The following is a 144,179-nucleotide window of genomic DNA, read 5'->3' on the forward strand; positions in this document are numbered from 1 at the left end:
TTAACCTGAATCCTCGGTTAACCTGATAAACAGGTCTGTCACAATTCTTAAACTTTAAGGGTACCTGAAATTGTACTTAATCATGGACCTGACCATTCAATACCGAAGTGTCAGATACCCATTGATAAACAATTATCCCCCATCGATAAGCAATTATCAAGAACTAATCTGATAATGAGAGTTGTAGGTTAACCTGAGTTTACATACATGTTTTATGTAGTAAAATATTGATATGAGTATTAATGAATAATACCTCAAAAAGTGAAGAAAATCATTATTGCTATAAAACATTTTAGATGCAAAATAGTAAAAGAATCACTAATAAAAATCAAATGTATGATTTTTAAAAACTGCAACAATACTTCATTTAATAGATGTCTTAATATTTACTACATTTTATTTTAAAACACTAATAATAGTAGGAACCGCATGCAAGTTAGTTTATCCTAATCGCTATCAGATAATATTGTACCAATAAAAAAAATATATAAATATAACAATCATAAAGACACTGGCTGACTAAAAATGTCACAGCTGTCAACAGATAATACCACTGTCACACTAGGTCCTCCACCCTTTGGTGGAGCCCTATGTGTCCACCCCACCGCGACACAGATGGCTCTTGCCTGACCTTAGGTCCTGTGGCTGCGTCAAACGTATCTTGCTTACTGCGGCACAGATTACCCTCGCCTGACCCTCGGTCCTCTGGCGGCGTCCAACACTTGCCAGAACAACCCTCGTTGTGGCGGGTCCCGGTCGGCCCTTGTCGCCAATACCGCCTTCTCTCAGATATGGCAGCTGTCTGCCCAACAGATAATATTGTACCAATAAAAAAAATATATAAATATAACAATCATAAAGACACTGGCTGACTAAAAATGTCACAGCTGTCAACAGATAATACCACTGTCACACTAGGTCCTCGACCCTTTGGTGGAGCCCTATGTGTCCACCCCACCGCGACACAGATGGCTCTTGCCTGACCTTAGGTCCTGTGGCTGCGTCCAACGTATCTTGCTTACTGCGGCACAGATTACCCTCGCCTGACCCTCGGTCCTCTGGCGGCGTCCAACACTTGCCAGAACAACCCTCGTTGTGGCGGGTCCCGGTCGGCCCTTGTCGCCAATACCGCCTTCTCTCAGATATGGCAGCTGTCTGCCCAACCGTTGTTGATGGTGGCCACTGCCTCACTCACCCGGAAACCTCCCGTTGGGTCATGCCTGTTTTCTGCATCCACCTGGAAACTGGTATCTATTTATTGAAAATAATCCCTCACCGTGACATTGCGTGGTTTTGTACACATTATATTTATTATTACATTAAGACAGCCAGCATTAATTCACTAAATCTAATAACACATAGACAATTACAAGTACACATGCATAACTACAGTATTAACACAAAAAATCCAAATACCATCTAAACATTAACATAAACATTAATTCAATTTATATTTAATAAATGTTACTTGGTTTTTAATCTCAGAAGCTAGCAGGGTTTCAGTGAAAAAAAATACTAAAAATGTAATAAAACTTATTAAAATAATATTTACCCCAGTTACTATAAATATTTTATCCAAATATCTGCTCCTTGGGCACCTTTTCCAGAGTGTCCAAACTGCTCGCTATTAACAACAGCACTGAGTTGATTTGATTCAAATCCAGGGAACATTGGGTGTAAAATAAATGATTCATTGATCTGTTGTTTATCAACTGGGCATGCCTTTGCTATAAAATGCCAGAGTTCATGATTAGTTTGCATCCCAGAGCCCTATTATTTTGATAACTCATACCACATCGAGAACAAGCACAGATTAGGTTTTGTGTAGGGAATTAAACATTGCACATTTTTAAAGTATGAATCTAGAATATTGACAAAAAATTGCTGTAAATTGGTGAAACAGTATAAATAAGTGTATGGATCAATTGAGCACCAAATTTTTGGTAAAAATATGTTTCATGCTGGAAGCCGTACTTTCACAAATATGTATGAATTCTGCTTGATAGGATTTATTTACCTCAGTAAAATCTATTCCTTTGTGTTTGGGGAGGCAGTATTCTTACAGTGTTTTCTTTCATTGGAAGAAGTTGATCTTTTCTTCAAAATTTAAGTTTGAATGTGTAATATATAAAATATTGAACATGTTTCATTGTATGCTTACTATTATGTCTGTTTTCACTTATATATGAATTTGTATTTAATCACATCATGCACATGTATTGTATTCTGAGTGTAAAAATATATATATGTTAAGGAGTTGTATTTGTCGGTTTTACTGTTATTTATAAATGTACATAATGTGTTTACATGTGTATCATATGAAATAGATCATATGCATTGTTCCCTGTAAATTATGTTCGCTTGCTCATAATTATTGCAAAACATATTAATGAAAATTGACACATTTAAACAATGTTTCCCTCTAAATGCATGCTGATATAATCCTATGAGTTACTGTGCAATGTTAATAAAAGTTATGTGTCTTGCTAATTGTTAAATGTTTTCATCACTTTTGATGTTCATGCTTTAAGTGAGCAAATAGCCCACTGGCGCATTTCGTACTTTCTAGTCAAATATTATAAAATTGGCATTTAAATATCTGCTATTGCTATTTGTTTAAACACTGAATATTAATATTTAGCGATGAAAGACTTTTTAAATATTATATACACATTTTTATGTAATGTTCATAAAGTGTGTGTTTACAGCTACATATTTACTATATGTATGTTCCATGTTATTGTTGCACAGGTAGCTCCCATATAAGACTGAGTTCTGTAATTGCAGTAATTGAATACCGCAAACTGTTTTTGTATGCAATGATGTCTAATTATTCTCAAGTCCACTGTAGGCGAAATGTGCCCTGCCTGAAAAGCTAGCCAGAATGTAACTTTACCCTCTTGCAAAAAGCCTGATTATCCCAATTAAATATTGGGAAATGTATGTGTTAACCACTGTCGGTGAAGAGTGCAATATGACGTCAGCCTGTTCATCTTCCCTTGTTGTTGTTATTGATGTTAACATTAATATTTTTTGTATATTTTGTCCGGACAATAAACCTTTAAACATGATATCGTTTTGAGTTTCTGAAATGAAATAACTTTCTTTCCAACTTTTCTTCCATACATTAGCTGAAGTGGTTCGACTCAAACGTACCGTAGTTCTTCGGAAATACTTCGGTCATGTTAATACATAAATGTACAGCGACCATAAGGCTCGGGTTGGTATATTTAACTAGATTTGCCTTCTTACTTTATCAATTGACCCTTTGAAAAGGAGCAAATACACCGATCTAAGTTAAGAAGTTACGAACTCGTAAAATCTACAAGTTTCGCCCTAAACATTATAATACGTCAGAAGCGGCCTAATTCTAATCGAAAGTTCAAAATTATGAGCATGTTACACAACCTATAGGCACTAAAGTGATTCAAAGCCTTATTAATTTATATGCGTCATAAAAGGCATTTCTTTGTATTCGAATCTGGAAATGTAGTGTCTAACATTTAGTATAAAATTGTACATACAAAATTATTAAAGGGATCTTTTCACGCTTTGGTAAATTGACAAAATTGAAAAAAGTTGCTTCAGATTCGCAAATTTTCGTTTTAGTTATGATATTTGTGAGGAAACAGTAATACTGAACATTTACCATGGTCTAATATAGACATTATATGCATCTTTTGACGATTTTAAAACCTAAAAATTATAAAGCGTTGCAACGCGAAACGAATGTATAATTTGGAGAGTTCTGTTTTTGTCGTTAAATTTTGTGAAACTATGAAGATTGCTTATATAAGGTATAAAATACGTCAAATATGTGTACTTGGCGGAATAGCACAGTAGGCTAAAGCGTTTTTACTTCAGGACTCCAGGGGTCACTGGGTCGAAACCTGGTCCGGGCAATGTTCTTTTCCTTTTTTTAATTTTATTCTTGATTTTTTACTGGAGCTTTTACGATCCAATGTTCACATTTATCGATATAAAGCATTTTATGAATAAGTTAAAAAATGCCAAAATCTGTGAAAAGGCCCCTTTAAACCGATATGTATATTTATGTGAACTATAGCAATATTTAAGTAAGAATTATGTTAAACAAAGGAGGTAACATAAGCTATGATTGATGAAGTTAAACTGTCGCGTGTGCGCTTGTATGAGTTTCCTAACGCGTTACGTTTGTTTACATTTATAATTATGTGCATCACTTATGCGTAATTTATCATGTCGGCTACGAGCCTTCAAGCAACGACTTTATGCACCCAGTAACATCGGAATGGCGTCATCCTTACGTCCAAAACAACACGTTTTTGAAAAGAGCCGATAGTCGTAGTAAGAACTCCGATGTTATTGTTTTGTTGCTATTTATTGTTTGTTTGTTTTTTGTTTGTTTATGTTTTTAAAAAAAGTCGAAACACAGTAAACTTTCGTACTGTAGTCCTGTAGTTCCGTTCTCGTCGCGTGTACCAGGCGTTTACACTAAAACGTGACTTGTTCATGAATGTTAGCCGTTCAAGTTGTAAAGTAATTCATGTCGCACTTATGTCATTAAAAATCAAAACGTTGTTTCTTATAACCTATTAAAAATACTGTGTTTTCTGTATTCGATTCGCATCATCCGGAAAGAAAACCTCCAAAACATACATTGTTTATTTCATCTTACCTTTAAAAAAAAATAAGATTGATCGGCAAAACGCTTTTTCGTTTACTTTTTTAGCATCAAGCACGTAAATTTCCAGTTGATAAAGATATTTAATTTAAGAAATCTTCCAAAATTCGTTGTCACATTAAACATTTGTGAATTATATAAACGTTATTGTTTCGAATAAGTTCACTAGTCTTGAGCTAAATGATCAACAACACAACACATGAATTAAAAAAAAGGGTCGGCCCAACAAATTAGTGTCGTTGGTAATGGAATTAGTGAAAACAAAAAAATTGACCATATAATGATTGTATGGTCTGTGGTCGATATTGTGTAAATAAATATTAGTAATACATTATTCAGCAATTTTTTAATAAATGACCATGCGCTTTGCCAAAACACATAAAAATCAACATGTTGTATAAAAAAGGAAAAACGCCGCAATACTTTTTAGTGTCAGTACGTATTTTAAACACTAAAGTTATTTCTTCCATATTAAAAGATTTTGAAATTCTCGTTCATTACAAAGTGAGTAAACACATTTCTTGCATGCCTAAGAGCGCCCTTTAGAATGTCCGGGAAAGAAATTGGCATTTTTTTGTAGTGTTTGTTAACGCCTGTGAACATAACGTCAACATATTCTAAACGACCAATGCAATGGTTATCGGGGCATAAATGGTAAATGTTTCTTATAAATACTATGCAGTATTCGTGTTGCGTAACTGAGTGACTTGCCAAATTGTACTGCTCATAGGGTTATGTAAAAGTCACTTTTCATTTTATTCAGATTGATGTAATTGCTCGAGAGTTCTCGCGCTATTTAGCCTGCGCCGAGAGCAGGATGTGCACGAACGTATGAAGTGAGCGGGAAAAGAAGAGCAATAGGTACATGTATATAAATATCATTCACATTTCTGAAACATTACGTTTTGTTAGAGTTTCAGTCGCAAGGATATTTCTGTAGTCAGCGGAAGTGGAGTTAGAATCATTATTCTGTGGTTGTGTGGGTGCGTATTTTCGATTTGATACCAATTAGCAAGAGCTACGTAATATTTTAGAAAAAGCGATTTTTTACAACGGCTATAAAAAAAACCTGAAATATTGACTTTTGATGAAACTATCGAGGAAATATTATTTTACACCATTTCACAACAAAGATATACCTGCTCCCAACGGAAACGCAATTTAAAGTAGTTATAGTATTTATTTTGGACGTATTACATTTCCCTTGTATGAACTTAAAGTGATATTATGGGCATCTAACAGTTTATAGATATCCATCGCAACCGTTGTTATTTTTTGGTGTTTTCACTTCATATACACTTATATTTGTTAATGCAGCATCAACATACTAAAACAATATCCCGGAGATAGAAAAATAACGCATTTGAATATCAACCGTACTTTCGTTTGACAACTGATCATGCATGTACGATGTGAACCTAAATTTAGTTTTAGTGCAGATTCGTTCTTACGACACAAAGACACAATTTTGTTTACGGATAATTTCGGCTTACAGGACTGGGTGGGTCACGTAAGATATCGAATATAAAATATATTTTTATGAACAACTGGTAGCAAGATGAGTTGCAGATAATTGGTCAGTAACCACATTTTAACTAACTCTTTTGACCTGTAAATTCTTTTCAGCTCAATTCAACAGTGAAAATGCCAATAATATCACTTTAAATTTAACACAAGCGAATTTTATATTGCTAAATTAGTGACGACAATGGAAACCGCATCGTTGCTGCTTAACGTCCTGACGATCTCGAGCGTTTTGCACGTGATCAGCGGCCACTCGAGAGGCGAGCCACCTTACGATGACGTGTGCCGGCAGATGTTCCCTAAAGGTCATAACGTGGACGCACAGGACAGGGCTGCCCCCTACGTCATCAGGGTATCCTCGACCGTTTACTCGAGAGACCAGGAACTAATAATAGGTAACACTCTTATGAGGTGTATTTCGACGGTATTTTCCTCAAATATACACATTAACATGAAAACAATTTATATCCCATCTCTGTTTGCACGATTTATCTAGCAGCAATTATATATTGATGAAATTGCAAGGAAACGTATTTTAAAAAGCCAAACTTGTTGCTTTAGATTAGTACACGCCCGCAGTGTTATACGAACCCACGCTCAAAAAAAGCTATTCACGCAGGTCGGCATAAGTTTAAAACACTATAATATTGTTAATACAGCGGCGTTTCAGTAGATTTCATTCAGACGGATTTTGCTATCTACAAGTTCTTATTTTCCCGAGCCCGCAAAAAGTGTCTCATGCAACACTTGTTATAATAATATGAATACATAGTTTATTGAGCGTTTATAAAAGTATATGTTAAACAATTATTAGTACATTGTGAAAATCTGTTTTTATCTTTTTGTACATAATACCGAATTTACCATTGATGCCCCTTTAAGAGGTTTTTGAAAGGATAACGTTTTATCTGCGCGATGTTACATAGCCATATACGCGCCTTATAGACAGGAGGGTTAGCTTGTAACAATCAATTGAGTTAACACTGATTTACACGTAAATTTCAAAAGATTTTCGGAATCGGTTTGGTAAACGTGTTTCTCCTTAGTATTAAACCGTCGATTAAGTCTCGGCCTTGATCCCCACTACGGGAGCGTTTTTAACATTTCCTGTCCAAGCACAAGGTATTTTTTCGTCAAAATAGAAGCAATATATATATGTGATGACTTTAGAAAAAAAAATCTAAAGAAACGCTTATCTTTACGTCCAAACAAACAATATTTCAGTGTCATTGCATGCCCAGGACGGGTACTTCATTAGAGGTCTACTACTGCAAGCTCGCAGATCGGACTGCTTGCATCCGCTACAACAGGAACCCGTGGGCATTTTCGACTTAAGTAGTGCCGATAACACGACCAGACGAGACTTTAAGACGTTGACTTGTTTAGGGCGCGAGGACGTGAGTATACGTATTAATGTTTGATTTGATTGCAGGACCGTTAGTCGGAGAAAATAGTTGCGATTTAACTGCAAAACTGTGAGTATTAAAAATGCTGTGTGATTTGATCGCAAGGCTGTTAGTATAAGAAATAAGGTGTGATTTGATCGCAGGACCGTTAGCATTAGAAATTAGTTGTGATTTTATCGCAAGACTGAACTTTCTAAAATAAGGTGTGATTTTATCGCAAGATTGTAAGTATTTGGATAAGGTGTGATTTGATCGCTATACCTTAAGCTTTATAAATAAGATGTGATTTGATTGCAAGACCGTTAGAATTAGAAACAATGTATAATTTGATCGAAAGGACATTCGAATTACAAATAAAGTGTGAGACCGTTAGTTATCAATTCATAACCATGATATACCATACTTTTCATTTCATCAATTATAGTCTTTATGTCCTTTTTCTACACCGTCATAACATTGCATGTACAATTATGTTTTCATTTTGTCGATGTACACATGTATTTGCCAATAAAATTAACTTGACTTAACTATTAAAAATAATGTGTGATTTGATCGCAAGATCGTTAGTATTACAACTAAGGCGTGAATTTATCGCAATACAGTAAGTATTTGAATTTTGGTGTGATACTGCGGCGTGTGTGTTAGTATAAGAATAAAGGTGTAATAAGATTAACATGACATTTATTTTACCTAAATTATTGTCTCTTTTGTTGGATAGTTTTCTGTTTTAAACAGTATTTCAGTTATATCAAGGCGACTAGTTTACAAGTTTACACTTTTCTGTATTACTTATGCTACTAACTGACAACTGACCAACTTGTATCAGAAGTAAGGTAACAGTGGCCGTAAAAAGCTCTCTACCAACTGCGCTTACTCAGCTTACATCAGGTAAGGTTATATTAGCCGCGTTATAGGAGAACTGGGCTTAATCTATCTGCGTAAAGTGTCGTGCTAGAATAAAATCTGCAGTCCACACAGGCTAATTAGATACGAAGCTCACCGCTTTTCGCGAACGTTTCGTTTGAAGGAAGTCTCCTCCAAACAAAATATAGTTGAGGCTTGAATTGTCGTCCATGATTAGCCTGTGCGGACTGTACAGGCTTATCTGGGACGTCACTTTACGCACATGCATGAAGCCCAGTTCAGTTTTCGAGGAAACAGGCTTATGTAAATTGCGATTTCAGAAAGGATAAATTGCCTCTATAATTACAGAGTGCAGTCACACACACGAACGAGACGCAGAGGGCTGCCGTGAAAAAGACGGAATTCAGATTTATAACTCCCGCTCGGGACGTGGGAAACTTCTATTTCGTGTACGTTAAAGACGTTAAAGACGCTTATTTTGATAAGTCATTGAAATAAAATTGTAATATTCATAATAATTACATATTGCATGCAAACATTTTAGTTCGTTCGTAGCAATGAGCTGACCTCTCTAAGGACTTTATTTTGTTCTTTCATATACAATATGTTAAATATATCTAATAATTTCTATTCTTTTAAACACCTTGTTAACAAAGCCGTTGGAAACGAAAACTTAATTCTCCCAACCAAGCAATTTATTTCTCTTAAAGTGCGACCATCGTCAAGCAACAAGACATATTCTGGACCGGCGTCACTTCTGATGAAATAAGGAGGCACACAAATGACGTCACGGATACCAAGTGCCCTATGCAGTCACGGTTAGACAAGAACCGCGTCAACACGACCCCAAACCCACACAACACACCATTTCCCTGGGCAATGAGTCCCATCCCAGCGACAAAGAGTCCTATCAAGAGCGGGTGCACTAGCCCAATAGCTAGCGTAGCTTTGCTTCTTCCTACGACTTTGTATCATATTTTGTTATTTGTCGCGTCATAAAGCATGAGATAAAATATTTGTATCGAGACTGTAACTTTACAGAACCAGACGCTGGTCAACAATATTTTGTTATTTGTGGCTTCAAAAAGCATGAAATAAACTATTTGTATCGAGACTGTAAGTTTACAGAACCAGACGCTGGTCAACAGTTGTATGTCTACGATCATTTGCTTTTCCGACTACATGTATTTGAAATACCTTACCGTGTATTGTTAATTTTATACAAGTAAAACATAACTGATTTTTCATAGCTGTACTTTAATTTGCTATTTTAGTGACATAGATATGCTTATATCACTTAATTCTATTTTCGTTAACACTATTACCAACAACTTTTTTACGTTTTAATTCAACTTGTGTTCGCTTTATTCATCTCATACAACGTTCACTAGAAGCTACTAAAAATAGAAGACCATACAAAATTAATCCGACCCTGCAAAAATCTATTCCTTTAATTTGAAAAGCAAACTTCTAAATATTGTAACAACTATGAAAATAATTAAACTTTGTAGAATTCACGACACACACAGCTCCCTTAATTGTTTAGTGTTTATCATGACTCATGCGATATAAACGTTTTGACTGATGTCCGAGGTAAAATTGCATTAATTAAGAATAACCGAGGTGGCAACTATATGGTTTCATTTGCATACGTTTGCTGACAAAGCCTTTACAAAATTCCTTCTATGAAAAGAAAAGACCTACCATTTCCTAAGGCGGGAATGTAATTTATTGTTATTTATGGCGAAGAAAACACTTTGTAAGTTAATTAATGAACACAGCGATTGCATAATTCTTGCATGAAATGGATGTCGGTTACCTAAACATAGGACCCGCGTAATAAAAAGGGGCTAATTTAATTATCAAATAAAAAGGGGAACGGGGTATATATGATCAAAAATTATATACGTAGTATAACTACACCCACACGCATCGTTTTGTTTTAAAACGAGGAAAATATCAAGCATCATTCGGCTTGCGGTTATGTCTGTAGTTGATTTTATAATCTACAAACAATAACATTATTTAATGGAACCTTCCTTTCCGTTTCGTATAACTTTTTTTAAAAATGACGTGTTTTTTTCCTATATTCATAGCAAAAACACAAATCGATATTATTTATACAATCGTCATTTTTTATATTTCTTATAAATAAAAATAACTATTTCAGACGAATTCACGTTGTTCATATATTTGGTTGCATTGTTTCATAACGTGTGTATAAGAAAGAATATCATAATATCACCGAATGTTTTACAACTGAACAGTATTGATACATCAAGGTATAATTAACAACCTTGTCATATCAGATTTCCATTCAACATTCGGGTAATTTCACATAATTATGCTGGACCCCTGCTTCTCAACATCACTGATGGCTACAAGAATAAACTGTCTCATTTTAAATGCACACAGAAAATAATACTCTGATTTTCCAATCAGGCGTTCTTCGCGTTTATTTCTAGAACACGTGAACTCCTTTCCACTTATTGGGACCCATCAGTCATAGAACGAAGTCTCTCTTCTTTATAAATATCGTCGGTAGTTTTTTTTTACCCATTATTGTACATCGGAGAAGTATCGTCTTCTTCTACACCCGTTCCTACTTTTTCGTTATCCTTGTCGAATTCATCATCGCTTTCTTCTTCATCATCATCTACGGATTCTGCGTTTTGCAAACTTCTTCCTCGTCACTATCAGCTTCCATCGCGCGATTAACATACCCGCCATCATTGTTGGCCGTGTCATTCGTCCCATAATGACTCATACCAATCGTATTTCCTTTAAATTCAGGAAGAATATCACCATCGCCATTTTTATTTAAGTCGCGACCCCTGTCCATACGTCTACTTAGAACTAAATCACTCTCAGTTGTAACAATTAACAATCAACCTCTAGTAGGTGTGTATAATCTGTGTCCCACTTTACTTTCCGGATAAATCGATACTCTTTACTGTTGACGACTCATCAACTGCCAGCTGTTTCTGTTTAACTGCTATTGCGTACACACATTGATTTATTAAATAATAAATGCATTAAATCAACTTAAATCGGTGTCCGCTTTCATTTGATTATCGTGCATGCTTTTATGGTAATACATAAATTTTCCTCTGGGATAATAAACTAATCAGGTCGGTTTCAACTTAAACATGGGACATCTGCACGTTATCATTTTATCACCAATGAGTCGCGAAACTATATCACATCGATACGCGTATTAGATAAAATATTATCGCTGAAATCTTGTTGTGATATTTGTTAACTAAAGTAAAACGGTATATATATTAACGTCCAGTCGTTTACAATGGTTGTATTTATTAACATATTAATTAGCTCATATAAAATGCTCGGATAACCATAATCTAAACCTAATTGGTTGCATTTGTCCCATCCTTTATGATAACAAAATTAATAACAAGTATTTTTACAACTTTATCGATCGGATCAGTCACAAGTAAAATCCTTCCAGATCTGGATGAATTGTTAGTTTGCAACTTATTGTAATTATTATTATTAACCATTTATTTTAGCAATATCATTTGAATTGACGAGGTGAATAGTGCGTTCAGGGCGTTGATACAAGCTATCCTCGACACTGGTACAATCTCTGAGCGATACTTAAATGTTGGTAGGTTTATTGAACTAAATATGTTATTTTACAAAGTTTCCTTCATGTGCAAAAACTGCAAAAACTTATTAACAACAATTGTAATGTAAGGATAGACATCATTGTTGTTTTTTTTATTACATTTTTAATAGAATTTTATTCATCCAATTAACATCTTTGCTCAGAAATCATTTGATATTCATTTTAAATTCGCTAGTTTACCCTTAATGTTTATATATATTCATGTATTATATCACGGTAAAACTAACATCACTATGTATTATTCAGTTGTTTTCTGTTTCGTTGTTTATGTACAATTAGGATTGTAGTGTCAATAGTTAAATGTACTTGTTCACCGATGGCTATTCAAGAATCGCAACATTCTTCACCGCGTTCGTAATGTTGAGAGGTGCGTTTGTAAGACCCAAGCTCGTATCCCAAAGGTCAATTCCACAAAACGTGATCAGGGTTAAATTTAAGCATAATATATCTTCTCCAGACTGTATGGTTTCATTTGCATACGTTTGCTGACAAAGCCTGTACAAAATTCCTTCCATGAACAGAATAGACCCACCATTTCCTACGGCGGGAATGTAATTTATAGTTATTTATGGCAAAGAAAACACTTTGTTAATTAATGACCACCAGGATCGCATAATTCTTGCATGAAATGGATGTCGGTTACCTAAACATATGACCCGCGTCATGCGAAAAGGGGACTAATGTAATTTGCTGCCTGCGTTGCTCATGGCCAGCCTGCGCATCCACGTCTTTCTGTCCGCTGATGAAACCATAAGTGGCTGTCAATGTAGTTCCTGACCAGACTGCGCGACTGAATAGGCCAATAGACATATTTTCGCATGTCGCGTCTCTTATCGATTTCAGCATACTGACATTTTATTACAAATAAGATTAAAACTAGGATTCTACTTAAATATGTCATTTTTATGAATAGATTTTACAATTTAGTAAAATTTTGACCTCTTTTATCAAATGGAAGGGGAACGACCTATACATGATCAAAAATAATATACGTAGTATAGCTACACACACAAGCATCGTTTTGTTTTAAAAAACAAGACAATATCAAGCATCATTCGGCTTGCAATTATGTCTTTAGTTGATTTTATAATTTACAAACAATAACGTTATTTATTGCATCCTTCATTTTCGTTGCGTATAACATTTATAAAAATGCTTCTTTTTTTCCACAGATTTAAAGCAAAAAAACAAATCGATATTATTTATACAATCATCATCCTTTTATATTTCTTAAAAATAAAAAAAATTCAGACGCATTCACGTTGTTCATATATTTGGTTGCGTTGTTTCGTAACGTGTGTAAAGGAAAGAATATCATAATATCACAGAATGTTTTACAACCGAACATGATTGATACATCACGGTATAATTAACAACCTTGTCAAATCAAATTTCCATTCAACATACGGGTGATTTCACATATGCTGGACCCCTGCTTCTCAGTATCACTGATGGCAACAAGAATAAACTGTCTCATTTTAAAGGCACACATAAAATAATACTCTGATTTTCCAATCAGACGTTCTGCCCGTTTATTTCTAGAACACGTGAACTCCTTTCCACTAATTGTAATTCTTGTCAACCCTTTATACCCGCCCTGGATAGCACGAATAATACCTATACCCTCGCCTTTGGTCACAGCACATTCCGCACTCGTTGCTACAGGACTTCCGTCCAGCGATATGAAAGCGGCGCACTCAACTATTCCGGAAGTTGTCATCCACTCCAGCAGACTTGACAATTCTGTGTATGGTGGATCTCCATGCAACGCTTGTTCAAGACCTTTCTTTTGTAAAGAAATGTTCACTCCTGCTTTGTTTGAAACCCGCTCAGAATTAATCACTGTAGTATGTGTCCCATCAGAAGTAGAGCCTCTTCGTTCTTCTGTATCAATACCATCTTCTCGGTATATGCTTGTTGGCGACCCATCAGTCATAGAATGAAGTCTCTCTTCTGTATCAATAAAGTCGGCACTACTTTTTGACCCATTATTGTACGTCGGAGAAGAATTGTCTTCTTCTACACCCGTTCCTACCTTTTCGCTATCCTTGTCGAATACATCATTGTTCTCTTGGTCATCATCCTTTACGGACTCTGCGCTTTTGCTTTTAACCTCTTCGTCGTCACTATCAGCTTCCATCGCATGATTAACATACCCACCATCATTGCCCAACGTGCCATTCGTCCTAAAATTACTCAAACCAATGCTGTCTCCTTGCAACTCAGCACGAATATCCCCATCGCCATTTATATTTAAGTCGCGACCCCTATCCATACGTCTACTTTGTTCTAAATCCCTCTCAGTTGTAACAATTTGTAACGATTCAACCTCTAGTAGGCGTGTATAATAATTATGTGTCCCACTTTACTTTCCGGATAAATCGATACACTTTACTGTTGTCGACTCATCAACTGCCAGCTGTTTCTGTTTAACTGCTATTGCGTACACACATTGATTTATTAAATAATGAATGTATTAAATCATTTTAAATCGATGTCCGCTTTCACTTGATTTTCATGCATGCTTTTATATATACCTGGGTTCATAAACTTATCAGGTCGGTTTCAAGTTAAACATAGGACATCAGCAAGTTATCATTTTATCACGAATGAGTCGCGAAACTATGCCACATCGATGCGTGTATTTGATAAAATATTATCGCTGAATTTGTTTCATTACATTTGTTTACTGGAGTAAAATGGTATATATATGAGTCGTGTTCTGAGAAAACTGGGCATAGTTCATGTGCGTAAAGTGTCGTCCCAGATTAGCCTGTGCAGTCCGCACAGGCTAATCAGGGACGACACTTTCGGCTTTTATGGTATTTTAGTTTCAAGGAAGCCCCTCCTTACCGAAAATCAATTTAAGGCGTAAAGTGTCGTCCCTGATTAGCCTGTGCGGACTGCACAGGCTAATCTGGGACGACACTTTACGCACATGAATTATGCCAAGTTTTCTCAGGACGCAACTCATATTTGCGTTCAGTAGTTTACAATGGTTGTACATATTACACATTAGCTCATATAAAAAGCTCGGATAATCATACGTTAGACCTGAATTGGTGCGGCTGTTACATTCCTAATGGTAACAAAATCAATTACAAGTACATCTCTAGTGATAACCACATCTATAACAAGTATTGTTACAACTTTATCGATCAGATCAGTCACAAGTAAAATCCTTCCAGATCTGGACGTATTATTAATTTGTAACTGATTGTAATTTAATCAAAATTAGAGCAACTTTCTGCAGCTATTATATTTGGATACATGTTATACAACCGTAAATGAAAAAGAAAGTAACACAATAAGAAATAACACATTTCAACCATTTATAAGAGCAATATTAATTGAATCGACGAGGCGAATATTGCGTGAAGGGCTTTGATACAAGCTATGCTCCGCACCGGTACAATCTCTGAGTGGAACTTAAATGTTGAGCAGTTTATTGAACTAAATATGTTATTTTACAAATTTTACTTCATGTGTAAAAACTGCAAAAACTTAATAAAAACAATTTTAATGTAAGGGTAGACATCATTGTTGTTTTTTATTACATTTTTCATAGAATTTTCAATGCGAATCAATACGGGTAGTGTTTTCTCTTGGACACAATAACTCGCTTGTAATTTAGTATGTTTCGTCTATAATCATTCAATCTTCATTCAATTAACATCTTTGCCCGGAAATCATTTGATGTTCTTTTTAAATTCGCTAGTTTACCCTTACTGCTAATATATATGCATGTATTATATCAGGGTTAAACTTAAATCACTATATATCATTCAAATGTTTTATGTTTCGTTGTTTATGTACAATCAGGATTGTAGAGTAAGTAGTTAAATGTACTTGTTCACCGATGGCTATTCGATGTTGTCATTGGATTAAATAAAGAATTGCAACATTGTTGCGCCGTGTTCGTAATGTTGAGACGGTTTGTTTGTAAGACCAAAGTTCGTATTGTAAAGGTCAAGGCCACAATATGTGAGCAAAGGTAAAATTCAATATATCTTATCCAGACTGTAGCCTTATACTCGTTTTTTAAAGTGTGATTTTTTGGTTGATATTTGCGTATCATTTGGAGATTCAAATGGCTCAAGGCTGTTGCTAAGGGCAACGGATGGCAATTCCACATCGCCCATATTTAACAGCATCTTTTTTGGATAAGCCATTTGAGGGTCCATGTGTTTGATGCGAAAATTTCATGTCTAAAGGCTTATGAAATTGAGAATTTGGTGATGGCATCCTTGTCTCTTGGAGACTTTAACTAATTATTTTCGTGATGTAGGTTATACCGCTTTTAAGGCGTTTGTAGAATATTGATGGACCTTTATGCTATGACAGTGTATCCGATTTTAGTTTGTTTGATTCGTGAATTAAGCTACCGTGACTCAAGCTATTTTTTCTCGTATATTTATGTATATGTAAGCCATTGCGTACTGTGGGAAAGTAGGGAATGTCTCTGTTACTAAAACAGTTTTTTGCATTATTGCTAGAAATTATGTAACTTTCTCAAAGTCCGTTATCTGTGTATTGTCCTTGCTCAGGTTTTCATTCCGACGATTCGGTATGAACTTAGTCCAAACTTATCTGATTGGTTTTGTGCATTAGGTCATATGGAAGATTTTTAGTTTAACTGTAGTCGGATAAATTTAAGGTTAAGTGTATTTTAAGACTCTGCTCGTTTGCTTTCCATACCTCATTTGGATGAAAATGATATTAAACAGGTAAGGGAAAGAAAACGAATACACTTTCGGACTGCTCAGTTTAATTTATATGCAACTACAACCTTACTAGAGACGTACAGCTGGAGGTGTCTCTTCACCTGGTAAATCATAAGGGGTGGAATCATGGGCGTCCGCAGGAATAATCCTAGGGGGGGCGGTGAGGGTCAAGGGGGGTTTCTCCCCCTTTGCCACCGGAGACGTAGACAATTTTAAGAATAAGGCCAGATAACGGTGCATCATGAAGTATATCTGGTAGGTTACGAGTTAGGATTTGGAATTGATAAATTTAGAAGGAAACCATCGAACAGAATGCGTCAGATTTTGTTGACTTCGTAAAAAAACGGATTTGTTTCGTGCGTGAGGCGATGATCATATCACTAACACTGCCCGCCACCACTTGTACGATGGAACGATCATATAGCACGCTGATACGAGTCAAGACATGGCTAAGATCCACCATGTCCGACGACAGGCTCTCAGGATTATGCATGATGAGCGTTCACAGGGATCGGATCAACACCGACAAGAATATGTTCATTCAAAATATCATCGAGAAATTCGGCAGAAATCCACGTCGCCTTCACTTCCTATACAGGGACTGAATAAATGTTAATTGATTTACTTCTCCCCTATATTTCGCTCGAATGAATCATGTTTAAAACAATGTTTAAAGAGTAAATAAATTGCGCAATAACTGCATACATGATTTGTTTACATGTACATCGGAGTTAATGTTCGTGTGAAACTAACCAGGGGTCAAATTGTTCAGTTCGGGAATCATAATTGTACACGTTTCCATATTCAACTATCTTTCTCGCTCAACGATTTTCCACGGAGGGGGGGGGGGGAGGTTAAGCTGACCCCATTTGCCCCTATGTGCGGACGCCCACAATTATGTCAACAGCAGATAGTTTGACGCATATTGACAGTGCTGAGAAATTACCGATTTTTAGATCAAAATTAAAGACAAAATGGCAAGACAAAAAACTATGATCAGTTATATTCACTGAATTTAGTGTTGTACAGAACCAAATGTTGTTGTCACGGAGTTTACTTTTTTATACATCAAGGTCATTGAAGACATCTTCTCAAAATGATGTTGTTTTGCGTTAAAATTATATGAAACCATATTTCAGAGAACTTGATTGTTTGTGGATTTCATATACTTCTATGTCAGTGGGAAAGAATGTTCAAAGGATGAGCGTGCTTACCTATGGAAGCATAAACCAGCCCTTTTGATTTGTGAGTTATGACTTTTGACTTGCGACTTTTGACTTGTGACTTTTGACTTTCGACATGTGAATTACCTTTCTGCAATAATTTGTTTTGACTGATTCTTTGAATAATATTTGTTTTTATAATTGATCATAAAACCAAATAGCATTTTGTGTTTTTTGTGTGTTCATTTATGTAGTTCTAGTAATTTATTATAATAAAGAGTGTTTCATTTATTCCATGTGTGTTTGTACCGGTACTTTTCAGTTCAAAGTTTGGTGCACATTGTTTTCAGTTTGTTTGTTTGAATGCGCTTTGTTGATAACTTGTATTGTGCCATTTGCTGTGCCACGTTTAGTTAATATTTTCTATAGTTAGGCTGTCTGCAACAGTAAACAGGAGGCATATTACGTTAGATAATGTCTGTCCTATTTGTCTGCATTTATATCCTGACCAATCATGCACCAAACTGCTAACTTCAACACTTTGAAGTGTGTATGGCATTTACTTAAAGTAAATGATAAAATTTGACCTCACTGTGACCTTGACCCAATCCGGACTTAACCTTGACTCAATTAAGACTTAAACTGGACCCAATTCAAGCTAAACCATGACTCAATCTAGACTTAACATTGACTTAACCAAATCCAGACTTAACCATTAACAGATCAAGACTTAAAATTGACCAAATCCAGACTTTACCCACCCATTCTTAGCCTTGACCCAATTCAGACCTAACATTGAGCCAATCCAGGCTTAACCTTGTCCCAATCCAGATTTAACATTGACCCAATCCAGATTTAACCTCGACCCAATCCAGACTTAACATTGACCCAATCCAGACTTAACATTTACCCAATCCAGACTTTACATTGACCTGATTCAGACTTAACTTTGACCAAATGCAGACTTAACATTGACACGATCCAGACTAAATATTGACCCAAATCAGACTTAACATTGACCCTATCCAGATTTAACATTTACCCAATCCAGATTTAACATTGACCCTATCCAGATTTAACATTTACCCAATCCAGACTTGACTTTGACCCAATGTAGACTTAACCATGAATCAGTTCAGACTAAACATTGACCCAATCCAAACTTAACCAGGACCAAATGTAGACTTGACATTGACCCAATCCAGATTTAAAATTGACCCGATTTTGACTTAACCAGACCAAATCCGGACTTAACCATGACTCAATTGAGACTTAGCCTTGACCCAATCTAGTCAAATATTTGAGGCAAATAAGTTACTTCACTGCTGCCCAAGTCCAAATTTGAAATGTGTTTTAGGTTTGATCAGTGAGATTTAAAATGTCATACATGCTTTGTTTATGTGTTCCTTTAGGTTTCAAAAATAAATTTGAAATACTGAGGTATTTTGCTATGCATCCAGAACACGACACACCTTTACATACATCTCATATAGGAGGTCGCGTCCAACTACTGCCCATGATGTTGTGTCAACATGACACAAACAATTGCACCACAAATTGACAATAGGCCTCTGGGACCTTAGCCTTAGAAAGGGGGACCTTGGTGTTGCGTGCAATTCTTGCTAGGCTATTTTAATATTCCATCATCAGTTACTCTGCAAAAAAACAAGTTTTGGAAAAAAGGGCCTTTGTCCTCTTAGTGAAGCGAAAAATCTGTGTGATGTTCAAGACACATCATCTGGTAGAAGTGAACATCTTTGCCATGTTATATGAAAATCCTATCATTACTGATTTACTAATATTCGAGACACGATACACTACATTACGTTTTGACTATTGACCTCTAAGAGTGACATTGACCTCGGACCTTCAAACTTGTGAGTAAATGCACTTTCACGAGTTCTACCACGCCCATTTTTCTTTTTAAAAGTCAAAAGGTCAAGGTCACTGTGACAACAAGGGCAAAGTCTTTAAACAAGATTTTTTTTCTGTGTGCTTTGACCTAAAACTTTCATCTTTTCTAATAACGATTATTTTCCTTAAAAATTCTGCTTTACTGTAACATGTACTACATTCCGTATTCTCCAACTATTGTTCTATAGTGCCAAAGTTTTAGGCACATAAAACAACGCCTTGAAAATGGGCGAACATTCATGCAATTTGTGAATTTTCAATACGCAAAAACAAATAAATGTATCAAAGTCTTAATTGTCAATGAGATCAGCATGATTGAAATGTTTATTGCGAAAACATGTACATGTATACGCAACATGTATAAGTACGCTACTACTATAACGTTCAGCCATTTTATTGAATTTGAGACGATGGCATAAACAAATGTTGTGTATATCAACATAAGAATAATATCATAATTTTACAGAAAAGAAAAAAATCACTGTCATTTTATATGACGATAGTCCGTATGAGTTCCGTAGAAAAAGACTGCCGCTGTTTATCTTCCTAGCATGTTCTCACAGAAGAATCGGTTTCTCCTCCTGCAGACCGTTGGGTGCAGGCAGTATCAGCGTCATGTGGCATTTGCAAACCCGGTTTCAGGAGTTGAGCCAATTCTTTAAAGTATTTATTTTGTTCTTCGGTATGGAGTACATTCGTTGAAGCAAATTACGTCTTGAATATCAACATTTGTGCCGAAATCTTGGTTATCAAATAGATCTGGTAAATGAAACATTACGTCAGGTTTTCCATAATTGAGCTCGTTATTCTTTTGGGTCGAATCGTTTGATTTTTCCAATTTTGAGCAATTCGATCAAGGTGTGTTTGAATTAGCAAATTTTGAAATATTCAATAATAAGTTCAGATCTCTGATTCAAAGTTTTCTTTGGCAAATAAGTTGGTACAACACATATAACCACGTCAAAAAGCGCCAAAATTATTTATAGTATGAGCCCAATCTTCATTTCGATTGCCGTTAAGAGTCAATATCTGGAGAAAAAACACATAAAAATAATGTGAACAGTCATGATAATTTATGAACATTACAACATGATTTCTGGTATTTTATGTTCTTGTATTGTGTCAATTAATATTTTAAATGAAATGTTGATGAATTTTGTTTGTTTCAAACTTGAACACGCATGTCAAGGGTTTGCTTTGGATAATATAAAACAGAATATATTTAGGACTGATAGTGCAGAAGGGTTTATGCTTATAGACACTCTCTTGAATATCTTACAGGATAGGTGTTAATTTCTTGACAAATGAAAAACCAGGTAGCCCAAACCTAGAAGAGTTTAAAACCGGACTACCAACAAATCCTCCAATCACAAGTAAAATGTGTAAACCACTCAGTCATTCTGCTACCCAGATCTTTGTTTTTGGGCGACACTGTTCGCAACATAATTAATGGGAATATATATTGAAAAATCCATCGACCCTCAAATGTATCAAGTGGTTTATAAATATAGCGAATAATGACAGCTTTCACAATCGTCATTGAAATAATAAATGTTAAGAGAATCTACACGTGAGAGGGCTTTGTATAACACTTACATTTTGAATAAGACATCACAGTCGACAATACGAGATGCTCAGCAGCCTACCAGTCACAGCTAACTAAGATGATAAGAATATGCTTTAAGAAGAGACTATATTAGAAAGTACCTTAATTTAATAAGAAAACTGTTATAGAATATAAAGCGTTTTTGTCTGCCATATTTCATTTAAAAAAAACACCTCCGAATTATGTCACAAGTAACAAGTCGAAAGTCAAAAGTCGAAAGTCAAAAGTCACAAGTCGAAAGTCATTACTCACAACTCAAAAGGGCAGGTTTATGCTTCCATACTTACCTGTTCTTGTTTTCTTATCTTGTCTCTAACAGGCTTGTGGTCCTACCTGTATATGCAGATACATGCAGATAAAACATACGTTTAATTTAAACCGCGCTAAACCGCGCTTAGTCGTTTTCTGAAAATGATCGCTGTTTAAACCACACATGGTATAGGCAATAGCATATTTGTCAGGGATTATTTGCGCTACCTAACTCAAGGAGAAGGTAAGACCTTTCATTGTGAATTCTTTTTTTGAAATAAAGTTCGTAGAGCATAATATTTTTTGGGTTTATTTGTAAAAAAAAATGATTAAATAAACAAGCATTCTGTCATGCCAAATGATAAAGAATTAACATGCATTTTAGTTATGGACAAGTATCTGTGATTCCTCAGATCGATACTATTTATCGGCGAACAGTTTTGAAACTTTATACCCATGTTTACTATGTCACAGTAGTAATACTAGGTTGTTTATAGACCTACGTTTGCTGTGAAGTTAATAGCTATTTGTTTTCACAACTAAATAAGAAACGTGATTAAAACAGAACGCAAAGTATATGCTCATGCATCAGTAAATAATTGAAATTGAAGGGTCCCACTCGATCTTTTCGCAACAATGAATATCCTGCTTAATAGGAATGCATGCGCGATAACCTTTTATCTTTAGCAATTTTAATATCGTTGAGTGTGTAAATTTATGTAAAGTGTTCGTTTTGTTGTTAACAACGAGTTGTTCATATGCATGCTAGAATTTGTGCGCATCAGTGAATTCAATGCACATACCAATAGTGAAATACATGTTTAACTTGTGGTGACGATAAGAGCACTTTTTTAATTATATGTTTAATGTTATGATATGACTATGGACATGAGAAAAATCAAGAGCAACACTATGTATGCATATGGTTAGATATGGTTAAAGGGGCCTTTTCAAGTTTTGGAAAATTGACAAAATTAACAAGAAAAGATGTGTCAGATTCGCAAATTTTGGTTTTAGTTATGATATTTGTGCTCTAAAATATCCATTATATGCATCTTTGACGATTTAAAAACCTGAAACTTATAAAGCGTTGCAACGCGAAACGATTGGATAATTTTGAGAGTTCTGTTGTTGTCGTTATATTTTGTGATACTACGACGATTGCTTATATAAAGTATAATAAACATCAATCATTGTATGAGCACGGATGGCCGAATGGTCATTGGGATAGACTTTTACCCCAAGGGGCATTGGTTCAAGCCAAGTTGAGGGCTACTTATTTTCTTTCTTTAATTTTATTCTTTTTTTACTGGAGCTTTTTAGATCCAATGTTTACATTTGTCAATATAAAGCATTTAATGACAAACTTCAATACATGCCAAAATATGTGAAAAGGTCCCTTTAAGTCATTGGTAATTAGAATTAATATGAAAATAATTAGCTCAATTCCGATGTTCAAATTAATAATTAAAATGATTTCGTAGGACATGGCAAATTTAATACCCTCACTAAGTTGGCCTCTGTCGACGCCGCCGCCGACATCGACGCCTGCCACCGACGAATAATACCAGTTTTGTGAGGACAACGTGTTTAAGGCCGATCTGGTGACCAACTTTTCGCACTGGTTTATAATCCCGTCGGTATGTGTAATCAATGGTAATTCATTACAGGTGCGCGTACACACAATTACATTACGCATAGCAACTTGATCAGCATTTTACCGACAACCAGATTGTCGCTGCAGAGTTGTTGGTAATGCTTGCATCGCACACACGTATTCACAAACTTATATTCTATACTTTTCTGAAACGGAATTAAAATATTTGCAAGAACTGAATCTCTGCACTTTGAAATCGGTTTGGTAATTAATAACATAGGATTTGATGGGTAAATAAACATGCTCACAACGAACCTTTCCGGTCCCTTGATCAGTATTGTACCAAAATAGTCATTTCCCTCGCATTGTGTAAAAAGAACTTTATTTTTCATTTGCAAATTTGAACTTTAATTTTTTTGCAAAAGTGCTCTGATTATGTCTTCATAAAATGGTATAGAACCATTAATTGTGCTAAGCTTATATTACGTTAAGGTGTCTTTTGTTTTGTTGTATAACGTGTCATGAATCTTCGTAACTGTTTGATATTATCATACGAGAGAAATTTAATAGCAATAGACTGAAAATACACATATTACTTAACACCCTAAAAATAAATAAAATAAATATGGTATGCTACGTAATTGAATTTTGCATATTTTAGGCTCGACAAGTTTATGTAACATGAAGCAACAACGGACTTAATGAACGGAATCTCTTGCATAATCAGCAATCAAAATATTCGTAAATTAACCAGCAATGAAAGTGGCTGATAAATAAAAGTTACTGATTTATGAAATCATAATGACGGCAATGGCGTATTTAAGTAATCAGTATATAAATATGTCATGTTATTCATTCTACAAAATTAAGTGTGTTCTTTCTATGTTTGATATATTAAAATATTAAAAATTAATAATACATAATGAGTGCTGTTAAAACAAAGAATAAAATAAGTTAAACTGACTGTTTACATAGGAATAAACATTTATTAATATAAATATACATGTAAGCATACAAATGACTTAATATTTATTTATGTGTACATAGTATTAGATATTTTCCAACACAGTTAAGGTGTTACATTGTATATCAAAGACATCATAGTTTGTTATATCGTAAATAAACCTTTTGAAATGAGACCTAATACGAGAAACCTTTTTAAAGTCTCTATAACGCTCAAAATCAACGAAATTTTCGTAAAGTATTTCGTAAAATAAAATTAACACCTAAACAGTCAGTGTTCCTTATAGCAATAGCCACAATTTCAACGCTGGATGTGGTATGATTACATAAATTTTTGTAGATACAAAATGCTCGTTTTTATTTATTTGTGACCACAATTAATTCCATTTTAATTTCCCGCGAATATATCTATTCATTCAACACACGAACACCATGTTAGTGTTCATGTGTCGTACGAATAGATATCATTGCGGGAAATTAAAATGGAAAAACAACGAGCATGTTGTATCTATAAACATCTATTTTACCAGACCACATCTGGCGTTGAAATTTCGGTAATTGCTATAAGGAACACTGATTTTTAATTGGTAAGTTTATTTTACGAAATATTGTACGAAATTTTCGTTGATTTTGAGTAGTAATATTACTTTAAAATTAAAACTACCACTACCCATGCCAATAATTTACTTTGCAATTTATATAACAATATATACGAATATTATAATGTAAACAACCCTTGCAAAAAGCAAACTATGCTATCATTTATTGGACAATACATATACAAAGTTATCATAAATTTTATATAAAATGGGTGTGTAATATATGTACAATTTACATATTTGGTAAGAACTACCCACCTCGACATATGATTTAATGTTTCATTGACAAATATTTGCTATCATCATCGTGAAGTCATTGCTATTTTTAATAAGCGCATCACAATTCTTACTCAGAATTATAAGTTGCAAAACCTTGGGCCGAATACCCCATACTTACTCCGACTTAATGTGTTTACAGGTCATATTCCTGTTGGTGTTGGGGTTCCTAGACGAACGCCTCATTATTGCAAAACATATTCTGGGTGGACGTCCAGGCTTACCGAGGTAACTGCTGTGTTAAACTACTTACACTTTATCCCATTTAGGAATAAAAACATTTCTTTCTTTTTAAAATTTCACTGTATTTTTCTTTTTACATCGGTATTGAAAATTTATTCCTAAAAGTAGGCCAAGAATTAATACGCTGAAATAACATTTCATTTTAAGGTCATTACCTTCTTTTAGGCGTTAATAAACCTTACCTCCCACTATCTGTAAAACATATTGCGATTCTCTGAAATCGCCCAATGTTCTTTTTTGCGACAACATATACCGTTTGACTAGTGTTCATAGATTGGTAATTGTGTACATGTACATGCACGGACATGGATGTCATGACATGCAATTACTCGTTAATTTGTGAATCATCTTTGTGATAATTTTTTTTAATTCTTTGAAAATACAAATGATGATTTCACCCTTTCAGACCGTTCAGTTTTCTGGACGAACCAAGAAACAAGTGGGGCATTATCCTTGCCTTTGGTTCAGCAACTACGCACATCATACTGGTCACGACGAAGGCATTCAACGCAGAGTTTCCGATATGGGCAAAAAGTAAAATCAAATCGCTTTAAAATAGATCAACCTCTAGTCATCTATATGTAAATAGAGTATTCTTAATAAACGTTCAATGCGTGTATGATAAATAGTTCATACACACGAACAAACTGGCCAGAATGGACTATTTCAAAAAAAGCTAATAAAGGAACACAAAAACATATTTAGACGAGAAATCGTATTAACACCAGCTAGTATGTTAATTAGAGCAATAGCAGATATGCCTTATAATAACACATTATTTTTTATGAACTTTCTAAGGGAATGTCTCGGTCGAACTTGCATGGCATTTCAGAAAAAAGTGCTGTATTTGAAAATAATCTTTTATTGTAAATGCCATGCTAATAACGATATTAATTTTACATTCAGCTCACATTCAAATTCAATAACTGATGAATAGCAAATACAAAATAATATGTTAAATACGAAAACAAATATGTTTTTCTGACAATGAGCTAATGGTCGGACATAAACAGCCAATTTTAAATATGTTACGATTTCTAAATATAATATATATCAATTTCAACAAAAGTGTTGCTATCAATAACATAATGTTCGAACAAAAAGCATAAGCAATATACTGGGAAGACTAAACATACTACTTTTTTTGAAACAGTCCTGACAAAGTTTCACTGGAATAACTAAGAGTATTAGGTGTTGATGGAGGACTTTAGCAAGGCCAATTACTACTAAGCATCATATATAATGAACATGAGCCGTGTTCTATGAAGAGGGGCTTTGTTCTCGCGAGCATTTCAAATAAGCATTAGGCTTTCGATGCAATCGAGCTAAAAAATAGGTTTAAACTAAGAGGGGGTTAAATGCATTTGCGGTAAGTGTCGTCACAGATGAGTATGTGCAGTCCGCACAGACTAATCAGGAAGGACACTTTTCGCCCACACTGGTTTTTTTTTCAATAAAGAGACTTTATTGAAACAAAAATAATATCATAAAAGCGGAAAGTGTCGTCCCTGATTAGCCTGTGCGGACTGCATAGGCTAATCTGGGACGACACTGTTCGCATATGCATTAAACCCCCTTTTCACAGAGCAAGGCCTAAGAAAATTGATACTACGTTTTCTTATGAGCTGTCTATCACTTTGATACAATGTTATTCATGGTTAATGCAACTTACTGTCTAAGGTTAGCTTGCACCAAATAGAAACGCGAGCAAAAGAGTTTTACCGTGTATGTGTTCATAGAATTTTGTTTAGCTATTATTTGGCGAAATGTGGAACTTGTATGACATTGAATGACAAAAACAACACGGGACTGTGATTGACGCTGGTAATGCGGATACTTGGATAACGGATGACAACGGAGTGGTAAATGCAAGCCTCTGGTTACTTTTCATTTCAAAAGTGGTAGCAGATAATAAGTCCATAGAATAAGGAATACAGAGAAGCGGAATATGTGTATTTATTAAGTTAAGAGCTGTTAATCGTTGGAACTCATGGAATATATTCTTTTGTCACTGTTATAAACCATAATGAAATGTCTGAAAAATCATTTTCATCAGTATTGATGAGCCAAGTAATGTTTTGGTTTTATTCGAATGAAGTATGGAAAGCAACGATATTGTTGAACATTATATAAAAGAACGGATAACGATATATGACAAATCGAATCCCACCTGCATTGTACTGTCTTATCATTTATGCAGGACTTAAAGTTTTTTTATAATCATCCCTCGTACAAAGCAAGGGTACGAAGCTTCTGCTGATGAGAGCTGCTGAAATGAAGTATTTTGTTATAGAAAAAAAATATTAAAAAACATTGTAATGATTTTTTTTAAACATTTTTGTAGTGCAATTTCATATTCAGCTGTGGTGTGGTGTAGTTGATGAACATAGTGTATTTTCTTTTGTCTAGTTTTCTTGGTGTACATCCTAAGCCTGGAGACGAGTCTGATATGTTACCCACTGTTTGCCTGTATGACATCTCGACACACGCTGGTAGGGGCCATAACGGGGTTGCTCTACTCGGCCGGATGGTAAGTAATCTCTTATTGTCTCTACTGGTTTCTACCTTCATGACTTCTTGGCCAAATGGTAAGTATGTCATTCTAAGTTCCCCTACTGCATACCGTCTCGACATACCCTGACACGGGGTAATAACGGGGCGATTCTACAATGTATGCTGGTAATTAAGGCATTATTAGCCCCCACTGCATTGCTCTCGACACGCTGCTTTACTTTTCCGACAGTAAGTTAGCCATTATATGTCCCTACTGATGATTTACCTGCATGATTTAACGGGATGATACACTTGACCAGAACTTAAGTCCGTTTCAAGTTATTCTATATACATATATATTTTATATAAAAGTTATCTAAATTTTCTCTCCGAAAACAACAAGAACAGCATGTTTTATACAAGTATATACATTGAATAGGTTAAAAGGACGATTGTGAAGGGAATGTGAATTATTAACCCTGTACATTAATCTTCGTGTTGTCAAATAAATGCTCTATTATAACACCATTGCTTTCCGTCGTTCAGGTTTGCTTTCCAGATGTATAGGCTGGTTCTACAAGGAAGCTGCTTCGCCAATTACACATATGTAAGATTTATATAAAACATTACTAAAATGATTAATCAATAAGGTTTCATGTCAAAGCTTGAGTCACGCAGACTATATTTAGTTTGAGACACTAGTTATATATAACCGGTACAGACGCATGTGTCATGGGTTGACTTTCTGCTTTTTCGTACAGGATCTAAAAACAATTCTGCAGTAAGTTTTATTAAAAATAAAACATGTGTGATCCATCAGTTAAGATGGCTCAAAAGTTATTTATCTTTCTTATGTTTTATTTAAAGAAATGTGTAAAGTGTTAATTGTAAATTGGATGCATTAAAAATCATAATTGTCTATTTAAGTTTGCGTTGGACCTAGTTGTATTGTTCACAAAAGATGCATATGTTTGTCTTGCAGTTGGATGTGTATACGCCACCAGGTCCTATCATCATCATCGAGCTGCCGACTGCTATCTTTAGTCTCCTTGTCGTCATTAAGTTCGGCTGGAAGCTCTTTAAGTGCCTGAGGAAAAAGAAGTTTACAAAAAGTTTATATGAAGAGGTAAGTCCATACGTGCGCTAGTTCTGCAGTGCAATTTCGTGTTATGTAACCTTATGTCTCTTAGTCTTTCCACTATGTATTTTTGATCTGTTGACTTTTTAACATCCAGAGATTGCTTTAAACGGCCTCGTGAAAACACTTTGCAAAACCTAAATGTCGCAACCGTTTTTTCTATATGTTTTGTTTTTGTTAATGAGTGTTTTAGTTGAGTGTAATTATTTCATACTTTGAACCCAATTGTTCGATGTCTACGTGTGATAATAAATAAACAGAGAATACATGATTGGTGACTTTCGATATCGCATGCTCGCACGACTAGTCTGATGTGGGATAGGAAAATGCAAGGCTTGCCGATAATAATTTCTATTTATTATACTGCTTGCTTGTATCTAGAAATATTTCGAATCTGCAATGTTCAATACGTATCGATCCATGTTGACGTCATAAAGCATTTGCATAATGTGCCGAACTGTTAATCGCTAAATAATTGCTGGTTGTTATATTCCACTTGCATTTAGTATTGAATGACAATTCCTCTTACACAATAAGTGGCATAATAATTAGAATATATTGTAGGTTACTTTTGATATCACGTGATTTTCCTACGCAATACCAGACTCGTCTGATATCATATGAAATCAATCGTCAAAAATAATAGATTATTTATTATTTTTTTAAGCATTATTTATATGGTGCTGCCTACTTCCCTATATATCTTTTAATCACGGTACACCTTTTAAATATGTTATTCAGGGGAATAAAAAGATGTGCCGATATTGCGACGTAATTTATGTAAAACATCTTTTGAAGAAAAATCATACAAACGCCGAAATTTTGAACAAGTAAGTTTCTTATTTTTATATTGTGCAGGAGATTATTTTAGTCTCCTCGCAATCGTAATGATAATTGAAAACGTATATTTAATTTAATTGTATTTACACTGAGTATTTACCTTGCCTTATGTTGTCTTTTCATGAGCATTCTCTTCTTAAATGAAAACTCACATACAACGACATACACACACGCACTATTGCTTTTGATTTTGTCCGGATGCCCTTATTGATGAATTCAATAAATGTGTAAACTGGTGCAATAATAACCGAAAACCCTGGTATTATGCAATCTTTTTTATAACCCTGCGTTTTAAAATAAGACTTTTATACCAGGAGTTGTTTATTATGCGATCGTCATATTGCTTATTTTTTGTATATAAAAAGTATTTTTTCCCGTATAATCCATGTATGTGCTGAGTTGATACAACTGTAAACGGGTACATTTATTTGGGAATTCACTTGAGCTCTACTTGTGCTATAATTACTTCTTTAGAACAATGCCGCTATACAGGAAGCTGTTTAATCACATGACAAAGCCTGTGCCAGGTTTTAAGTTTCCTATTGCCATGCTCATCACCGCCTCAGTATCGTGTGTGTTTGTGTACTATGTAAGTATACAGTACAACCAAGTAAAGAATGAAATAAAATTGATTTCAATTACATGTCTATTACTTCTGAGATGTTAAGGAAACTTTTATTTACGTGGAGAAAAAATATAATGACTCGAATTTTTGTCTAAAAATCGAACATTTTTTCTCTATGGAACACATGTATTACATAAGCTTAACTGTACAATGGTTTGTACACATGTACATGAAAGTGGTTTTTGAATCATTTACACCCTTTTCAACTGTTGGTCCAATATGAATGATAATAATTCTGATATAATTCTTGTTTGATATTATTCATACATTTAGTAACTTGCCCTATATTTGCACAACCAGAAATAGTACCTCCGTCGAAAAAAAAATCTAAGTATTGTACGAGTACTAAAAATCATTTTTATGTATCACCACTTTTTATATTTATGAAACGATCTTCTTTTCAGATAACAGCATATTTGGCGTTATACATGGACACGTGGTTCAAACCGTTTACCGAGTATTATGACTTGATTACAGGTAAACACTCACCGCTCTCAAAGTGTAGAAACAAATACCTGTAAGTTTAAAACACGTCCTTTGTATGTTTATTCCAACCATGCGATCGTATTGTTGTATTATAGCACATGGGAAGAACCAACCAAAGTACCTTCAAATTGTTGAAGAATATGTTGACCATATATTTATATGTTAATTAATATCACATATAATAGTGTTTTTAATTGCTTTAATGATTTGTGCTTATAACTTGTATTAAAGGGATCTTTTCACGGTTTGGTAAATTGACAAAATTGAAAAAAGTTGTTTCAGATTCGCACATTTTCGTTTTAGTTATGATATTTGTGAGGAAACAGTATTACTGAACATTTACCATAGTCCAATATAGCCATTCTGTATCTTTTGACGATTTGAAAACCTAAAAATTATAAAGCGTTGCAACGCGAAACGATTGAATAATTTGACGAGTTCTGTTGTTGTCGTTTAAATTTGCGAAACTACGAAGATTGCTTACATAAGGTATAAAATAATTACATTGTGAATAACCGGCGGAATAGCCGAGAGGGCTAATGCGTTTTTACTTCAGACTTATTCCAGGACCCCGAGGGTCACTGGTTCGAGCACTGGTACCGGCTACTTTTTTTTTCTTTTTTTAAATTCTATTCTTGATTTTTTACTGAAGCTTTTAAGATCCAATGTTTACATTTATCAATATAAAGCATTTAATGACAAACTTCAAAATATGCCAAAATCTGTGAAAAGGCCCCTTTAATGATTTTTTTATAGCATTCGTATTCAGAAGAATTGTATGGAGCGAGTTAAATACTATCACGAATCCTTATGGAAACTAAATTTGTTTTGCAGCTGCCAACGCGATAGCGACCATTTTAACGTTCTTATGTGGTATGAGAAACATTTACCTGGTCCTTATTAACTACAGGTAGGTGTATTTGTGAACACTTATTATTTATTATTATCTTTTAATATATTATAATATACATCCTAATATATTTTAGTATAATTTTATCAACCCAAGAATCAATGACTCGTATATTTATGTAAATCGTTCAAAGCTCAAAGTCCCGAAGAAATCGTTAACATCTCAAGATGAAATAATCACATTTTAATGAGTATCGATACATTTTAGACCCCCAACCTGCTTCAATACGATATTGAAGTTTGTAACTTTCTTCTCTGTTAATCTCTGACAATATTATCATTATCTCCAATTTATTATTAAGGTTAAGAAATACAACATGAAAACCTCGAGACATTTGGAAACTCAAGCACTTTAGTCATCTCAGTGCGAGCTAAAGTAAAAGTAGTTTAGCTTTATTATACTTACAGCATATCTTTTCATGCATTTTTATATATAGTTTGTATGTTTGAATTTCAGACGAGACATGCGACGTCTGTACAGAGGTGATAGAACTTTCATTCCATCATCCCTGAAAAAGGCGTCGCCCAAAACATATATGGTATCTATCTTGTTGTTTGTATACCACTTATTTTACACGTTTTTTGCTCCACTGGCCAGAGGCCAGCGGGGCTTATGTCATGGTCCTGTGTCCGTCGTGCGTGCGTGTGTGCGTTAACTTTTCCTTAAAACATCTTCTTCTCCTAAACTACTGGTCCAATTCTGATGAAATTTCTCAGAAATGTTCCTGGGGTTAACCTCTTTCAAATTTGTTCAAATTATGCCCCTGGGGTCAAATTTGACCCTGCCCCGGGGGTCACAAAAATGAAAATTTGCTTATATAAAGCCTATTTTGTGAAAACTTTCAAAAGCTTCTCGTCCATAACCATTGGGCCTAGGGCTATCAAATTTGGTATAAAGAGACATCTAATAGTCCTCTACCAAATTTCTTCAAATTTTGCCCCTGGGGTTAAATTTGACCCTGCCCCGGGGGTCACAAAATTGAACATATGCTTATACACATGTAAGGCCTATTTTGTGAAAACTTTCAAAATCTTTTCGTCTATAACCATTGGGCCTAGGGCTATCAAATTTGGTATGTAGAGACATCTAATAGTCCTCTACCAAATTTCTTCCAATTATGCCCCTGTGGTCAAATTTGACCCTGCCCCGGGGGTCACAAAGCTGAACATATGCTTATATAAGGCCTATTTTGTGAAAACTTTAAAAATCTTCTCGTCCATAACCATTGGGCCTAGGGCTAATAAATTTGGTATGTAGAGACATCTAATAGTCCTCTACCAAATTTCTTCAAATTTTGCCCCTGGGGTCAAATTTGACCCTGCCCTGGGGGTCACAAAATTGAACATATGCTTATATAGGGTCTATTTTTTGAAAACTTTTCAAATCTTATTGTCCATAACCATTAGGCCTAGGGCTACTAAATTTGGTATGAAGTGACATCTTATAGTCCTCTACCAAATTTTTCAAATTATGCCCCTGGGGTCAAGTTTGAAACTGCCCCGAGGGTAACAAAATTGAACATATGCTTATATAAGGCCTATTTTGCAAAAACTTTACAAATCTTTTTGTCCATAACTGTATGGCATAGGGCTACCAAATTTTGTATGTATTGACATGTAATAGTTCTCTTCGTAGTTTGTTCAAAATATGCCCCTGGGGTCAGATTTGAAACTGCCCCGGGGGTCACAAAATTGAATATATGCTTATAAAGGTCTTATTTTTGAAAACTTTAAAAATCTTCTTGTCTATAAACATTGGGCCTAGGGCTACCAAATTTGGTATGTTGTGACATCTTATAGTTCTCTACCAATTTTGTTCAAAGTATGCCCCTGGGGTCAAGTTTGACCCTGCCCCGAGGGTCACAAAATTGAACATATGCTTATATAAGGCCTATTGTGGGAAACCTTTAAAAATCTTTCTGTTCATAACCGTATTGCATAGGGCTACCAAATTTGGTATGTAGTGACATGTAATAGTTCTCTTCTTAGTTTGTTCAAATTATGCCCCTGGGGTCAATTTGAAACTGCCCCGGGGGTCATAAAACTGAATATATGCTTATAAAGGGCTTATTTTGTGAAAACTTTAAAATCTTTTTGTCCATAACCATTGGGTCTAGGGCTACCAAATTAGGAATGTAGTGACATCTTATAGTCCTCTACCAAGTTTGTTCAAATTATGCCCTTGGGGTCAAATTTGACCCTGCCCTGGGGGGTCACAAAACTGAACATATGCTTATATGGAGTCTATTTTGTGAAAACTTTAAAAATCTTTCTGTCCATAAACATTGGGACTAGGGCTACCAAGTTTGGTATGTAGTGGCATCTTATAGTCCTCTACCAAGTTTGTTCAAATTATGCCCCTGGGGTCAAATTTGACCCTGCCCCGGGGGATCACAAAATTGAACATATATTTATATAAGGCCTTTTTTGTGAAAACTTAAAAAATCTCTTGTCCATAACCATCCAGCCTGGGGCTATCAAATTTGGTATGTAGTGACATCTTATAGTCCTCTACCAAATTTGTTCAAATTTGATCCCTGGAGTCAAATTTGAACCTGCCCCGGGGTTCACAAAATTGAACATATGCTTATATGATGCCTATTTTGTGAAAACTTAAAAAAAAATCTTGTCCATAACCATTAGGCCTAGGGCTACACAATTTGGTATGTAGTGACATTGTATACTCCTCCACTTAGTTTGTTCAAATTATGCCCCAGGAGTAAAATTTTACCCTGCCCTGGAGGCCACAAAATCGATTATATGCTTATATAGTGCCTATTTTGTGAACACTTTAAAAATTCTCTTGCCTCTTGTCCTTAACCATAAGGCATAGGGCTACCAAATTTGATTTGTAGTGACATCTAATAGTTCTCTACCAAGTTTGTTCAAATTATGCCCCTTGGGTCAAATTTGACCCTGTCCGGGGGTCACAAAACTGAACATACACTTATATGGGGCCTTTTGTGAAAACTTAAAAAATCTACTTGTCCATAACCATTGGTCCTAGGGCTACCAAATTTGGTATGTAGTGACATCTAATAAACCTGTACCAAATTTGTTCAAATAATGCCTCTGGGGTCAACGTTGACCCTGCCCTGGGGGTCACAAAATTGAATAAACGCTTATAAAGCGCCTATTTTGTGAGATTTAAAAAAATCTTCTTGCCGAAAACCATTCAGACTATGGCTACCAAATTTGGTATGCAGTAACATCTTATAGTCCTCTATCAAGTTTGTTCAAATTATGCCCTTTGGGTAAAATTTGACCCTGACCCGCGGGTCACAAAATTGAACATTATATACGCTTATATCTTGCTTATTTTGTGAAAACTTTTAAAATATTGTTGTCCTTAACTCTAGGACCTAGGGCTACCATATTTTGTATGTACATGTAGTGAGATATAGTAGTCCTCTACAAAGTTTGCTCAAATTATGCCCCTGGGGTTAAATTTGACCAAGCCCAGGGGGTCACAAAAGTGTACATGTGCTTAAATAGGGCCTATATTTAAGTATTTGCACATGCAGAGAATATTTGTTTCAGCCTTTTTACAGCAGGGGAGCGATACAGGGCCATCATGGCCCTCTTGTTTAATGCACCTTTTTATTTGACTCAATGCGATGTAAAAATGTATGGATTGTAAATTGAATGAATTGTAAGAACATTGCTAAATGGTAGATGTTGTGTTACACATTTCATATCGATATTTATTATAAACAAATGGCTAATTGGCAGATTATGTAAACATATTGTTAAACGGTCTATATTTCAAACACACTGCTTAGTAGTAAACACTTTTAACACATTTCGTAGTGGTAAATATTTTGGTATACATGTATATTGCAAATCGGTAGTTATCGGGAACAAATTGTAAGTTGTAGATTTATAAACTCAAATTGCTGAGTGGTAAATACATGTATTGTCAACGCATTGCTATGTGGTAAATATTGTCAACCACGTTGGTAAGTGGAAGATATTGCGAACTAACTTTGATGCTTATTCAGTTCATAGACAACAGTATGCCTGATATTTCCGTGACGAGAGCGGTTGAGTGTTTATCGATGGCGCCATATTTCAAATCTTGGGATGATACAAATGTTGCTAATTGTGCTGATTTTATTTATGACGGTGATGATGATTCTTTAATATGATGGTGACAATATCAGGATTATAAATATAATGAGCATTATACAAAAGATGATTGTGATTTTTATGATGATGTCAAATTATGCAAACGTCGATGATGATGACGACTACGCTCTGATTTCGTCACTGTCTAAATGAGCATGTTACAAGCACAACACAATTGCGTTTCGTTCCACTTGATATATGCACCATTTTAAAGCACTTTGGTGTTGACCAAAAATCGAACACACTTAAATTCGGATTGATTCGGATTGCCCATCTGTTTATACGATAGTGAACAACTGCAGTGACTCCAGCGCTTTGATTTGTGGTTAACGTCTTAAACACGAGTTACGATGCTCAAACCAAACAAGTAATTTAAGTTAATCAAGGCAGTTAACTAATTCCAGTCTGCATGAGCGAGTACCCAAAGATTGCGTTTTATCGAAATGTATTTGTTGTTTTGAAATATTCATATTACACAGTTACTGTTTTTCTGCATTGTTAGGCCCAGGGTATGCGGTTTGTTGGCAACTCCATCGTGGGATCGCTCTGGGGTAAGTTATGGGCCACATTACATGAATTGATTACTCAATCTTAAACATGGTCCCCGCCATTGCAAATGGAGTTTACGACATATTTTGTTGGTCATCTTTTAGAATCGAGATTAAGATCACATTTTCGGCTTTAGATGTTAGACTCAATTGCTAATTGAACATTAAATGGCTGTTATGGTCTTAAATTTTTAAACAATTTTATCGAATATGGTGTGTGCAGTGGCGTCTTAAATATAACTAGTACTATATCATAGAACGCAGTCTTTTTAAGACGATCTGAGGTTTGATAGAAAACAACTCAATGATTTAATGCTGCAACCGACGAAATAATCCTCGAATAGCAATTCTCCAATTGTATCACACAGTTTTCTGACCGGTCGTTGCAGGATCTGTGTTCGCCTACATGGTTCTATTTGTTCCGTTGGCTCTAATGATGTGCGTTTTGCGGGAGCTGAGTAAGGCGGGAATGATTCACCACCTTCTGAATAGGCTGCAGTGGCTCATGTAAGTCATGTAAACGTAATAAGCACGACTTTTCTTTCATGATCAATTTTAACCTTAGAAATCAAAATAATATGAAACATCTATTCGCAGTGTATTCTTTAAAATGTCGATACAACTTGGTTCAATAAGTTTGAAAGACGGTGACCCCAGCTTTATACTTATATGTGTTTATGTTGTTTTGTATTGTTCTTCTTTTTTGTACTGTTTTGGCAATTGGTCACTTGCCTTAAATAAAGGGCCAACCAATTGTATATAATGAGATTGCAATACTGCTCCAGCAACTGGAGTTTCACTTCTTTATATTAAAAGTTCATACTATAAATCGATGTAGCGTTTTTTTCTTTGAAATACTGTTAAAGAAGCTGATTGGCTCAACAGCATGTTGTGATATTGAACATTAACTGATGTTTTCCTTTATATAAAGATTCTTTGAATGCGTTTGTTTGTTTTTTTGTAGTTACCCTGTGTGCACAATTATCATCTTCAAAGTACAGATCGTGCTGGTTGGCAAGTTTTTCATGCAGCCGAAGTTGGACCCCGGGGACAAACATAGACCTCTCGCCATTGATAACAGGCATTCTAAAAATTAATAGTTTTAGTTATTTATATACATTTTTTTCCTAAAATACAAATCGAAAGATCAGTTAAACATTCAGCATAACTATCAGAAGTGCATACGTTTAACAAACAGCTCAGTTAGACGTCATAATCTATTATACATATATAAAAAATGCACCACTGCGGTCAATGTACTTTAAAGAGGTCTAATTTAAAAACAAAACGAGACTGTATTACGTATTGAAAATCAGAGGGAGTAATCACGGGATAATCAAGATGGTGACGTCTATGCAAAGACATGTATTTTTCGCCGTTTTCCCCTTTATTACTTGTATTTATATTTTACATACCGGCCACCTCTCAGCCATATCAGCAAGAAATTTACTAGCTTTTATTTCGTATTAATATTTTCTCTATATCTCGACTTACCTCGCTGCGAGTATATCGAGATATAGAGCGAATTTAAATACTAAATAAACGCTTAAACAGAAGTGAGCGTCATTTAAATTTAAAAAAAAAGTAATAAAGGGTATAACACGGCGAAAATAATCTGTCTCGGCATAAACGTCGCCATCATGACTCTCAAGTGATTACCCCCTCTGGAACATTTGAAAAGATGTATGTTTTGCATAAATACTTTGTTCATTAGAAATAATGAAATATGGACAATCGCTATATAAACGACATTGCAAATCATATCTATTTCATCATTGACTGTCACAATTATTAAAGATGAAATTTATCGACAGGATAGTCTATGACGTGTTCACTTTCTTCCTGGTATTCCTGAATGCAAGCATCGGGATCATCCAGTTTGTGAAGAGAGTGCTGCTTAGCGTCATCCTGGGCGCTTTCCTGATTCCCAGGATGGACAGAAGTCTTCTCATGCGCGGATATGAAACCATGGATAAATGTAACCTTAATTGCTTTGAAATAGCCTTAAATTACGACGTTCATCAATAAGAATGTTCATAGGTTCGCTGCCTTGGTTTGTCTATTATGTGTTGGTATTATGTGTTATTCATTGAAATAAGATCAAATTTCCGGCGCTATATTCAGTGTTTTCTGTTAAAGCACATAAGCAAACACACTCTTTTAATAGTGAGAGAGAGAGAGGTTTAATTAAATCGTGTGCATAATCTTAACTACTTCTGAATTATGTCGAGTTTCATGCATTTATTATTTTAACATACTGTAAACACAGATAGATAATTTAATGCATTGAACGAATTGCAAATGTTGATTGATGTTGTCAACACAGGCTATACAAACTACGTAGGCATGATTCTAGTGGACGTGGCCCATAATCATCCTGTGATGCGTGTGTTTTGTCACGTGTCGAAGGACGCCATGATGCGCACGCGTGCGCGTGCCACACCGACCACGGAAAATCCGATATATGGAGACGTACGAAATGTTGAGAATAACCATGAACGTAAGTAATTTAGGTTTTTCTCAATACACTTTGTTGCTTCGGTCCGCAATATGTTTAACGCCCACTGTTCGGTAACCAAAGAACAAAATGCCATAATTTGAACTCACTATATCTAAATTATCCTGAAGATATAGCCACGTTAGAAAGATATATATGCGAATATTATTAGTTATAAGTAATTCATCACCACAATTGCAGTCGCTTAACCAACATTCTAGTTTCCGTATTACACTTTGAAATATTTATCATTTATCATTTAAGAAGAATCTATAACTTTTAGCAGTCAATTAAACGACGGTTTCTGCGTAAGGTTACACATTTGACATGCAAAGTTTGCTTGTTTGTTCATATTCTAGAATTAAGCCCCGCAAGAAAGCGCTGGTACCTAATATACACGTTGTTAAGAAATCCACAACTTCAGGAATCACGGGTTCGTAGTAAACCGACCCCGCCGTCTTCCGCCGTCGTTGTTGACGTCAACGAAATCGAGCTTTCTACGAAATCGTTGGCAGACGACATGTCAGCAGACACTTTGGGCTGTCGTCTGCGGTGCTGGAAAGAACGGACATTTACAATACCTCCGAATATCACTACCAACATCATGGCGGCGCTGGTGGTGTTTGCGATCTTAATTATTTATGTCGGCCTTCCGTTGCTTTTAACAAATTTTTCTAAGTTGCTTGTCATCTGAATTCACGTAGAATGAAGAATTCAACCTTCATGAACTTCAATGATATTTTGGAATCATGCTGGTCAAGAGCAGAAATGAATCTAGCAAGGTTTTATGACTGAATAAAGCAACGCTTTGTCTATGTGTTCTCTTATAGCGAGTATGAACCACGAGTTATGGTTGTAAAATATGGTTGTTTTGTATAATGGTATTAAATTTATGTTTATAACAATCTCACATATGTCATTGGAAGAAAAATTGTTCATTTTTTATATCTAGGATGCATGTCCGTTATTAAAATTATCCTGTTACCGCTGTCGGCCTTAACCACATCAGTAGCTTTACTTGATCACATTGGGTGTATAAGGTCTTTGTGCGACAGCGCAATACAAACAAGAAAGTTTTACCATTAAAACTGAATTATCGCCCCTTGATCTTTGCGTTATTTAATCCTAAAGCGTAGCCGAAATAAAGACGTGAATTTAATGCAATTTGTTTTTTATTTAAAGACCCATTGATATATAACTTTGATACAGATATTACAATATTACAACAAATGATATATTCCTTATTAAAAATAATATATTTCTTCCGGTATTTTATATTGGTAATACCATCAACATATATTCAGTTCGATGATGATTTAAAGGGGCCGTTTAACATATTTTGGCATGTTTTGAAGCTTGTCATTAAATGCTTTATATTGATAAATTAAAACATTTGAACTAAAAATATCCAGTAAAAAAACAATAACACAATTTAAACAAGAGGGCCAAGATGACCATAGTTCGATCACATGAGAGGAGTCGGTTCATTCAATCTTTACCAAACTTCAAACTTGACCTAGATATTGTCCAGACAAACATCCTGGTCAAGTTTTATCATTATTGAACCAAAACTCTGGCGTATGGAGTGTTTTTGTTTTTGTAAGATTTGACCTCGTGACCTGTATTTTGAGTTGACCCCCCTTACCAAACATCAAACTCTGCTTACAAAAATAAATATTTTGACCAAGATTCATAAAATCTGAAACAAAACTGTGACCTCTAGAGTGTTTACGAGGCTTTTGTATAATATTATGAAAATTTGGACAATCTAAGGGTAATAATTATGGCATTAATTATGTAATTTTGCTTATTATCAAACTTGCCTGAGATCTTTCAGCAACTTTGATAAAGAATGCTTGAGAAATGTGAATGCTAGAGTGTTTACAAACCAAAGGTGGACAGGCGGACGGCGGACAAAGACCAATCCTAAAACCCCACCTGAGCAAATCAGGTGAGCTAAAAGGTGTGTTTCACCGATCTGAGCCATTTTCCAACATGTCCGAAAAATCAATAAAACCAATGTATTGACTAAGTTTCACTATGATTAGGCAAAAAATGTGACTTTTATAGTGTTCGCTAACAAGGTTTCTCTCTAGTCACATAAGGAAAACTGTCCCAACCCCTGGCAGCCATGTTTTTTGACCGATCGGGACCATTTGCGAATTCATCTGAGATGTATATAAAACCAATCTTTTCACCAAGTTTCATGATGATTGGGCAAAAAATATGACTTCTAGAGTGTTCGCAAGCTTTTTTACTATATAAACATACGAAAACTGCCCCCCCCCCCCCCTGCCGGCAGCCATGTTATTCAACTGACCGAAACCATTTTCGAACTCAACTCTCATATCAAGGAAACAAATGCTCTGACCAAATTACATGAAAATTGGACCAAATGTGACTTCTAGAGTGTTCACATGTTTTCGCTATATACATATCGAGAAAAATGCCCAACCCACAAGCAACAAAAACCATTTTCGAGCTTGTCCAAGATATCATTGGGGCAAATCTTCTGACAAAGTTTCATTATGATCGTACAATAAATATGGCTTCTAGAGTGTTAACAGGGTTTTACTATAGCTATATAAGGAAAAATGCCACGCCCCTTGGCGGCCATATTTTTCCACCAACCGAAACAATTTTCGAACGCATCCAAGATATCATTGTGACAAATCGTCTGACCAAGTTTCATGAAGATCGGAAAATAAATGTGGCCTCTAGAGTGTTAATAAGGTTTTACTAAAGAAATATATAGCCATATTAGGAAAAATGCCCCGCCCCCTGGTGGTCATGTTTTTAAGGCGACCGAAACCATTTCCAAACTCATCCAAGATATAATTGAGACAAATCTTCTGACAAAGTGTCATGAAAATCGGAAAATAAATGTGACCTCTAGAGTATTATCACGGTTTTACTATAGCCATATTAGGAAAAATGCCCCGCCCCTTGGCAGCCATGTTTTTCAAGCAACAGGCATCATTTTTGAACTCGTCCAAGATATTATTTGGACAAATCTTCTGACCAAGTTTCACAAAGATCGGACAATAAATGTGGTCTCTAGAGTGTTAACAAGATTTTACTGAAGCCATATATAGCCATATAAGGAAAAATGCCCCGCCCCTTGGCAGCCATGTTTTTCAAGCAAACGTAACCATTTTCGAACTCATCCAAGATATCATTGAGACCAATCTTCTGACCAAATTTTATGACGATTGGACAATAAATGTTGCTTCTAGAATGTTAACAAGGTTTTACTATAGCCATATATAGCCATAAACGAAAAAATGCCCCGCCCCTTGGCAGCCATGTTTTTCAAGCAAATGTAACCATTTTCGAACTTATCCAAGATATCATTGAGACCAATCTTCTGACCTAATTTCATGAAGATTGGACAGCAAATGTGGCCTCTTGATGTTAACAAGCTTTTAACAAGGGAGTTAACTACCAGTATTAGAAAGTATGAACAGGTTATCTTTCTTAAACATCAGACTGTTCACTTGTTTTAAGTATATACATATAGAGAAAAATGCACCGCCAACTGTCGGCCATGTTTTTTCACCGATCTGGACCATTTTCGAACTCAGCCGATATATCAATAAAACCAATGTTTTGACCAACTTTCATGATGATTGGGCAAAAATTGTGACTTCTAGAGTGTTTACAAGGTTTCTCTATAGCCAAATAAGAAAAACTGACCCGCCCACTGGCGGCCATGTTCTTGTTTTTCAACGGACCGGAACCACTTTTGAACTCAACAAACATATCATTAAGACAAACATTTTGACAAAGTTACATAAAGATTGGGCATGAAATGTGACTTCTACAGTGTTTACAAGTTTTTTTCTTTTTTTTTACCTAGTGACCTAGTTTTTGACCCGGCACGACCCAGTTTCGAACTCGACCGAGATTTCATTTGGACAAAGCTTCTGACCAAGTTTCATGAAGATCGGACAATAAATGTGGTCTCTAGAGTGTTTACGAACAAATGTGGACGGACGGACAGACGACGGACAAAGACCGGTCACAAAAGCTCACCTGAGCAATCAGGTGAGCTAAAAAAGGAAATAAGTAACCCTAAACAGGGCTCGAACCACTGACCCCTGGAGTAAAAAGTCTCCCGTCTAAACTACTCGACCATCCATACTCATGCTTAAAGCGAATGTATTTTTTACCTATGTAAGCAATGTTCGTAGTTTCCCAAAATAAAACTACAATAATAGAACTTGCCGAATTATTCAATCGTTTCGCGTCGCACGACGCTTTATAATTTTCAGGTTTTCAAATCATCAAAAGATGTATATAATAGATAATTAAGAGCATGGTAAATGGTCAGTAATACTATTTCATCAAAAAATATCATGAGTAAAACAAAATTTTGCGAATCTGAAACAACTTTTTTAATTTTGTCAATTTATAAAACATGAAATCTGTAAAACGGCCCCTTTAAACTCATAGCTACAAATAAGCAACCGCAACGCTTTTTGCGCATGTTAACTTTTTGGCACCGCTGTTAAATCCAGCTTTTTACCTTATTCAACAGCCAGTAGATTCGAATGTATAAATCTTAATATTTACTGGCTTATTTGAAAGAAATCAACACAACTTCATAACAGTTTCAAGATGAATGAGTATCGTGTAAAGGAAGTGCACTGGTCACTGATGGAAAATAGCCACTTTTTCTTTGCTGGTTTGTTAATAAGACACAAACACGTGTATTTTGGGTTCTAAAGCTTTTTTTCTTTATGAATATCCGTAATTCTGTAAGTTTTACTGTTAACATTATTGCCAGACTAGATGTGATAAGCAAAGATAATTCACTGTGTCATCCTTGATGTATACATTCAAACAGCTGATAGCAATACTTTACCAATTTGTATCGGTATGATTATGTGTTAAGTTCCTTGAACAGAAGTACATTGCATATCGCAGTGTTACAGGATAAGCGCCCCATCAGTTCGTCTTCCTAGTCCACCGTCAAATTGAATACGACATAACATGAAACTTCGGCTGCATCAGCTGGAAAGTAACCTTATAACATACATTAACGCACATGAATGTTGTTCAAATTCGATGAGGTCGTTAGAAAACTACGAACAGAAATGATAGAAACCATCCGGTAGAGTGTTGTATTTTCAGAGGAATAAAACACTTCATGCAAAATAAGGAATGTCATATTAAGCAAATAATAGTACAATCGTCTGAACGTATATCATGCATGTCGTATCTATCCACATGACTACATATATGTTACGAATATTTAATATATTTCTTTTCTTTTTAGCTCTTTTTTAATAAATATCTGAATTGTCTACACAAGTCATAGAAGCAGATGCCAGTGACATTCACTATAATTCACTTATTTAAATTTAACCCGTTGTAATTTAAAAATTGCGTAAACAATTTATATGTTCGCAATTACCTAAATTACAGTATTGAACCTTTGCGAATAAAGACAAATAATCGATACACGTTAGGAATTATCAAAAACAATTTTATTAAATTAATAATGTATACATGTGCAAAACTTATTTGTAGAATAAAAGCCGAACATCTTAAAAATATATTTTCTTGTTACAACTGTGGCATTCGTTTCATGTGAAAACGTTTCATGTGAAAAATAATTGCTACAATTTTGTAAAATACATTTATACTGTATTCGCCCACAATACGCCCGTAATCAATGCCATGTATTCTTCTGTGTGTTTGCGTTTGTGCATGGCGCTGATGGTTGAAGTAGGATGCCATAGTTTCTTCGACGAATCAGGTTTATTGTGCATTTTTCGAAAATGTTATCCGTGCTTTCGTAGATATTTTTAGATTGGATTTTAAAAGTAGGATATGGAAAAATGATATGTAAAATACAACTTAAATTTTAAAAGTAATGTAATATACCAGTCGTGATATTTAATCAATATAAACTAATAATTGTAAATAAATACGGTAGTTTAGAACTTTTCTTTTTTCGTCATTCGAGGTTTACGGTCCCTTTAAACTACGTAAACAATGACATCCTTTGAGGTCGAATCATGACAATAAAACGCCACTCAATTCGTCGCACCTGGGGGCCGTTTCTGGTACAATGCGTAACTTTACGGACGAAAATGTACGTACGTATATAGTTACGTACGCTTTTCTGAATGCGTAAGTGCGTTTCTATAAACCGAACGTAGCGTGAAATTTAGTTGCTATGTTTGAATAATCTCTAAACAGAAGTCTGGTGATTGCGCGGACCTTATAGAGAACATTTGAAAAAATTCATAAAGTAGATTTAATTTGCTTTCTCGAACAAACTTTCGGTAGACTAAATATTTATACATTTATCCTTAAGATGTACATTATTAAGAGCAAAATTCTTTCCCTTGCTTGCGAAATTGCGACGAAAAAAGGGGTCAACTGTAAAAAAAGTTCAATCTGTTGATTCTTTTAAAATTAAGTGTGGCCATTCTTTGTTGTGCTGGATATGCTCTTTGTTAAAACAGAAGAGATGATTCTTACTGAAGCAAATCTTTTACGAAGGTTTGTCAGATATATTTCAAACTGGAATCGCTGGAGCAAACTGGAAAAAATGGATGGAATACTGAGAAGACAGGCATGTGTATAGTAGCTTACACATCTGAATTTACAGAAACATTATCAAGGAGTTTCCTGACAGGAATTCAATTTACTGGAAGGGTATCTTTGATTATGTTTAGTGCGTCACTGAATTACAAATGGAATGATCTATAATGAGAAGAACATCAGCAATCGCCTATGTAAAGAAGGTAGTAATTTTTTTTAAATTTCATTTACTGATCAATGATAATGTACAGTAGTACAGTATGGTTTTAGAAGAATTAACAAACTCTGTAGCTTGTATTCACTTGTCGCCCTTCTAGATAATTTTATAACAATCAACATCATGTTTTTACCATGTTTATATTTATACTTGTGTGCACAATATTTAAAAAAACAACAGATTTTTACTCAAAAATTCATTTAAAATGAGAATCTTTTTCCTGTGATAAATTAGCATTGTCCATGAATGCTTCTAGTAATTTTAGACAACAGGCATTTTCAATTATCATAAAGTATGCTTCTTCACATATATAATAATATTATATTTTTTGTTCAATATTTAAAAAATGCATGGATTGGTAAAATATATGTCAGGGTATGTACCAGTTGTGATCAGTTCTAAATACAAAATTTGAGAAATTGGGATCCATCCTGTGTCATTGGTATGGGGTAATTGGTATGACAAGCGGGCACTTGCGTAAACCTGAATCACTTTACATGCTTTACTAACACAATGACTGAAATATTTGTGAAAAGGTTCAGTCACTCATAATATACTTAAACATAATGCCATTCACTAATGGAAACTAATGCATCAATTTAAATTCATGGCCAAATTTTACACATCTGGCTTAATGTACATATGAACAAAACACAGGGAGAAAGCAAACCATTTTTAAATGTTCCTATTTTTATGAAGTTAAATTTTACTGGTTAAATCATGTCAGGATAACACAATTTATTCTTGCAAGTTCCTTATAATTATGCTATTAAAAAATATGTGTCCATATACTTGATATTAAATTTCTATTACATATAAAAATAAATCAATAAAAATTGGGCTATTCAAATGTTTGTTCATGTGTTTGGGAAAGATACATAATTATGAGAATATGTTAAATCTGTTGTTTTATTCAGTTCAAATCTTTGATAGTTTTTTTTTCAATTGTTTTTGAACACATACACTGATACCATACATGTCCGAAAAAAGCTTTATTTAGTGCAAAACAAATAACTTCTTTTGAATTTATATTGTCTTTTAAGTTATGTTTTTGACAAATAACTTAATGTGAATATTATGCATAACTATGGTGTTAAAAGTGAAGAAAAAAAAGGTATTATTTAAATTATTTGATTGCAATCGTAGTAAATGCTCTACACAACACAAACATTGTCTATTTTATGCTTCTTATTTATTTGTACAAGTTAATGGATTTAAAACATTAAAAATATATATTTACTTATAATAATAAAGTCAGTATACCTTATTCTAATATTTCCCAACACAAAATGGTTAAACAAACTGAATGTAAAAAAATGAGAAAATTCGCAGCATTGCTTTTCACAATTTAAGATAAAATAAAGTGGGTTTTGCAATGTAAACAGCATTATTATAAAACTTTAAATGGTATAAATGGACATTACAGTATGTACAAAAACACAGTAAAGACTTTAAAGAAATGTGTTCAAAGATATTGGAAAAAAATGAGTGTTGATAGTTTTCTGTTAATCATTGTGACCACCTATAAAGAAAAAGGTTCTAAATAACTTCTAAGAACATAACAATTTTATTTGAACGTATCAGTGAAAATGCATTTAATGTGTCCATATGGTTAATAGGAAACTAAAAAATAATCTTAAAATTAGTAATTAAATATTTCAGACAGTAAAGATTAACAAGTTAAAATTAGTTAAAATTTGACACTTCTTCTTCTTATGGCAACTGCATTTATAATAATAAAATTAAAGATTTTGAATGTTGATGAAACTATATATAAAACAAAATGAAATGATTTTGTATTGTCCCCATGGTTTGTATTCTTAAATTTCTTTGTAAAAAAAAATTTAAAACTAAGAAAAAAATGATTGTAAAGCATACAGCAACAACAAAGTTTTGCCATCAATATGATATTAATATGATTGATTACCGATGAAATCTGATAATAAACAAGAGCACCGCATATCTGGTGCCACACTGTGCTGTGAAAGCTTGTCAGAATTTTATATTTTTGTAGAGGTCACAGTGACATTGACCTATAACCTAGTGACCCAAAATGGGTGTGGCGTTTAGAACTCATCAAAGTGCATCTACATATGAAGTTTCAAAGGCACTTTGATTTTAGAGCGAACTGTTACGGTTTTAGCACATTGCCTACAGCGGACGGGCAGACGTTGGACAACTAGCTGGCTATGACAATAGCTCGGGATTTCTCTCTCCGAAAACAGCCTCACTAAAAATACAACTTTGAGCATCTTACAACTGTAACTTACCAAAAATAAATCTAATTGGTTTAAAAGTCATAGTGTTTTGACAGTTTTTTTTGTACAAAATGACATATTTGGTACATTTCAATACATGTTTTCAGTAAATTTACTTCAACAGTGAAAACTTTTCAAACCTAATTTAAAATTAGCCATTATTTATCTTCAGATAACTTAAGTTTAAGTTGTTACAATAACCATCGCGAAAAGTTAGCCAAGTGTGTGAGCCTTGACCTTTACTTCCAGTTAATAATTGCAGCGCTTAAATAACTGAAGCTTGATTGGTCAATGTTGGCCCCGTACTACTTTAAAGTACCCGGGGTACTCTTAAGAACACTTCAATGTACACTGGGTACTGAGTTTTATTCCTGCCTAAAATATGATGTCATCAAACGCACTTACGAATACGAAACAAAATCCTCTGAACAAAACCTAACTCAATATGCTTTTTTGAGTACAAGTTTCGACAATATCATCGCGGAGGCCATTTCACAGAATGTAAACAGAAACATTTTTAATTTGAAAATAGAGCCAACAACAGCATATTTAGCCTAAGTATTCCTGGGTTTGTTTAAGTATATTTTCTGTACCCAGGGTATATTGTAGCATACATAAGAGTACCCAGGGAACTTTCAAGTAGTACCAGAGCTGACAAAGACCAATCTAACTCAACTTAGCAAACATGTCGACAGGTTGTATCTCACAGTCTCTGCAGTATATTTAATTTTACGCAGTTTTGACAAAATGACATATGCATGATATTATTTCCAAAGAAATGGATCTTGATGCAGAACTTCTGCTTAAACTGTAAATGTGCCAAATTCAACAATCAAGTGACAACCGTATACATATTTATAAGAAGCCCTGTTGACATATCAATTAAAATTGTATACAGTAATCTACGTTTTTGTAAATAGTTTCATTTATATTATACTGCTGGTATTAAGTAGTTAAACTTGATGTTGAAATTAAAATAATAAATCGCGATGTCCTCTCATAGAAATTATACTGTGCTGTTACGAAGGGAATACAATCACATAGTTCAATGAACAATACTTTGTTAAGGTATGTTCCCTTATATTTGAATCTACAACGTTGTAATATCTTGCAGTTTATTTCCGCCAGCTTTTTGTATTCATCGTATAAAAGAGCTGCATTTAGATCCTTGAAATTCGACACGATTTCTTTTCAATTCTTTCAACTTATAGTGAATGCCTACGCATCAATGCACATAATAAGACAGTTATGTTACAATTCAATACATTATGTATTGGCAAACTTTGGATTGGCAAATCGCATGAATCGCAGTTTTTCCTTTAGCCAGTTTTGTGTGTGTTTTATTATTGATCCAAATCGCAAGTTAAGGTAGCTCGGGAGAAACTGAAAATCATATTCGCAGTGAAACTAGAGGTAAGATTTACGCTATTATATAAATATTAGTAAGGTATTCTGTATATCTAACATTTATTCATGGATTAGAATATACTGTTCACTTTATTAAAATCTTACATGCATATCGGAACTATTATGGCAATGCAACAAAACGCGGGTTAGTTTGCTATTGTTTTTATTTATATTTTATATAAATTAAAATTTGACTCTTGATGATACGAAACATTATTATATGTAACAATAACGTGATGCACGCTAGATTTATATATAGTCAACATATTTCGAAGCCTGACATGTACGCTTAATATTAATTCGTACTCTATAGTCGTGTTTATTGAGGCGAATACGATTTTGGTTTATAAATATGTGTGCTATTAAAGCTGTGTAAATACGCATCGTTATTTCACAACTTAAGGAAAATGTACAGCGCGTCGTCTGCTAGTGGTTTTCTAATATCTTGGTCACGTGGCGAAGTGATAGCTTATTAACGCTGGTTATGCGAACACTTCGATGGCAAACCGATGGCAATAGACTTATCCCGGAATCAATTCTATCACTCAGCAAACGTCACATTCGTTGAGTTCAACTTGGCGTCTTGTGATGGATAAAGCCTTGTTCAAAACGAAAGTTGAATGAATTGTCAAAAGGAAAATCGAACAAATCATAACAACAATCGATTCAAACATGTAAAATTTCCTCTTAGCAAAACTCCAATCCACAATCGTACACAATAGATTCTGCACAATCAACGCAAGATTTCCGTTACAGTATCTTCCCATGCCCTACCAAGATCTTAATATAGATAAAGGTTTAAATTTACTAAAATGATGTTGCGCTCGTAGATTTCGTAGTCTACATTCGGTTCTCCGAAATATCAGTGCATCCGCCGCCATATTTACGCTAAAATACTGAGTTACGTGAGCCTTTGAGCACACGTAACTTAACGTGCAAAAATACGGTAAACGTAACTTTACGAAGTTTATAGAAACGCTACTAACTGAACGTTTTGCACTTACGCATGATTTTTGAACGTACGTAGTTTTAAGAAACGGTCCCCTGATGGCCACGCGATACACGACAATTCACATAATTACAAGTGTGCTTTTACATAAATCGGTTGCTTTATGTATTGCTCGTCTTCATTCAATATTGCACTTAACGTATTCCGTATCAGATCAAGCTCGAATGCGAAGGCCGCTCAGGTGTATTCATTCAACGCATCGAATGATAACGAAAAAGCAGAACAGGTATGTTTTATATTGCATTTCGAATCATTTTAAAATAATTTATTTTACTGTGATAATATTGAGTGCATTATATATTTATTGTTCCTTTTTGCTCAACAAAGTATTTAAGACGTTTGTACGTGCAAATGTTTCATGATGAATGTATTTTTCGAACTTCGCGATATTGTTATATAAATAGCAATTATCTATATACGTGTGTTTTATACATTCGTTTTACGTGTACAATTCTTCGGGCCATCACATGTATCCCATTTTATAAATCTTAAGGGCGTGTGTTCTTGTGCGTCTAATTTAAGGCCCGGTCAGACCGACTAACGAATATGTAACGGAGAACAAACGGACAAAATATGCAGATTGTGGTTATCCGGTGATAAAATTTACCTGCTCTGCCGCTCAAAACGCTCGAAATCGGTTTGTGAAGCGTAGAAAACACACAATGACCGCACAAGTACCGGTGATGTAACAGAAAAAAACGTACGTTTAACGTATATGTACCGGATAATTAACGGTCGGCTTACGGATATTACCGTGCGAGTAACGGACTTCTACCGGATAAAACGGCAGTGTAGCGAATAAGTACCGGACAAAATGTTCTCCCAACGTGATAGAAATGTAAAGGTACCGAACTCAAACGTACAAAAAAGGTCATTATATGTCATGCTTTATTTAAATTTTAAACTATCAACATTTTATTTGCTTTGTTTTTAATGCAAATGTTTGTTTGTTTCTTTATCATGAATGTTTATGTACACTTACGCCAAAATTAGAATAAATAAATCAATCAATCTTGGCCGTTCGAACACTTTTATATTTTCTTTCCGATGAAAAAGTAGGGTACGTCCTCAGTATCATGTGGCAAAGCTTCAGGTTCTGGCAGGTCAAGGTCTCCGTTATCAGCTGCTGCCTTCAGGTCTGACTCGTTCCACAACTGTTCATCGGATGCAGCACCACGGTCTCCGATGTCAGCCCAGGTGAACTTGTAGTCAGAATCCACCAGAGCTATCAGGACAACGGAGAAGTACTACTTTAAGTTAAAATACGTAGACCCGGATCTTGGACATTTGCAGGCAATATGTTTGTCATCAATAGCAACAAGCGTATGGGGGAAATTTCGACTGTCCATGAATCCGTCAGCTATTCGCGTCCAATCGGCAGCTGTTGGTGGCAACGGCATCGCCTCGTCAGCATACTCATCTATGACTGCTCTACAAACCTGACGTGTAAAATATAACATTATGATAAGCTAGCGTGAGTTATGCGTGTATGACAAAGTAGATTATCCATGACTTTTAGCGAGTTGGTGATTAGGTAAAATATACTACTTGATAAATGGTGCATATATATATGTGAGCATTTCAAGAAATGCGCACACGACAGTACTAATGGTCATATACAATTTAGGAGGTTAGTGTTGTAGTGCGCGCACTCATATATTTGCCTTTTGTCCTATACCAATAACTAAAGACAATGCAATTCATATAAAATGATGACAGAAGTCGACATTAAAATATATAAATATATTAAAATGACTGACAGAAGCCTTTTAAAATAAATTTTTGCAATATAGTAAATTAAGCGGTACTTACTTCTGGCACGATAAGAGAAATAGTGTTGTGGGGTACCCTCCAGCCGAATCGCATATCACGGTACTTTGAACCAGACACAAGATGCCGCAGCGCAATTGTTAGCTTCATCCCCGGTTAAACTGGACGCCAATAGTTGTTGCGCTGTTTCGGTATCCTTGGACCCACTCGTGCGAGAATCTCATCGAACATCTCGGATGGCATCTTCATTATGTTAATGAATGCGCGTTGGTCCTCTCGTCGTAGTTCGACTATAAGTTGGTCATATGGACCGAACTGACGCCTGCGCTCGGGACCCAGCCAAGCCCTGATCCACCTTCTACGCTGCCTCCGTCTCCTTGCTCTCTTTTGAGCAAGACGATGCATTGTCAGATTAGCATCAAAAAGGCCAATCTGGGCCTGCACGACGGTGGCTTGGCACTCTAATTAAATGTGAGCACGACACACCATTTCACATGTCCTTCTCACAAGGCGTACCAAAATGACATGATACTTCGACCATCATGTTAATTACGGTTGAATGTATGTTAACAATTTTGTTCCGCCAAACTTTTCGCACTTTTGTATACGTTAGCTCTCCGTTATTATCTGTTGAACATGCATTAGGACCAGGACAACCGGACATTAACGGACATAAACCGGATACGTTCAGGAGGTGTAACGCACGAGTTCCGAACAAACCGTAAGCTAACGTATGAAGACCGCACATCAAACGGAGATCTCTGTTCGTTTTATCCGGTGGAAAATTTTGAACATGCTCAAAACTTCCCAACGGACGGAACGGATGTCACCGGACATCGCCGAACAATGAGCGGATTCACCGGATATGAAACGGACATTAAACGGATAAGAACGGACACGAACGGATAAAATGATTTTATGTCCGTTTCTCGTCCGTTACCTCGGTGTGACCGGGCCTAAATGCCTATCTATAATGTAGTAACCTTTTTCAGTGTGTGTACTTTATTAATCTTTAGTCGTATGAAATTGTATACGAAACACACACTCTGTATGAATGAAACTTAACTTCATTTCGCGGACGTAGACCTGTAATAGTTAAGTTTTAAATCATCAGTTCTAAGCAATTCATTTTAATTTTCCAAACATTTGTTTGTGCAGACTTATTTGCGCTCATTAAATATCCCTCAATATTACTGGCAAATGATTCACGTTTGAATGTGTCGAAATAACCAGAGATGTTAAACAGTTACTGTAATTGAATTTCAAAAAATCATATAAACAAGCAAAACTTGCACCTGTGCCGCTTTTGCATAAATTCGCTGTGCAATGCAACATATCAGGGATTCAATTTCGTTCGTAAGCTACCAATTTATGTCGATAAACGAAACTTTAACAAAATACGCGTTTAAGGAAGTTTAAATGCGACTCCGATTATGAAATGGTTGTCAAGTTTTTTACGATAACTGGAACAGCACGCTAGAAATAAGCTAAGGAAGGGAAATTAAGTCAGAATTGTAATCTTTTATGATTAATTGGGCGCGTTTATTTTCAATTTCAGATTCAATTTTGACAAAGTTGTTAATGACCACTAAAACCTCTTTCAAGCTGATTTCAATTGCTTCGTGTAAATTAACGCATTTTGTTGCTGCTTTATTTCTTGTTAATTAAGTACGAAATGCATGTGTTTTACCGGATCTCACTTAGTTTCCGCGTTCGCAATTTTGTATATTAAAGCATGCTATACACTTCAAATCGACGCGAATTGTGTCCACATTGGTGTCATTCTTAAACTTATGCTCTGACGTCGCACGTAATTAACGTAGCCCATTTGCAAACGCGTTGTAATTGGCTAACGACAATAGTTTCTGACTCGATGATCTTTCGTCTTTAATCGATAATTTAAACGGGCATGCAATCTAAGAGCGCATGGTGTTGTCTCGAAACTATTCGGACAATATCGTGAGACATAAACAAACAATATTATCGGTAAACTTAAGAAACTTCGATTTTTCTGCATATGTTTAAGTAAGGAAGGGTCCGGTTCATTTTTATACGCCCATTTTAAAAAAACGGGACGTATTATAGTTTCACCTTGGCGGCGGGTGGGCGGGCTGGTGGGCGGGCGGGCGGCGTCCACAGCAGTGTCCGCTCTCTAATTCAAATAGTTTTTATTCGATCTTCACCAAACTTGGTCAGAAGTTGTATGTAGACAATATCTAGGTCAAGTTTAAATATGGGTCATGCCGGGTCAAAAACTAGGTCACGGGGTCACTTAGTGCATTTCAAGCATTTAGCATGGTGTCCGCTCTCTAATTGAAGTAGGTTTCATCCGATCTTCACCAAACTTGGTCAGAAGTTGTATCTGGACAATATGTAGGTCAAGTTCGAATATGGGTCATGCCGGATCAACAACTAGGTCACGGAGTCATTTAGTGCATTTCAAGCTTTAGAATGGTGTCCGCTCTCTAATATAAGTAGTTTTCATCCGATAATCGCCAAACTTGGTCAGAAGTTGTATCTAGCCAATTATTAGGTCAAGTTCGAATATGGGTCATGCCGGGTCAAGAACTAGGTCACAGGGTCACTTTAACCATTTCAAGCTTTTAGCATGGTGTCCGCTCTCTAATTGAAGTAGCATTCATCCGATCTTCATCAATTTTGGTCAGAAGTTGTGTCTAGACAATATCTGCATGTAGGTCAAGTTCAAATATGGGTCATGCCAGGTTAAAAACTAGGTCACGAGGTCACTTAGTGCATTTCAAGAATTTAGCATGGTGTCCGCTCTCTGATTGGAGTTTCATTATTTTCCGGTCGCCATGACAGAGATTTATGTAAACAAAGATTTTTAAGCTTCTGTTCTACAATATAAAGAAATATAAAGAAGAGGGTCCAACCATCTGCAATATACTACCACCATAACTACCTACAACTCCAATGTCCCTTGTCTGTTAATTGTTGCTTTTTTTCTCTATTTTCGTAATTCTACAAAACTTGCACAATTTCGGACGTCATTCGATATTCGGAAACTTCCTTTGGCTAACTTTCAGTTTCAATCTTATTCAACTTTTGTAACATATACTCAGTGTGTACCAAATTGGTTGGTTTATTTCTCGCGGTCGAGATAGTTATTATTGTAGTCATTACTATAGGCTTATGCTTTTTCTTTCTTTCACACAACCAAACCTACATCCATCACCCCAAAATGTCGTTGTCCACTCAACCAAAAACATCCAAGGGGCAGAGTAGTAACCTGACTCCTTTACTAGGGGAGGCACTTTCAGGGATGGATAGGCATCATCTAACCCATAATATCATGCCCTTTAAGTGCCTCCTCCAGTCAGTCGGAAGTGTAGGCCCTATCATGTCTCTTCTTTCTATCTTCCAACTGGCCTCCCTGGACTTGTTGAGCGGACTGTGCCTTTGGAATCTGGGTGTGTGCTTCTACAACCCAAGTCCGCCCAATCTCTTGCCACCCTCCTCTCTAAGGGGACATTCCATTTCGGTAGAGTTGTAGTCCGAACCTTAGCCCCGTCGAACATGAGATTGGTACATGGTCATAAAGCAGGGATCCAGGAAAGCAAGGACCTGATGGAACTTAAGAAATGCCTCTCTTTCAACCTTGCGATCTCTGTATCTGATCTCCTTATCACTAATCTGGAAAGGGTCGAGCCCTATCGCTCACCCCCACCTGGCTTTCCGAGACTGGTAAAAATATCTTTTCTCACTTCTGTTCCAGTCACCACTCAAATATTTGTCAAGGACACTAACGTTGCCCTCGACATTCGTCCTTGCCCGATTACACCCACCCGGTGTTTCAATTGTCAGGGCTTTGGCCACATAGCCAGCAGGGGTAAGTGCCCTAGTGTTACTTCATGTTGCCGCTGCGCCGTTACTAACTGCCAGAGAAGGTGCACCAACAAAGTACTGTGGCGGCCCGCACTCCGCATTCTACCAGGGGTGTCCCTCCTATCAGGAGGCGGTTCATTTAGCCACGTTTGCTAATTTTTATGGGGTCACCTGGTCCGAGGCGGAGAGTAGGCTATTCGCACCTGACACTGTGAGCCACAGCGTGGGCGCCCGAAACATCGCCACCACAACCGGTTCCACGTCATCGTCATCGCCCAAACATGCCTCCACCGGTATTACCACGCCCCAAACCGGGAGGACATGTCTTATAGTTGAGGGGCTAGTGGGTAAGAGTACCCCCCCCCCCCCCTCAACCCATAAATAGGTAAATCCCCCTAAGGTCACACCTGTGAAACCGGTTTCCAACCACACACCGGAAATACGCACCATCCCCCTGTATCGCTTATCCAGGGGGATTCACCTACTCAGAGACGCCCTCCTGTGGCTACCAGGGCGTCCTCCCCGTCCACCCTGTTGTCTGACGGTGCTAGTGACACCACTTGTAGTGGCACTACACTGTCGGACAACTCCATGTTTGATGTGACGGGGCACGACTCTCTGGTGTCGGTGCACTCCAGTATATTGGAGAATCTGACAATCTCTGGTGTCTGCGAGGAGGAGCCCCTAGTTAGGAATCCCCCATTACCGTCCCAGAATGGTCAACACCCAGACATCCCCAATGAGCTCCCCTGCCGTTAACACCAGCAGACGTTACTCGTTTGCTGGGGAATCATTTATCAAAATTAAGGATCCGCTAGCAACAGGTCATACATATAGGAACAAACATCTCAGCGAGCTGTCGGATCTGATAGCTGAGATATTAAAGGACCGAAATAGGCCCACTGGGTGTCGTGTTATTTCCTACATTAATAATAAAATGGATTCTCGGTTCAAAAATTGCAGAGAATCTCTAACAAAGGTCATCCCCCCTGACAAATCCCTATCTAATTAAATCCATTATGGAACTGGGGACCCTCCAATAATAACAGATCCAGGATGCTCCCTCCGGCAAGCGGTCCCTCCTCTGTTAACAAGAAACCCGTCCGGCCGGCCAGGACCCCCGCGAAACTCAAAGGGGCCTGTGCCGGTCATAAATTAGGAGTTAAATCTCCACACCACAACCTCAACCAGTTTAAACGCAAGTTAATGTCACTCCAATATGGACAGTAATCTGCAAATCATTTCTTTTAAAGTTGGTGGTCTTACCACCAACAGACATACAGAGCTGAAGTATTTTCTTAACAGTAATCCAAATATACATATATTATGCCTCCAGGAAACTAGATTTTCCAATAATAATGTTAAGCAAATTCCTGGCTTTTACTGTGAAGTTAAAATTTTTGGTATTTTAAACCATCATATTGCTGGTGGTCTTGCCATTTGTATTAAAAATACTATTAATTACGAATACCTGAGAATGGACAACCAATTAAAACCGGATGGTATCACGGCTATTGAGGCATTAGCAATTAAATTGGTTATTGATAGGAACCGGCCTCTTATTTTGGTCAATATTTACTCAAGAGGATTTGATCTTGAAACTTTGAACGGCCTCTTTAAGAAATTAAGGACCATTAAAGGACCCTATGATGTAATATTCACAGGGGACTTTAATGCACATCACCCTGCTTGGGGTTCCAACAATTCAGAAGGTCGGGCGGTTATAGAATGGTTGGACGAGCAAGACCTTATACTACTCAATGACGGTTCTCCAACCAGACTTAACCCCATCGGTTTAAACTCTCACATTGACCTTACTGCTGTTCATGCCAGGATAGTTGGTGCGTCTGTAAGGGCAACCGTTAACGATACAATGGGATCAGATCACCTCCCACAACAGGTTACCCTGCACAACTATATTGCACAGGGAACTGATTCCCAATGTTCAGGGGAGCACAAACTCTTACTTGAAACAGCTAACTGGGCTCAGTTTAGGGATCTCTGTTCAGATCTCTCCCTTGCAGATTTACACTCTCAGGACACTAATCAGTTTTGCAACATTTTAACTAGTAAGATACTGACCATAGCGGAATGTAGCATACCTGTCTCCTCCGGCAAGGTTAGGGCCAGAAATAAGGTCCCGTGGTGGAATGAGGCGTGCTCCAAGGCGGTACAGGATCGTAAAAAAGCATAAAAAATTCTTAAAAAGAATCCCGCTTAGTATAATCTTCTTCATTACAGGTCCCTCGAAAATCAAGCAAAGCGGGTCATTTTGGACGCAAAATCTCAAAATTGGAAAGAATTCTGTGATTCAGCAATTATTAATAAGAAAAATACTAGGGATTTTTGGCAAAAAAAACACAGAATTAAAGGAAAATCTTTCACTCCTGTACTGCTACTTAAATACGAAGGCGAATTTTTCACTACCCCAAGGGAAAAGGCTCAATTTTTGGTACAGCACTTCCAATCTGTCTCCAGTGACTCAAACCTTCCCGTTGAAACTTTGAACTATCAAAAGCGGTTTGAGACGGAGCACCAAAACATTTTAAATGAGCCTGGGGATAACAGCACGCCTCTTAATTTACCTTTTACTTTAACTGAATTATTAAGCGCCATTAACACCAGGAGCAATACTGCCGCGGGGCCTGACAAAATAGCATATTTAATATTTAAGAATATGCCAACCATAACTCTTTAAATATGGCTTAACCTATTTAATCAGGTGAATATAACAGGCACAGTACCACCGGGTTGGAAGCAGGCCACAGTGATTCCTATTCCTCAACCCGGTAAGGACAAAAACGATCCAAACTCACATCGTCCAATAAGTTTAACATCTCACGCAGGCAAATTACTAGAATTTATGGTAAAACATAGATTAGAACACTTATTGGAATCCAAATTCATACTAAATCTCTTCCAGTCTGGCTTTAGGAAGGGGCGTTCCACTCTTGATCAGCTAGCTAGACTACAACATGATTTTTTTTCTTCAAAAAATCAAGGGCAATCAGTACTAGCAATTTATTTGGACCTTCAGGCCGCCTTTGATTTAACATGGACCTGGCATATTAAAAAAGCTAGCTGACTATGGAATCACTGGATACTGTTTTCACTTCCTCAGAGCTTTCCTAGAGGGGCGCAAAAACCAGGTCAGGGTGGATGGGAGTTATCAGAGGAAGCCATAACCGTAATAACCCCAACTCTGTTATCCCTCATCGTAAACGGCCTACCTGATGCCGTAAAAGACTCAGGAATGGTTATCTCCCAGTTTGCTGACGAATCAGGAACTTGGTTAAAGGGGTCTAACATGTTACGCCTGCAGAAGGGGGCTCAAGCAGGCTTAGACTCCATATGGAAATGGTCTATTGAATGGGAATTTTAAATTTCTCCTACCAAAACAGTAGGAGTATTATTTGGCGACCAAATTCAGCACTCTTTGGACATAAATTTAGGCGGCACCAAAATTATTTTTGAAAAAGTGGTGAAATTCTTAGGTATGTACCTAGATAAACAGTAACCTTTACTCACCACTTCAAATATTTGGCAGAAAGGTGCGAAAGAGACCTAAACTTATTGAGAATGTTAAGAGGCACAGGTTTCGGATCAGATAAAAATAGCCTCTTAACTCTCTATAAGTCCCTTTTACGTCCAAAGCTAGATTATGGAGCCCAGATCTATGCATGTGCAAAGCCAAACGCCCTAAAAATGGTTGATGCCATTCAACACAAGGCCCTTAGGATAGCTCTGAGAGCCCTAAACTGTACACCAGGTGCAATGCTTGAAGAGGAGGCCGGTATGCTACCTCTTGACTTGCGCAGAAAACAACAGTCCCTTAACTTCTTGGCCAGGGCTAAGTCTCGGCATGGCTCAAACCCTGTAAACAAACTTGTCGGGACTGGCACCTTCATCAAGGGGAAAATATTTAAGCGTAATCATGTCGCCCTACCATTTGGTGCGAGTATTAGGACCCTTGTTGAGGATGCCGGCCTCGACAAGGTACCTGGAGCAGACCTGAGGCCCTCCAAGACCCCCCCTGGACGCTTGAACCCATTGATGTTGACCTATCACTCTCTGATAAAATAACGAAAACTGACTTGCCACAACTCATCAAGCCAGACGCTCTCTCACTCAGACAATAAGTATGCCGAGCATCTAAAAATCGATACAGACGGCTCCTAATCTGGACTCTGGTTTGGTAGCCAACTCTTTTGTAATTCCTTCTAAAAATATTTCCAAAACGCACAGGCTCACCAACAATCTCTCTATTTTCTCAGCAGAACCTTTGGCAATTAAATACTCTTTGTGCTGGATATTAGTCAATAAACCTACTAAAACTGCTATTTTATCAGACTCAATGTCATCTCTTGAGTCTTTAAAAAACAGAAATAGCAGATCTAGGCCTGATATTTTAACTAGCATTTTGGAACTTCATCAACGGTGTCTAGATAAACCTTTTAAGGTCACATTAGTATGGTGTCCAGCACATGTCAACACCAGTGGGAATGAACAGGCTGACAGGGTGACCAATTAGGGCCTCTTGAGGGGGGCTGTAGATGCTGGGGAACCTTTGGCATCTACGGCCCCCCTGGCGCCTACTGAGATCTACTCCCTGGCAAAGACATTTGTCGTGGGTCAGTGGAATCTCCGGACTGACAATTTGGCCTCCCGTCGACATACGTTTAACAGACCCTGGAAACCCTTAAGCCGCCTGACAGATACTCAGCAAGCATTGTGCTTGACAGAGCCATCACGCGCCTGAGGATGGGAACCGCCCTATTACCCGGTGGCGTGGGAAAGTATGTCCTCGGTATAGACCCTGCATGTCCTAGGTGCCAGGAACCCCTCACTGCGCCCCACATGCTGCTGCACTGCCAAAACCATAAGGCGGCCATGAGGGACCACCTCGAAGCTGCATTGCACTCCCATGGACTAGTTTTAAACCTTTCCAACGTGCTAGACCGCAAGGGAACAGCCAGGGGCCCGGTCCTTTTTGCCCTCGCCAAATACCTCCTAGACTGTCAGATAACTGACAAGATCTATGTCATTGGGGGAGGGAGAGCAGCCAACACCCACCCAATTATTCAGCCTTATGACTGATTTGTTTTTAAACTGTGTAATTTAAACACAAATCTGACGTCTTTGTAACTGTGTTGGATTTGTGTCATTTCGACACAACTTTGTTTTAGTTTTTTACGGGATATTGTTCCACCTTGCCCTTTCTAAATCAGGCCAATGGTATGGACCTGGTATTCCTTATTTTAAAACATTTTTTATAACAGTTTGACGTTAGTCCACCATTTACATTCTTCAGTTTCTTAATATATTCATATTTTATGGCAGTTTTTATTTATAAAAGAAAGGACGAGGCTGTCCAGTAACCCGGGTATTTTGGCTGCATTGCACCCCTCCCTTCCCCTCTGACACCCCCTTCTCCTTCAAACTCGAAGAGCCATGTCCGATGCAGGGTCATACACCTTGCAAAACCCATTTTAGCCCTTTAAAGGGCACTACCAACTCTTTGGTATTTTAATTATTTTTTAAAATTGATATAAAATTGGAGTTTGACAAAAAATACAATTTAAGAAAGTGGCGTCAATTCCTAAATAATTAATGAGCAACGATACCATTCCTGAGATAGTTATTCGGTTGTCAAAGTTGTTTGGTCAAAAAATGTAACGATGTAAGTTCATCGTTAAATAGTATCTGGTTCAGCTTAAAATAAAATTATGTGAAATGATTTGCCATTTCTTACCTTTCTGATTGAATTCGCTCTTCAAAGGCCCGTTTTATAGCAAATTCCTGATTTAATTTACCGGTACTAAACAAAGTTTCCAAATAACAACTTGTGTGGGATCCTAATCATGTCAAACATGTCTACCTTCTTTGGCTGATTATTCTATAAATATGCTTAAGCTAAAATGACTAACTTAATGACATTAAGGACATCTATATAGACACTTTGTGTTACTATAACATTAACATAAATTAATTAACTTTGAACCAGTTTTAGTCTCAAATATTGAATTGTTGGTGCCAAGATTTAAACCAATTTCCATTATTTACTGTATTGGCAATGCAAACAGAGTAGTGATTATTCTTGTTTGGGAACACATTAAAATGACCAACAAATGCATATATGAGACAAGAAACCTCATTTATTGTGATAAACATGTTCTGATATTTATAAAGTATACTTTATACGTTTAAAGGGGCCTTATAACAGTTTTTGGTATGTATTGAAGTTTGTCAATATTATATTGATAAATGTAAATATTGGATCTTTAAACTCTAAAAAATAATCAAGAATAAAATTAAAGACAGAAAAAAGTAACCCTCAACTGGACTGGAACCTCTGACCCTCTGACGCCTAGACCACTCGACCATCCACGCTCATACTATGATTGTTGTATTTTATGTTTTATATAAGCAATCCCCGTATTGTCACACAATTTAACGACGAGTTTTTTTAACTCTCCAAATTATTAAATCGTTTTTCGTTGCAACGCTTTATAATTTTCTGGTTTTTATATCGTCAAAAGATGCTTTTAATGGATATGTTAGAGCATAGTAAATGTTCAGTATAACTGTTTCCTCACAAATAGCATAACAACAACGGAAATTTGCTAATCTGAAACATTTTTTTTCTTCAACTTACCAAAACGTGAAAAGATCCCTTTATGTCTTTCAAAACTTGTATTATACCTGAAGTTTTTTGCTTTACCTGTTTTTGTAAACGACACGAGGTAAACTTATGTACCCCTTACGTCCGCTTATCAGAAGTCAGATTGTGGTCGTTCATTGTTCATGACAGTTTACATAGATGCAACTGGTTATTTGTCAGTCAGTTATGTGTATACTGTTAATTTCAGTTCTGAAACACATAACTTTTGTCCTTTTTGTATCACTTGCATGAGCATCGAATTTTCATTTCTGCATCTATTTTGTGGTTTTTAGCAACTTGCTTTTGCCTAGTGATATTTGGATATTTATTGTTTATACATGCTTGTTGTAAAGTGTAAATTTTCTTACCTGCAATTTGATACTCGCAAGTCATAATAGGTGCTTTTCAATTCGTATTCATTGCGCCATCAGAAAGATTTATCATGCGTTTCAATCTGGCTCTGGGTTTCTAAATAATGCAAAATGAAACTGAATTGAAAAATAAAATTAAATTGAATGTATTCACGACCAGCTTAAACTTACAACAATCTTTTAAGCGTTATTGGTTTATATATTTCAATTTTACTTAAAATGTATTGTATTTAAATTAAAGCTGGATGCATTCATAAAAGTCTTATACTTGTACACGTTATTTTTTCCCTTTATATATATACGAGTTTTTTGTAAATATGAGACACGCATTTGAAGAATTGTTTGTTTTCAATATGTTAAAAGATCCATTGAAAGGCAACTTATTCACAATCAGCAAATGTAAATAGATGAACGCCATAAACGAAAAAAAAACTGAAATTAATATCGTTGTTTATTTACAATCGCTCAAATACTTACAAATTAATTACTTAAGTATTAAGTTATCTAACTCTTATAGTGATCGCTCAACTTATCTATCTCAACTTATCTATCGTTAACATGTGGTATCGCTTTTGAAATTACACAACTTTTGAAACTGTATTATTTGATGATATTGTGTTATGTATCATTGACACAACTCTGAAATTATATTATATCATGTTATTGTGCTATGTATTATGGGCCGGAGGCCTTGATTAATTAAATAAACTGTTTTGTTCTGATCAGCAACAAAAGGTTTTTAGTATGTTTGTCCAAAATTCTAGTCAACTCTTGACAGACACATAACGTCAGAGATTCAGACCTACTAACACAGAGTGAAGTCTCTGAATAAATGACATGTCATGAAACACTTCCATTTATATACGTCAATATCAAACAAAAGAAAGAAGAATACAAGACGAATTGTTTCTGACGTTCATGTCCTTTTATAATACTTATTTTATCGCGAATGGTTGATTTAAAAGACACAATGTCTCAAATAAACGGCCAAGTGGTTCTGATTTAAGTTTTATCTAAGTCCACATTTTTGTCGATTTCCAGATTAATTAATGCACTTTGTTATACCAGGACATGTTCCTGTATCTGATCAAAAGCAATATATTTGAACACATGACACCACTAATAGACTTTTTGAACCTTATTGTACTTTTCGGTAAGACATTTCGGGAATTCTGGAACAATAACACATGTTTGTAGAATTTTCCGAATTTAAGTTATTTGTATGATTTTCAAACAAAGGGCAAATGTGTGTTGGATTTTGAATGAACGAAAACATTTTAATAAAGTTGTTGATCAAATAACACGTCATGTAAAGTTTCTGAGCTAAAGACACGTGTGTGAAGGGTTACAGATCAAACGACGCACGTGTGCGTTAAACCCATTTATGCCTAGTAGACTCTCCCATCCTTCTAAATTGGATCAATTTATTTCCAAAATTAGGGATGTCTAGTATATTTATTTCTATATTTAGAATATTTCATACAGAAATTTCTTTAAGCAAACAGCGCATACCCAGATGAGACGCCATATCATGCGGCGTCTCATCTGGGTCTACGCTGTTTGCCAAGGCCTTTTTTCTAGACGCTAGGCATAAATGGGTTAAATAACACATGCTTGTAAAATATGTAATAAAGCGAAACACGTTTGTAAAATATAAGCTCAAACGACAAATGCTTGTTCAACTTCTGATCAAAATAATTGTGTCATAGTTTTGATCAAAGGATATATGAAGAGTAGAATATGTGACCGAAATAACGGATTGTATTTTTGTATGAAATGAGTATTTTATTTAATTATATTTTCGAACAACCATATTTCAATAATAATGATGAACGGACACGGATTTTTTACTGATTTTGTGGACACGTGTTTAAAGATTTTCTGTCCAATAAAAAAAAATAGTTGAAGAAATTAGGAATAACGGACAATTCTTTGTTGTTTCTGAATTGTTGACAAGGTTTTTGACACAGTCTGTACATATATTGGAAGGTGATGTATCCCTAATCCTAAAAATAAACTGTAAATGGTAAACAAAAATGATTCCCGATTAAATTATATTTTCCTTTTTATAAAACGAATTCCAAAAATAACATCACTATATTACAAGTGTTGTATCCTTTAATGCCTGGATATACATATGTTTATTCCTTCGGAACAATTTTCTTTATAAACGATGATGCGATAAACCGTAAATTCCTTTGTTTGCAGTCGATTAACAATACAGTCAAGATATGGACTATGCAAACACATCATACACCAACACAATAGAAGTGTCTACTGAATATGTACATTGTTAGGCGAGGTTTCACATTAATCCGATGGTCAAAGATTCTCCCTGGTTCCTCATACCTTCGGTAATATGACTTCTGTGTTCGATGTCAGTTTAATATAAAAAGAAATTGAATATAAGGATAAAATAGATTTGAGTACATAGATGCACGTATTCTGATTATAAACGTGACTCTTTCTATTAATGCAATTATTTACACTACATTGTCATTAAAGTGTGTTTGTGTAGGTAATTTTTTAAGTTATAATAATAAAGCTGTTCTACAACTTATTTCCATTTACATATTAACCCAGATGGCTTATATCTCTGCTTGTTAGTTACTTTCTGTAAATTTTATGTTCTCATATTGTTTCTACTTGGCTCTCTGGACAAGCGGCGAAATGTTTGCAAGACCTTTTGTGATGGGAGACCTGGTCTACCAAGGTACTATCAATATATATTGCTCATTCTTAATTAAATTAATCTAAATTTAAAAGAATAATAATGTTACAGTATTGATTTTGTTTTCTCTGTGAATTTAAGTAATTGAAACGTCCACCAACCGGTAGCAAAATCAATATATGTTAAATAACGTGTCGTTGTATATTGTAAAACACGATTGGAGTATTTACTGTACATTTGCACCATAGGAATGTATTATTTTAATTGAACTGTAAAATTACATATAAACGTAATTTCCTGCAAACTATACATCATACTTGATTACATTTAAAATGCTAATTTACAAATAACACATTATATTTACTTTTTACTATATTTATACCCGCTACATTTTATCTTATTTTGGTGATAGTTGAGTGCTGCTATAGTGTTTTTCTACTCGTTCTTTACGTTACATAACAACTATTTGTGTGTTAATTTCAATCAATTTTATTGAACATGTACCTCGCGTGCCTATACACATCTATGGGGTACTTTATTGCGAAAAGCCAATATGCTTGAATACATCACAGCAGCATAAACATTACCTCGGTTACATTAGAAGAAAGGTTGTGTGGCCGACCTGATACCGATCGTTACCGGGTTCGAGTCTGGCCCAACAATTGTTTCGTGCTGTGACTTTTACGGTATAGTCTTAAGTTGCTGGTTACTAATTGTCTGTATTTGCGGACGAATACATATCCGACCGGAGTTGTTTATCTCGTCCATGAGCAAGATGTTGTATGCCGGCTCGGAGAGGACTCGCCTTTATCGCGATGGGCCCCGGACTGGCCGCAAAATTGTCTTTCCCTGTGACAATATGGTGAAAATGATTATGAGGATGATGCTACAATACGTCCTATAAATTCAGAACTGACCATAAGCATTCGTATATGGGCTAATGTAATTAAAAAGTTTTATAATAACTTTTATAATCAAAACCTTTTTTCAATCTTCTTGTCTGAATCCGCAAAGCGGATAGCTTTCGAACCTGTTTAAAATTGAGTTATGTAAGTTAAAACCTTTTCAAATCTACTTATTTGATACTGCAAAGCCCTTGGTTCACTATTCAGTATTTAGCATAATTGGCGCTTTTTTAACCCTCCAACACAGAATAACGATATGGCAAAAGTGAGCCTTCACATAACTAACAAAGTATGGTTTTCTTATCTATTAAGACCTTTGAGCTTCCTGGACGAGCCACGAAACACTTGGGGCATCCTGTTTGCTTTTGATTCGGCAACCACAAACATATTACTGGTAATCCAGGGCTCATTTGTCGCAAACTTTCCAATTTGGGCAAAAGGTCAGCATTCTCAATTTTATATTCTGTATTTTGACGTGCATTGGTACACCTCTGACATTGAAGGTTTCGAATGTTTTATCTGCGTTATAAAATGGATCTCTGTTCTTGTTTTCATGTGCCCTTACATTTTTCTAGTTTGTGTTATGTACTTTGATCTGATTGTTTACCCCCAATATACTTCACAAAAGTTTTTTGTCTAGTGTTCATAGTGTACATCCTTAGCCTGGTGACGAGTCTGATATGTTACCCACTGTTTGCCTGTATGACCTCTCGACACACGCTGATAGGGGCAATAACGGGGCTTGCCTACTCGGCAGGATGGTAAGAAAGCTTCTATAAGTCATCTACTGCATGAGCCCTTGTAACACCTTGGTAGGGGTCAAACTCATGAGATTGTTACGCAAGCCCTTGTCAGTCCATTCTTCATGACCTATCGTAACACCTTCGTAGGGGACATTACGGTGCTGTTTTACTCGACCAGACGGTAAATAATACCATGTTAGTCCCAACTGCATGAAGCATCTCGAAGCAACTTGGAAGAGGTCATAACGGTTCTGTTGTATGAGGGCCTTATTATAACCCTAATGATCCCATGATGCACTACCTTTAGACAGATCTTTGGAGGTACCATAACGGGGAAGCTCTTGATCGGATTGTTAGTCAACCCGTAAACCTTTACCCCTAACCGTTGCTTCACTTGCATGAATTTTCGACACGGCTTCTAAGAGGTCATAACTCGTCCTCAATTCAATTAGGCCTAATTAGTCCCCTACTGGTGTTCCGCATGCACGACGTCTCTACGTACATGTGTGTATTGCATTATCGGATGCTATACATTAATTATGATAATATAATTGCATTAATTATCTTAATATTATCACCTACATCATTCCATTGTATTTTGATGTGTTTCTTTTTGATGTTAAATAATTATGTTGTTGCTGGATTATTAAATAGGAATATTGAACACTATATACTATGTATGTTCACATAATTTCTCATGTAAGGTATCGCATGTTAGATTTACGCATTTTAGTGAATTCATGCGATAACGATAGCTAGTTCTCTAACGTAACCATGTAAAAATGTTTCTCTGGTTTTCAGGCTTGCCTACCAGATTTACAGACTAGATTTGAGTATATATTGCACCAAAATACTTACTGAAGTAAGATTCATTTAGTAGCCTTAGAATGTATAACGTTTGCTTAGTGTCTTGGTATTAAGCCGCGGTGACGTTTTTTGTTTTAACAAATTCAATCGGATTAATTTAATATTCAATCCTATAAACTCACGCTTAATTTTATTGCTATTTTATTCGATCAATATTTTAGCCCGCAGTATATTTCAATTTGAATACATACAGACTTTTGTTTAAAAAACGGTGCTACACCAGAAATCATGTGGGTTTATTTGATTGATATACGTATTATTATGTTTTTTATATGATTCGCCGATGAGAGGAGAATAGGGTAAATAGATCATTAGTTAAAAATGGTTTAGAAAATGTGTTGCTTGCTTGGAACCAGCACTTGCACGCTCGGCAAGATTCCCACTCGTATTTGGTAGCTTCTTATGATATACCTTATCTTTATACAATGCTTGTCTAGTGTCTACAAAACTGATGATAAATAGAGGGAATCGGTCAATGAATAACTAATCGAAACCTCTTTTTTCTGCAGAATTCAAATATTAATCTTCCGCTGGAACGCGTCCTTATCTTACAACTTCCGGCAGTGATCTTTAGCACGTTGGTGCTCGTCAAGTTTAGTTGGAAGCTGTTCAAGTGTGTCAGGAAACAAAGGTTCACGAGGAGTCTTTCAGAAGAGGTATCATTTTATACAATAACACAATAAGCCTTTAACGAATACAATTATATGTTTTTACCCGGATCCCAACAACCTCTTAAGAAACCCGTAAGAAACCTGCAATAGAACATTAGTTTACACGTGCTTTTTTAGCTCGACTGTATCGAAAGCTGAAGCCTTATTGGAACGCTCTTGAGTCCGTTTCTGGGTTGAAGTTACTTTTGTATTAGGGCTAGATCATAAGAATGCTCGCACAGTCGATATCTTACCCGTGACCTCCCGTTCGATAGGCGGAAATAATGTAACATTTACGCAACCGCGATCTCATAATAGATAATATAATTTATTCGGAATCAAACTAATCCCAAGTTTTTTACAATGCACTCGTCGAATGAGTATTCACGTGTAAATGATTAACATTTAAATGTAAATTTGAATATAAATGGAGTACAATCATACACGCAATACAAAACAGCCTAAGATCTATCCCTTGATAGGGCTTTCAATCTTGGTTTGGTGAGATAAATATCACCGTCAGCAAACTTAAGAAAAACGTTTTCCGTTCAATTACTTCACAGTAAACGTGTATATTGTTATGGGTTAATGCACTTATATATGATATATTACTTTTTAAAACATATTATTTTACAGACAATTCAATTATAAAAAAATATGTTTCAAACGTAACTATTTTGCAAAAAGAGCATAACAGTAAGTCATAAAAACTTGCTTTTGTGGCCAGCTACGAGGTCTTTGATTTAGAAATAGTTTATGGGGTTCCCACTTTAAATACATGTATCTCCATACCCCTTTTTATCCGATAGAAACACGAATTAAGGTATATATATATGAAACTCTGTATATATATGAAAGTCTCTAAACAATTTCTTTCAATGAACATGCGTTGTTTGGCGTAAAACTGTCATTTTTGTTTTGAAGGCCAGACGGAGCATTTGCAAAAGTTGCGATTTGCAGTATGTAAAAGCGTTACTGATTCGGACTGTTGACTTAAATAGCGATGTGAGGTATTCAAATCAGATTCATATCAGTGTTACCGTAACAAGCTTTTAATCGTGTACAAAAGATAAATGAAAACGATAACTGTTATGTACAACAAGAGTTTTGCTTTTAATTGTAAGAAGCTATAAATGCTATTCCTTTGTAATCTGTATACAGTTAAAACGGAATATAAGGAATATAAATTTGTTTTCCCTTTTTTAGATTGAATGTTCATACAAAACGAATTTGTTGTATGCGTTTGCATGATTGTCGTTTTTATTCCAGGAATGCATCAGTTCCAAAGAAAATATACCATTACTTATTGAAGCCAGTGTCTGGCTTTAAATTTCCAATCACCATGATGATAACAACCTTCGTCTCGATTCTTCTTGTTTTCATCGTTAAGTATTATATGACATAGTGTGCTTGTAAGACCCCAATTTGTCTCTTTTAAACCGTTAATCTCTATTAATATTTTTATTGGTATTAATTAAAGTTTAGTTTTGAAATATTGCTTTCTCTATCATTGTATGTTCTATATCGATGTCTCTTTATAGTAAATATCTTTCAAATCATCGAACGATTTATTTAAATATAAATGTTGGTTTCATTCTAAGTATCATGAGATTTATTACACATTTGATCAGTAGCGTAGGTGGTAAACTGGAAACGTAACGGGCGTTTGTCTGTCTGTCCGTTTGTTTGTAATCCGAAACTTTTTCGGAGGCGTTCGCCGTCACTTTTCAACGTTATCTATTCAAAGTGACGGGGAGTGCTCCCCGTGATATGGAATTGTGTGCATGTGCGATCGCTTTCATCATATGTTGACAATGATAAAATGCTTAAATAGAAACTATAAATCTAATACTTGGTCCAATATGTTGTAGATTACGTTATCTCTAGCATTCATCGCAACTTTGTTCACAACAAACACTTCCACCGTGGACCATATTAATACAGGTAATACGAATATTTCAGCCTTATTATGATGTGCCTATTTAACAATAATATAGTTGAAAAAACCGTCTAATACGTAACGCTGCCAACAATCTGCAATTAAAAAACACCCATATAATAAAGATGTTTTCATTATTATGTATGGGCCCCAATAAGCACTTATTCATTAGCAGTGTATTAACATTGTGCGACTGAAGTTGAACATTTACAGTTTATTGTCTATTTCTTTGTTCAGCTATTAAAGTGGCCTTTTCACAGATTTTGGCATATTTTGAAGTTTGTCATTAAATGCTTTATATTGATAAATGTAAACATTGGATCTTAAAAGCTCCAGTAAAAAATCAAGAATAAAATTTAAAAAAGGAAAAAAAAGTGGCCGGTACCATGGCTCGAACAAGTGACCCCTGGAGTCTTGGAGTTAGTCTGAAGTAAAAACGCGTCAGCCCTCTCGGAAATTCTGCCGGGTAAACACAGCTAAAATATTTTATACCTTATATAAGCAGTCTTCGTAGTTTCGAAAAATTAAACGACAACAACAGAACTCTCCAAATTATTCAATCGTTTTGCGTTGCAGCGCTTTATAATTTTTAGGTTTTCAAATCGTCAAAAGATACATATAATGGCTATATTGGACTATGGTAAATGTTCAGTTATACTGTTTCCTCACAAATATGATAACTAAAACGAAAATTTGCGAATCTGAAACAACTTTTTTCAATTTTGTCAATTTACCAAACCGTGAAAAGATCCCTTCAACCGAATAGAATGAACCAATGATTTTTTTCAAACATAAAAAAAATGATATAACATGCTTTCAGGAACAATATGTAAGGGTTAAGAAGGCATTTTCTTGTTATTCTAATTCATATGTTTGAAAATTATATTTTTGATGATTTTTGGCAATAATTGGATACGCACTTTTCAATAATGTCATAAAGTTTCTAAACAAAATGATACCATGAAACAATAATTTGTTAAAACATAAGTAATTGATGAAAACTGAATGCAGAGATAATACTTAGGGTCTTATAATACATTTAATGTATGTTTTTTTGGGTTACTCTGAAAATTCTATTTTTCTTGTGTTTTTTTTCGCAACAAGGGTTTATTAACTTTCAGAAATGTTATTGTTTTTTTTCAGACCAAAACCTGTACTATGATAACACTGGATAACGTGATGATGCACTTCTCCAAAATATTTATAATTATATTGTTTATTCTTGAAAATGTATCTCCCCTAATCACAAAAATACCACTTTTGATCAGAAAATTCGTATATAATAGTGTTTACTTTTTTCAATAAGTATAAAGCCTCTTTTTTATTTGATCTAACCACAAGTTTTTCTCAGCCACTTAAGGGTTATGTTGCCTTTCTTTTACTAAATGGAAAATAAATCTACACTTAGAGACCTTTCGTTAAATAGTTAATGTCTTTAAGAGCTTTTAAACGTAATGTAGACCCATGTTAAGCCAGATAATAAAGTGCCAATTTGTTACATAACATGTTGCCTTACTTGTTGGTTCAGGCCATGCATTTCCAGAAACAATGTATTATCGAGCAAAAATAATAATTACTCAACAGATGGCACACGTGATCGTTGTGTACAGTTGAATTATAATATGGCTCAAAAAATATATATTCATTGGATAGACAATAACCCGATGATTCTATTTAACCTTTTACCCCTTTAGTCTTGAGACCTGTAAACGTTGTAAGTTTCTCATACACATTGTCTAAAATACGGTTAATGAAATATTGTGATGAAACTATCACTTTGTCCAATTGTACAGCGATTTATTACAATCACATGGTTTAATCGATGATTTTATTAAAAACATTAACATATTCATAGACATAAATCGAAAATTAAATTGATGACTCCATAATATGTATCGATTATCAATTAAATATAACACTACTTGCTCAAACGAGTTTATTGCAACTAATATACACTGATAATAATGAATTAATGCAAAATGCGTTTAATACCAACATAAAAGGCCATGAGTTCGTGCGAGGATTGACATTGGTTCATCGGCGAGATAAAAAATTATCAACATTGTGTCAAAAGTAACTATTTCTTTTTTTTATGTCAAACTTCCAGCCGCTGTTGCCATTGCGTCAATCCTTACTATAATTAGCGGGATTCGATGTGTCTATGTGACGCTCGTGAATTACAGGTTGGTCTTGTATATGTTTTTACGATATAAAATCCACCGAAAGCATGTGCATCTGCAAACAAAAGCGAAAAAAATGTTCTTGGCTTGCCTGGTGAAACTCATTACACTTTGCTATATCACTACGTAGTAAAAGGGGATATACTGAATTCACCCCCTTACGACTACATGCGTATGTGTATTGATCTTTAGGTTTACACAGACTTGTACTTAGAAGTTATCCTACACCTTTCAACTTGAAACATTCAAAGTTGAAATGATTTTATGATACGAAGTTGTCAATGTGCGATTTTGATCATATTACATATAACACAATTTATACCCATAAGGCAACGTAGATTTGCTGTATACGTAGTAATTATTAATTCAAACATTATAAATAAACATTATAAGCAAATCAGTGCATCTCAGAAACCACAATATCTTAACAAGTTATATTTAATATATAGTTTCATATTATATCACATACATCTTCTTTGTTTCTGCAGACGCGACATGTTACGTCTGTACAGAGGCGACCGAAGTTTCATCCCCGAATCGCTAAGGAATATGCCTCCTCAAACATATGTTGTAAGTGCTATTTATATTTTCTTTTGATATTTTTTTACATAAATCATCTTGTTAATCCCACTACAAATTGCACTTTGTTACGAATATTTTACTTTGTCTTATCGATAGTTTGTATTTAAGTTACATAACACCGTTTTGTTGTTGACCCTTTAAGTTTTAGTTTTTAAGTTAATTTTTGGGTACCAAATCGTCTAAGTTCCTAAAATGTTAACAGCAGTGAAATGGTGTATTTAAGCTTAATTTTTCATTTGTTTCATCGACAAGAAGAACAAGTTTTGAACTGAAATGAAAGTATATCATGTTTTTTCGACATGTTATTGAAATTGATCCTTTCGCACAGATATATTTCCTGACGTGTTTTTGGTAAATCAATTACTAATTTTTGAACATGTTAAAAATGTGAATATTACGCATACACTGAATGTTTTTTATCTTTAGTGTAATGGTGTAATTAACGTTATATTAATTGATGTTATACAGGTTCTAGGGATGCAATTTATTGGGTTCTCTTTAATCGGTTCGTGTTTGGGTAAGTAATTAATTATACGTTTGGTTGGATGCTTGAATACAGAGTTCATTAATTATGCTAATCATAATTTTTAAGCCGAATGCTATATGCATCATACTTTAATTGATAAAATACTTCGAATACAGCTGCATAATGAATCTTATTTATATCAAATTGTACATGTGCATATCCCTGTGGAAAATAGAAGTGTGGAGACTTATTTGTCATTCCAGGCAGCCTTTTGGCATTCGTTGTCCTCTATATTCCGCTTTACCTTACTTTGTTGGTATTATATCTGGTGGATAAACTTGGGAAACTACACAGCCTTTGGCCACAATTTGAGTGGTTGATGTAAGCGATTTTTCTTTTGAAATATAATACATTAATATGCAAAACAGAAAACATATACTCATATGGCTTCTATTTTTACACGCCAAACATCATTTTAAATAGTGTCCTAGTTTAATTAATAGTTTACAAATTAACTGCCATTTTCCGGAGAATTATTTATAAGATTAAAGTCAGTAAGTATTGATTGTAAGGAGGATATTATAACTAGATTACTTGGGCTATGTCTTTGTATCGCCTATCAATACAACAAATAATCCCTTTTTACACAGATTTCCCGTCAGTTTGTTGATTATCTCCAAAGTCCAGGTTGTTCTTGTAAACAAGATCTTCATGCAGAATCGAATCAACGCCCATGATGCTCATAGGCCTCTTGCTATCAATAACAGGTGCGTAGAAGACCACGTGCACTCAGTATCGTACAATCTTCATACATGACATATTTTTAATTTACTGGTACCCGTTAAATATGTAACAGTAAATTTGAACAGCATTTAAAATGTATAGTTATGTAACATCTTATTATTAAACTGGAAAATATATATTCACCTTTTAGTTCCTTTTCTTCTATTTTTATAAATGACTTTTTTTTTTAAATATGTTCACATTTGTCAAAAAGTGTGCATTTGTTCCTCAGTAACAAAGACGTTAATCTATTAAAAAAATCAATCCTTTAATTTAAGATTTAATTTTCTTTAATTGAATAGATCAAGCAGCAGTTTTTACACTTTGATCGCAATAGATATAAACGGCGACTTTTAACTGTTGGATAGTCGAAAGATAATATACTTTTTAAAGAAAGAGAAATTTGAAATGTATGCACGGGACCATTCATCGTGATCGTAAAGTAAATGTTAATCGAATTAAACTTGTGTCCGAATAAAACATGTTCGATGTTTTCCCAGGGTGGTGTATGACGTTTTCGCGTTCCTAATGGTGTTTATCAACGCAAGCATCGGACTTGTACAGGTCTTAAAAAGAATTTTTGTCAGCGTTATCTACGGAGTGTTTCTTATTGCCCGGATGGACCGCAGTTTGTTACTGTCTGGCTACGAGACAATGGATGCATGTACGCACGTAGAAATTTAGAACTTTTCGACGTAGTAAATGTACTTTTTACCTATTCTCTAACATGATATTCGCTGATCCACTTTATAGAGAAACAGAACACCCTTATTTGTAAATCTAGGCATTAAGACGCAAAAAGAAATATCGAATCTAAGCACAGACAATGTAAATATTCAGTAATTTAGTTATTTCTTGTATTTATTTAAAAAGATATGTTTATAACATAATGTGATGGATAACGGAATAAACCCAGAGTTTTTTTAACAATTACGGGCCATAACAACGGAAGGAAATAAAAGTTAAATGCCTAGTTTCATACTTTCATTATATTTATGGTTTGAGTAGTGCTAATGAATACTTTCATTAAATGGTTCTCATATTTTGAGGTTACACAAGCTATATCGGCATGATCCTGATGGACGTCTCACACAACCATCCAGTAATGCGTGTATTTTGTCGCATGGTACACGATACCATGGCTTCCAAGACGTCATTACATACCATGGTTACGGAAAACCCAACTTACGCCCGCTCCAAAGGAAGCACGCACTTGGGTCGCTGTAAGTTGATATATTCTAGGGCATGTCAAAAATCTTGTTCTTGACATTTTGGATATAGCGTTTGATTTTAGTTAAGTTTTGGTACGTATAAAACATAAACTTAACAGCTATGATTTAACAAAAGAACAATCAATACATGGTCTATTCCTACACTTAAAAAGGTTTTCCAAAAATATCACTGATAAGTCTAACACGTGTTTGTATTTTCAGCAACAACTCTTGCTAAACGCCGCTGGTTTCTCGTCTACACCTTGATACAAAATCCCGATATTCAAAAATACCGAGTGAAGGGAAGAAGCAGTTTGGCTGTTAGACCCGAAGATGTGTCCCTGTCTGAATACCATTCTCAGTCAACAAAGAACCTTGTCTCGAATAATCTTGCTATTCGGGCACATTGCCGGAAATGCAGTGTTCCTCCGACTTTTGCCACCAACCTTTTGATCGGGTGTGTTCTTGTGTGCTGTGTAATCTGGTTTGCAGGAATGACAGTACTGTGGAATAATAAAGGCCAACTGTTTGTCCAACTGTTGTTCCAACTGTTCAGCAAACTGTTGGCGTCCTAACTATGCATGCATCGTGTCGCATGCACACTTCTATGGCAATGGCCATTGCAAACAATGAACATTACTGACTTCTTATACCGATATAGGTATTACCATTTATTAAATGTTATGTTGTTTTAAGTTGTGTACTTTCAAAACCTGCAAGACCATTCGAGTGGATGTGTGTTTTCTTTTTAAAAGCAACATCTGCAATCCATTACATGTATTTTAGTTCACTATGTGCTTGCACTTTGGTTTTAGTTAAATAAACGTGGTATATAAGCATGCATATTAATGCATTTTTTGTCGTGTGGTATTGATAACTACAGTCAATCAGTTAGCAAGTGTCATGACGACTAAAACTGAATGCAAATGTTCGTATGTTAAATATTTGCTTGATTTCTATTGTTGGTTTGTGTTACATTTGTAAGTTGTTCTGTCACATGAAAATACATAGCATAGTTCTATAAATCGACATATTAATGGATAAAGATTGTTATGTGTGTACACAATAAAACACAATTTTAAACATGAGCATCAATGATAAATAACATACCTTTTTTTAACAGTATTTTTGACTAGAAAATATTAAAGTTAAATAATTAAAAAGCCCATAAAAAGTCAACAAATATTTCGTACAATATTTCGAAAAATAAAGTTAACACATAAAATATCAACGTTCCTTATTGTAATAGCCAACATTTCAACGCCAGATGAGGCCTGGTAACATACAATAAACACGATACAAAATGCTTTTTTGCGGGACAATACATTCAACACATGTTCATGTACCAAGTTAATCTGAAGCAAACAGTTTTGATTCGTGTGACAAGAATGTGACTGAACTTCGTGCATCGTATTTGAACAGTGCAAAAGAAACAGACTGTAGGAAAGTTAAAACGAAAGTGAGTGTATTATACCACTACGATTCAGTAGCGACACCAGCTGCTGATGTGTGTGAAGTGTCAGAAATTAATTTGAAAATTATAAGACCCATCTGTCAGATGATGAGCACATAAATTTTATGTTATTGACATGTCATGTTGAAAAGTTCAAGACAACGCCAACGCTTTAAGGAGAATGTTCTTCGCAGTAGTGTGCTGTACTACATATGTACTTGAATGTCTAAAACATGATGATTCTTTAACAAAACATGTTTTATTATTATCATAAATTAAACTTAAAATTTAAACATTAACATAAAAAACACTACTCATGTAGCGTGACAAAATATTAACGTTTTCCGAGTGAAAAACAAGTAGACAACAAATCCAGATCATTTATTTTTGGCATACACAAATGCTGGATAGCACATCAGCGTCTTCATCAACGCGCGCATCGTTGTAAATAGGTCGGCGGTTAGTGGACCAAGCGTTTGCGAAATAATTTAATGCATTGTTATGCAATTGATTGTATAATGATCGTTTTGATAAATTATCGCCGCAGTCTTTACGGTTATTCTTTTAAGGAATTATATTCATTTACATTTATTTTCATATTATATTACAGTCACATAAACAACCAAGCTATGTAAAATGGATCTTTTACACCCAATATACATTTTAAAACTTTATTGCAATTTCAACTATATTTCCAGTTTAAGGAAGAGTATTTCCTCAAGTTTTCCACAACTTCAATATCCAATTTCAACCAATTAGCATTCTTGTATAATCGAAGTAATATTTCACAATACATAAGGATTTTAACAAATCATAATCCAAAAACAGCATACACTATTTTCCAATGATTAATGATTATAAGTATCCATTTTATCGTAACAATACTTGCTCGAACACTTGAGATTGCGCCATGGTGGATACAGTATTTTGTTTTTGCAACTATAAGTTTACAGGTTGCAGGATCACGTGACTTTGTGGAGTTCCAAATTCAACGTTTATGGATTTAAACACGCCGGTATTTTATCAATACATCACAAAAAGAACTGCATTTTAAAATAAACTCTCCTGAATACCGATATATATTTTAACATGGATTAACCTTATATTTTAAAAAGAACGTTAATATCGAATGTTCGTTGTTCAGGCCACGAACTACAAAATTGAAATGGGCCGCTATATGAAAATAGATAGAGAATAATGATACTGTTACTTCTGTTTTAAACGAAATTTTTATGTCATTGAAGATGAATTCCATTTAATTTTGTTGTGCTTATTATATGATGAGATAAGACTTAAATATTGAAGCGACGCTATTGGAAACCGTTATATAACTTTAAATGTTGTATACAATGATGTTGGAACATGACAGGAGTGTTATTTCTATTGCAAAATATATGCACGAAACGTTTACTACTCGAAAGAAGTTTTTTATTGATACTTAATATAAAAGTGTTTCATGACGTTTTAAGTACTCTTATTTTGAAACAAATAACTTGAATTACTTACTTGTCAAAGTTATGATATGTTATATACAGTGTATGCTTATGTCTTTGTGTTTCATGTACTGCTCATTAATTATATACTATTTATTTACATATCTCTGTTGTCATTACATTGGGTGATTATTGAACAATTGTATTCTGTGTCGGAGGCCTTGAATTACAATAAACCATATGTTATGTTATGGTAAGTGGAGCTTTGTTTTATCAAATCATTTCTTTTAAACAAGTTTTCGTAAGAATTTCAACTAGTCCATAAGAAACAGATTTTTATGCTGATTATGATATATAACAGAATTACTTAAGTTAGTAAGACTGTCTTCTTGAAAAAAAAATCTTGGTGTACTGCACGGTTATGCTTTACGCAACATGAAATTGTGTCACCGTTCTCAGATGTATTCAATGAGTTATTCTTGTACCATAGGATATCGACAGAAACTGCAAGAAAAACTTACGTTTATGCAATTTAGATTGCATGCAAATGTATTTCAATAATTTGACATACTTGAAAAAATACAGTTCTTAACGGTGTGTTTTCATATTGTCCAGCCCGTGTGTAAACCCAATTATTCTGCACGCTGTTTATACACGATAATAGAACAAGATCTCGATCCACTTATTTATTTATTTCCGATGACAATAGAAAAAACCTTTAAACTTGTGAAACACACTAAAATAAACCACAAGTATAAACTTCATCTCGTTTTTTTCAAAAGCTTAATTTTCACTTTCATATTATCGTCGTGCAACCCAAGTGGAAATACTGTTGCAAAATAACAAACTTTGTTTGTTTATGTAATGTTAAGCCATTCCTAGTACTGTTAAATTGTTTCAGAACCCAGTTGTTCGAAACCTTGGTAACTTTTAACCCTGGGATACATGTTGGATTAATTTAACCAAGTGTCTATATTTTGGTTAAATTTATACAGCGCTTTGTCTGAATAAATTTAACCCCGGTCTAAAGGTTGCTTTAAATTTATCCATATAAACACACAAAAGGGTCGAATTTTATTTGTATCGTAATCCACGTAAGAATCGGCAACATTCTTTGAATGTTGTGTTAAATGACGATGAAATGCGAGTCGATATAAGTTTTCAAATGAAAATGTTTATCGAGATTTAATTTAATAGGCGGAAATATCGAAAGATCGACAAAACCACCCAACGCACTTTCTGTCAAGCAACAGGTATTGAAAACATTAAGGTACCTGGCTTCAGGAAACTTTATGCAGACCATGTGCGACACTTTCTGTGTAGATAAAGGTACTGGCCTGTCAAAGGCAACGGTTAGCAGTGTCTGTGCAAAGGTCAGCGACATTCTGGCAGCAAAATTGCCGGAATTCGTTAAATTCCCAGATGGTGCGGACGCCGCCCTCGCAAAACAGGAACATGGTGCCATCGCTGGTACGGGAGTGCATATGAGATTTATGCTTTTGAAACTGGTCTAATGTATAATAGATAACTGCCAAAGGTGTTAACTGAATTGGTAAATGGCACTGTTTACTTTGCATATTTTGACCATTTGCCATTATGTGGTTTTGAATTTATTGATACATATTTCTAATAGTCCTATTAGATTTTGGCGAATTGTTCAAAATATACACGGGCAAAAATTCAAGGTATGGGTCAGCATACAGAAAAAATCACGAAAAAAAAATTGCACGGACAGCCACCCTAAAAAATTGTCATCAGACCTCATATGGTATGAAGTTTATGAAAATAATACTTTTAATGGGTTTTGGAATATTGCCTATAACAGTTGTACTACCTTAAGGCAAAACTTTCATTCCATATTACACACATACAGTCACACATCATATTACATTTAAACCCAAATCCATTTATTTATTAATATTTAAATTTTCCTCAAAATATTAACTTTCTGAATTCAAAACCACTTTGGGATGTTTTGACTGCACACACATGCACAATAAAAAGCCAAATGATCACGAAGAAGACTCCATAGGGCGAATGGGTTTACCCACAATCAATGTTCAGGTATGGCTTATTTTGTGCTTAATAAATATTTGTGTGTAATGCGGAAATTTAATTGAATTGTTCTTTCTATGATACACGTTTATTGTTGTAACAAAAACAATTTATTAAACAAGTAAATGTTGATTTAAGCCGGTTGTTATTCGTCAACTTAGAAACATGTAATCAGTATTATATTAACTTACATAGAAAAAATTAATACCATATGTATTATTTATTTATTTTATATAATGTGTTGAAGCAATGTAATACACGTTTCATATTCACAGTCTGTCTGTGATGCATACTGCAAACTTACAAGTTTTAATGCCAACTGGCCAGAGCGGACGCATGATGCCAGGATTTGGAGAAACTGCGAACTAAAAAATCAGTTTGAAAACGGTAGGTTTTCTGACCTTCCGCAAAGTGAATACAATTTGTATTTTGTATACAAATTGTATGTGCATCAATGTATTTAAGCTAATATTCAGCCATTATTCATGGATAGACAAGTGGAAATAATTCTTACTATAATTTTATGATGATTAATAACTACATTTAAATATTCATATCAAATTCACTGCAATAAAATAAATGAGCTTTGTATTTAAATTTCTAAGGTCGACACGCTGGAATATTGATCGGCGACAGTGGATATGGCTGCTCAAGGCATATTATGACCCCATATCTGCGACCAGTCAGATAAACCAGAGTTTATTTTTCAATCAACTCAATAATTGGTTTATTGAGTTTATTATACAGCAATTTAATTCCCTGCACTTTATAATATAAATTTTAGAAAGCATGCATTTATAAACCATTGGTAAACTGTAATTTATAATCATACTAATAATGTTTAAAGTGATATTATGCGCATCTAACAGTATATGCTATGTGTATAGGTGTCTATCGCACCAGTTGTTTATTTTTGGTGTCAAAGCATCTTGAATATCAAGTACTTTAATGGTAAATACATCCAACTTGAGACATGATGCACTTATTTCAGATATACACCCCATCGATGACTGAGAATGGCTCTAGAAGCTCAACTATTTCTCCTCCAGACAAACCTTCACCTTCATGGTATGCGTGTCATGTATTTTAAAATATAATAAATTATTCTACACATGGATCTAGATAACATAAACATGTGCATAAAATGGATGACTGAACCTGTAGTGTTATCAATATTTACCATTTTTCATTATACAAAAAAGAAGCCATTAAAATATATGAACTGGTTTTGAGAAGAAATTAAATTTAACAATTATATCATGTTTTTAATATCCATTAAGTTGCAGGCATTGCAGTCTACATGATCTGAATGCTCTGAAGGCCCAGTTGGCGCGATTGAACGAGGAATAGAATATTCTAATGTAATTATATTATGTGTATTTAATCAAATTTTGTTATGAAGATAAAGTTAGTTTATATTAAAGAGTAACATGAACTTCATCTACATTGTGTATTTCTTATGATTTTAGGAAAAATTGTAGACAGTAACTTGAGTAAGTTTAAATTTCCTATAAATGCCGAAATAGTTGTTTCAATTAAGAATGCAAGTTATTTGCATTAACAGCTCTGAAAACATGACTTATTCAATGTGAATATGATCTAAAAAAATGTATTTGCTACTACATTCCTGTAACGAATGCCATCTTCATTTCTATTGTAATTTTCAGACTGATATGGTAAGGCAACTATGTCCAAAGGATCTATTGGCAGATTTCGCATGTTGCATATATTATACAGTACAGCCCATGAAAAAATCCCCCTGTTAATAAAAATTATAGTTAAGTGACACAAGTTGCATTAAAATGTAAAAAAAACTTGAAATATATAAAAACATTTAATTATAACATAAATAATACTGTCTTGAAAAATATGCATTTTAATTCATGTTAGTCACATCAATTCAGATGGTGTTTTAAGTGGGTTTTTTTCAAGGTTGGCAAAGAGGCAAGAAATTCATCATTAAAGTGATATTATGGAAAACTAACAGTTAATGGGTGTCTATCGCAACAGTTATTTATTTTTGGCGTTTTTAACTTCATACACACTAATAAAAGCAGCATACTTTTATATCAATTGAGTATTGAGAATTGAACATAATTATTGTATAACTTGATACTTTTTAGGTATAGTAGTGTAATACATTAAACCATTTAATGAGAGTTACACAATATGAAGTTATAGTATTTACATAAATCAGACATTCACAGATAAGCACCCTGTGTGCTTTACATTTTGCTCAGGAATGAGATGGGTTTGGGGAGCATTTATTTGAGGTCAAAGAAATGACATTCTTTCATAAGAAAATCGTAGAAACATGACTGTCGCTTATTAAATAATTCAAACATTTCAGTGAAATATTTATATTGAGCAAGAGGGGTGCTTTTATATGTGCTATGGTGTTTATTTTGGAATATCTGTTACAATGTAGTAGAAATTACAAATGCATTTTATCTAGCCGGTTGTTATTCAGCTGGTGCTCATCAGCCGTTTTCATGAATGGAGTCAGAAGCCATCACTTGCAAGGATAATCTGAATCTTCAAGGAGATATTGATGTTGGTAATTGACAAGGTTCTATTCATGATTTGAAGTAGGCCACTTTGCCTTAGGGTTCTGGCATCATTGACAGCACCAGGCCATCGTGGTACAATGTTTATGAGACAATGGCATCAAACATGATCTGTCAAAAAAACATTTTATAAAGATACAAACATTTTTAACCACCGTTATATTTGTAGTATAGTTCACTATACCATCTTGGAAAAAACATATGAACAACAAATAAGAAGTTATATTAAAATATCATTCACAATCCATGCATTTCAGTATACATAGAGAATATAAGAAAGAAGAAAGAATTGGCTCCCAATTTATTATTTGCATTTGGTTTAGAAATTTTAAATCACATATGCATATTTATTGTGCACATTAGAAAACGTTATCAGATTAAATCATGAACATATATTGAAAATGTGTTTATATAAATGATTAAACCTTAAAAAAAAATTGAACACCGATTCACCAAGTCGAAAAATTTCAAACATTATATAGCTATGTTTACAATAATTTGAGAATAACAGCATTACCTGTGTGTTTATGGAATGGTATCCCATCCGGTTAACATCAGCCGGTTCATCCACAACTGGCTTGAATTTGGACGTGTGTGCCATCGATAACACCAATTACATTTGGGAATCTTGAAATGTAAAATTCCTCCTTTATTTGGCGGATTTCTTTAGGAGCAGTCGGTAGATCCAGAACTGTTTTACGATTTCAGGCTCAGTCAATGCTTCTGTAACCTGTGTTATAACCCGTGAAATTGTGGGTTGTGAAACCTCATGGACATCTCCATCATTATGTTGAATGGTAGATGAATGGCAGCGTTCAATCAGTTCAGTATTCTGTAGACTATCAAGTATATCTACCCTATGAATTAAACGTCTGGCCATTCTGAAAAAGAAAATCAATTATTTAAGCTAATAAACAGAAAAATGGTTTGTACTTTATTAATAATTCCGAGTTGATACACACATTCGTACATTGCAAGAGGGAAACATAAACACAATCAGCAGCACCATTAAGAACAGAAGAGAGACTTAGCATAAGCTTCGAGCTTTTTTCTCAATTCTGTCAATTTACACTTCGCAGTACTTTTGTTAAGCATATTTCGTAGAAAGTTGTTAGTATGTTTGTATTGTATAATATTGCTTACATGCTGTGTATGAATAGCCAAATAAAAATTGTTTAAACCAAACACAATCTGACATGCGATACAGTATAAGTACAATGTCAGATATGTAAACACATCACTGAACGGTGATAAATTTCAAGAAATACAGACCTAAATAACGGTATTTTTTAAAATAACAAGACATATGTTTGTCAGAAAAACAATGCCCCCTATTGCGCCGCTTTGAAGACATATATTTGACCTCGAAGGATGACATTGTCCTTTCACCACTCAAAATGTGCAGCTCCATGAGATACACATTCAGGGCAAATATCAAGTTGCTATCTTCAATATTGCAAGTTATGACCAAGGCTACAGTTTTGACGCCGCTTTGAAGCCATATATTTGACCTCTGACCTTGGAGGATGACCTTGACCTTTTGCCACTCAAAATGTGCTGCTCCATAAGATACACATGCATGCCAAATATTAAGTTGTTATCTTCAATATTGCAAAAATTATTCATTATTGCAAAACTTTAACCAAGGTTAAAGTGCTCCACAGAATGACAGACAGACAGGCCAAAAACAATATACCCCCGATCATTCTATCCGGGGGCATAAAAAAGGTACGATTTAACAAAAACGAGAATTGTTATTTAACAGAAAAAGAATCCGCTTCAGATAACCTACATGTGTCGGAAGGAATAAAATTAATTCAGTTATGACGTAATGCAATCCGCGCTCGGTTTGAGATCCAATGACGTCATAATTGCTACATTTTGTATACACTCTGTAAAACGTTCCCAGAAATCATAGATTCATTCTTTATTCTCATTTATATACATACATTACATATTTATAACAGTGACACATATTCACATTAAAACATGTTATCCAACGTGAATACATTCAGAAATTAAAAAATGTGTTTGTAAAATGTTAAAGTAACATTTCTGCTCAAAATCAACAAAAATTTCGTACAATATTTCGTAAAATAAACTTAACCAATTAAAAATCAGTGTTCCCTATGGCAATTGCCGAAATTTGAACGCCAGATGTGGTCTTGTAAAATCGATGTTTGTAGACCTATACAAAATGCTCGTTTTTATTATTGTTTTGCACATTATTCCATTTTGATTTCCCGCAACGATATCTATTCATACGACACATGTACACTAACATGGTGCTCGTGTGTCGTATGAATAGATATATTTGCGGGAAATTAAAATGGAATTAATTGTGTCACAAATAAATAAAAACGAGCATTTTGTATCTACGAAAAGCTATGTTATCATACCACATCTAGCGTTGAAAGTGTGGCTATTGCTATAAGGAACATTGATTGTTGAGGTGTTAACTTTATTTTACGAAATTTCGTATGTTGAGAGTTATAGAGACTTTAAATACCATTTGTCTATGACACACCTAGTAGTAAATTTGCATGAATGTGTTGTCATTCAGTTCCTTATATAGGCGGCATTGTTATTTTAAGACTGAATACATAAATTTGTGAGTCTTGTTTTAAATAGAAATGCTAGACGACGATAATTCCATAGTAATATTTTCAGTAAAATATAAAAAAAACTTAGCTGTATATGTAACAGTTCAAAGAGGACAACAAACATAATATGAAGATTAGCATACAATTTATGCCGAGGCCGTGTTAGAAAATTCGGAGTTTACATCGAAAACATTCTCAAATAGATTACCTTTGTAACCAAGCGACAAGTGTTGGTATTTGTTTATCTCCCTTATTGATAAAATCTAGCATTTCCGCATGAATTCCCATGTTATAAAGCAGCGTTATTGAGTCTTGAAACCCGCGATCAACCACGAAGACATCGGCTGTATCCATTGTTTGATTTCTTTTATGTTGTTGCAAAGAATGTTTTAAAAATTGATGTGTCGTTATTTTTGGGTCCGAAAAATATGGTCCTAGAATGCTTACAAAATATGCAGTAGTTATTACAATAACCATTGGTTTAACTAAAGGACGGCCTTCGTGCACACTGTATGAACACCGTTGAAATAGAAAATTGGAACTTTTCTGTACATAAATGTACGTACCGTCAATAACTAATATTACTTGATCATTATTTTTGGCCAGAAGAGATTGGGCTAAAGTCGTTGTATGAGTGTCAACGACATTTTCACGACTGATGTGTTGAAAACCTAAATAGTGTTGAACAAAGTTTTGCATCAACAGCGTCCTTACAGCTGCAATAGCCTTTCGTACACTTGATTTTGAAATGCCAAAGAGAGTCGCGAGTACTATTAGAGATTCTGGTTTTCATTTTGAACAAAATAAATACCGATCGTTGTCGATTTCGATCTAACTGGAGTTTCTCTAATATGCTCTTTCACCATGCCGTGGAAGTCCAAAAATTGTTCCTTGTTAAGGCCAGTCATGTTTTGAAGATCAATAACAGAATAATATTCAAGATTTTCAAAGGACATTCGTTTAACTGTTGATTTAATGGCAAACTGACGTACCGTATCTAAAAGCTCTGTAATTGTTGTATTGTTTAAAAAGGCGTCGTTCATTGATTTAAATTTAACAAATGTATCTGGATGGAATTGAGACAATGAAAAGTCTAAATGGCATGGACAGCATCTACAATGAATAGTTGTTAAAATACTGTGCTCCACAAACACTTCTATTCTTAGCTGTTGTGGCACAACGATAAGTTTTGCCCAGGCTTCTTACAAATGAAGCAGTACGCGTGGCTTTTCGAGGCTGTCTGAACTCCCAGTCGTACAGTCGGCGGACTTCCCGCTCGTACTTTGTTGTCCACCATATGCCTGCCTTAATGACATTGATGAAGTTATTGGGAAAACCCGCTTTAACCGACGTCATTGTTTCAACCGGAAAGTATTTTAGTGTTTGGTGTACAAATAGGAGTGATCGAGAGTCGGACGCGATCTAGAGTCGGAAATTTTTACGTCGATTTATTTCCCCTAAAAAGTAACGGAAATATGCAAAGAAAGACAACCATGCAAAGAAAGATCCTTAATATATCACAAGTTGTCGTTCTTTTGCCCGTGACGCGTTTCCGATCTTTTTGAAGGACAAGGCTTTACAGTGGGTATATACGATTTTGTCAAATATTTATGAATTTATATAAAATGTGTAAAAAACTTATTATATATATATTTCAATATAAATTAAAATAAAAGTTAAGAAGAACATGTGTCGAAAAATGCGAAATAATCCAGATATTTAATTCTGAAATTGAAAACGGCTGTACAGCCGAATTCGCCAGCATGTATACCATACATGTACGATGTGAATCTAAACTTAGTTTAACGTTTTTTTTGGAATTCCTGCAACGATATCTATTGATACGACACACGAACACTAACTCCGATCCTAATACAAAGACGAATGCTTCGGTTATTGTAGGAAAATATGTACGTCGCAATCGGCTCGGGGCGCTAATTTGTCTTTGCTGCATTTTATGAAATTCGGCTTTAATGTATAATTTGTCTTGCCTATTTTGTGTAATTGTAACATATTTTATCAATATATTACAATTAAACACATACAAATAAATCGTATATACCCGCTTTAAACCTACCGAGGCGCGAAAATTTTGAAAATTTTTTCACGAAAAAAAGTAAGTTATCTCTCACTTTTTTATTGTTTATTAGCCGGATTTTTTTCGAAAAAATCTCGGCTTATAGATTGATGTTGTCGGGCGGGCGGGGGGGCGGGCGGGCGGGCGGGGGGGGGGGGGGGCGGGCGGGCGGGCGGGCGGGGTGGCGGCGTGCTCGAAAATGTTAAAGTTCTTATTTCATGGTATAACTTTGGTATGCTTGGACTTAGAGTCTTCAAACTTGACATGAAGGTTGGCCAGGATTAACAGATGACCACTGGTCATTTCAAGGTCATTCATTTGAAGGTGAAGGTCACTGTGACCTTCAATATAAAAATGTTAAAGTTGTTATAACTTTGGTATGCTTGGACCTAGAGTCTTGAAACTTGACATGAAGGTTGGCCAGAACTAGTAAGTAACCACTGGACATTTCAAGGTCATTCATTTGAAGGTCAAGGTCACTGTGACCTTGAATGTAAAATGTTAATGTTGTTATAACTTTGGTATGCTTGGACCTAGAGTCTTGAAACTTGACATGAAGGTTGGCCAGAACTAGTAAGTAACCACTGGACATTTCAAGGTCATTCATTTGAAGGTCAAGGTCACTGTGACCTTGAATGTAAAAATGTTAAAGTTCTTATTTCATGTTATAACTTTGGTATGCTTGTACCTAGAGTCTTCAAACTTGAAATAAAGATTGGCCAGTACTAGAAGATGACCACTGGTCATTTCAATGTCATTCATTTGAAGGTCAAGGTCACTGTGACCTTAAATGTTAAAATTGTTATAACTTTGGTATGCTTGGACATAGAGTCTTCAAACTTGACATGAAGGTTTGCAAGCACACTTAGATGACCACTGGTCATTTCAAGGTCATTCATTCTAAGGTCAAGGTCACTGTGACCTTGAATGTAAAAATGTTAAAGTTCTTATAACTTTGGTAGGTAAAAATGTTAAAGTTCTTATTCCATGTTATAACTTTGGTATGCTTGGACCTAGAATCTCAAACTTATTGTTGTTCATGTATATGCATGCATTCAAAACATAACACAAGGTTTGCTCATGCCTTGAAAAGTACTTACATTTCATTTTGACCTTTGAACAATATTTCAGTAATTTAAGTATTGCATTGACAAAAACACGAAAGGTACTTTCCTGTCATTTAAATCAAAAATCCGGCTTCAATGCGGTCATCTCCGACCGCGGAACTCTTGTCTTTAATATTGTAACGAAAGATAATATGCAACGTGTTTCTTCAGATAGAATTAACATATTCATTTTCAAAACACCGTTTATTTGACAGTTTTGATGTCAGTTTTTATTTTCCCCTTCCAAACGAAGGACGTATATTCGATTTTAAGACACAATTGCCGATTCGCTTATGAGTCGGACAGTCCGACTTATAGTCAGCTGTTAAAAAAATATTTGATATTAAATTGTGTTTATCGATCCATTTCTTTTATTTCAAACTTGCACAGTAATATATATTTTAATTTAGATCTACATGAATTGTTTCTACGATATTTAGAAATATATAACTTTCCAAATGCTTTGCTACAAAAACAAATGCATGGACAAAGCACCACAAACAACTAGCCCTTTTCACCAGAGTAAGCAATTAAAGTACAAACCAACCAACCAACAGACAGGGCAAAAACAATATTTCCCCCACTACTATAGTGGGAGACATAATAAAAATAATTAATAAAATTCGGAATACAAAACGAAACCTAAAAGATAAATTTTCAAACAAGATCTGTTTGTGAAACACAATGTCCCCCTATATGATGTTTGACATTGTAGGATGACCTTGACCTTGTGAAGGATGACCTTGACCTTTCACCACTCAAAATGTGCAGCTCCATGAGATACACATGCATGCCAAATATCAAGTTGCTATCTTCAATATTGCAAAAGTATTCATAAAATAAGCGATTTGGGCCACATATATTTGACCTCTGACCTTGAAGGATGACCTTGACCTTTCACCACTCAAAATGAGCAGCTCCATGAGATGCACATGCATGCCAAATATCAAGTTGCTATCTTCAATATTGCAAAAGTATTCATAAAATGAGCGATTTTGGCGACATATAATTGACCTCTGACCTTGAAGGATGACCTTGACCTTTCACCACTCAAAATGTGCAGCTCCATGAGATACACATGCATGCCAAAAATCAAGTTGCTATCTTCAATATTGCAAAAGTATTCATAAAATGAGCGATTTTGGCCACATATATTTGACCTCTGACCTTGAAGGATGACCTTGACCTTTCACCACTCAAAATGTGCAGCTTCATGAGATACACATGCATGCCAAATATGAAGTTGCTATCTTCAATATAGCAAAAGTTATTGCAAAATGTTAAAGTTGGCGCAAACAGACAGACCAACAGACAGGGCAAAAACAATATGTCCCCCACTACTATAGTGGGGGACATAAAAACGTTCCAAAGAACAATGTGGATTAAAATAGAAATACAATTACCACCGACAATCGGGATTTCCGGTATGACCACAGTTATTTTGATGATTTTTCTATCTGATCCTCGGTACAACAGCGATGCCAATTGGACAATTGGAAGACGTGTTCTTTAACTCGACACATTGGTCGAATCGCTTTAAGCATGTAGTGCTTGTCAAGTACCCATACATTTTAACACAGTAGAAAGCAGAGATTTCGGACGGGCATGTGTATTGGACATACGAATGCTAGTCAGTTCGGTACCTGGTCATTTCGGACTTTAGTCACTTTGGTAGTTATTTCGGCACTTGAAGTCGGCAGTTATAGTTAGACGCTTCGGCACTAAGTTTTTGGTATGTAAGTGTGTAACAAATTAAATGCATTTATTGGTAAATTAATATATTTAAACATGCATTGTAATGTCATCTCAATGCCGGTGCCGAAGTTACCAGGTGCTGAAGTGGCTAGATACCGAACATACAGTGTAGCAATTGTGGTGAAATTAATAATGTGGCTACTGGACAAAAACATGGTAGAGTTTATGACATGAACACAAAGCTTGCATTTGGTATGACTTTTTTTTGGTACATTGGTGCACTATATCATGATTGATTGTCTAAATAATTGATACTGTTGAATACATTCAGATTGTCATCTGTAAGTAATTCCTGTGTAGTCTACATGCATACATTTTTTATTGTACTTGCAATTTATTTCCTTCATATTTTTCTGATTTACTGCCAGTAAACACAATTACTGTATACTGGGAAGGGTTGTGAATGTAAATGAATTGTGCCCTACCGTTAAAACCGAAGGGGACTAATGGAACCGAAGGGGACTTATGGTTTGCGCTCTGTCTCTCAGTCAGCCTGTCACACTTTTCTGGATCCTGGATAACTTTAAAGTAATATTATTACTCAAAATCAACGAAAATTTCGTACCATTTTTCGTAAAATAAACTTAAAGTGATATTATGGGCATCTAACAGTTTATGGGTGTCTATTGCAACCTTTGTTTATTGTTGGTATTTTCACTTCATATACACTTATATTTGTTAATGCAGCATCAACATACTAAAACAATATCCCGAAAGAGAAAAATAATCCATTTGAAAATCAACCGTACTTTCGTTTGGCAACTGATCATGCATGTACGATGTGAACCTTAATTTAGTTTTAGTGCAGAATCGTTCATACGACACCAAGACACAATTTTGTTTTACGGAACATTTCGGTTTCTAGGACTGGGCGAGTCACGTAAGAATATCGAATATAAAATATATTTTTATAAACAACTGGTAGCAAGATGAGTTACAGATAATAAGTCAGTAACCACATTTCTAACTCTTGACCTGTTAATTCTTTTCAGCTCAATTCAACACTGCAAAATGCCCATAATATCACTTTAACCAATTAAAACTCAGTGTTCCTTAAGGCAATTGCCGAAATTTCTACGCCAGATGTGGTCGGGTTGAATAGATGTTTGTAGATAAAAAAAATTAATTCCATTTTAATTTCCCACAACGATATCTATTCATACGACACATGAACACTAACTTGGTTTTCGTGTGTCGTATGAATAGATATATTCGCGGGAAATTAAAACGAAATTAATTGTTTGTCAAATATTCTACAAAAATAAAGGTAATCATACCAGATCTAGCGTTGAAATTGGTGTTAACTTTATTATACGAAATCCTTTACAAAATTTTTGTTGATTTTTAGCGTTATATAGGCTTTAAAGTAACATTAATACTCAAAATCTACACACATTTCGTACAATTGTTCGTAAAATAAACTTAACCATTTAAAAATCAGTGTTCCTTATGGCAATTGCCGAAATCTCAACGCCAGATGTGGTCTGGTAAAAAAGATGTTTGTAGATACAAAATGAATTTCATATGCAAAACAATAATAAAACGAGCTTTTGTGTGTCACAAATAAATAAAAACCAGCATTTAGTATCTACAAAAATATATGTACTCATACCACATCTAGCGTTGAAATTGTGGCTATTGCTATAAGGAACACTGATTGTTTAGATGTTAACTTTATTTTACTAAAGACATTTTCGGTGATAAATATTACCTAATATGAAATCATATCAGCAGGAAAATTTAGTTAAAGCGAGATTATACGATTTTTTTTTATGTGTTAACTTGTAATATTTTGATTAAATATGTTACAATAACACAAAAAGCACGATAAATTATACATTGCAGACGAATTTTATAAAGTGCAGCAAAGATTAATTAGCGCCCCGAGCCGATTGTGACATATTTTCCTTCAATAAACGAAGCATTCGTCTTTATAGTTAAGTGTTCGTGTGTCGTATGAATAGTTATCGTTGCTTGAATTCAAAATGAACCGTTAAACTAAATTTAGATTCACATCGTACATGAATGATTTACATGCTGGCGAATTCGACTGTACAGCCTTTTTCGATTTCAGAGTTAAATATCTGGCTTATTTCGCATTATTCGACACATGATCTTCTTAACTTTTATTTTAATTTATATAAAACATATATTTAATAAGTTTTTTTTACACATTTAATATAAATTAATAACTTTTTGACAAAATCGTATAATCTCGCTTTAAAACAAGTAATTTTTCATCAGGTGTTCCTAAGCACAGGTGGTTAGCGTCTGGCTATGATATTAATAAATGAAAACATCATTTTGAATGATAAATAATCATATTATAACAAAAAATCAACTTTTCTGAAAAAAAATCACTATCAAATATAAATATATATAACAAGGTATTCAACTCGATATCACCCGAAAACAGAGTGCTTCGCTTTAAACAGCCAATATTGCAACAATTTTGCAGCGATTTTCACGAACCCGGTCTTTTGCAACGCAGAAATGAATCTCCTTTCTGGATATGCATAAATATTGTTATATTTCTACACATGCTGGGTCAAATTTTAAGAAATAAAACGATACACAATTCGCTTGACCCGGTTGACACCGATCTGACAGAATTAATGAATGAAATCTCCAGTTGTAAAGACACACGTTCGCTTTGGACCAATGAAATCACTCGTGTATTTAAAATGTCAGTTAGTTGAAATGTATGTAAACAAAGTTTTCAAACGGCGCTGGACAGTTAGTTTTGATGCATAATGCAACAGCAAGCACGGTAGGAATGTTTTTTTCATACGTTTTATTGAATTATGGTATCTGGGTCCGTAAACATTGCAGGGAAAATGCCTTTTACTCCGTGAAGATTTCAGTCTGAGATACTGTATGATGGATGTTTACTGGGTCACGCGAGTTGTGTATCTTGTTATTTTTTAAAAGTTGACCCAGTATATGTAAAAATATTGCAAGACATGCACATGTCCAGAAATGAAATTCATTTATGCGTTGAATAAGACCGAGATCGTGAAAATCGCTTTAAAGCGGGTATATACGATTTTGTCAAATATTTATGAATTTATATAAAATGTGTAAAAAACTTATTATATATTTATTTCAATATAATTTAAAATAAAAGTTAAGAAGAACATGTGTCAAAAAATGCGTAATAAGCCAGATATTTAATTCTGAAATTGAAAACGGCTGTACAGCCGAATTCGCCAGCATGTATATCATTCATGTACGATGTGAATCTAAACTTAGTTTAACGGTTTATTCGAATTCCTGCAACGATATCTATTCATACGACACACGAACACTAACTCCAATCCTAATACAAAGACGAATGCTTCGGTTATTGTAGGAAAATATGTTCGTCACAATCGGCTCGGGCCGCTAATTTGTCTTTGCTGCATTTTATGAAATTCGGCTTTAATGTATAATGTTTCTTGTCTTTTTTGTGTAATTGTAACATATTTTATCAATATATTACAATTAAACACATATAAAAAATCGTATATACCCGCTTTAAAATTGATGAAATAATGGCTGTTCAAAGAGAAGCACTCTGTTTTCGGGTGATTTCGAGATGAATACCTTGTTATATATATATTTGATAGTGAATATTTTTTTTTCAGAAAAGTTTATTGTTCGTTACAATAGGATTATTGATCATTCAAAATGATGTTTTCGCTAATAAATATCATAGCTACACGCTAACCACATGTGTTCCAAAGAAATCGTTTTTTTAGATCTGTTAATATTCATGTCAAAAATTGAAACATCATCCGCTAATAAACTTTATCATGAGATTAAATACGAGGACAGAAGCCTCACACAATAAGATAAAGAAATAAAGTTTACTACAAAAACATTTCAAACCTCTGTCGTTGATTTTACAATAAAAAACGTAATTTATGATTCATTTTAAGAAAAACGTAATACCGCAAACATATCAAAAGGCAATTTCAATATACAACAGTATACTTTGCAATGGTTTCAAGCAGTTAAATGTGAGACGAAGATTAACTTGCTTACTTCAATATATAACAAATGGTTGTTAAAGTATTGCATGTCAATGCTGTTTATTATTTTTGGGACCTTGTTTTGTAAAGAATTCATCAAATAAATTGCGATCGGATGTAAACTTATGTTTTGCATACAAATAGGCGCCATTGTTATGATCGTCACTTCGTCACACCGAATTTTGCATCAATATCGGTGTTTATATAGATCTTTAAAAATAATATAACATTAACAAATATAAGTGTATATGAAGTGACAACACCAAAAATAAACAACGGTTGAGATAGACATCAAGATACTGTTAGATGCCCATAATATCACTTTATGGGCTTCTACACGTTTATAGGTGTCTATCGCAACCGTTGTTTATTTTTGGTGTGAACAAACATATACACTTATATTTGTTAATGCAGCATCCACATACTAAAACAATATCCCGAAAAGACAAAAATAATGCATTTGAATATCAACCGTACTTTCGTTTGAAAACTGATCATGCATGTACGATGTGAACCTAAATGTAGTTTTAGTGCAGATTCGTTCAAACGACACAAAGACACAATTTTGTTTTACGGATCATTTCGGCTTGGAGGACTGGGTGAGTCACATAAGAATATCGAATATAAAATATATAACTGGTAGCAAGATGAGTTGCAGACAACCGGTCAGTAACCACATTTTAATTAATTATTTTGACCTGTTAATTCTTTTCAGCTCAATTCAACAGTGAAAAATGCACAAAATATCAATTTAAATAGCATATTACAGCAAAATAAATTTTCCGTATTGAAAAACAAAACATCATTATATGTTTTGAAATATAATTGTATAATTAAAAAGTGTCAAGTTGTATGTATATTTAATTTATTGTGTACAATAACCAAATGTGAAGCAATATACCATACTAGTTTGTCACATTTGACGATGTCTTGCAAACGTACATCACATTCGGAAGCTGTAAAAGAGGAAAAGTCATGTAAATACAAATATATTAATGACATGTTGTTAACATTTGGTCCCATCAAATGCCGGATGCCTGATCAGTAAATGTTTCAAGGAAGCAACTGTACGAGTACAAAGGCTAAATGATATATAAAATGTATACAGTAAATTAAGGTTTCACCTAGAGATACATATATGCAATCTTTCAAAGTTAGCATTACTAGCTTTATATTTCCTCTTCTCCTTGTCACATACTGGAAAAATTTCTGTCAAATGAATTGCAGCTTGTACACACTGATGTTGCTGCTGTTTGCATAGTTGAAACACCAGAAGCTTGAAATGATTTTTATTAATAAAAGAAGTATTGCTTAATACTTTTTTAAACCTGAGCTATAAAGTTCATTCTTATTGAAACGGTTACAAACTTAATGTAATTAAATGATTGCTTTAATAGAAGGTATAACCAGTATATAATTAATTTAATTTTTAAACAAAATTTAAGTTTACAAACACAGACACAGTCCATTTAAGATTTTTTCGATGTGGTCGGTGGGTAGTAGAATGATGAACGTCTCTGAAAAAAATAAACTAAAGTTTAAGACACTTTAATTTCTTTTACTGACAAGGCGAAAAGATCAATCTGTTAGAATTGACTACATTTTATTTTTTCTTGACATGCTTTGCTCCCTTATGGCTTGGTCACAAATTTATGCAACTACAAAATTGGAAGAATAATTGTAGATGCATATTTGTTTAAGAATGCTCTAGCTATAACATGGAGCAATAGAACTTCAAAAAACTTCAACTGTAAGTTCGCAAAGTATTCAATATTACCAAAGGGAAATAACCGTCAAGAGTTGTGGTTCTTATGCACTTCACTTCTCTATTAATCTTATTTTTCTTTATGGATTATTGTAGTTTCAAAAGTTGACATCTGTTATTGTATTTGAGTAATGTTCTGAGAAGACTGAACAACAAAGCGACAGCTAATTGCTTGCAGAAAAGTAGTTACCATGAAATTGAACTTAAATAGCTTAAATTGTTTATGCTATTGAGCTAAAATAATTTGTTTTTATAAATCAATAACTGCATTTTGCCACAATATTCTTCTGTTTTGAAGATCATTTGAAGATAAAGACTATATCTTGTATTGTCCACAAACTGCACTGTTTAGAACAATTTGCCTTACATTTTTCAGCTTTTCTCTGCCAGGTTTATTACCACCTTCCTTTAGTTGTTGAACATCTAAAGAAAAAAACAAGTAACACATTATTTCCATTTGTTTGTTCTTTTTAACAGCCACTGTCATCAAAAAGTGATAGTTGACCAATTCTTACAATTTACAATTTTAAATCTCTATCCACAATTTCGCTTATCTTCTGTTTTTAACAAAATATATATTGAACGTTGAACAAGAAAAAAATGTCTTTTCCAAGAAACGTGTAATCACGAATGACTAGAGTCAGCTGTAATCTTTAGTTAAAACAATTAAAATTTGTAGAAATAGAAGTAAAACTGCTAAAGACTAGAAGACGACTCGATGATTTTAAAGGTTTTTCTTATATATATCTATGTAAAATTGGTGACCCCGGGCCGTTGCCAATTATGATCCCAGGGCTGTTCAAGCGTTTTCATGAAAATGTGCGGAAACCACAATTTTAACAGATACAGTAGAAAAGGGGCCATAACTACATTAATACAATTGGAGGGGCCATGCCCAATTTCGAAAGGAACCTTTATCCTCTCAAGATACATACACATGCCTTATCAAAATAAAATTTACTCAAGGGTTTTCGTTTAAATGCATGGAAACTAAATGTGGACGGACAGACGGAATGGCATAAGGATGGACGGACATGTGCCACGCTTAATGCCTACCAGTCATCATTTCTTTCAAATAAAATTGAAGTTGTATATATATATTAAGCAGACAACAATAGAATTAAGAACATGTATCTTTTTTTTTCATCATGAAAGGCTTAAGACTCTAAAAAATTTGTGAATGAGTGACGCACCATGTAACCTCGAATCAAAATAAATTGTTATTCATACCATTTGCAATGCATCCAGTACGTCAGCCTGATCTATTTCCATTTCAACATTGACATTAGGTTCTTTTTCTGTGATAATATAGTTTGCAATTTGTTTATTAAATCTTCTAGGACCTGGGTGCCCATTCAATACTGCTAAGGCTGTTACTTTTTTGCAAGAGGAAGATACTGTCTGTTAGCAAGAAATTCACTATTAACGCTAAATGATTTTCTTTCAAAAACTGGTGGCATGTTTAACATGAGAGTAAAAAATTCCCTTCGTGGTCCTCCATTATCTATTCCTTCCACTCCAAGGAACGAGACTCTTAATGGACACAACCACTCTAAATCTCTACCAAACAACAACTCTTCAGTTGCACATCTTAAGAAGTTAGATCTAACAATACTCATGGTCAAAACATTTGACTTTTTTCCCACCTCTCTTAACACTGCTGCAACTTCTTCATCTAGAGTCCTTAAATGAAAATGAAATTAATTTTCTGAGTATCTATACGCCATACACCATACGTTACTAAATGTGTAATAAATAATACAGCGAAATATTTTAAATTACGTACGCAACTTGATTTGAACATAATAACTATGATAACTGAATTTCACCTGCGCTTTCTTAATGCCGAAATGAGTGCCTAAACGGGCGCTTCCTACAGCCGTCATCAATTTCACGAGCAACACCGCAACACAAGGTCCTATGGACCTTGACTTTGTCGTCCGTATGTCGGTATTATTTAGCATCATATCATCAAACTGTGTTTTTGTTTTGACATGATAGTATGAAACTAACGGTCAGTAGTGTTATTAGATACTAAAGTGTTTTGATTATCCCATGGCGATCAGGATGGTATAGTATACAGTGATGTTTTGAATTGTATTGACACATTAATAGCCACGATCTGAACACTGGGTGACCATGATCATGAGGTTACAAACAGATAACTACACGTGTGGATCTGGATCACATATGGAGAGCCATGACTCTCTTATACGTTCAAATTGAACATTGTTGTGTCAAAATAGAAATATATTTAATCACTTTGTCAATCTATTAAGTCGATGTGTCATTATATTGGATGCTTGTGTCAATATATTATGTCACACCACCCTTATATCGGGTCAACGAACGAATATATAATGTCGATGTGACCTTATGTTATGGCAATACGTCTTATATGAGGTGCATTTGTCAATATATTATGTCAAGCCACCATTACATTGAGTCAATATGTAATTATATTGGGTGCATTTGTCAATATATTATGTGAAACCATCCTTGTATTAGGTTAATCTGTCATTATATTGGGTGCTTTTGTCGATATTTTATGTGAAACCATTCTTATATTAACTCAATCTGTCACTATATTGGGTGGTTTCGTCATTATATTGAATGGCTCATATTGACCTAGTAATGTCGCACTGTGCACCGATTACACCGATACGTTGCTGCCATAATTTCATGAAAATCGATACGTTGCCGGCACAATCACCCGGTCAATTTGATCGACTCAATATAATGACGAAACCACCCATTATAATGATATTTTGAAACTTAAGGTGATGCAGAAAGCTGTTTCCATAGCAACCAACAATTTAAAATTACTGATGTACAATAACAACAGTGTTTTAACAATAGTGTACGCGCAAAAAGTCCCTTCAATCAACCTTACATCCTTTGTCTCTCTTATATTTAAGTATTATTCAGATTAAAACATGACATTTTGCTCATGCTTTTTGTGAAAACTAAGTTTAGAAAAAGGAAGAGCAGTGACTAAAATATAAAATTATATTATTTTCGATATTTTACATGACTCACCCAGTCCTCTAAGCCGAAATGATCCGTAAAACAAAATTGTGTCTTTATGTCGTATGAACGAATCTGCATGAAAACTACATTTAGACTCGCATCATACATCGAATCATTTCTGTCATCAGTTGTCAAAGCGAAAGTACGGTTGATATTCAAATGGATTATTTTTCTCTTTCCTGGATATTGTTTTAGTATGTTGATGCTGCATTAACAAATATAAGTATATATGAAGTCAAAACACCAAAATTTAACAACGGTTGCGATATACACCTATATACTGTTAGATGTACATAATATCACTTTATTAATGCATTATCTTGATGTGTACTGCACCTGTACGTTTATTGTCGGGATCCCTTTCCGTCAAATAAAAGCCTCTACATTTTCATTTGGTTTTTTGATGTTAATATGCGTGCAGTCTATGCACCAAGCGCATTAGGGAAACCTGAAACATGTTTTTATTAAAATTAATGTTAAAACATGAACTTTAATAAAACACAGATTGACTGGTAGGCATCTACATTTGTATTGACTCAACAGTAACCAAAGTTCCAGTTTCAATATTTATTTATTCAGAACTTTTTAGGTCAAATGCTGAAACAGAAAATAGAGGGATACTTAACTTATTTATAAAATTACTCTTTACATATTTAATGGAATAAATGTCACGTCGATCCATTAAAACACAGTCATACTTTCGCTGAAAATACTGTCTCTGTCATTGAAACCACTTACAACTGAGGCCATAGCTAACAAGACTGTATGGAGAGGCCATAGCTCACACGACTGTATGATGCAACTTTGATTGGAAAAAAGTAGGTCATGAAATTATCCAATAATTTAATTATATCCATAGAAGCAATCCTTACTGCAACAACGATGGTGGCTGTGGCTGATTTCCCTGATGAAAGACAGTGGGGGTTACTGCCAATTTTAGCTAATATTTTGGCGGGTTGTGATCAAGTAAAACACCGGCCTCATCAACATTCCATGTGTTTGTTCTTGATGTCATGCTTACCTAAAGTGAGCTTAAGCTCCGTAAAGTACTTTTTGAGAATGTCATTGGTTACAGAAGCATCTCCTTCCTTATAACGCTTTTAGGGGGTACCATCTTGACATCTGGAAATCGCTTTAGAAAACCATAAAACCAGTGTTTTGTAGGTTCATTTGCAATGCCCAAAATCGTCCCCATGTTCTTAGCCATATCTAAGATATGCCGTCTTGAAAAAACATACCCAATGTGAGCCATGGAAACACAATGCTGGGACAGAATTTCATCCTGTACTCTAGTGAACATTGTATGACGTCCACGGTGAACATCTTGGCCTTTTCCATTTGCCAATGTCCACCGCAAGGTTGATTCTGGAAGGCCATGATTTCTTGCTTATTGTCTGACAGCAATTACTTTTGTTATAATATCATTGTATGCCTCTTTCATCATCAAATAGCTGTACTTCGCTTTCTTTGATGATGGTGGTGGCATTCTGTTGCCTGTAGCAAAAGAAACAATAAAAATATAAAACGATTGATTTCTAGCGTCAAAAAACTATTTATGCATAACAGGTTCAATTTTATCACGATCATGCTTGCATAGTTTACAGAAAATATAAAAACGAGGTCATTGCGCATGCGGAGATCATACCAAATGTGTTTTGACAAAATAGCGGGAAGATGACAATGTCGTCTGATGCGATATATTTTCAATGGCTAAAAACTACCACAACTGATCGGATATTGTGAAATGGAATGCTAAAGTACACGTTGGATTTATGAATTCTTAATTTAAAGTATGAAAACGCTAAAGACTGCAGTGAAATTGTTATTCATTTCGAATTTATCGTAAGTAGGTCAGTGTTTACGATATATGTACAATGTATAGGGATAACGCAACCGGTGTTAAAATATAATGATAGAATTTTATTTTGCATTGAATACGTACCTTTTAAATCTGCTTATTCTCAAAAATATATAATTCCTTCTTTCATCACTAAAGAAAACCATTCGTCGTCTGCTAAATTCGCATCCGCGGAGTGCGCAAGATTACCGGATTTAACTGTAGTACATGTTTGTTATTTTGTAAAGTTACATGTACACATTTTCTACACATACAGTAGCTTTGATAAGATGTACGCAATGGGTTAATGCTTGTGCAGCTCCAACTTCAGTTGCAGTAGAAGACAACCATGTGCGGATCATTTTGTAGGAAGGTGTGTATTTCTATTCATTATATCAGTTTGCAATTTCATGTATATTCCTATTTCCGGATTCGTTCCTTACGGATTCTTTCCTTACAACCGGAATTAATTTTGAACTGTCGATTGCTGTTAATTTTTTATCATTCCTATATGTTTACATGAACGGTTTTAAAAAATCCACTTTATTGTTTCTAAAAACATGTACTCTTAAATTTATAATATGAATTTTGCCATATCTACGATGCACTTTTTAATCCGTGAGTATATAATTTGATGAATTGTAAAACGTCCATAGGCACATCTCACTTACAGTACACATATTGCATCTGACGTCAAGTCACACAATATTAGCATTGGAACGTATCATAACATTACACGGGTAATTACGGATTAGCAAAAATATATAAATATATGTTTATTCCAGGTGTTTTCAGCCTTATATAACAGAGGCCTATTAAAGGCCGCTTCCCAATTGAAAATTTCTTTTAAAGTATGCAGTTTTCCCAAAAATCCTAACTTACACCAGCTTTTTCATTTCCCAAAAGCAGTAATTTTAGCGAGAATTCTTCCCAAAATGAGCAATTTCTTCCCAAAATTCATAGGATAGGACATTTTGCCAATGAAGCGATGAAAACCCCTGTATTCATAGATCTTTCGAATAACCCTAACACTTTTGTAATGAATACCTGTTCATATAACGATATTCATTTAAAAATGTTTTTAAAATCTTTATTTAATATACTCGATAGATAATACAAAAGTTCTAAAGGGATGTCTTTGTCTGTTTTGATAAAGACATACTTGAAGTCAGAGTTAAAAAAAAATGCGCCTACACAATATGTTATGGACCATTTCAAAAGTGTAGAACAACTGGTTGAGGTACTTCACATGACAATTAATTAATTCATTTAACGCATATTTAATTAACATTCGTTTCTAACAGGTACTCCGAGTACAACTGCTGCCCATAAAAGAGGTATTGTTATAACTATAATGTAATATAAAACATAATAAAGCAACAACAGCACTTGAATTTTCTTATGTCTGTTCATTAATGAAATATTAAATGATACCAATATATTTATGATAAAAAATGAATAAATGCATTGCTGTATATTACTCCTTTGATGCCACTTCTTCTACTGCTACTACTTATGTTACGACTTCTACAACTACTTATATATTACTTCTACTACTGCTACTGCTATAACTACTACTTTTACTACTACTAATACTACTGCTATTACTACTTTTAATACTACAACTCTTCTACTACTTCCACTTCTACTGCTACTTCTACGATTCTACCACTACTACTAGTAACTACTACTACTAGTAACTACTACAACTTCTACTACTACTACTACTATGTTTACCACTAATGTTATTACTTCTACTTGAACATTTACAACTACAACAGTTACTGCTTTAACGAAACGAAACACTACAATGACTAATAAAGCTTTAACTATTTGTTCATATTTACAATTAACAGGTTTGCCACAAAGTCCCGTTATGAAGATTGCATGTAGATTTGAATCATTATACTCGTCCTATTAACAAGCAAACATAAATGTAATTATTGTTGTTATAAACAAGTAATGATTCAGTTTTAACATCACTAACTGTTTTCCAAATTAATTAATAAAACAATTTCAGACGAAGCTCCAGAAAACTGCAACGCAGGTTATGGTTCAGAAGTCGACGAGCCAGCGCCTGTACCTGAGCGGAAGACGATTCGAACTGGTAACCAATAAAAAAAACTATATTTCTTTTTATAGACTTCGTTGTTAATAATTGATATTATATTTAAATATAATAGGGCGTAACTTAAAACTATCCAGAGTCATACGTATGATTATGAATCAATATTGTATGACTGACTTCTGAATTGATTGCGATGAAAAAATGATACATGGAAAGTAACAGTTTAATCGATGTACAATTTATAGTAAACTGATCTTAAAGTTATCAACATTTGAAAATGTATACATAAAATAGAAATAAACTATTAACTGTATTATCATACCGTATGGCTTTGAGGTTTGTTAGAGGTTATAATGTTCAGATACGGTATTGTGTTTGATTAGGTATCCTTTTGTAGTTGAAACTAAATAATGTCAAAACCATAATGTACAACATAGATACATTGTTGCAGACCAACAACATTAAAAGAACTGCAGATGCAGTACTACCGCAAATGCATTGCGGTGCAAGAGGCCCAACTTGACTGTTGGACCAAGTGTTTCCGTCTGGCAGCGGTCTTGTTGAAGGAAATGGCTTAGATTGGTGGAGGACTAATACGTGTTATTTTTTGTTAAATTTGTTAATATGTTTTACAATATATCAAATAGAACATTGTGAGGACGGCTGGAAGTTGGCGGACAGAGTTTAAATAGTGGAGTGGAAAACACCAGACACCCCAACCGTACAAGGATCAGGGAGTCAACCTCATAGGGTTGAAGCATACAGCCCTACTAAGCCAGCCATGCTCCCCACAGGAGAAAGACTGCCTGTGCCATTTCCAAAAATGGAAGAAGTCCCAAACTATACTGCGATAGTTGACATACTTCTAAAAATAACTTTGACTCAAAACTGTTTCCTTGGTCAGTGTGACAAATTAATGGACATCCCCATTTACTTATATATTTATTCACTAAGGTTTTAGCAACAGTACAAGATTCTAAATTTTCAATAGCATAACACTCAGTCCATTTACTAAATACATCTCCTACAACCATCATATATTTATTTCCACTTTTTGTTTTGACAAATGGACCCATAAAATCAAGTGCAATCATTTCATTTGGATAACCAACATTATATGTGGTCAAAGAAGCTTTAGGTTTCCGCAAAGTACCTCTTCTACTATTGCAAACATCACAAGTCTTAAACCAGTTTTCTACATCTTTTCTCAAAGCATACCAGAAATAACGATCTCGAACCTTCCTTAGGGTTTTCTTTACACCTAAGTGAGCTGCTGTTTTATTGTTATGTAACTGTTTAAGTACGTCCTCTCTATGTGACCTTGGTATCAAAATTAATAACTTAAACTTCTCCTTACAATTCGTATCTTCCCATTTCCTGTATAACACATTATTCTTTACTACCAATGAATCCAATCTTGCACAATAATACTTTACTTCAACATCATATTTTGAGACTTCTTGCCATGTAGGTTTTACACCTTCTAAAATCATATATTTCACTAACTTAAAATTTCTATCACTGTCTTGTATCTGTACTAAATCTAATTCTTCAATAACCATACCATCATCTTCTCTACTTGTAGTTTGACTATTATTTGAACATGTACTTGTACTTGGAATATTAACAGCACTTATCAAAACAACATCTTTATTATTTGTCTGACAAGCATTATCTAGCTGTAAAATATTACACTCTTTGTTACATAACTTCTTTGAATCACTGTTCATTATAGTACCAACATTCTTTCTATCAACTGTTAAATTATTCAAGTTATGGCTAACTGTAACAGAACTGTTAACCCTCGGTATAACCTGATAATCAACACATACCTCTTGTAGAATTTAACTCCCATATCTACATAAAACTTACCATATCCATCTCAATCTTTCTATCCAGGACAACTCATCTTCTACTTCCCAAAATATCAAACATACTGTGAATAATATCACTGAAGAATTACCACCAAACAAACAACATGGCTAAAATACCTAATACAGTCTGTAACTTTAAAACACTGTTCTCTGACCTACTCTTCACTTTTATGTCATTTTCGGTTATCTGTTTTTCCTCTAATACAGGGCTTTGCTTTAACTCTGTTATTTGCACAGAAGCTACTAAAGGATAACTTTTCATTTCTACTCTATCACAATAGTTGCATCCATCAACACGTGGACGTCTTGACAAAACATATGCATTGGAATGCAGTTTACCAGCTCGATATTCAATGTTAAAATCATAAACACTTAAAGCTGTTAACCATCTTGCTAACTGACCTCCAACATTCTTAAAATTCAACAACCATTTTAGACTTGAGTGATCACTTCTTATAATAACATGTCTCCCATATACATAATGATGAAAATGTTTCAAAGCACTAACAATTGCTAATAATTCTCTTCTGGTAACACAATATTTCCTCTCTGTTCTAGTAAAACATTTACTAAAGTATCCAATCATTTTCTCTTTTCCATCAATTTTCTGTGACAAAACTGCACCTTGACCTACGAGTGACGCATCTGTATCAATAATAAATTGATCAGTTTCTGTGGGGAATGACAAAATTGGGGCATTTGTAAGTGCTGCTTTTATTTTCTCAAAAGCTATCTGACAATCATCAGTCCAGATAAATTTTCTATTTGTTTCTGCTAATTCATGAAGCGGTTTGGCTATACTTGCAAATTGGTAAACATATGACCCGCAATAGCTTGCTAAAGATATAAAACTTCTAGCTTCCTTTGAATTTTTAGGAGTTGGCCAATTTTTTATGACCTCCATTTTCCTATGATCTGTTCCTACACCATGTTCATTTATCTTATGTCCCAGAAATATAACTTCTTTTTGGAACAATATACACTTCTTTGGATTAAGCTTCAAATTAGCATTTCTTAACCTTTCAAAGATAATCTCCAGCCTCTCTAACTGGGCAGAAAATGAAAGTGATGGGCAGATAATATCATCTAAGTATATTATGACTATAGACCATACTAATCCATTGAAAACCATTTGCGTCAATCTTGTAAATGTAGCTGGGGCATTGCATGAGCCGAAAGCTATTTTTTTCCATTGCCATTGAGATCCACCGGATATAGAAAAAGCTGTTTTATGACGATATTCTTCATCTATATCCACCTGCCAATAACCTTATTTCATATCTAAACATGACCACCATTTTGAACCTGCCAGTGCCTCAATACTGTCATCAATTTTAGGTAAAGGTTGTGAATCCTTAACTGTCACCTCATTCAGTCCTCTATAGTCACAACAAAATCTAACTGATTTGTCAGATTTAGCAATTAGCACGACTGGAGCATTCCAATGACTATGTGAACATTTTTCTATAACACCATCTTTTTCCATGTTCTGTATTTCTTGCTCAACAATTTTTCTCTTGGATAAAGGAATTCTGTAAGGATATTTCTTAACTGGTTAAGCATTATCAGTATCAATTTTGTGAGAAATTAAAGATGTATGACCAATATCTCCAGCATCCTTACTAAAAAAATGTTGATGTTTTATTAAAAACTTCCTCAAAATCTCAGTTTGATCAGTATCTAAGTTCTCTGATGACTTTTTGAACATCTCTGTTAAATATACAGGTAAAGTATCTGTTTTCTGACTTTTTCCTATTTCTACTGCATTAACTACCTTTCTGTAAACAATTTCAACATTTTCCAGTTTTGCAGTTGTGATATCTTTAAAAACAGTAACTGGCTTATCTGTCAAATTAATTAGTCTCACAGGTACTGTACAACTGTTAGGATTGACCAGAACTTTAGCTATCATTAAAACAGTATTCTGCATAAAACTTTCTGTACCCTCCATCATACAACATGCATTTCTGTCTATGTGATCTAAAACTTTTCCTGGCACTATCGTTTCTGTATTTGGCTCAACTACTATCTTTTCTGTGATTGCTACCCTACAACAACTAGCTATATGTTTTGAATCATTTCTCATGTAGCAAGGAATTCTGTCACCTTTAACTAACATATAATTTTTACTTATGATCAGATCACATTTATGACTTCGCATGAAATCAATACCAAGAATACCATCTTGCACAATGTCTGAAACTAACATCTCATGACTAAACACATGATTTCCTAATTTTATATCCACTTTTGTTTTCCCCAGAAAAGGCTTGTTTTCACCAGTAACAGTACTCATCATCATATTCACTGGCAGTATCTCAGGTTTACTATCTCTTTCCAAATTTTCTAAATTTTTTGAATTTATAATAGAAACATTTGCACCAGAATCACACAAACAAGACACTAGAAATCCATTTATCATCACATCACAAAAATAACCATTTTCAACCCCTAAACTATTTAATTGAATGACTTCACTTTTGGAACTTACATCTGCTGTGGTCTGGTTGTGGTCCCCCAACTTGACCTGTTCCCGTTTCCCACAAACCTTCTATCTTTGAAATTATTATTGTTCTGAACAGTTCTATCTGTATTCTGATTTCTGTTAGGGTATCTGTGTGGTGGTTTGTAAGCAGTTCTGTTATTGTTGGGATAATGCCCACTGTTATTTGATCTATTTGGATTATATTGATATCCTCGAGGGTTAACTATGTGCTCTCTGTGATGAACTTGACCATTTTTCTGTGATTCTAATTTTTCTAATGAGCTGTTAGTGTCTCAATTTTATTTATCACATTTTCTAATGTAGGTTTAGAATAACCCTGAGTTTCAACACGTTTTAAGACATTAATTGGTTGACTCCTTTGCTTGTAAGCCAGTTGGTGAGTTTCTAACCTTACAGCAATTGTTTCTGCTTCTGCCATAGTTTTTGGACAGCATTCTCTTAATCTCAATCTGATTTCAGAGTTATCCAGACTGTCAATGAAACACTCCAAGGAAAGAATCTCTATCTTTTCTGAATTTGCATCTGGGAAAGCCTGTCGTGTAATTTTCATGATGTGTTGAGTAAGATCTGATATTGACTGATTTTCCCCCTAGTCATTGATTTTAACTGTGCTCTAAACATTTCAGCTTTGTTTCTAGTACCATACTTTGTTCTCAGTATTTCCACTAAACTATCAAAATCTCTTTTTTGTATCTCTGTCAACTCACTAAGTAAAGACCTAGCATTTCCTGACAAGCTACTTGCCAAATACAACGACTTTGCTTGGTAAGACCAGTTATTTATCTCAGAGATCAAATTAAACTGTGTCAAATATTCACCTATATCGTTTGAACCATCATACGTTTGTGGTTTCATTTTCAAACTAAATGATGAATTTGTGTGAACAATTTCTGATGTTGAGGGATTTGTGAACTGATTTGTGTTCAAGTTCCTTGTTACTTGTAAATTTGGCAGTGATTGAAACTGACTTGAAACAGTGCACTGATTTTGTACATTTCTATTCCAATTGAAATTAAATTCTGGATCAGGATTTCTCATTTCTGAAACCTCTCCACACACAGTGTGCATTTTTGATTCTAAAGAATCAATTCTCTTTTGTAATGTATCATTAAAACATTTAATTGTTTCGAAATTGAGTACATTTGATTTGATATATCAAACAATTTCTCTTCTACTCTAGAGCTCTAATCTGTTTCTAAATTAGCTGACCTATCAGCAGTTGATGTATCTTGATCCATTTTAAAAATTTAATATGTGAAAACAAAATAGCAATAAAAATTTCCTTGCAACAGTTTCTAACTAACTGATTAAAATATCACTGCCATTTACCTTAAACATTTTACTGACATATCCATCTTAGAAAAATTTCAATAATATATTTTTCTATTTTCAGTTACTGATGAGGAAACTTTCCAAGGTGGTGCCAGTTAAATTTCTGCATTTGAAATATATTGTATTATAAACATAAACAATTTTCTATGTGTTTGTTTTTACTTGTGGAAAATTAATAATCACTGCTAAACAAGGCTCTCATTGAAATTTCCACAAATTTAGCAAATGTTTCCTTATTTCCGAATTTTGACTATCCTTTACTTCTGACACAAATTTGTTATGCCGAATAACAAAGAAAACAAAGAATTAATTCAAAATTTCTACTTTTACTTTCATTTTCCTTATCAATTCTATTACAACAAAAGCATGTATTCATAAATATCATATGCAATCAACAATAAAATATCCGTACCTGCATCTTATTCTGTAGTTATGTTTCTTGTTTAATAATAATGTTAAATAATTTATCTTGACCGGATGTTTACTTTTCAAATCAATATTCCAAACTGAAACTTGTTTATTTTTGAAACCGCTATTTATAATTTTTCGGCCGTGACGTCAATGACACGTGACGACCGTTAAATTAATAATATCTACCAATGAACGTTATATGAAATGGCGGATTTAATGAATGAATGAGATGCAAGCGTTAACAACAATATTATACAAATACAATGACAAAAACGTAAGTTAAGCAATAGACATCGGTTGAAATACATAAATATGATGTTTATGCATATTGTGAATAACAAGTTATTTTAATAATAAGCATTTTAATTTAATAACGAGCATTTGTTTACGTTACGCTTTGTACAACGGAAGGGGTGGGGTAACGGCCTAGCAATACCATTACCCAGTTGCAATGGCAGATGCTGGTTCTTGTAAGTCGGAGTCGAATCGAAGCTTGCCTTTTCATAAATCAGACAAGGTTGATTTCAAGAATGAGATTTATAAAAGTGTAGCTGAAAGTCCTGCATGTGATTTGAACAGTGCTGCAGAAAAGAATAAGGAATTGAATGAAAAGTTGGAGGAAAGTATAAAAAAAGTGATGAACTAAATAGCAGTCTTGACAAAAGCCTTGAAAGAATTGAAATCTCAAAAAAAGCCTTGAAACGAACAGCAGGTAGAGAAAACTTTTACAGGGAAAAAGTTCTAAAACTAGATTGTAATGGCAAAGACGTTGCTTCATCCTGTACATGTATAAATGCAAAAGATGATATAAAATGTTTGAATGATGAAATAAAAAGGAAACCTTGAGATAAGAAACCTTAAAATACACATTGATGAGCTCTCCTTTGAAAATGATAGTTTTAAAGCTGTAGAAGAAGCATTTTTTTAATGAACAATCAAACTCGTATAATATGGAACTACATAACTGCGTGTATGATTTGCTGAACTTTCAAGTTTCTTGCGAGAATGTTCCAAATGTAAAAAAGACACTGTTTGCAAATTACTAAATAAAAAACCAAACAAATTGCAATGTTCACGCACAATCAGTAACTGGTCTCTAGAACGGTCTATCATTCACAACAGCATATTGCTGACATGTCTGAAAAGGCCAACACTACATTGCACACTGATGAAGCGTCAATTAGTTACGTTTCATGGCCTTAGAACTGTTGTGTGCTCAATTGCTCATTTTGCTGGAAAGGCAGGCCAAGACCAAACTTCCTGAAGGAAAGTACCATAATCCGAGTAAGGATCTAATTTAAATGGCTTCCAATGTCCCAAAACAAATGCAATCTCTGAAAGAGATATCGCTGTCCTGGACAACTTACTTAGAGCCAAACCAGCATCATCAAACTAAACATCGGATGCAATTAATAGAAATGTTCAAATAAACAAATGAAACCCTTTTCATGGCTTAGATCACTGGATGAACAAACCCGAAATGAAATTCTAAATGATGCAAGAAAAATTACGACATCAGTTAAGAAAACATTTCGAGAAAGAAAGGAAAAGCTCGAACTGGACATCGAATTGAGTAGAGATTTCGAAATATGGTGGACATTGGGGGTTAGAAGAGTTGGAAAATGCTCAAAACACATTGGAAAAAACGGAATTCAGAAAAGCAATTTTAATCCAAATAAAGGTCCACAAGTCAGTTCTAAGGTCAAAAGGTCGAAAAAAATTATTTCATGAGACGTAAAAGAAACGTAATTATTCAGATGCAGACATTTTTAATGATCTGAAATTATTTTTAGAACCAAACGATATTACCGACAATGATACCGAAGAAATAAAGCCCGGTCTGATTTACAAAGACCTAGATGAATCGAGATTGCAAATAAATGTAAAGAAGCAAGAACTGACTGAAACACTGTTTAAAGCTAGAGAAAAAAAGGAAAATTGATAAACAGAAAAAAACCTGCCAGAGTATATAGACAATCCGAATAAACTAGTTGGGAAAAATATTCAACACAAGTGTGTTGAAAATGGAACTGAAATGTGGTTTAATGCAAAAGTGTAATCTGAAAAACAGGCGAACAAAGACACCATTAAAACAGAATTCAATATCCAATATAAAGAGGACAAGGACAGTATCTGGTTCTTCCATCTGTTGACAGATCCAAAAAAGGAGACCTGATGATTATGTAGAACTATTGTGAAATGATGTAGAATTCTATAGAAACATGCACTCCCTTCATTACATATGACATTCATTTTATAGTATTACTCTACATAGCCTGGCCTTTCAGAAAATGTATACTTTTATATAGTTTTGTTCAAATTCTAACTTTACCTATTATCCAGTGGAACTTTTGTTGATTATTCGGTTTCCACTTGTCAAAATGATCCAAGAAGTAACATCTTATTACTCGCCATAAGATGACCTTTACAAAAATGTATACATTTATATAGGTCTCAACTTTTTTGATCAAATTCAAATTTTATATACGTAATATGTGGCGGCGGCCATTTTGTCCGCCATTGTGATTTCAGATGTCAAAATGACCCATAAAGTAATTTTTCATAACCCTCCTAACATGACCTTTCCAAAACTGTGTACATGTATACTGATTTAAAGTGCCTGGTCACATCCTAATTTGTGTGTATTATGTGGCGGCTATTTTGTTTCCACATTCCAAAATTGACTTCGAAGTAATTTATAAAAATGCGAAATGTCACGACCTTTCCAGAAATGTATACATTTACATAGTTTTAAAACACTAAAAAATGCCTATTTTGAGAAATGAATTAAATTTATGACATTTTAATAAAAAATGTTGCCATATAGTAGATATGCTTATATAATAGAATTTGTCACATATTTTGTATAAACCTGCAGACTTTAAAGCGGGTATATACGATCTTGTCAAATATTTATTAATTAATATAAAATGTGTAAACAAAATATACATATATTTCAATAGAAACTAAAATAAAAGTTACGAAGAATATGTGTCGAAAAATGCTAAATAAGCCAGATATTTAATTCTGAAATCGAAAAAGGCTGTACAGCCGAATTCGACAGCATGTATATCATGCATGTACGATGTGAATCTAAATTTAGTTTAACGGTTCATTTGAAATTCCTGCAGCGATATCGATTCATACGACACACGAATACTTACTAAAAAGACGAATGTATCGGTTATTGTAGGAAAATATGTACGAATTATCTTCGTCACAATCGGCTCGGGGCGCTAATTTGTATTTGATGCATTTTATGAAATTCGTCTTAAATGTATCATTTTTCTTGCAAATTGTGTGTTATTATAACATATTTGTATCAATATATTACAATTCAACACATGTTAAAATCGTTAAACCTCGCTTTAAATTTGCATACTTATCTTTTAAACCAGTTATCTGATTTCAATGAAATAAACAGTAATTTGATATGTTTTTCATGTTGTTTCATTATCTACCAGACCAGAGATTTTTTCCCCGCTTAATTCCTATTATGGAATCCTCGAAACCCGTTTAAATAACCAGTATTGCTACATGATGGATGGTTCTAAGACGGTGACCAAAGTTTTGTTCAATATTGTTCGTTTGTTTTGTACGTGTTTGTCTTGTCTAGAGCATTTGTTTTTTGTCTTTGTGTTTGTTCATGGTTCATTGTTATAAATAAAGTAATAAATATTTTATTATGATATTATGAGTGTTAACAATTGCGTTATCATAAAATAACAGTATTTTATTCGATTATATTTAAGGTTTTGGTTATAGAATTGATAATTGGTTGAGTATTCAAGATCGATTCTTTTATATGGTAATACATAGTTTAGTAACAAAGAAAATTACAAAAGTGTTAGAAATGCAATAAACGTTGTTTTAAATACTTTCTAACCAATTGCTACTAGTTTTCTTTAACGTTCAAAGTATTTTTTAAAATTGTAATCACATTATGATGATAACATATGCTAAAACCTCAATATCGAAACATTATGTTATGTTAATATTCAGTTGATTAATTTGGTTGTGTATAGCATATTATTCATCCATTTTATTGTTTTGGTATTTGATCAACATTATAATGATCACTTTAAATTCAATAAAATGTTATAAAAAAATTGTGGAAACACTAGCAATGAAATATGATAAAATCCCGGTTAAAACAATAATACACGTTGTATGTTTATTAAAATAAATATCATAAAACATATCATTAACTACATACACTTCTTGTTTAAGCAGCTGAATGTCTGTTTTCAGCTACTCCAGCAAATGAATAAACGTATCAACATAGAATACTTTGTTAGTTTTCTGACCCCAAAAACATAATTAGAAACCTAAACATTCACCGATTTATTTAAAACTATTCCAATTATTCATAAAATGTTTGTTTAAAATACTACAAAAATGCATTATTTTCGGGTTTTTTATTTAAAAAACGTCTTCAATTGTATTTCATTTATTTCAGCCAGTTTTCCAGCTATAGGAGGACGGGGCCGAATTAAAGAAACAATATTACAACATGAAAGACAAGAGTAAGTGAAAAAGTGAACATTGTTATATGAATAACACTGCAACTAGTCACTGGCCTAGAGCCCAGCGGGTATATACGTTTTTTTTATATGTGTTGAATTGTAATATATTGATAGAATATGTTGCAATTACACAAAATAGGCAAGAAAAATTATACATTAAAGCCGAATTTCTTAAAATGCAGCAAAGACAAATTAGTGGCCCGAGCCGATTGTGACGTACATATTTTCCTACAATAACCGAAGCATTCGTATTTTTATTAGGATTGGAGTTAGTGTTCGTGTGTCGTATGAATACATATCGTTGCAGGAACCGTTAAACTAAGTTTAGATTCACATCGTACATGTATGATATACATGCTGGCAAATTCGGCTGTACAGCCATTTTCAATTTCAGAATTAAATATCTGGCTTATTTCGCATTTTTCGACACATGTTCTTCTTAACTTTTATTTTAATTTATATTGAAATATATATATAATACGTTTTTTACACATTTTACATAAATTCATAAATATTTGACAAAATCGTATATACCCGCTTTAAACTGTTTGCATGACTTTGTATTAATGTGTTGTTTTTATGAGTTACCTTCGGAAAATAAAGAGATTATTATTATTATATATTATAGATGTGGTATGATAACATATATTTTTGTAGATACAAAATGCTCGTTTTTATTTATTTGTGACACAATAAATTCCATTTAAATTTCCCGCGAATATATATATTCATACGACACACATGTATCGTATGAACAGATATCGTTGCGGGAAATTAAAATGGAAAAACAAAGAGCATTTTGTATAAAATGCATCTATATATGAAAGTTTTTTTTTTAAGTAATAAAGTAAATTAATGAACAATTCAATCGTTCTCACAAGCCATTCATTTATGGAATCCTCTGGGTTAAAAAGGATACTGAGCAGTTTCATAGTCATCAGGTCCTGTAGTACAGTGGAAGACAAATGGGACCTCCCGTATGTCTTCAGCAGTTTGTGTTGTGATAATGCCGTCTCACATTTGACACTGGTTGACGGCAGGGTCAGCATAAGGTCGATCAGCAGGGTAATGTTGGGCAGATCGGTTATGCCTTGCAATACTGTCTTCCAGGTTAGGACAGACAGATTTTTTAACCTGACGTTTTAGCAAATAGAAAAGTAAAATGCATTTTATATAAACATGTACTTTACAATTTAAGGCTTGAAACAATTACTTGGCATTATAAAACATTAATAGAAAATAAACAGTTTGTGTTTAATAAACTTGTTTTGAATTTTAATTATTTATAAAAAAATAGAAATCTCTATTGAATTAGCCAATGAATGGTTTAAAACAAACAATGTCAGTTACTTACTTCTTTGGTATCAATTTTTAGCAGTATCCATTGATATTAAACAAAGTTACTGGCCTTTGACTGTATCTGAAAGCGTTTTTGGCAAATCAACTGCAGATAAAAGAAAAGTGATTAATTATTGATGTGGGTCTTTCAAATTGAATGTCTATATACCAACATTTGTCCAAATTATCTGATACCATTGTTTATTACCCGTCGTGTACTGAGTACCGACGGAAACCACTTCATGTTCTTGTCCATTTCTTGTAACAGCCCGTTTTCCATTCACAAGTAAGTGAATGGACCCATTCTCAGACTGTTCGAGTAACCATTTCATTTTAAATGTTGACACTTTGCTAATACCGAATGTATCAATGACAAATTGACAATGGATAATTTATAGCACAAGGTAAGAGAAGAAATCGGTTGGATTATTCGATTATTTTTTTATTCTGCTATTGATTATTTTGGGGTATGGTAAAAATATTGATTAATGAAGATGAAATACCGGGAATATCTTTTTTTCGTAGTTATTTAATCTTAAAACAATATTAAACAAACCGATGACGGTATCTGCGTCGTTCACGATTCCATGAAACAGTGCAGAGTGGGCGAAAAGACTCACCACCGCCTGCAAAGTCTGTGACATTTCTGTCAATGGCGGTCCTCTCCCGTAACGGCAGCATGGTTCCCCTCCTTTGATACATTAGATTAACCGTTTTTGTCTTAAATAAATATAACATTTATGGATACATTTCATTTCGCCTTTTGAAATTGTTCAATATTCTGCCATTACTATGTGAATTGTAGATCTATGAATTGTAGTTTGCGCCACCCGTGTGTTAGAAAATCTCCAGATGTTAGCTCAAATGCAAAAACAAAAACGTGTTATTACTACGGCATTCGAGGGTTCGAGCACACCACCGTGCGAAATATCCCTCAGTGATTAATTTTGTCGTGCATTAAATCATATCCACTCGTTAAATGGGGATTCTGTCTATTTTATCTAAATTTCTAATAAAAGACATACTTATTCTATATTTACCATGTTTCTCCAGCTTTCTTTTATTTCTTGAAGTGTCCTCAGGCCGTTTCCACATGCATTTACGCTAGCTAAAAGCTCGGACCAGATCTCTCTGACTTGAGCACCCATGCCCGGATCGCCCAAGCCACGGTTCGTTCGCAGCTTGGGGATATTCAATTTCATATCCTCTGTTGTAACGTCAATTTCTCGCTCGCTAAAAGCTTTCGCTCTTTTGGCATTGTCCATTTTGTAACACGTCGTCTTCCAAATTGATAATTTGCGCGAAAATGACGTCACGTTTAGTATTGCATTTTTGGTAATATTTCTGCGGTACGTTTACAAATTTCAATGCTGTGGTAACCGCGCAGAAACAATCGTGTATACAACGGAAAATAAACGGTAACCTAACCATGTAAATAACTGCGGTAATCAAATTACCACAGTTTATTTAAACACTATTTATACAATTGGCTGCAGGTCAACTTTTAACGCTTGATATTGTATGTGATTTTGAAATACAAATGCCAGCTTGGTTTGCACGCTAAGAATTGTGGTATTCTAGCACCTGCCGGAGTAAATCCATTATCAATCAAACTCACCTGGATTTAAGTATGGGGTCACGAGGAAAGGTCTGCATGGATACCCGGAGTCACCGAGCAATACTCCTCGCTTATAATCTGGATAAGTTGTAAACGTTATCATGCATGTAAAAATAATAACAACGCTAATATAGACAGCTCTTCTATTTTGGCATTTTTAAATTGTAAGTTCACATTTATTAGTGTCTTTTGGGAAATTCCGAATCATGAAATTCCGAATAAGACCCTTTTAGGGAATTATGAAGTTATGTCACAACTCAATAGACTGAATAGTTTGAGTCAAAGATTAGGTGTCAGTGATTTTATTAGGTGTCAGTGATTTTATTAGGTACATCATATTCTTCATTTATTTGCCTCTTTGTTTTGAGTTTATTTTTTAATCTTTGTTTATAAATATAAATAACGGCAGACGTGTGATGCTTACAATTAAAACTATAGATCAACACTTCAAGTAATATTTATATCATAGATGACGTCCCGGGATTGTAATAACGTCGTTGAATATTCTTGATTTTACAAAGTCTATCGCTACGCATGTCATAACTGTTTTGATGCTCGCGCGCATACATAAACGCATGCATTGTCTATTATTTTTCAACTCCAAAGTATTCGTGATATAAATAGAAGGTCATATTCGTGACATGTCATACGGAAATTATTACAATCGTTATTTTAAAGTGATATGTTCACTGTTGAATTGAGCAGAAAAGAATTAACAGGTCATAAGTTAAAATGTGGTAACTGACCAACTATCTGCAACTCATCTTGCTACCAGTTGTTTCTAAAAATATATATTATATTCGATATTTTACATGACTGTCCAGTTCTCTAAGCCGAGCGGAACTGTCTTTTTTATAAGGATCGGAGTTAGTGTTTGTGCGTCGTATTAAAAGATATGAACGAATCTGCACTCAAACTAAATTTAGATTCACATTATACATGCATTATCAGTTGTCAAACGAAAGTACGGTTGCTATTCAAATACATTATTTTTGTCTCTCCGGGATATTGTTTAAGTATGTTGATGCAGCATTAACCAATATAAGTGTATATGAAGTGAAAACACCAAAAAATAAACAACGGTTGCGAAGGACAACTTTAAACATATCTTATACTTTTAATGCGCATATCACTTTTAAATGATTAGAACTCGACAAAGACTAGTTTCCATCATTTTACAATAATTTGTGTAATAAATCCCGTATACATGACAACTCGTTAATAATATATCCTCCTAAAGATTAATTTATAATGTCACTTTGATGATTTTCTTAACTTATATCCACAAACTTTCTTTTTAATGTATTAAACGGTATATGTGCTCCTTTGGTGTAACTTTTTGAAATCGACACGTTTGCTGTAATTTATAACTGCGAGAGAAAGACAATTGAAAGAGCACATAAGCCAAAAAATGAGAGAACTTGGGCGGTTTTTAATATGCTCAAAAAGATTTAAAGTGATATTATGGGCATTTTTCATTGTTGAATTGTGCTGAAAAGAATAAACAGGTAAAAAGAGTTAGTTGAAATGTGGTTACTGACCAATTATCTGCAACTCATCTTGCTACCAGTTGTTTATAAAAATATATTTTATATTCGATATTCTTACGTGACTCACCCAGTCCTCTAAGCCGAAATGATCCGTAAAACAAAATTGTGTCGTGTGAACAAATCTGCAGTAAAACTAAATGTAGATTCACATCGTACATGCATGATCAGTTGTCAAACGAAAGTACGGTTGATATTGAAATGCATGATTTTTCTCTTTCCGGAATATTGTTTGAGTATGTTGATGCTGCATAATCAAATATAAGTGATAATGAAGTGAAAACACCAAAAATAAACAACGGTTGCGATAGACACCTATAAACTGTTAGATGCCCATAATATCACTTTAAGCATATATTGTTTAAATGACATACTTCGGTCTGAGAATTTCCCGTTGGCAGTTCAATCAACCAAGGCTTTGTGCGAGTTCACCGAAGTGACAAATAGTTACAAAAATCCTTCTTTAGCTCTCAAGTTAGAGCACCTGCTCAAAAAATGTGCAAAGGTGGCAAAATCTGAAGCCCTGATTAATGTTGATGTTGAGCCAGGTAGCAGAGCAGACAATTTTTTGGCACTCTGTAATGACGAATGGGCCGCTGAAATTTCAAGTTGTGCTCTACAAACACTTACAAGGAACAAGATGAACAAAGGCCACTTGTTGCCATTTTCAGAGGACATCATGCGACTAAAGACATTCCTGGACCAGAAAACAGAATCCTTATTGGAAATTCTTCATGAGCGTTTTGACAAAGATGACTGGAACGTGCTAAATCAGATGACATTTCCCCAGCTTGTAATGTTCAATCGTAGGCGTGGATGGGAAACTCTCAATGAATGCTAGTAGATTCTTACAGTTCGCGAATGAGGAACAAAGATTGTCCTCAAGAAGTTACTGAAGCTCTCAGTGCAACAGAAAGAATCCTCCTTAACACATTGGCACGTGTGGAAATCAGAGGGAAAAGGGGGCGCACTGTTCCAGTGCTACTGACCTCAAAGTCACAGCGGTGCCTTGAACTTCTATTTAAATGGAGAGACACAGCAGGTGTTGCCAAAGATAATGTATATGTGTTTCCCAAGCCCAACAATGGTTGTTTAGAAGCACTGAGAAGCGCTGATGTCTTGAGAACTTTTTCTAAAGCAGCAGGTTTGACCAATCCAGAAATGATTACAAGCACGAGACTTCAAAAGCATGTAGCCACAGTTGCACATTTTTTAAGTTTGAACAAAAATGATCTTGACATTATGGCAAGCTTTTTGGGCCATGACATAACCGTACACAGGTAATTTTATCGCCTTCCTCAGGAAACTACAGGTGGCTAGAATGGGACGCCTTCTGACAGTATTTAACACTGGCTCAGTTGGACAGTGCACCGGAAAGTCATTAGACGAAATTCCTTTTGACGATAGTAAGTAATGTATTGTATTTTATGCACAAACATTTTGCTTGGGCCTTAAACCAATGTCGATGCCAAGTTACAGGCCGTAAACTGACTTAAGGTGAAAATATAGGAATTTTTTGCATCAAAATATAGGAGCTTTGGGTTCGTTTAGGGTTAAAATATAGGAATTTTATGGTAAAAAGTAATGTTCTAGAGATATGTAAAGAACTTCCTACTTACTTGTTTTCCGTTTATAATCATTACATTCATGTCCCTCATCTTCACCACCAAGGCAGATATGCTGATGCAGCAACACACTGTGGTCATGTGGACACCTGAATTTTTTTCATTAAAGTAGTTAACAATCAACAAAACACAAAACATTATTAAACATAGTTTTACAACCTAACATAAGAGTGCAAGATAACATTGATAATGAAATTATTGAAACCAAAAACATGAATCCCATACATGTAGTATCATATCATGGTATATAGTATAAATTATGTATTTTATGCATATTAAAATTGCTATACACTCTTCAAACATTTTTAGGACATGAAAAGAACACCAAAACATCCTGTATAATAAAATGTACATACAGAATATAAGAATTTACTGGCAGCTTCTGCATATAAATATATTGAAATTGAACATCAAAATTATTAATTGAACAAAATTGCACTGTGTTAATAATACCAATTGTAAAACAATTTTATCTCATGGGTATCAGACACACAGTGGTAGATGCATATCCTAAATTATTGTACATGACTTCAAATGCCCTAAAATATTTAAATAATTTCCAATATTCAAAAGAATTGGAAGCCTGTAGATACGCTCAATTCCATCTAAGATCAGGAAGAGCTTAAATATACCCGCAGAAGAGCATCCCTGGGGAAAGACCTGTTACAACTATCTGCTAGGATGTGTTCTCACCTTTGAAATGGTTCATATTTTTCCTTCATCAAAGGTGTCCATATAGATATCACAATAGTGCACAACAGCACTCCTGCAAGATGGTGATGCTTTGGAAGAGGAGGGACAGCTTTTTACACTGTAAATTAAAATATCTAAAGGCAGTATTACTTCTCATAAGTATCTTTTTTTAAAAGAGGAAATTTTCATAATAAAATATACGAAAAAAAGTCAAAAATATAGGAAATATAGGGTTTAACAAAATATGGGAAAATTCTCCAAAATATAGGAATCAGTTGACGGCCTGAAGTTAGAGCTCTGGTTACGGCCCCACATTAGTATCATGTCAAGCCCTATAGTAATCACATGGTTCGTCCGAACGTCTGTCTGTCTGTGCTGCTATAAAATTAAATAAAATTAAATAAATCGTACAACACGTCACTGTTTATTAAAATGTCTTAGATACTAAACATGTTTCGACCATAGCCTTCATCAGTAGTACATTAATATAAACAAATACAATGGAAGTGACGTCAACGTCATACAATAACGTAACGTCGTTTGGTGGAAAAATATATAGTACACAATACATAATCCAAAGATGGATCAGTGATGATACAACAGTCTATTAGTAATAATATAATTTATAAAAAACATAGTAATAGACAAACATCAAATGTATATGTAAATTATGTTTATGTTCTATATGTCATACAGCAGTTTATTATTTAGACCGTAAGGAATCATAGTTTTTAATTTATGTATCCAATATGTTTCTTTACATAAACGGTCTAGACGGTCAAGATTGTTTTGAACAACATCAATAGGTACAAAGGAGAAATCTGATAAAGTGCAATCATTGTCAGTGGATCCAAAATGTGTAGCAACATGTGAAATATTGAACAATTTCTGATATCAAATCTATGGCTATTCATTCTGCGGGAAACATTGTGATTAGTTTGTCCAACGTATTGTTTATTACAATTTTTACATGTAATAAGATATGTAACATTGCGCGAAGTACAATCAACATCATAGCGTAAATCATACGATAAACCAGTAACACTACTATTGAAACTTGAACATATGTTTATATTATTGCAATGTGTACATCTTGGTCGGTTACATTGACCCGATAAATGAATATCAGTACTGTTATAAGACACTGAACATCTCACAACGCTGTTACGTATATATTCTTAGGTCTTGTATAGGCCAAAATAGGTTTAAATAAATGTGAAGACTTAACACTTTCTTTGTTTGATAATCTGAACAAATCCCAGTATTTGTTTAAAATTTTAGCAATATTAGGAAGTGATGTGTTAAAACATACAGTAAATGGTATTATTGAATCAGTATTTCTCTGAGTAACACATAATGCACTTTCCTGTGTCATATTTTTCACTTGAGAAAATCCATTTTCAATAACATTTGTTGGATAATTTCAACTTTTAAAATACTTAAATAAACTAGATAAGGACTGATTGAATACATCATCATCAGAAATAATACGTCTGTAGCGCTTTGCCTGACTGTATGGAATACTCCGCTTACAGGACATGGGGTAAGATGACGTAAAATCTAATTATAAATGCATATTAGTGGGTTTACAAAAAATATTTGTAACCACAGTGTCTAGTTCACTTTTTGATATAAAAACATCAAAGAAAGATACACACTGTTGAGATATATGTGAGGTAAAATTTATGGTTGAATGGAAGTTATTTAAATTATTAATAAAAGTGTTTAAATCTTCTAAAGAGCCATTCCATATCATAAAATTGTCATCCAAAAATCTAAGCCAAATATATGGTATAATAGAGGTATTGTTAAGAAAATCTTCATCAAATTTACCCATAAAAAGGGAAGCATAAGACGGTGCCATAGGACTTCCCATAGCAGTAACCATAATGTTCTGCTATAATTCTAAATAGTCTGTTGCCTAGGACTTTAAACTGTATGTTTATGTAGTATACCATTTGTGGAAATGGCCTATTGTTTTTGGGGTCAATAGGTCAAAGGTCATGTTTGAGATTGTATCTTTCCTTGTAACTTCCTCAATAACTTTATAAAGACATATGTCACAAATCAACATGAAACTTCATAAATGGATACATCTTAATAAATGCAAAAATAACTTAACTTTATTATTTTATATCTGACTTCTTCCGTTTTGTAATGTAAGTTTTTGTCTTTTAGCTTAGAAAATAAGCTTGCATTAGCTCCGTTGTGTGGTTTCCTTTGTTGCTTTCTCGTTAAATTCAACAATAGATGTAACCTGTGGCATCATCTCATCAAAATAATTTATTTTACAGCTGTAGAGTTAAGCAGCGACGAGGAAATGGAGGAGGAGAATGAAAACAATCTTCAAGAGAATGAAAACGATCTCCAAGAGAATGAAGGAGAAGGTATTCAGTTTTTTAATGTAACCATTCATACAATATTCAAATCATTGGCCAGTAAAACATTTGTTATACTGGTTTTATTAGCTCGGCTGCTTTCGGAAAAAACCTGAGGTATTGTCATAGCCAGCTCGTCGCTCATCGTCCGGCGTCCGCCGTGCTAAAACCTTAATATTTTGCTCTAAAATCAAAGTGCTTCCACCTACAGCTTTGAAACTTCATATGTAGATGCACCTTGATGAGTTTTACACGCCACACACATTTTTGGGTCACTAGGTCAAAGATCAAGGTCACTGTGACCTCTAAAAAATCTGACAACCTTTCATTTATTCAAAACTGCACCGGCAGCCGAGCGTTGGCACCCGTTATGCGTTGCTCTTCTTTCTTTAGGCTTTATTATGTGCTCTTTAAACAACTTATGCGAGAGCTGACTTGTTTTTCTGTTCCTGAATGATTTAGTTGAGGGGAGCATATAGGCATCGCGTTGTCAGTACATCCGTCCATCTGTCTCGTTTTCAAGTCGGGGCCATCACTTTGTTATTAAAAAAAATGATTTTGAAATAACTTGATAGATTTGTTCACTACAATAAGACAATGTCATTACCTTGACATTGCCTCATATCCAAAAAGGTCTTTTTACTTGTATTTGTGTCCTGGCTGTATTCCGTTACCTGTAAGACTTTCAAATTAACTTTGTATAAATGATCATCATAGATAGACATGTGTCATGAACAAAATACAAGTCTCTTTGGTTAAGGTTAAGGTCACAATTGGGGATTCAAACTTCGGCAAATGTTCATATGAGCATATTGGTGTGTCCGGGCCATATCTTTGTTATCTAAAGTTAAATTTGAAATAACTTGACACATTGTTCACCTCAATGAGATGTTTGCCTAGTATCACGAACGTTCTCAGCTTTTAAACTCAACTCAGAAGTTGAGATTTGAGTCTGCACTCACCTGAGAATTGAGATCGATGGGGAGCTCACGAACGAACTCAAAACTCATCTCAGTTGAGACCGACTCAACTTGCCGACTCGACTCAAATAGTTATTATTTGTTAAAGATGTAAGCATCGTTCTTCAAAAGGAGATAAATTTTAACATTGTTACGGGAGATAGTGTCAATTTCTTTTCGTCTGCGACAATGTCTAGGTCTGATAATTTTTCCGAAAATGAAAGGCGCTGCCTGTTCGAAAAAATTATTAATCATAACGATGAGCTTTACGGCCAGCTGAAAGGCTCAAAAGGCAAGGCGATGAGAGCTGAAACGTGTAAATATATACTTGCAGATTTGCGAAGGTAATCAGGTAGTGCGTGTGCAAATTATAATAACAAAGCAAACTATTTACTGTGTCTAACATGTGATATACATCTAGATGAAAATGCTTAAAGGCCTTCAAAAATAATGAATTTATGCATTAAATTCTAACATAAATATGTTAGTTTTCTGCCTCACTGCACTAAGTAATGCATGTTTAACCCATCACATTCTACAAACTCATAGAACTTAGAAGGATGACCCAGTTAAAACAACTTACATCACTTAAAATGATATGGTTGCTGAAAATGTATTATATTCGTCACATTAACAAAGTGTTAGAGTATTATTAAATATAACACACTAGAAACATTGAAAAAAGCATCCTTTTTTGTAATAAAAAATGTCAACAACTGGAGTCAAAAAATAGTAAGAAAAAAGTATGGTTGACCAGAAATGATAAATATAAATTTTATTGAAAACTTTTGAAAATGTGTAAAACATCACTTTAACAAACACATTCATATATTATTATTCATATATAATTAATATACGCTATAAAATTAACGAGATTTTATTAAAATGCTTTCAATATTTCTGTATCTTTTATTTTCTTGTGTGTAAATTATCATTTGTGGCCCACCATACTTGTTCAAGTGTACTATTTTTTGACTCCAGTTGTTAACTTTTTTTCTTACAAAAAAAGGATGTTTCTTTCAGTGTTTCTAGTGTGTTAAATTTTATAATACTCTAACACTTTGTTCTACAGTGGTGTATGTTCAAGCTGGTAACAGTGGATTTATGAAGAAAATAAGGACTTCGGTCGCCCAGGAAGAAAGTGGTTTTTAAGGTGAAAATATGTGATTATTTACTCTTTTTGAAAGATTTCATTACAAACGGCCACCGGAAAAACTTTGCGAAACCGAAATTTCGCAAACTTAAGTACCCTTTTTCTTAAAGATTCGCTACTTTGAGACATAGTATGCGATAAAAGTCTTATCTTTTATTAATATTTGGTTATTTTCACTCATAAAATGCGTTTTCTTCACTATGAAATTTATAAGCAAAGTTGGGGTACCCATGGGATTTTTGCATTCTCCCATGGGATTTTTTCTCCCATGGGATTTTTTTTCTCCCATAATTTGCAAATGGGAGAAAAATCCCATGGGATTTTGAACATTTAAAAAAACGTGTTTTATTTGCGTTTGCAAGTATTTTTACGTTATTTAAGGACTGTATATTGGTCTTATGCAAATTATATATATAAATATTTAGTAATAAAAAAATCCCATTTTAAAATGGTTCATGTATCACTGAAGTATATGCTCTTTTAATTATGCATACTGCTCCAAACTTAATATAGAATGCTTTTATAAAAAAATTATTCTTTAACATTACCCCACCTTTTATAAGGAATTATTCTTTAACATTACCCCACCCACTTCTGACCATTTCAGGAAGTGATATGTCCTTAAATTTACTATACACACATACACATGACATGCCATTTTTATTTAATATTAAAATTTCAGATTCTGAATTTTGGGTCGCAAGAACCGGAGAGCCTGTTAATATAAAATTATTATTTTTATTTTATTTACAAAGCCTTCAAAACAAGTAGATTTTTTATATTGTATATACTAGTATTACAATAACTGTGAGTATGACTGTATTGAAATGATGTTTCTTTGGCTATCATAATTGATCATGTATTACATCTATGCAGCATATTATATCTTCTGAGTTTGTGATATGTAGTCAGTATGATGCAATATGTTCACTGAACTGTAAAAGTGACGCTTTGAAATAATTAATCCACTTTTATTTTGCAACAAAATACATTGTCATTAAATGCCACACATAAAGTAACAATACAAATGAACATAATTATCAACTTATTGCGAAGTTTTATTGATCATATATATGTTTTTTTAGATGTTGCATCACAGATGTCGATTTGGGCAAAAAACAACAACGAGCAATCAGGAACAGAAAGGTACATTAAAAAATCAAGATATAGTTTATTTTACATAACAATAAATATACATAACATGTATTGCATATTACGCTTCTATTTAAATGTGTGCATTAAAAAATAATATACACACACTGAAATAAAATTGTTTGTATTATAAATTGTTGGTAATTTAAATCAAGTTTAAAAAACAAAAACATCGATTCAATACAAACATTCCTCTTGTTCTTATTTATAAACAGCAAATAACACACAATGCTACAATAAATGTTATCTTCATCGACAAATAATAGCATCAGTAATTTATCCATACTAAATAAACTTTGAATTAACTGTTGTTACAGATACATCAAAACTACGCATACCGGTAATTGTAATGTTTTAAAATAGTATTATAATGAGCATAGGTGTACATGTATGTGCATAAGTGTTTTAGAAAGCTATCTGTTTTAATAAATTGTTGCTTTTTTGTTTTTGCAGCTTCTTCATATGCATTACAACAGCCAGCAGTGAAGAACACAATGGTAAATAAATAGATTATCAAATATGCGAACCATATGTAAACATCACAGTGAACATGCAAACCATAGGTATACATCACATTGAACACAGTATACAATATATAAGAGATAATAAAACAAAACAAAAGAAAAAACATGCAATAAATTTACATTAAACATTTTGCTTGAAAATTAACGCTGGGATTATTATAAATTAACTTAAGTATTGTATATACAGACATTAGTTGACCATTGTATTGTATTGACAACATCACTTGATTTAATTTATTTTGATTTTTAAAGTGACAATATAATTTTTCGTTGTTTTTTCAGATTCCACATTTAGTGTCAGTAGAGGCTTAAAACTTAATATTATGGTAGCACTTATTGGAGGTAAGTGCACAGCAAAAGATAACAGAATGTTCGTTCTTATTTTTTTCAAAGGCATACATTGTCTATAATAATAGGTGTTAAGACGACACTTTATAAGTATGAAACTTGCATTGATTGAATACCAGTTCTAAAAAATGGAATGACAATACCAATCCATCTGAGAGAGCAAACACTGTATAACTAATGTGTTACTATTCAGAATGAAAAAAATATCATGCATACTTTGAAATAGCACTAGCATTATATATGCCAAAATTAAGTGCTAATGAATAGATTATGCGATATGCATTGATTTAAACATTTGAATGTCATAACATGAGAATACGTCCATTTATCAAAATTACACTTTACAACCTTTTTTCAGCATCCACGAAGAAGGCCGATAAAAGATTGTCCTGCAATACATTAACTACGCTGACATCTGCAAACATGGAAAACAACATTGAACAGTTAAATCTAGAAATGAACAAATTAACTGTAGAAATTGAGAAAATCCAAATGGAAAAACATTACTGCATTTAAAAAAAAAGAAGAACAATATTCCTTATGTTTACAGGCAAAAACATTATATTACCATGGCAAAGTTTTAAATAGCTTGTAGACATTGAAGATGCTGAATTTGTGAACGATTAAACCGTTCCTGTGCTGCATTGAGTGATCGCAGATATGGGGTCATAAGATACCTTGAGCAACCACATCCACTGTCGCCGATCAATAACCCAGCGTGTTGACCTTTAATACATTTATTAAACAAAGTTCATTTATTTTATTGCAGTGAATTTGATTTGAATATTTAAATGTATTTATTGATCATCATAAAGTTACTGTAATAATTATTTCCGCTTGTCTATCCATGAGCAATGGCTGAATATTAGCTTAAAAACATTGATACACATAATTTGTATACATTGTTCAATATGAATTGTGAATAGTATTTGTGGAATGCTAGAAAACCTACCATTTTCAAACTGATCTTTAAGTTCGCAGTTTCTCAAAATTCTGGCATCATGTGTCCGTCCTTGCCAGTTGGCATTGAAACTTGTTATTTTGTAGTGTGCATCACAGACAGCCTGTGAATATGAAATGTGCATAACATTTTTTTAATACATTATACAAATTAACTAAATAATAAATATTTTATTAATTTTTCTATGTAAGTTGATATACAACTGATGACATTTCTTATTTTACGAATTACAACTGCTACAATTAACATGTAATTGTTAAATAAATTATTTTTGTTAACAATAAACGTGTATCAGAGAAAAACAATTAAATTAAGTTTCAGCATTACACACAATTATTTGGTAAGCCATACCTGTACATTGATTGTGGGTATACCCTTTCGACCTATGAAGTCTTCAACATGATAATTAGACTTTTTTTATGTGCACGTGTGTGCAATCAATACCATCCCAAGTGCATGGGAAACCTGAAAATTAATCATTTAAAATTAAGATATCTTAGGGGAAATTTAAATATTCATAAATAAATGGACTGTGGTTTAAATGTAATGTGATTTGTGACTGTATGTCTGTTATAAAATTTTTAAGTTTTACCTAAAGTCAGTTAGAAGTTATGTAATATGCTGACATGTGTTAAATTGATTATCAAATTTAATATCATCATTATTGAAAAATGCAATGAATACGGTCAGAGAGCATTAAATATGTTTACAGCTGTCGAGTGTTTTTATTATTTTTAGAATACAGCACATTAAAACCATGCACTTTCTGTCAATAAATGCATATTATAAAGCATTTGCATCACAAATATATTTTATATGGCAACTCAATTAATTCATACAGAGACAGACGGACAGAGGTACACATGGATTCCGGTTTACTCCGTTTACTTAGAAACGGGGTGTATAATAACCGAAGATTATTCATTTATAAAGTGCCTTGTTTTTAAATTAAATTGTGTAGCATCACAGGAGTTTGAAATTCTATCCATAAAGCTAATATAATTGCTAAATAATAGTCTATATACTATACAGCGGTTTATTTTTTTATTATTTAGCCATTAGATTAGCTTTATGGATAGAATTTCAAACTCCTGTGGTAGCATACATAAGTATCCAATACAATTACAAATAAATAATGAATTCCCATTACATTAAGGAGCTAGAAACAATAATCCAAATAATCGGTAAACTTTATATTTACAATGTTTAAAAAATGTGACTAATTTGTGATTTCGAACCACTGACTAGAATGCAAAATTCATCTTCAAGTACCAATTCGCTACCAACTCCGTCATGGCAATTTGGATGAGCATGCGCAAATATTGTAACATAATCATTGCGACATATATAAATAGATCCGTTATAGTAATGCAAATAAAATTTATGTCAAGTTATTGCCTTGTAAACGATTAAAATAGGTATCACTTATGAGAAATAATTGCATTATGATAGTTAGTGATAATTTAAAAATTTAAACAACACGTATTATCTATAAAATTAGTGCATGTTCATGTACATTAAGTTTGGAGATTATTTACACAATTATGAATTTGACAGTTGTCTATAATACTTTAGAACAGTTGCAAAAGCATACATCTCATATGCACTACAGTAACGTACCAGCGTTGGCACCAAGTTCCTGTTTTGCGAGGGCGGCGTCTGCACCAGCTGGAAATTTTACGAAATCCGCGACTTTCGCTGCCAGAATGTAGCTGACCTGTGCACAGACACGGCTAACCGTTGCCTGTTACAGGTCAGTACTATCACCGAAGGTGAGCTGCAGGTCGCCGCTGGCCACTTACCTCAGGTAGGTACATACTGCCAGGGCGACCGGAACTGACAGACTCCGCATTGTACTCCGGTTCAGCTCTTTATCAAACAGATTACATATAAAAAGAATACCCGGTCTTGTAAAACGAAAACTTTTATATCAATTAATGTCCTGAATTATTTCCAAGGAATTCGTTCGGTCGATAAACACTCTTTCAACTTTTAAATAATTATTAAAACGCAAGTGGCCTCGTGCGGCGGCCATTTTAAATTTGTACGTGCGTACAAAGTTACGTCGCGATTGTATTACGTAAGTCTAAACATTGTAGACTCAACATTTGAGACATACCTTACTGAGTCTTGAGTCTAAAACTTACCGTTTTATGTTTCGTGAATTAAGTTTTGTTAGCCTGAATTTGAGTCTGAGTCAGAAACTTGAGCTGAGTCTAAGATTTGAGACTTACGTACATTGGTGAATACGGTTCCCGGTCTTGCAATAATAAACGTAAATAGTTTAACGGTGATTATAAAACAAAGGGAAGTAATTCAGCTTATCCAGTATAGCAGTTCGGATGTTTTCGCTTTTTTCCAAAAAGTAAGTTATTCGACATGTGGAAAATAAACGTGCGCCACCTGCTGTCATAATTTGGTAGTTTGCATTCTGCTTAGTTGCATCCTGCTTACTGCCTGTTGCTAACTGCCGTTGTTAATGACACTTAGTGGCAAAACCGATTATGACTGGTTTCAGGAATAATATACTCACAAACATAGGATAGTCACTAAGCATGTTGCAACAATCAAGTATAACCGAAAAGACAACAAGCATCTTGGAAATGTCATGAAGCAAATTAGAATAAACATCAGGCATAATGTAAATTTGCACCGTGAATGATGTAATGTTGCAACAATCATCACGTATAAACGAATAGACAACACGCATGTTGGAATTGTCATGAAGCATGTTAGAATAAACAACAGTCATGATGTAAATATTCATCACAAATGATGTAATTTTTACCTAAATACCCCTCCATATATTATTCTTTTGCAATGGCAGACAGTCAATTAGCGTGTGCTAGTTGTAGCACTGTTCCGCTTGAACTAACTTGCCATCAAGACCCAGATTATCACGAAGAATTAGAATAAGTCGGTGAACTTCACTTTGACAATAATAAAAATGTAGAGGTTAAACATGACGGGTAAGATGATAGTGATTAAAGTCATGATATTGATTTCAATGAAAATAGTAACTCTTTGAATTAATCAGAAAGTAATTATTTTGATACAGAAAGCATTAAGCACAATTCTTTTAAAATGGAATGCCTCTGCCTGGACGAACACCACGGGCCCATGAAAAGTGTATCCTTCTTTCATCAGACACAAACATGAACGATATATATGAATTGCAGTGTGGAGCACTTGGCCTAACTGGCCAGAACCAAGTAGGGCCTTCCACTTTTAGGAAAATATGGTTGGAACAGTGTCCGTATTTGTTGATCATGAAGCCTGCCACTGATCTTTGTTTGAAATGTCAAAAACATGTAGAACAAATTACACAATATTGTTACATCACAGAAGAAGAGAATTTTTGTAGACAATTATCCAATAATTATTAGCATTATAGTTAGGTTCCAGTTTTTTTATTTATAAACTGTAATCCTAAAGTGATATTATGGGTATCTAACAGTTTATAGGTGTCTATCGCAACCGTTGTTTATTTTTGGTGTTTTCACTGCATATGCACTTATATTTGTTAATGCAGCATCAACATACTAAAACAATATCCCGGAAAGAGAAATATAATGCATTTGAATATCAACCGTACTTTCGTTTTGACAACTGATGTCAGAAACGATTCGATTTATGATGTGTATCTTAATTTAGTTTGAGTGCAGATTCGTTCATACGACACAAATACACTATTTTGTTTTTCGGATCATTTCGGCTTAGCTAATAAAACTCACAGGCACTCGACATTAGCTACTACCCCCACGACAAAAAAAGTTCGGAGAAAAAAATAATTTCTTTACTTATATATATATTTATAACAAGGTATGCGACTTAGACACTAAAATTGCTGATGCAAAACTTTTTACCGCGCGGTAACTTAACCACGATAATAAACAAATTAACCACGGTAATTATAACCGCAAGGTGCACGCGTATGACGTCATTTTCGCGCACAACTGTCAGCAGAAGATCATAACAAACATGGCGGAGGAAGCAAAACGCAAAAAAATGTTCACTTCTAGAGAAGTAGATATAATTGTCGACTTCATGAAGGAGCCGTGCGAAATAGCCACGCTTCCGCTGGTCCGGGGGCCGCCCACAAGGTAAACCAGTTGTGGTTGCCGTTAGTGAACAGTGTAAATGCCTCCGGCAGCGGTCCTCGAACCTTAAAACAAGTAAAAGAAAAGTGGCGAAATATTGTACGTATGATTATTTAAGCACTTGTTCAATCAAATGTACATCTGAAATATTTGGTATGAAAGCGGTATAATAGAAACTGAATTAAATATGTATCCCAGAGTAATTTGATTTAACGTTGATAACTTTTTATTTACTGTACCCGTATACTGTCCTGTACTGTAGATGAAACACGCAAATACAGACATATGCTTGCGAAAGGTAGACAGATCAGCGCAGGCCGTGGCTGGGCTTTTCGATCACAGCTCTTCCTTCCATGGCATCTGCGAGGATGCAGATACGGCCATCTCCGGAGACGGTAAATAGTGCAGTTAACAGCGAAACTGATGAAAATTGTTATCTTGCAGTGTAGTGTAATATATAACACCAACTTTATATTTTTCCAACACAACCTTGTCACATGGTCATCGTTATTTGCAGATCCTCAGACCCCATGGCAGATGCCTTATGATATACTCGCCGATTTGCCCAGCCCAAAGAAAACTACCATTGCCCTTGGGGATCGAGGATGTCGGTTGCGAAAGCCCGATTGCGATGAGTCCAGCGGCTGTGCAACGGAGACAACCCCGGGTCCATCGGCAAAGACTGTATCTTCAGCGCTCGTCTCCGTTGCTGGTTAGTCAATATAAATTGCCACCATAGTCTTTTGATGAGTTTTGCTTTGGCAAACTCTGAACGCGAATTATTTCAGCTACGTTGCTGGTTAGAAATTTACTGTTTTTATCCAAATTCCTTCTTTAAGGTCACTTGAGTTCTTGTCACTTTATAAAGAATGGTACATCATTTAGTAAATTGAGAGCACTAGATATCTTTCATCAAATAAACAATGCATCCGTTGAATAGACGTTGAACATGGTATGGTGTAAATATAACCTATTCTAACAAAATCATAACCCCATCACTCTTGGTAGACTATCGCACTCTGTGCACTATTCAATGAGGGTCCAAAAGTGGAAATTCTCTCTTTTGCAGCTTTGTTTGCTGACTGTCCAGGCGAGACAACTGGAAAAACTGCGTCAGCTAATACCGCGGACCAAACCAGCAGTAGTATGATTAAGATTAGATATTTTAAAGGAATGGGAATAATTCATCCAAAGTATAGCTATTCTTATGAAGCTGGAATGATAAATGGCATTTCTTTATGACATTAGTAATTGACGTTTGAAATACCATGTGTATGTAAAACTATTTCAATTTTTAAAAATTCTTATATTTTATCTTGTTATAAAAATACACATGAGTATTTTTTATATTGAAATTATAATAGTCAGTTTCCAAAAGTATATCTCTTCTGAACAGTATGTATGAAACAAATAAAAACTTCATAATATCACTTGCTTTAACAACGTTGACTCAATGAAACAAATAATATGATCTTAACATAATAGATCTATAACAGGGTTCTATAATGTAACTATGTTCATCAGAGATGCAGGCAAGATGTGGTACATCAGCAGATGCAGATTGATAAAGTAACAAGAAAGAGCCTCAGACTAAGTATGTATATAACAATTCGTGGAACTAGTTTCATTTATATAAACTTAAATGCAACTTTAAACTATAAAATGACAATGTCATATTCTTTAAATTGCAATTTTTTACTAACAATGAAACAGACTTACTGAACCAATAGAATCATATCATTGTTTAACAATAACCATAATAACTTAGCTGATGGCTTAATTTAAACATATACAGGTCACTGAAAGAGATGCAGATGCTGTTCTATGCCAAACAAAACAGCTTGGCAGACAAGCAGGAACATTTCTATGAACGAATGACAGTACTTACTGATATACTCATACACAAATTCCAATAATGAGTGAGTACAAAATGAGGTTATTACCTAAACATTTTTTCAAAAATAAAGTATGGTCATTGAACTAATACATTTTGTTCTATTGTTGAATGGTTGTTCTAAGGCTGTAAAACCCACTTAAACAAACAAGGAACCAAACTATCAGTGTATGACTCGGAGATATATTAGCACAAACATATTAAAAACATTTACATTTTATCTGTTAATAACCAAAGTAAAGTAATGTGCGACAATTGTATCTCTAACTCTTCTCCAATCCGTTGCAGCCTGAAACATATCTCCCTGGGCAACCTATTCTAAGTGTTCTGGATCCACTGCTGGTTCCCCCCACATCAACTGTTGATTATGGAGCACAGCACAGGCAATGATGATGCGGGTGACCTTGGCAGGCTTCATTCAAATCTGTCATACATAAATAAAAATAAAGTGTAGGAAAAACATTGACAAATAATGTTACATCAACCGTTATTATTAAAAATGTTGTCAAATTTGTCCCAAAATGTTTGTTGCTTAGTACATAGTAACAACTACTTTTTGTCCCCCAATATCTTATGTATTTCTTGTGAGCTGTAACAGATACAAAATAAACATATCTACAAATGTTTAAACATGTTGAAGAAACATAGACCCCTGTTTATTTTAATAACGACACTTAGACACCTTAATCAAAACACTGAATTAGCAATTAATTTTTTACTTTTGGGCTGTGATTTTTCTATTTAATTCAGCAATACATGTACTTAGAAACTAAATTAGAAATTAGATATGTATCACAACTAAAATTTGCAATGCATAGTTATATTTATTTCTTTGTGCTACTTAGTGGAACCCTAATGAGATAAGCAGCAAAAGACAAATAAACGCCTTTTTAGACATCATTATTTCTTTGAAAACAGCATGACCAGAAATCATGTTTACTGTCTTAAGATTCTTTTAAGAAATTGTTAATGTTTTGGTCATTTTCTCAATAAATGATAGGGTATGGTTATAAGTTAATAACGGACATATTTCATACAATGTGTTTGCACATTTAGTACTAGAATGACATGTTCAAGTTTTTATGAGAATTTAAATATAAATGTGTAAAATCTTCAATAATTATGGAGGGCGGTGTGATATTTTTTTGCAATAAAGTTGTGTGATTATTACTATAGTTGAATTATATTGTTCCTGTTCGCAAACATAGTTTATTGGGACATGGTGGAATGTGAAATTTTGTATTGCAAAATTGTTATCAAAATAATGTGTTGGTTTATTAATTTAATGATTGACAATTTGGCATGCTGTTAATTGATTCCTTACTGTATATTCCATAAATGCCAAAAATATACTGTATGTTCCATATCTAATGAAACCTGGTTTATTGGGACATGATGGCACATGAACTTGGGTATTGCAAAATTGTGTGGCATTTGTCATCCAAATAATTTGTTTATTAAATTAATGTAAAAATTGATATGATATTAGATCTTATTGAATGTATGCATATATTCCAAATATGGTGCAGATGTATATTCCAAATTGACATCCGTCTGTTATTTAAAACTCATGTAAGAATGTAATTGATTGGTTATTTCAATAAAATGAATTTACTTGTGTTACTTATAATTATTTGGATTAAAGTTATTATAATGTCTGACTCAGACTTGTGCATTTTTATCTATTCTTTTTTCATGATCATTCAAAATGAAGATCATTATTGATTTTGAACAATAGCTGTAATAATTTATGTACATATGTCCTTTAAAAATGAACGAAGCAATATTGATCCCGTCACTTTTCTGAGAAAAAAATGGGGATATTGTGGTTATCTCCGTCTTCCATCCCCTCTGGCCACTATCTCCTCCTACACTATAAGAACTAGAACCCCTATTGAAAGCCCTATTATACCTTTTCCCTCCTTTGAAAAAGTATTTTCATATGATCAAGTATTACACTCATGACTGTGTAACAAAATGCATATAGTATCCTTTATTTATCACAAAAAAAACAATTCCAATAAGAATAATTATGTTAAATATTTAAAAAAATAAACAGGGGTCAAAGTGTCTAAAAAATAAAAAAACAGGTGTCCAAGTGTCTCAAAAATTGGGGTCTTCTTAAAAAAAAGAAACAAAGGGGTCTAAGTGTCAAGGGTCAAAGTGTCTTACATGTATGGACCAGTACTTCACAGTAATACAAGATGGTTGTGTATGATGTTGTTACTTTGACTTGTTCAATAGATCAAAATGAGTTACATTTATTCATATTTAAAATATTCAGTCTATTTTTCGGTCTCAGTTGAATTTAAGAACTGAAGCGTATCTATGGCATACACAAATAATGTTAAATTATTTATAACTTTTTTTCCAATTCTTAGACTTGGCATGCCAATAAATATATAATGATTTTAGTTTCCATTAACCATCTTTGTTGATTAAATACATTTCATGTTATAATCTTTAATAAATGTTATCCTTAATAATATAAACAAGTTCCTTACATTACTCATACCCTGGAGGACATGAAAGGTTCTCTTTCAAACCCCAAAGGCCCTTTCAATACCGTTCCCGGTGCCGATGTGCGCAGCATTGTACCTTTCCTGAGCTTCTGTCTGTGAAAACAGTTATATGTTTAAGTATTAATACTGAATTATTTAATTTACAAAGAGTTAGTATTTAGAGAATCAAGTACAATATATTACATATATGTGTTGATTATATGCTTAGCATACATGAAAGTTGTTTTGTGTGTTACTTTTTTTTTCAGTTTACGAAAAAAAACACCTGTCATAAAAATATTTCACTAGATCTAGTTAAAACTATTTCTTCAATACAAGTTCATGACATTGACTTGTTGTTTTCACCTGGCTGAAGGAACGGGGTCAGCAGGAAAGGCCGGACAGGGTTTCCACTATCTCCTAAAAGATATCCACGTTCAGGATCTGAAAAGAATATAACACCTCATTGTAGATAGTTACATGTACTATAATAGTTAATTAAAAATTGCATAATCATTGAAAGAAATATGGCAATTTTAAACCAAAATAAGATATGTGGTCTGCTGGAAACAAGTTATAAGTATGTAAAGCAGTAGTATTTACCATTAACATTATTTTGATAACTTGTAACCATGAAAATGTCTCAAAATTAAAGTTCTTTTTTAATAATGTAAACTTGACCTTGGGGATAAACACTGATTGTTTTAATAGTAGTGGACATAATCAACATTGAGGATTACATATATTGAACCAAAAGATTTAAAAGTGCAATCTTGATGGTGATTGGCCATATGCTGTCCAAGCTTGGACATTCGGAAGATATGGGAGGCATTGCAGCATCCAGGCCAACATGCATTCACACTTGTAAACATCCCTGTGAATAAAAATTCAGAACATTGATAAACATTAAAGAGACATTCACAATCAAGCATGAAAGCTATGAAACATGATCTATCTTATGGCAGAGCATTCCAGTCCTAACTGTTCAAAGTCTGGAGCACAAAGTTACAGGGTGCCTACAATCATAATTATTAATAAGTATAATATTCTTATTTAGAAATTTGTTTTTAACCCTTTGATAAGTCCACAATACCAGGATGAACTAGCATTTTAATCAAGGTGACATTGCAATATAATGAATTACATTTTGTCTTTTTATGTGGTTTAACCAAATACGTTTCAGATAATTCACTGTCTAAAATGGCACCTAGATACTTGACAGAATTCTGATATTGGGATTAAAAACAACAAATTGCCAAAACGTGTTACATGAGAAATATTTTAAATTTCAAACTAACCTTATGATTAATAAAACAGTGTTGAAATACCCCACAGGCGCCCCTATTAGAAAAACGCGATTCTTACTCAGCAGCTCATATACATGTATGGCCTGACATGTACCAAAGTACACATGTGTCAAGATTGCTGTGATGTCATTACAGACTACTACGTCAGTACTAAGTAAACTTAATTCAGTTAGCGTGTAGTCTTTGTCATGGGTGGATCACTGAATGGAAGTTGCAGATTAAAGAAAAGAATTTTGGATATGGCAAAATAGCTGCGCGCATTAATAATATGGTATGCATTTATATTGCTGTATTAATATCAGCTCTCACCTGCAAATTATCCTGGGCACCCGTATTACCGGTGACTTAAGCATTCATTTGTAAATAAATACTATTAAATGCAACTTCCGTAAAGAAAACTTCATGTTATTATCAGAATCGTTCATTTTTCCTCAAGTTAACACGAAACGTACCTTATATGTTAACGAAAACTCATTTTAATCCATCACAGAAGTAGGTCACTGTCCGCCATTTTGGTTTCTACTGTTTACTTCTATTACCGGTGATGACATAGTTTTTACTCAGACACAACACATTTTCAGAAAATCACAGTTTACTCAACTAAACTTCCGTACTGTTGAATATATACAAACAATATATCAAAGTTTACAACATGTTAAGATCAATTTTCAAACAATAAATGACATGTAATATAAATGATGTAACAGGGTTGAAATATTTATTAAAAATATTCTGTTCATTTGTTCCGTTTTCATGTTATCATTTCCTTTTAACTCATGGTGTTTACATGGTTTACTTATTAATATAAAAAAGTGAAAGCAGTGATCCAGTGGCCAGTCTAAGAGTTTAAGTCAGTTAAGCATGTGATTATCATATGTCAAGTTTATGTAATTGTTCAGTCAGGCTTGACCAGTGATTTTCCCGCCCTTTCCTTAGCCACTGGTCACTTCCAACTTGGACACAGACCTGTTCACACCTACTTTTAATATATGTATTAATACCACGAGAGTTGCCATTATAAAAGGTTAGTTCTATTTCTACCGCTTGCATTTACTCTTTCTTGTATTTGCATGTGATATGTTTTATATATTTGTTACTTTGCATATAATAACATAATGTCTGATATCATGTTTTTATATGTTTCAGAGACATGGAATTCGTATATAAATCGACCAGAAAACAATTAGCACTCATTTTCACAATGAGGACATATGAATGTAGAATTTCTCCGCAAACACCGCACTGGAGTACAATATTTTAGATGAGTCCAGTGGCTACATTTGTCACATTTACCCCACTGAATAATTTCTAGTGTGTATATTAAGTTTGTTGCATCTGGTGAGGTGTTGCCACATACACAACATGGAGTGCTGTCAGCTTCATCATCAGTCAGTTCGGAGTCACAATCATCAATGTGAGGAGCATTAAATCCAGAGGTGCTTGGTTGTGGTGACGCACTATGTTTGTTGGAATGTAAGTTTGTTTTTGATCTTTTTGAACCTTTACTTGTTTTTGCCTGTGTTGTTTTCTTTGTTGTTGTGACAACATGATCATCTATTTTCTTCAGTTTGCTTTCTTTTGATGATGACATCAAATTACCAGTGACAGATGGTTGTAATTTTCTTTTCTGTGGCTTTTCAATAACTTGTTTTTTTTTTCTTTTTTCTAAAACGCTTTCTGTTTTGTTTTCAGGAATGACTACAGCCTGTGTATTGGTGTAAATAATTGATGGGGCTGTCTTAGAAGAAAGAATCTGGTTCCTCTGCAAAGGGTAAACAACAGCTTTTTTGAATGAAGATATGAGATTTTCTGGAGTAAGACCCTTGTTATATGCTTTACTTGACAATTCAGCAATATTCAAACGGTTTACCTGAAGACCAGGATTGTTTCTCAAAAAAGTTTGACATTCCAGGGGTTGTACTGTTTTGGATTAATCCGGAAATCCGGATTTGGAGGCTCCCGGACCAGTTTTGAGATCGATGTAAATCCGAGGAGTTTTGTTTTTTAAGGGGGGTGAGGGGGTAAGGGTGCAAATAACGTTGCCGTACGAAGTATATCGGTGACGAACTGCGAAATCGGAGTACTTGCGGTAAATCCGGGCACTGCCGAATTCGGCAGAAACGGAAAAAATCGGCAGCCAATCGTTTGCATTCGTTGGTATTCGTATGATATCGTCTGTCTTATAGCGTGAAATTGATTGGCCGGTTATTTCCGGAGCTTCTTTGCTCACAAGTATTACGCTAAAAGTGCGAAAAACAATATTTTAGAAATCCAAACTGCGAGAAAACAACGACAATAAATGGTAAGTTCTCATATCTACCTGTTGATAAGAACGCAAACGTCGGCGATTAACCATACGTATTCGTATTGAACGACCAGATTTCTTGTTTTAATCGTATTCACATATAAATTATGCAAGTATTTCGATACCTGAAAGTGAAATCACCCCACCGGCTATTTTATCTCGTCGATATAATAATAACAATTGAATCGAGAAGTGATAAGCATAGAAATCTTATTTTTGGTGACAACATGGTCAAAAGTCTTTTAATATCCAAAGCAAGGTCAAGTTTTAGTCTGCCAGTCAATACATTTACTTTAGCAGTAAAACAATATTTGACAGCAAGGATGCACTTTTTAGGTCCTCAAAGGCTTAAAATCAAAGAACATTGTAATACTCAATCTACTAATTAAGATTTCAGCTAAAATTTAAATTCACAATAAATTCCTTAGCATTAGATACAAAACAACAACCCTGAGATTCCTAGTTCAATGTTAATTAATTTGTATACACTAATTAAAATACTTAACTAATTTTTTAAATCCATTTTCAATAGGGAATTTTACAATATAAAGAAGTGAAACTCCAGCAGCTGGAGCAGTATTGAATTTTCATTAAAAACAATTAGTTGGTCCTTTATTTAAGGCAAGTGACCGATTGCCCAAACAGTACAAAACAGCACAATACAGCACAATACAAACCAACATAAACACAAAATATGAATAAAGCTGGGGTCATCGCCTTGGAACGGTCAATGCAAAGCATTGGGGGTTTAAACCTGGTTATAGAGCGCTCAACCTCACACTTGGCCCAGCAATATTCATAATACATTTAAGTGTAAATAAAATTTAACGTCATAGCATTGTAACTCAAATTAAACAATAATAAAAGGGAATTAAAACGCATTCAATTTAATTACTATTTAATTACTCAATTGCATTGAAGATACAAGAGTAACAGAATTACAACTTTTTGACGAACGATCAAATAAAACTATTAACAATTGTCAACTACATTCCTTCTTTATAGAAAAGATTTGAGAATGTAGAATCATAGAGTTAATATCTCAGATAATCATCGCGCAAATACAGGAAGAAGCAGTAAAAATTCCATATTACATAGCTTGGTTGTTTATGTGACTGCTAAACAAATTAAAAATAATTAAATCTAACATTAATGCCCGCTGGCAAGGAAGCTGCCATGATGCCCACGTTTTCACAATGTCCAACGTTGGCAGACATTTAGAAGCAAATCATCAAGGTAAATGCATAAAAATTGTATTACCTCATATAATGTTGAAAATTATTTATTAATTTAACAGGTAGAGTTTTACTAGTATGTTCATGTTGTGACTTCCATAGACTCCTAGTATTTTATAATAAAGTAAAGATAGACTGTGATGTAGTCATGAACTTAATCCTAAAATACATTATACCTTACAGTTATACTATGTTATATCATTAAAAATTAAATAAATTATTTAATAAACATGTATGTGGTGTGATTTGCTATATATCTATCTTACATGCAGATCCTGGACGTGGTTGGCTGTTGGGAGACAGTGGCTATCCCTGTCGACCATTCCTAATGACACCCATATTGCATCCAAGTAAGATCAGTTGTTGTGTTTTTAAATATCATAATTTGTTTCAACTAGTTTATGAAAGAAATTCAGTTCTGTGTTGGTATAATGAGTAAAATCATCGAGGTACAAATGCTTTTATAATTATATCACTAATATGAATTATTTATTAAAAACTCATTATGATATACAAAATAATTGATTATAAATTGTTAAATGCACTAAAAACGACAATAATACTAATATGCTGATAAAAAAGCAAAAAGGTTAAATCAAAATAATAATAAAATGAATAATTATTATGAGCATAACTATAATTACCATTATTGTTACCATTATCACAGGAAAAAAGTAAAAAGGTTAAATGAAAACAAGGGCTGTTAGTAAAACATGAATGCCCCCCATATGGGCTCTCCGTTGTAGTGAGAACCATTGTGTGAATATGTTTTTTGTCACGGTGACCTTGACCTTTGACCTAGTGACCTGAAAATCAATAGGGGTCATCTGCCAGTCATGATCAATGTACCTATGAAGTTTCATGATCCTAACCATAAGCATTCTTGAGTTATCATCCGGACACCATTTTACTATTTCGGGTCACCGTGACCTTGACCTTTGACCTAGTGACCTGAAAATCAATAGGGGTCATCTGCGAGTCATGATCATTCTACCAATCAAGTTTCATGATCCTAGGAATAAGCGTTCTTCAGTTATCATCCGGAAACCATTTTACTATTTCGGGTCATCGTGACCTTGACCTTTGACCTAGTGACCTGAAAATCAATAGGGGTCATCTGCGAGTCATGATCATTCTACCTATCAAGATTCATGATCCTAGGAATAAGCGTTCTTGAGTTATCATCCGGAAACCATTTTACTATTTCGGGTCACCGTGACCTTGACCTTTGACCTAGTGACCTCAAAATCAATAGGGGTCATCTGCGAGTTATGATCAATGTACCTATGAAGTTTCATGATCCTAGGCCCAAGCGTTCTTGAGTTATCATCCGGAAACCATTTTACTATTTCGGGTCACCGTGACCTTGACCTTTGACCTAGTGACCTCAAAATCAATAGGGATCATCTGCGAGTCATGATCAATGTACCTATGAAGTTTCATGATCCTAGGCCCAAGCGTTCTTAAGTTATCGTCTGACAACCACCTGGTGGACGGACCGACCGACCGACATGAGCAAAGCAATATACCCCCCTCTTCTTCGAAGGGGGGCATAATAATAAAAAAATGAATAATTATTATGAGCATAACTATAATTATCATTATTGTTACCATTATCACAGGAAATGAAGCCGAGGAACGGTACAAACAAGCACACATAAGCACGCAAAACATTATAGAGATGTGCTTTGGTGTATGGAAGAGGACCTTCCATATATTGCATGTGGAGGTAAATTTAATGTTTGATTTAATAATAACAAATTTAATAATAAACTTTAATAATTGAACGAATAAGGTCTGTTGTCAACAAAAAAGCAGTTACAATTAACCAATATTCATTAATGTTTCATGCAGGAAGCTTAAAAATTACCTTAATGAAGATTGATACTTAATAACTGGTATTTCATTTTATAATAAACATCCTTGTTTGGA

The 144,179-nt window shown here is 34.3% G+C and overlaps 2 protein-coding genes and 1 long non-coding RNA gene across 6 annotated transcripts; 2 read left to right on the forward strand and 1 right to left on the reverse strand.

Moving 5' to 3' along the window:
• The first annotated feature begins 21,838 nt into the window (after nt 1-21,838).
• LOC127842703 (receptor for retinol uptake STRA6-like) lies at nt 21,839-40,263 on the forward strand. Of its 3 annotated transcripts, XM_052372375.1 has the most exons (18): nt 21,839-22,006; nt 23,247-23,402; nt 25,340-25,425; nt 25,847-25,974; nt 27,850-27,970; nt 28,480-28,540; nt 28,916-29,059; nt 29,813-29,901; nt 30,386-30,500; nt 30,941-31,013; nt 31,857-31,932; nt 32,389-32,470; nt 36,562-36,610; nt 36,997-37,114; nt 37,572-37,688; nt 38,422-38,585; nt 38,934-39,107; nt 39,464-40,263. In XM_052372375.1, the coding sequence occupies exons 5-18, from the start codon at nt 27,912-27,914 to the stop codon at nt 39,796-39,798; spliced, it is 1,656 nt and encodes a 551-aa protein (XP_052228335.1). In that variant the 5' UTR covers nt 21,839-22,006; nt 23,247-23,402; nt 25,340-25,425; nt 25,847-25,974; nt 27,850-27,911; the 3' UTR covers nt 39,799-40,263. The 3 variants fall into 3 exon arrangements, with proteins under 3 accessions (XP_052228335.1, XP_052228336.1, XP_052228337.1); XM_052372376.1 differs by lacking the exon at nt 23,247-23,402; XM_052372377.1 differs by lacking the exon at nt 39,464-40,263 and having other exon boundaries at nt 38,422-38,647; nt 38,934-39,055.
• A 10,376-nt stretch (nt 40,264-50,639) lies between these two features.
• LOC127842426 (stimulated by retinoic acid gene 6 protein-like) lies at nt 50,640-77,313 on the forward strand. 2 transcript variants are annotated; one of them, XM_052371923.1, is made up of 18 exons: nt 50,640-50,779; nt 65,410-65,555; nt 65,829-65,914; nt 67,090-67,217; nt 67,418-67,538; nt 68,322-68,382; nt 68,897-69,043; nt 69,962-70,047; nt 70,307-70,421; nt 70,909-70,981; nt 73,084-73,159; nt 73,645-73,726; nt 74,207-74,255; nt 74,468-74,585; nt 74,855-74,971; nt 75,488-75,651; nt 76,037-76,210; nt 76,421-77,313. In XM_052371923.1, the coding sequence occupies exons 2-18, from the start codon at nt 65,520-65,522 to the stop codon at nt 76,771-76,773; spliced, it is 1,986 nt and encodes a 661-aa protein (XP_052227883.1). In that variant the 5' UTR covers nt 50,640-50,779; nt 65,410-65,519; the 3' UTR covers nt 76,774-77,313. The 2 variants fall into 2 exon arrangements, with proteins under 2 accessions (XP_052227883.1, XP_052227884.1); XM_052371924.1 differs by having other exon boundaries at nt 67,099-67,217.
• A 60,100-nt stretch (nt 77,314-137,413) lies between these two features.
• LOC127843017 (uncharacterized) lies at nt 137,414-139,307 on the reverse strand. The gene is made up of 3 exons (XR_008032037.1): nt 139,160-139,307; nt 137,767-138,274; nt 137,414-137,514 (listed from the first exon to the last, which is right to left on the reverse strand). It is a non-coding gene; the product is annotated as an uncharacterized LOC127843017 (long non-coding RNA).
• Nucleotides 139,308-144,179: the final 4,872 nt, after the last annotated feature.

Source organism: Dreissena polymorpha, chromosome 8 (genome assembly GCF_020536995.1).
Source record: "Dreissena polymorpha isolate Duluth1 chromosome 8, UMN_Dpol_1.0, whole genome shotgun sequence".
Lineage (NCBI taxonomy): Eukaryota > Metazoa > Mollusca > Bivalvia > Myida > Dreissenidae > Dreissena > Dreissena polymorpha.

Bases quoted from the DNA above. Each gene is read 5' to 3' on its own strand.
- LOC127842703 (XM_052372375.1), top strand. From the start codon at position 27,912: ATGACATCTCGACACACGCTGGTAGGGGCCATAACGGGGTTGCTCTAC. The intron at 37,689-38,421 runs GCATTCTAAAAA...ATTTATCGACAG, and splicing joins CCTCTCGCCATTGATAACAG to GATAGTCTATGACGTGTTCA. The intron at 39,108-39,463 runs GTAAGTAATTTA...TTCATATTCTAG, and splicing joins TGTTGAGAATAACCATGAAC to AATTAAGCCCCGCAAGAAAG.
- LOC127842426 (XM_052371923.1), top strand. From the start codon at position 65,520: ATGGTCAAAGATTCTCCCTGGTTCCTCATACCTTCG. The intron at 65,915-67,089 runs GTACTATCAATA...TTATCTATTAAG, and splicing joins GGGAGACCTGGTCTACCAAG to ACCTTTGAGCTTCCTGGACG. The intron at 74,256-74,467 runs GTAAGTAATTAA...TTGTCATTCCAG, and splicing joins TTTAATCGGTTCGTGTTTGG to GCAGCCTTTTGGCATTCGTT.